This window comes from Pygocentrus nattereri, chromosome 16 (assembly GCF_015220715.1).
Source record: "Pygocentrus nattereri isolate fPygNat1 chromosome 16, fPygNat1.pri, whole genome shotgun sequence".
In the NCBI taxonomy this organism is placed as follows: Eukaryota; Metazoa; Chordata; class Actinopteri; order Characiformes; family Serrasalmidae; genus Pygocentrus; species Pygocentrus nattereri.
The window spans coordinates 28,864,002-28,976,769 of NC_051226.1; the positions used below are offsets into that span (position 1 = coordinate 28,864,002).

General features: G+C 39.3%; 5 protein-coding genes across 13 annotated transcripts; 4 read left to right on the top strand and 1 right to left on the bottom strand.

Moving 5' to 3' along the window:
* Nucleotides 1-451: 451 nt before the first annotated feature.
* On the bottom strand, nucleotides 452-26,809 carry rnf145b (ring finger protein 145b). 2 transcript variants are annotated; one of them, XM_017705347.2, is made up of 11 exons: nucleotides 26,621-26,809; nucleotides 24,193-24,399; nucleotides 15,472-15,580; nucleotides 14,887-14,978; nucleotides 11,949-12,184; nucleotides 11,458-11,633; nucleotides 7,720-7,860; nucleotides 7,313-7,495; nucleotides 5,739-5,886; nucleotides 5,135-5,491; nucleotides 452-3,321 (listed from the first exon to the last, which is right to left on the bottom strand). In XM_017705347.2, the coding sequence occupies exons 2-11, from the start codon at nucleotides 24,374-24,376 to the stop codon at nucleotides 2,878-2,880; spliced, it is 2,070 nt and encodes a 689-aa protein (XP_017560836.1). In that variant the 5' UTR covers nucleotides 24,377-24,399; nucleotides 26,621-26,809; the 3' UTR covers nucleotides 452-2,877. The 2 variants fall into 2 exon arrangements, with proteins under 2 accessions (XP_017560836.1, XP_037401891.1); XM_037545994.1 differs by having other exon boundaries at nucleotides 24,193-24,403.
* A 1,615-nt stretch (nucleotides 26,810-28,424) lies between these two features.
* Nucleotides 28,425-60,184, top strand: map4k6 (mitogen-activated protein kinase kinase kinase kinase 6). The gene is made up of 32 exons (XM_017705345.2): nucleotides 28,425-28,745; nucleotides 32,514-32,571; nucleotides 37,245-37,335; nucleotides 37,447-37,511; nucleotides 40,144-40,199; nucleotides 41,083-41,130; nucleotides 42,188-42,230; nucleotides 42,337-42,409; nucleotides 44,446-44,577; nucleotides 46,161-46,223; nucleotides 46,324-46,405; nucleotides 48,959-49,069; nucleotides 49,355-49,433; nucleotides 51,093-51,154; nucleotides 51,290-51,336; nucleotides 51,456-51,494; nucleotides 51,720-51,753; nucleotides 51,857-52,160; nucleotides 52,326-52,441; nucleotides 53,821-53,859; nucleotides 53,971-54,055; nucleotides 54,148-54,227; nucleotides 54,340-54,400; nucleotides 54,511-54,634; nucleotides 54,738-54,796; nucleotides 55,879-55,982; nucleotides 56,239-56,416; nucleotides 56,571-56,639; nucleotides 57,073-57,159; nucleotides 57,594-57,664; nucleotides 57,745-57,800; nucleotides 59,223-60,184. Exons 1-32 carry the CDS (start codon nucleotides 28,653-28,655, stop codon nucleotides 59,308-59,310), a joined length of 2,697 nt encoding a protein of 898 aa, XP_017560834.1. The 5' UTR covers nucleotides 28,425-28,652; the 3' UTR covers nucleotides 59,311-60,184.
* Nucleotides 60,185-60,319: 135 nt separating this feature from the next.
* zgc:110222 (uncharacterized protein LOC550336 homolog) lies at nucleotides 60,320-62,019 on the top strand. Its single transcript, XM_017705346.2, has 2 exons — nucleotides 60,320-60,824; nucleotides 61,601-62,019. Exons 1-2 carry the CDS (start codon nucleotides 60,572-60,574, stop codon nucleotides 61,822-61,824), a joined length of 477 nt encoding a protein of 158 aa, XP_017560835.1. The 5' UTR covers nucleotides 60,320-60,571; the 3' UTR covers nucleotides 61,825-62,019.
* Nucleotides 62,020-63,059: 1,040 nt separating this feature from the next.
* On the top strand, nucleotides 63,060-88,367 carry mtmr1b (myotubularin related protein 1b). 7 transcript variants are annotated; one of them, XM_037545824.1, is made up of 16 exons: nucleotides 63,060-63,078; nucleotides 69,652-69,757; nucleotides 72,082-72,144; nucleotides 75,917-75,992; nucleotides 77,239-77,333; nucleotides 78,810-78,917; nucleotides 79,026-79,127; nucleotides 79,462-79,545; nucleotides 82,291-82,440; nucleotides 83,362-83,550; nucleotides 84,302-84,487; nucleotides 84,698-84,904; nucleotides 85,385-85,477; nucleotides 85,678-85,791; nucleotides 86,336-86,512; nucleotides 87,201-88,367. In XM_037545824.1, exons 4-16 carry the CDS (start codon nucleotides 75,947-75,949, stop codon nucleotides 87,348-87,350), a joined length of 1,701 nt encoding a protein of 566 aa, XP_037401721.1. In that variant the 5' UTR covers nucleotides 63,060-63,078; nucleotides 69,652-69,757; nucleotides 72,082-72,144; nucleotides 75,917-75,946; the 3' UTR covers nucleotides 87,351-88,367. The 7 variants fall into 7 exon arrangements, with proteins under 7 accessions (XP_037401721.1, XP_017560829.1, XP_017560830.1 ...); XM_017705340.2 differs by lacking the exon at nucleotides 63,060-63,078 and adding an exon at nucleotides 67,609-67,974; XM_037545823.1 differs by lacking the exon at nucleotides 63,060-63,078 and adding an exon at nucleotides 67,938-67,974 and having other exon boundaries at nucleotides 72,082-72,148.
* A 1,201-nt stretch (nucleotides 88,368-89,568) lies between these two features.
* On the top strand, nucleotides 89,569-92,741 carry hmgb3b (high mobility group box 3b). Of its 2 annotated transcripts, none has more exons than XM_017705338.1 (5): nucleotides 89,569-89,654; nucleotides 90,848-91,045; nucleotides 91,160-91,299; nucleotides 91,428-91,602; nucleotides 91,804-92,741. In XM_017705338.1, the coding sequence occupies exons 2-5, from the start codon at nucleotides 90,896-90,898 to the stop codon at nucleotides 91,945-91,947; spliced, it is 609 nt and encodes a 202-aa protein (XP_017560827.1). In that variant the 5' UTR covers nucleotides 89,569-89,654; nucleotides 90,848-90,895; the 3' UTR covers nucleotides 91,948-92,741. The 2 variants fall into 2 exon arrangements, with proteins under 2 accessions (XP_017560827.1, XP_017560828.1); XM_017705339.2 differs by lacking the exon at nucleotides 89,569-89,654 and adding an exon at nucleotides 90,334-90,465.
* The last annotated feature ends 20,027 nt before the right edge of the window (nucleotides 92,742-112,768 follow it).

Sequence of the window (112,768 nt, forward strand, 5' to 3'; positions counted from 1 at the left end):
TTCCAGGCATCAGGCAGATTATTTGGAACATTTCATGTAACCACTTCCTGTGATGTAGCTTTTTAAAACTTCTGGTTCCCATCATCATTGCTCCAAGCAGTCTAGAACATCTTCGAATGACAATACATGTAAGCCATTTAATTGGGAACAAACTTTAAAAAGTCAGTAAATACCAATAGTTAAACATACTGCCAGTTACCATTATTTCAGTACTGTCAACTGCACAAAGGAGGAACACTTTTTGGATACCTTTTATATTCATTGATTTAATCCACCATTGATTCATTGATTTAATTTAACCCACCAGAATGGATGGAGATTCTCTGAAAATACAGATTGTGTGTGTTCCTTAAAAAAAGCAAAAGGAAATATGTAAATGAAGATTCACTGTTTAGATTTCATACCTCGTGGTGATCAAAGGTATAAACATACAAATGTCTCAGACTCGTCCCCTGATTAAGCAAAAAACAATTTATTTTTGACATTCAGCAGTGTAAAATGGATTACATGTCCCTTGGGGAAGAAAAAAAAATGCTCTGTAGTCCAAGTAGATTACTTCACACAGTCTTATTAAACAACATATGTAAACATGTAATTTAGTTTAGTAAAAAAAAAAAGGAAAAAAACCAAAACAAAATTTCCAATATGAGTTTGGCTGCTTTGGACTGCTGGAAGTATTCTACCTGAAAGCATTCTTTTAAAAAAAAAAAAAAAAAAAAAAAAAGGAACTCAAATGCTACCAAAACGTTTTCCTTCAAGAAATGTGCAAAACTAAGACATCACTAACAATTCAATGTAATTGGTGTTTATGTTTAGTCATACATTAGTATATGTATTCATCTACACAAACTTGCCAAAGTCAAAATACTTCACTTAATACTGTCATAGTGACAAGCCTCAAACAGTGCAGTTCAACTCAATTCAGTACATTTAGGCTCAATCCCACTTCTACCTATAGAGGGCACCAAAGTGTTCCTGCAAGCCCAGAGGTCACATCATTACGGTTGATACTGCTTAAACACTGTTCAGCGTATCGAAACTTGTGTTAAGGAATATAGATAGCTGTATCTATAGCAATGTATATATATATATATATACACACACACACACACACACACACACACACACACACACACGGTTGTACCTCATATGCACCAATAAGGATTTCGTGCTGGACAGGAAAAAATGACTTTGCAGCATAGCTTCAAATGACTGTGCAAAAGCAGAATGGCATGACATCAGGTGACAAGAAGTTCTTACAATGACAATCTACCTGGGATTCAAATGCCTACTTAAAACATCATCTCAGTCTAAGATAGTGAAATATTAACACAAAAAAAAAAAACAGCTTGAAGTACGGCTGAGATATCTAGGATGACTTGTCCTTTTTTTCTTACTTGAAATTGTGGAGCAGACAGAAATGATGTAACTGGTCTTTAGGACATCTTCAGGAGGAAAATGTGATTTTCCATCTGTTTTTATTTTAACTGATTGTCTACTATTAATGCATATTTACCCTTGGAAAGACAGCAGATTCTCTCTTCCAGCCTTTTCAATAATGAAATGAAATAATGGTGGGCATTGTTCAGTCTCTCCAGTTGACTCATCTTGATCATTCAAAAATATATGCTCCACTAAGCAAAATCTGAAAAAGTATTTCCCACCTCGTTGTAATAATAACTCTGGCATAGACGATAAAACAGCTGAAAATACCACACGTTCTCACTGTCAGAACAAAACCTTATATGTCTAATTATTTTCATGTTTTTGGCAGAATTCTGGACTTGAATGACAAATGGACTGACTGAAAATGACTTGAAAACCAATTTTATTCCATTGTCTTTAAGTTAAGAATGTTTTTACTTCTCCTGTAAAGTTAGTATTTATGGAGATATAAGGTTTTGTCACCAACAACACATCCCTTTACACAGGCAGATATGCCTAAACCTGGTCCTGGTGATCTACCACAAAGCAGTGTTTAGCTCCAAACCAAACCCAGCAGACCTGATCTAGGCAATCAAGGCCTTTAGGGGCATCTGAATATAAGAGCTAGTTATGTTGAATATGAACTGTATGGGGTGGCAGAGCTCCATGACCAGACACCCTTGACATAGATAAGAAACTCTTTGCAGTAAACATTAAATAAGCTAGGTAGGCTCAAAATCAGCTGAGGAGCACTAATGAAGATTTTTCCAAGATTCTGTAGTTCTCTCCAGTGTTACATCATGTGCATAACGCCTGCATCATCATTCCCAATTGTTTGGTGCAAATGTTGTTTCGAAGAATGGAGGGGGCACATTTGCCTTACTTTGGTGTGACAAAGTGTCAGGTTAGCTCAGAACTACTAAAAAGCCGCTGGAAACTATTACAACAAATCTTGAATACTGAGGGTTATGAAATGCTTGCACCAGGACGCGTTACATGAAAATGAAAATCACAAGAAAATCTTAATTAATTAACTGAATTAATTAACCTTGAAATGCAACAGATGTGAACTTCAATTTAGAGAGTTTAAGAAATGAATGTGGCTCATTTATAGTGCACTGGAAAATCATGGACTACTTGAACCATACAGAAATTATGGCAAACCCTCCAAAAAACCATACATAAGTCACCTCTAAGTGTATTAAAGCTCAGTTCAGGTAAAAAGAGATGGTTTAAAAAAGTCAAGATTTTTCAGTTATGATATAACCCCACTCCCTATATGAAAAACTAATTTTCCAGCACCCCAAGATAAATCTGTGGATGGCTCTACAACAGCTACAATGCGGGTATGTAATATAATCAGGATGAAAACAGTTCATGTTCAATTCAACCACTGACCTCCAATGAGGATTCCTTAACATTGGCAGCATTTCAGTGTTAGCACAGCTCTACCTAAGAGGAAGGAGAGACACTTGAACTGGAGTGTGGAGCTCGTTCACCATCCAGGTCTTCAGTCTGGCCTACACTGTGTTCTTTATCCACTAGTAAATCACATTCTTCTGAATCTTCTTGGAACTTCAACAACTGCCCTTCGAGCTCTGGCTCATCTGAACTCTGAAGAATTGAATGGGCTTCAAAATCCGAGGAATTCTTTTCGGCTTGAAAGCCCTCCTCTACTGCAGCTTCACCCAGCAATTCTTCCTGTTCTGTCTCCTGTGCATTCTGATCAGCTGGTGGGGCATCCGTGGCCAGAGGGGCAGAAGTGTTGGCAGACTGCGACTGGCTTTTTAACTGACCATGGCAGAGCGGGCAGGTCTCTTGTACATACAGCCACTTCTTCAGGCAGCCAGCGTGGAAGAAGTGACCACAGGGTGTAATGACGGCTGACTTCATGTCCTAGACACAGAAACAAGAGGAGCACAGAGAATAATGGAATTGCTGAAGACATGGAAGAAGATGCATGATGAACTAAATTTGTAGAAAAAAAACTGAGGTGAAAAATTTCTCCTAACTAAAGTTTGACCAAACTGAATTACATAGTCTTGACTTTTTGACAGTTAAGCATCATGTTCAGTCAAGGCTAAAAGAAAACCAGTCAACTAATGAGCACTGCAGGAAAAGCTGCTGTCAACTAGCGCTTAAACCAACAATTCTTTATATAATCTGTTAATTTATTGATTATTTTTTTCAATTAATTGATCAAACAATTATGTTACTATTTCAGTGAGAAATACATTAAATACTGGCACTTGAATTTGAAAATCCATACCAAAATATTAAATTGCTTTTGTCTACATTACTCTTACATTAATTTCTCAGATAAAAAGGTTGTGGAATTAAAAGTCGGCAGTTAAAGCTGGTAAAAAAATAAATGAAAAATAACTTCATATTACTTTTGTCATTTATCAGTTAGTGGCTATTTTTATTACTCTAATCAGAGGTGGAAAGAGTACTGAAAGTACCTACCTAGGTAAAAGTAGTGTAACTGCAGTGATAATTTACTTCAGTAGAAAGAAAGCACAAAGGAAATTACTCAGGTAAGAGTAAATAAGCAGTTTATTGGAAAACTACTTGAGTAATTGAGTTATATATTTGTAAGTATCCACAACCAGACTACAATACTGAGGTTAACTTTGCAATTATAGTATTAGAAATAATCTGTGGTAACAAAACTAAAGCAGAACATTAAATGAGAAAAATATTTGAGTGCCAAGACTGTTCTCTATATGCCCTGCTAATATACATTTACATATTTTCTGTGAAAAGTGTAAGGAAGGTTTGCTTCATTAGGTTTTTTTTTTTTTATATATTTACCACATGCATTTCACGACTATGATTATACTAGATATCCTAGTTTATCTGTTTAAAATGAGGTAGTTCATATTAATAAGCTTTCACTTGACAGTGTTGACAATAAACCAACACTTGAACAGTGTTAAAAAGTGAAAAACTAATCTATTTGCAATGGAACTGTCGTGCAGAGTTTATTTTAAGTGTAATACATAGCTGCCCATTCTATTTTACAAAAGCAACGCAAGAAGAAAATAGTAAAAATGGTACAATGGATTAGCTAGTCGGGCGGCTGCTCCATCAGGCTAAAACCAAGTTTAAAAAAAATCATCTCAGATCTCACAATTTGCTTCAGTTTAATTGAAAAGGAATGAAGATGACCATTTAGATAAAGTATGGTTCTGTGTGCTGGTAAAGCGGTCCTCTTCTTTTCCCCTGAGAACTAGTCTACACTGTTGCTGCAGCAAGGAAATGCCTCATTTATTTATTTATTTATTTATTTTTACCTCTAAAACATACTGTTACAGGGAAAAAGTTACTCAAGTACAGTAACAAGAGTAAATGTAATTCTTTACTTTCCACCTTTGTGTTTAACTTGGCACTATTTTTACACGCTCCAGGGCATCTAGGGAGTATTGGTCTGGAAACTTTCATTACTGAACGGATACCTCAATATGGCATTATGTTTACTACACTACACATTCTCTCTTCCATGAGACATTCTGCACAAAAATCCACTACCAGCAGTAGCAGAAAAAGAGTTTAAACTCAGGTGCTTTGATTTTGTTATATTTGCGCAATGTCGCTGTGCTGCCGTGACCCTGTCAACTAAACGTTGCAGCCCTACTGCTGACAAACCTGCAACAACTTCACACCCCTTCTTCCCGTCGCTTTCTTTCTCTCACACACACAAACACACCTGATAGCAAATGGAACAGATGTCATTGTGCTGCTGGAGCTGCAGGGCCGAGGCCGTGGGCATGCTCTGGATCTTGTGCACAGCGTCTCGACGAAGGAGAAAGCTCTGCCAGCCCAGCTGTGCTCGCAGCCACACATTATAGTAGGCATGCACCAGAATTATAGTGGAGCCCATCACAGTCCACTCGCCAAAGAGCGTCTCTGACACACCATAGGCCACCACACACAATGCCACCAGGAACTCCAGCAGTCGGTAGGTTCCATTGACGTAATATATGACTTCGTCCATATTCTCCACAGGAGCTTTGCGCAACTCCTCCACCATAAAAAGCACATAAATCAACAATGTGCCCAGGACCTGTGAGAGAGTGCAGGGGTTTAGAGAAGGGTGTGTGTACAGAGATTCATTCTGCAGTGTGTTTAACACATTCTGGCAATATACCTAAGAAGTGCCAAAACAATGTGTGTTAGTAACTAAATAACTGCAAATAGCTGAGAACAGTAGTAATGAAATAAAGAAATGTAACTAAAGAACTGTTTCTGTACTTTACCAGTAATGACTTTCTTTCCCAGTATTTCTGTAAGGAAGTAATATGCATGATTACCTGCAGTGAGGTTAGAATGCTGGATGAGATGATGATGAGCAGCCAGAAGTCCATATGGAAGAACTGGCAGATCATGTAGGACATGTAGGCAGGGAAAACCAGAAGGAAGAGGCACAGGCTGACTGCGCGGAAGTGCTTCCACAGGCTCCTAAAAACAGAGACAGACAGAAGACAGGGGGAGAGAGGGAGAGAGGGAGGGAGAGAGATGTAAGCAATGTTAAATGCTTGTGTCTGTCATTCTACACTTTTTTTTCTCTCATCTCATTTGAGAACTCTCTGATTGTTCCATCTGTAGAGGCAAGAAGTCTTGGTGTGATTCTGGATTGCCAGTCATCGTTCTCGACTCACATCGCGAACCTAACGGTCATGCAGATTTCTCACGTACAACATCTGGAGGATCCGACCCTTTCACTTGAGAGGCCGCCCAGGTGCTAGTGCAGTCTCTTGTCATCTCAAGACTTGACTACTGCAACTCGCTCTTGGCTGGTCTTCCTATGCAGGCAATCAAACCTCTGCAACTCATCCAGAATGCGGCAGCACGGCTCGTCTTTAATCTCCCCAAGTTCAGCCACGTCACCCCACTGCTGTGCTCCCTTCACTGGCTTCCTGTAGCTGCACTAATCAGATTTAAAACCCTAATGCTTGCCTACGAAGCAAAAATGGACCAGCCCGGACCTACCTGATCAATGGTGAGATCTCAAACTGTACCACAAGCCCTTCAAGCTTCGAGTACAGCTTGACTTGATCAGTCATCCTTCAAGGCGCATTGAAGACAAGCATTAATACTGTTCTCTGTACTGGCACCCAAGTGGTGGAATGAACTCCCACTGGCTGTCCGTACAGCAGAGTCTCTCGCTGTCTTCAAATGCAGACTGAAGACACATCGCTTTACACAGCACTTAAATGAGCACTGAGTATTGTAGTGTAGTGTATTGTACTGCGCTTATGTATTGTATTACATTGCACTGTTCTTTGTTCAACCCTATTCCTTTTTCTCTGGGTGCCAACTGCGACTTTGTTTCTAGCAGTATCTGAGCTCAGGACTAGCTCCCTCCCTAACCTATTGGTATCTAGCAGATATTTTCTCTAGATAGACAAAGCACTTCCTCTGGATAAAAGCATCTGCTAAATACTGTAAATGTAAATGTAATAGACAGCTGTCATTTTATTTACTTATCATATAAAATATCAAATCTTTATGCAAGTTGCATGTGACAACTAACTCCTGGTCTGGGAGTTAAATTAACATAATAGACATTTTCTACATTACAACATGGATTTACCTAAAATGTGTACTTATTTATTGAATTAAACTAAATTTCTAATTTTATTTTGATGGCCCTAATACCAGGTCTCTCGTCTGGACTAAATCAGTGGGGGACAAAATTACAGCAAAAATGCGACCTTAAGGATTATTGGAAAAGAGGTGGGATAAACATAAAATTATGAAAAACTATAAAGTATTATGGACAGTGGAATGATGGTCAGCAACATGCTGATTACTGGCAGCCTTTCTGAGGTGTTTTTGTACTTATATGTGAGATGAGTGGAGCAGTGTAGGACGAGATACACACTTGTCCCTGGAGGCCCCAAGTGCCAGCACTATGGGGTCAGCAATCTCCAGCATAGACTGCAGAATAGAAGCCACCACGATAAACAGGATGATGCTGAGAAGAAAGGCCCGGTGGATGACCTGGAGCTCAATCAGCCCAGTCTGAACTGACAGAATCAGCAGAGTAATGCCCTCTGTCATGCCCCTGAGAAAGTGACAGAGAGAGAGAAAGAAAGAAATAGAGAAAGAAATAGAGAAAAAGAGAGAAAGAAAGAAGATATTACATGATACCTAATTATTGTATTTAACACTTTACACATCAACTGCTTGCCTTCATACTTGTACACAGTCACACATCTGTATCACAGTCATACTGGTCTGATGGCACTAGATATTAAGGCTTCTTTTGCAGAGGGTGGGCAGGTTTACCTGTGCATGGCATTGTCATTCATGAAGGCTCGGTAGCCTTGCAGGTAAAATTTGCAGAGAGTGAGGACGCCCAGCGCCACAAAGGAAACGGTGAAGACCAGCCCCAACAGAGAGTACGGAGTACAACAGCACTCTGCAATGCTGCAAACACAAATATTTGTTAAAATGGATACCAATCCAACATCAGTGCTCTGTTAAAGCTTTTATGTTTCAAAATAGCAAAATACATTAACAAATGTATAGAAGAGGGAAAGATACTATAACAGAAGCTGCCATACACCAACATTCAGGAATTAGCAGATCTTTTAGGTTTACATAATAGTGCCATTTCAGTTTTGCAATGACCATAACTAAGAACCAATATTTAATGTAGATCAGTCTTGGCTACTCCCTGACGTCCTCAATAAGGCCACTGCATCATAATCTATGTGTATTAATGCCACACATGCTGTGGTTTTCCACATGTGCCTTCATAAACATCTATATCTGCAAACCTCGTTCTTCTGGAAGAGGAGATGGTCTAGCGGTGATTTTCAATACTGAAGTCAACATCACAGAAGTTTGCTTTACATCTCCCACTTCTTTTGAATATATTGCTCTTAAACTACCTGGCTCTGTTATTGCACTGTTACTTTACCGTCCCCCAAAACCTCATGTTTCATTCCTTTCTGAATGATCTGAGTCACTCACACTGGCCTGTTCAAATTCTCCCCGCCTGCTGCTAGTTGGTGATTTCAATATCCATGTAAACTCTCAGGACTGTAAATCTGCTAAGGAATTTACTGCAATTCCTGACTGCTTCCATGTTGCACAGCATGTAAATTTTCCCACCCATGATAAAGGTCACACCCTCGACTTAGTCTGTTCTTCCTCCTTGTCTGTTATTAATCCACATCCTCTGCTGTTCCCGCTCTCTGATCACAAGCTGATTCTGTTTACTGCTCCTCTGGCTGTGCCCAGTCACTCCACTCAAAAGAGTATTTCCTCCCGTAAAACTCAGTCTGTCGATCCTCTCTGTCTTATCAAGTCCATTTCTTCTGCCTTTCTTGTTGACTCTGCTCCTTCTTCTCCTGAAGCTCATGCTCTGTTGTTAAATGATGCTCTCTCTGAGTCTCTAAATGCACTAGCTCCTCTGAAGACCAAAACTGTGTCTTTTTCCACTCCTGCTCCTTGGTATACTGGTGAGCTATGAAGCAGGTTGGTCGCCGTCTGGAGCGACTTTATAAGAAGTCGAAGCTCACTGTTCACGGTGAGGCTTATAAACAACACATATCTACCTACAGAGATGCCTTACGTACTAATAAGTCAGCTCATCTTTCTAGCCTCATTAACAATCAACACAGCACAAACTCCGGTCATCTCTTCTCTACAGTCACCAAGCTTTTTAAACCCCCTGATGGCATTGTAGCTGCTTCTTCTGAACTTTGCAACACATTCTTACATTTCTTTGAATCTAAAATTGCAAACATTAATAGCTCCCTGGCAATCGCTACTGCTGATATCTTCTTCTCCTACTCTTCCTCCTGGCTATAAACCATTCTGTTCCTTTCTGCCTTTAACATTGTCAACTCTTCCTTCATTGCTAACATCATAACTACTTCCAAGAACAAAACCTGCTCTCTTGATCCACTTCCTACAACCTTAACTAAAGCCAGTCTACCTGTCCTGGTCCCTCACCTCACCATCCATCAATCACTGCTCCTAGGCCAGGTTCCTTCAATCTATAAGATTGCCACAGTAACACCCATCCTTAAAAAAACCAGGCCTTGACCCGTCTGACCTAAATAATTACCATCCTCTCTCTAACCTTCCCTTTCTGTCCAAAGTTCTTGAACGAACTGTTGCCAGTCAACTGCAAGAACACCTAATATCTAATAATCTCTTTGAACCTTTCCAGTCTGGTTTCCGTCCATTCCACAGTACTGAAACAGCTCTAAGGTCACTAATGATCTCCTTATGTCTGCAGATGCTGGTGCTTTAAACATCTTGTTACTGCTTGACCTAAGTGCAGCCTTTGACACAGTGAGTCATTCCATTCTCCTGTCACGGCTGCATGAACTGGGCATTGCTGGTACCGCCCTGGACTAGTTTACATCCTACCTGACCAACAGGCAGCAGTTTATCACCTCTCTCGTTATACTTCCTCTACTTCTGCAGTCCCACAAGGATCCGTCCTTGGACCTCTCCTTTTCATTGTATATATCCTTCCCCTTGGTCACATACTACGTCGATACAATCTTGATTTTCACTGTTATGCAGATGACACCCAGATTTACCTCAACACCAAATCATTTAAAAATCCACCCCTCTCTCACTTTGAAACCTGCTTATCTGAAATCAAGAGTTGGATGAAACATAACTTTATGTTAAATAGTAGCAAATCAGAACTCATTCTCATTGGATCCAAATCCTCAAAATTTCATTTTTCCATCTGCGCAATATTGCCAAAATCAGATCATCCCTCTCTGTCAGCTGCAGGAAACCTCATCCATGCTTTCATTTCCAGCCGTCTCGACTACTGTAACTCTCTTCTAGCGGGAATCAGCTCTTCCTCCATTCACAAACTTCAAATGGTTCAGAACTCTGCCGCCCGTCTCCTCACCCACACTCGCGCACATCATCACATTACCCCTGTTCTCCAACGTCTCCACTGGCTTCCTGTGAAATATCGCACACAGTTCAAAATTCTTCAGCTCACCTATAAAGCTCTTAACAATCTTACCCCTTCTTACTTGTCTGATCTTCTTCTTCCCTATAAACCCTCTCGCTCTCTCAGGTCATCTTCAGCTGGACTACTTACCGTCCCTCCATCTAACCTCCAAGGCTTTGGTGACCGAACCTTCTCCAGATCTACCCCTAGACTCTGGAACTCTCTTCCACTACTGGTCAGACAATCCAATTCACTCTCCATATTCAAGTCTAACCTGAAATCTTATCTTTTCGCACTTGCCTATAACCTCCCTCACGCCTTCAATGTCTGACCCTGCCATTATACAGCATTTCTTATGTAAACCGGTCTGCCTCACCACACTCATAACCTGCCCTCAGTCTGCTATGCTCCTTCATGTGACATCCCATATACTGCCTTGTCTTTTTGTTTGTATTATTGTGCTCTTGTTGTCTGTGTTAAGTGTGTTATCTATGTACTTTGAATTGTAAGTGTCTTTGGGTCCTTGATAAATTGCTATATAAAAATAAAGAATTATTATTACATGACTTTTAAGCATGCCACACGTGAAGAAATATTTCTAGAAATATTCCATGTGGTCTGTCAGTAATGACCAACGTGTAAGCCCATGTTCAGACAGCACAAACAGGGCTGTTCAGTATGACAGTTTTGCTCACATCTGTTATTTAAAAGTATTCAGCACAAGCATAATTATTAATTCACTATCACTGAAGTCTCATAAGACCTAAAGAAACAGACAAAAAGCATCCCTCACCACTGTTCAAGGCATTTGTATTGGTAATGTTCACATGGGCTGAGTAGCAAAATTAAACCTGATGGACTTTTTCTCTACGTCTTGCACAGTAGATGCTATTTATTAGAGTGGTGTGGCGTCAAACGTCCTGCAAATAAAGATCTGCTCCATACCATCTCTGCTTTGTAAAACCTGTCACAGGCAGTCACAGTTAAGACGCAATTTTTTGTCACACATGCACCACTGTCTGAACGCAGCCTAAATGCTCCCTCTGTGGGATTTGAAAAGTAAGCACAGGGTTGGTTTGGATTAAGACCTGGTGAGGAAAAGGAAAAGCAGTCTCTCGCGTGAAGGTGGCTGGTCTCGTGTGCTGAAGTAGGTGTAGATCTGCAGGGCGAACAGCACCAGCCAAAAACACATGAAGAGCACAGGCAAAACCAGCTGATTCCACAGAGACATCCCCAGAGCCAAAAGCCCATACACCTCTACAACCTAAATACAGGGTGGGAGAGAAAGGTGGAAGGGAGAGAATGTGAAGCAAACAAAACAAGAAAGTCATTGACTAGTACTGGCATTTGGCTTGCATCTCAGACTTTGACAGTTCCATAACTTCACACTGTGTTGTCTTATGAGTGACCAACAGACAATTCTCAACTACAGAAGTGCAGCAATGCATAATTGTTTTCATCTTATTTTAAAGACTGAAACATCTTGAAAAACAAGGGCCACTTTCAACAGAACCACAATATACTATATGATGTACAACATATTAGGAGTTTATATAATGTAGAATGCACTTATTTGTACCTGTGCTAGCTCTCTGTAGGCTGTCTTGGCCAGGTTGTATGGCACCAGCAAGTTAGAGGCCAGGAAGTAGAGCACTTCTAGACCAGTGAAGATCATGGCAAAGCGGTTGACAAAGACTATGGTCTCCAAGGGGACCAGGCACAGCCTGGCCACTAGGGGGAGGAGGTGAGCGGAGAACAGCCAAATCTGCTTGGTCTGCATCACACATGAGCACAGCGTACACACCACAAGCTGACCTGAAGAGAGGACATTAACAATGACCAAATAGTTCAGGTGGGGGGAAATAAAATAGGAAGTGTATATATATATATATATATATATATATATATATATATAAATAAATAAATAAATAAGTTATTTATATAGACTTGTCATGCCAGCGGCAGCTCGGTGCTTTCCAGACAGGTAATCAGACTTAACAATAGAGGAAATTATAATGACAGATCAAATTTAAACAATAAAAGATTGAAACACAAAAGATGTTGAATTTTAAATAAAACGCTAAATTAAAGGGTTTTTAACTATTTCTTAAAAGTGAGCACAGAGTTTGACTGTCTAAAGGAGCTCCACTGAGCATAATAAGGAGCATAACTGAAAGAAGCCTCTCCACGTTTCTGCTTTTTATGGAAAGTATCTGAAGGACAGTATCTGCAGATTTAAGATCATGTGCTGGAACAGACTGACATTCTGTGATGCGAGTGGGTGCTAGGCCATTTAGAGCCTAAAAGATTAGCAGAACTTTTTTGTAGAGGATGCATTGTTTTCTTAGGTGATTTTGTTGCATAAAATTTTGTGACATGTATGTATGTGTGTGTAAGGAGCATGATGCCCTTCTAAGCAAAAATAGTGAGTGAAGACACGCATGAACATATTTACGCTTATTACTATTCTCCATTGGCTTCGTCTAGAATGAGCTACAAAAAGTTGTTAGATGATGTTCCCAGATATTCTCATGCTTTTCGAAACTCTAAGGGGTGGGGATATCTGATTCTGGGGGGGTTAATAAAACCTGTGCTGACTCTGGCCCTCACTTACCCACCCCGGCTTTAATTAAAGGAGTAAACACTGCCTTAATCAACCACTCATAATATACAGTAGTGTGTACATGTCATACCATCCTGCATTTATTTAATTTCCAGTCAAAACAGCCATTAAATACAATGAATTAAATTAAATACATTAAATACTCATTTTTCAGCATCAGCAAAAAAGCAACAATTTAACAGTATTTAAACCCTTCCTGGATCGGGGCCTTGTCATGGCGGAAGGGGTTGTATGGTCTAGGGATCTTCACAGCTAAGTCGTCAGGAGCAATATGCTCCTGGGACGGTCTCCCAGGGTAAACAGGTCTGGAGTGAAGACCCAGACTAACGCGATCCAAAACCCCACCATGTACCACACACACAAAAAATCGTGTACCCTGCCTGGGACAGGCAGACAGGTGATCAAGCTGAAGAAAGAGGCCTTTAGGCACTGGTTGGCCCGAAGGACTTCCGATTCAGCAGATAGGTACCGACAGGCAAAAAAGGTGGCAGGAGCAAAATCCAGGGCATGGGAGGAGTTTGGCGAGGCCATGGAAAAAGACTTTTGTTTGGCCTCAAAGAGGTTCCGGACAACTGTCTGGCGACTCAGGAGCGGTCGGGGTGGCTTTTCTCCTCTCTCTGAAAAATTATGGTGACAGTTTTGGTGGGCTTTTTTCCCTACTTCATTATGGAAGTGGATTATCTTAAATCTTATCTCGGAAATACTGCCTCAAATTGAATGACTTGTACATAAAGGCTCATTTAACTGGTAATTAAATGAATTTAAGGTGTTCGCATATTTACATTTAACATGAATGACGTGTTACATTATTTCACAGGCAAGACAGACATACTCATACATAAACTGGCAGCTTGCATGCCATGTCAAGAAAAGTCAAAGTATTTTCCATTGATTGTTCTCATCAGAATAGCAAGCCTTTTTGAGAAAGACAAATAAAAAAAATAAAAAACAACTTGGTTGTCAACAGCCATTTACTTTACATGAAAGTGTGCAATATCACATGTTGCCATGAGCTAATGGTGCTTGGCAAAATATGTAAAATATGGTCAGTCTGTATCACTTCTGCTGAGACAGTGGATTTAAAGCTTTCCAGCTGATAAACAAAAACCACTAATTATTCTGATTTATATGTAACTTACTGGGATAACAGTTAACCCCAATAAATCTGGACAATTATTATTCTGCACACTGACAAAAGCTATACAATTTTGAAGATAAACTGATGTTTGGTGCTGGGAAAGTTGAGCTGCACACCTCAATCCTGTGACTAAAACACTACTGCAGTACTTCTCCTAATCCCACAACAAATAAGTTAAAAGCACAGCAGTAGCACATTCTTACACTTCTTAAATGCATTCATTTGCTTTTATAACCATGCACTTTCTGACCCCAACACACATCCTGCTGCTGAGATTACAACCAGAGCTTTGTTTCACTAACCTAATTACAAACAGCAAACATTACTCTACTCAGCCTACAGACCTAAACAACCATTTAGTTGACATTACCAGCATATTCTGACATACTTTCCCATGAAAGCTGATGGGAGAATTGCACCTTGCTCCCAGACAGCTCATTACACTCACAGGGCTTTGTTCACAGGACCTCTTTTCAGAGTGAATATAAGCCCAGTGATATCTAGTTCTTTTCCTTTCTGGTTTTTGGTGTCATTTTCACAGGTAACTCTCTTTTCAGCCAGGGGTGGGAACTAAACTTTAGTCATCTGAAACCCATCCCATGGAAAATGGTCACTACAAAATACCTGACGTGCACTGTGCACTGATCAAGAGCACAACAAAGTCATGTTTGACAAAAACAGATGAAATGTTTGAAAATAGAAAAGTGTTTTGTTTATTAGGAGCCTCTAAGAAAATACAAAGTAAGTTGTACTTACCAATGAGGGCTGTAGTGAAGCGATTCATGGAAAGCGGGTCCAGGTAAATAGGTCCTTCGTAGCCAGAGTCCAGCTCGCTACGAACATAGTCCCTGAAAAAGGAAACATTAAGCTCAATGCCCAGAACTAATTCTAGATGGACAAGTCCATTCCACCACTAGTAAAAGGGTATATGCAGGTGCTCTTTAAAAATCCAGATATATAAACCAACTTTTGTATTTGTTTGGTTACATGGGTACAAAATACTTTTTGCTTTTTCTACCCCTTACTGTTAGCGTTGCAACTATACCGAAGCCGTATCACTATCTGTGCCAATACCTACTTAACCATGGTATCAGTGATTGGGTACAGATACCTACAGCTGATACCAATCGTATAAATATCAGGACTTACACGTGTTCAAGAAAATAGCGTTTTGCATCCGTATCAGTACTCAGTATGGGCTGATACTAAAGGATTAGGTATCACTATCAACATCAGAAATGAAAAAGAGGTATCGTTGTATCTCTAATTACTGAACATGCACGACTACAGAAATTCATGCGAGTGAGGGTGTGTTTAAGGTGTATAAGTCCATGGACAGACCTGGAGAGCTGGTGTCCAGCGAAGAGCAGCAGAGCTGTAAGTACATATAGATAAAGGCGCACCAGGTGCTGGCGTGGCAACGTCAGCAGAACCAGACTGAGGATGTAGCCTAAGGAGAGAGGAAAGCAACAAAGAAATTCATGTAGGCTCTTCAACAGGGTCACAATAAAGGCAGTCCAACACTGAGTGAATCAAGTTTTACCAAAACAAAGGTAACCAAGTTATGATTAACTTCAAAAAGTTTTTTAGTACCAAACTAAATTTTATTTGAGACACTCAACTTTTAGCCTAAGCTTGTTCTTGAAATAAATTAATGAGGAGTTTGTCAACGAGGCTTTGAAAATCCCACCTTTAACTGTTTATCAGGTACAGAGGTTCCATAAAAGTTTTCAAAAGACCAACAGTATAGTTAATATGGGGCTGTGAACAAGTTTGAATGTTTCAGAGGAACAGTAACCATATGCTTGAAGTAATAAGGAAAGCTGACAGAGAAAAGAGTAGTGTCATGAGATGTTTACTCAAGTGAACCAGTTAACGCAATAATCCTGTTGGGTGAAATCCATCCTGGAGTAAACGCTCTGCAAATGACTACAGGTTTCACAGTGAAACCTGAGGCACAACAAAATGCTACTGTGGCTGTAAATTGGAGAACCACAGCAGCTTTAAGAGAGATAGCAGAAGGACTATGTTACAGCAGCAACAACGCACTGATTTTACTGATTTTACCAAGACAAAACTTCAAACATATGTCATATATGTCAGATATATAGTATATAGACTAAATTAATGTGAAACTGACACAGTCAACAACATTCTATTCAGCAAAAGTTTAACTAGACAAAACCTTCTTGGCAGCATCATCAGTAAAAGCTGGCCAAAAAAAAAAAAAAAAAAAAAAGACAGACAGGATGACCAATCAAGGATGACCACAGCAGGGACTAAGATGTCCACATTTGGCTTGCTTACAGCAACTTATGAAATACCAAACGCCACAAAGGCTGGGACTTGCAGGAGACACAAAGGAAGACAAACAGTAATAGTTGGATGTGTGAGTATAGAACAAAGCTATGATTTAAAAGAATTTGATTTGAGACAGGGGCATCTGCTTTTGGATGTCTTTGTATGCCGGTTTTAATGCTATTATGCTGTTATTTGTTTGAGAAAACAACCTTTTTTAAATCCCTGAGTTATATTAATTCATTAATTAGTCTAATGCACAATTTTGATGTAACTGTGGTCTCTGCATATGTGGTAAACAGTAGCTATTAACCAGTAGGCTGGAATTTAACTCATGATTGTAACCAGCAACAGGTCAAAAGAAAAGCCTCACGTGTAGTCATACGTGCAGTCATACGTGCAGACTAGCAAAAACAACTCAGCTTGTGTGTTAAACTATTTCGATAACATCCTGTGTGCATGGGGAAGTTCAAACAGTAGGACCAGGACAATTAAATGTGGAGTATCAATGTGGTGCACTGAGGTGTTTTATGATGTAGCTTCATGGAAGGAGAAGGGGAAAAAAAAAAAAGGTGTTGCAGGTGCATCTACGAGAAATCAAATATTTGGCTCTTCCAAACGTAGTATGCATCATGTACTGTAGCGAATTAGTTCATTTCTGCAAATTTAATGTGGGGATTTTGTAGCTCAAACCACCTCAGTTTCAGGATTCATTTGCCTATGGCTTATTAGTTTATACAAATGAGAACCTGAAGATTTCCACAATGAATGTGTTCAACACTGAACACGAGTAATTCTTGATAATTAAGCTAAGTCTATGATAAAAATGTCCCGCTGAAAAACTCAAGTCCGTCTTACAGAGGCCTCGGAGGTAGGCCTGGGTGACATCTAAAAATAGTGAGCACAATATTTTCTAGTTTTAAAAGTAAATACATTTTTAAAATGCACAAATCATCAATATCGACAACAGCTGGGTTTCTCGTTCCCAGACGCTGCTTCTGACAATCCTACACCTTCGAATTCCCTCTCAAGTTTCCACATCCATTCAAAAAGTAGCACACATTAGAACAGCAAAGCCAGGCCGGTTCCTGAATGACACTGACACTCACATATACTACACTACCAGCTATGCAAACAGCCAAAGCTGTGGTTAACTAGACACACAACAGTGACCAATATTTATCTACATAATTTAGAATCCATTGAATTGCCTTCTTTCAGTAATTGTTTAGTCTGTCCCTGTTAAGTCATCAGTGTCCCCTGTGACAGGCTGAACTCTTTCCACTGAGCTGGCCCTGCAACTCATGTTGGGTAGGGCTGCACAACACTAATGACATTGACATGTTCAAAATGGAGGTGTCTGGCTTTTTGGATCTCAATGTAAACAAAGTTGCAAAACTTAATTTAAAAGCATGAAATGATGAGTTGTTTCAGCCATACCCATTGTTAAAGGGTGAATGAAATCAAGCACATAGCCGTGCAATCTTCCACTGACAAAACACTAGAAGCAGAATGGGTCACACTGAAGTGTTCACTAACTTTAAACACAGCACGGTCATAGGATGTCACCTTTTCTACAAGTCAGTTTGTGCCCTGATTTGGTCAGTTGCAAGTGGCGTGGTTATGAAATAGGAGCATCTAGGAGCACCACCAGCTCAGCCATGAAGCAGCAGACTACACAAACTCAGTAGGGGGACATAGAGTGCTAAAGCGTGTTGAGAGCCATCCAAACTATCCCAATACAACAAAAATCAAACCACCTTGGATATCACAATATGTTCATTTTACTGGTGTAATTTAACATTTTGGTTATAAAGGTCTCAGTATGTGTTATTGCCCTAGTATAACGTAAAAAACTAATGAAAACGCAGACTCCTCTGCCTTAAGCTTTAAATCAGCCATAGCCACTTTTCTCACATCTATAATAATTCTTCACAAAAGTAGAATGGTTTCTTGTAAAATGTCTCTCAACATTAAACTTTTTGGTGGTTGACAGTTTGTTGCAGATTAAACACAACACGAAATCTGCTGGAGTGCATATAAAGGCAAAATGAGCCTGTCCATTTGTCTTTAAATTCTCAATGTTCACCGTGAATCTTTCTCCTCTTTGCCATTTCATTAGCTACTAGCTAGATGAGACTTGTTTGCATTACTATATGACCAGGAGTCTGCACACCAGTCTTCAGGGTTAAAGGTTGGTGGATTAGCAGACATACATTAATTCCTGTGTTTACAACTATTTATTGTTAAAACTTTAAAAAATAAGACATATTGTTAAAAAAAGTGCCACATGTTGCCGACCCCTGACCTATCCTCAGCCAGTGTTCAAGGTTTTATAATAGGTTGTCCAGCATGTTCAAACAAGTGTGCTGGTCAGGTGTCCCACATACTTTCGGCCATATTGTATAGGGGTGAACACTAGACAATATTTTATTGTCATCATGATAAATTAGGTCACAATTCACTTTTCTGAGCACATCATGGATATAATCAGTATTTGAACACTGACATGTTTCATTACAAAATGAGCAAAATAAGGCCTGTGTAATTGGATTTACAATGCATTTTGTAAAATGTTCAACAAAAATTCATGGTAGTTGCAGGCTTATTATTATTAATAGTATTTAAACAGCATCCATAGCACTACAGGTTCTAACTTGTCAAAAAAAAAAACCCTAAATATTATGATACTTGTTGTGTTATGTCTTGTAGTATTAGGATTTTTTGTCATATCCCCCACCCAAGTGTATGCTTTGTTTTGGAGCGGCTGATAAAGCTACAATAAATTAGCAATTTTGTTAAACTCGCACTTCATTAAGTCAGCTTTATTGTCAATACTACAATATGTACAGGACATACAGTGTACTGTAATTGCATTACTCTCAGACCCCATGGTGTAACAGTAACATTAAATAGATGGTAAACAGGAACAGTGTGAATTTAAATAGATGCAGAAAAAAACTAATCATAAAAATAAACACTGATTGTAGAAAAATAGAACAATAAAAAAAAAAGTAACAGAAATATAACAGGTCCTGAAATGAACACTAAAGTGACAAGGAATTCATACAGATTAAGCAATAAACAATAAATAATGGATAAAATATTTAGAAAATAAAGCACACAGAGTTCAGGTTTGCTGTGCATCTAGAAGTGGGATGAACCTACTATTTATCATTTTGCAAACAACATGTAAACAAAAGTCTGAATGATCCATGGTTCAGAAAAAAACTTCCCTGGTGAAAACAGACCTGTGATGAGCTCCTCCGCTGCACAAGCCCAGAATTTGTCTTATGTGCTGACATTTTCACATTTGTTTTTAATGCATTATATAAGCATTTATATAATCGTTTACATATATCAGTCTTAAAGGAACAGTAACAACAACAGCCTGCTTTACTCTAAAGGATAAACAGAGGTTGGAAAACAACCACGTAGCACTGAATTATAAGTGGGCTGGGAAAACAAAACAAAAACAAAGCACAAAACCTTTACTAAAGTGAGCAGCTTGTGTCTGAGCTGTTGCTGGCAACAGTCTCAAAAAACGGCATCTAGTGTAGTAGTCCCAGTGATATTGAACATGGTATGAAATATCAACATTTTCCAAAATATTATAACCGGAACGTCAAGTATCCTGCCAATAGAAGTTTATTGATCACAAATGTTTTGATTAGTCAAAACACCCACTCAAACTCATTTGGCAAAAGCGAAGTTCAGGATGCTCACAGCACACAAAAAATTGTGACCCGTTAGAAAGCTCATTTCAGTCTTCCGAGACGAGTACTGTGACAATTAACCAATCATGTATTGTGTAAAACTATGCTTACAATTCTTTCAAACTAGAGGAGCAGAAAGGAAAGCTCTGGTTCATGAGGTAGTTTTTGTGCTTGTTTAGGACCAGCAAGATATTCCTAAAGTTGAACTTTAATCATATCAAGACAAACAGGGGAACTGTAAAGGGGGGCATCCAAAGAAAGAAAGCAAAGGAAGAAGGATTGGAGGAAGACATGAGTGGACAGGAGCAGAATGCTGAGTTAGGCACCTTTTTATTTTTTTTTTTTAGTATAAACCTTGCATGCTTTGAATCTCAATAAGCAGCAGGGCTGTCCATTTTGGGCCGGCAAACATTTTGAACAGTGTCAAACAGGACAAGACACGTATGGCAGCAATAAACAAGATGTCAGTGCAAATGTCTTGCATACAGAGGGGTCTACACTCCCAGTTCAAAATCTAACACTGGAAATCTACACAAGGATGTATATAAACGCTTATGAAAAGCACATGAGAATTAGGGGTCAGAATAGTCTGACTTTCACTCCCAACACAACAGGCCGATAAATCGTAACTGGCTGATTTAGAGCGTTTCAGTTGAACTGTTGTGAATTCAAGACGTACGTAACGTGAGCCAGTACATGGAAACTGCACAGCATTTATTTATTTTTTTCTCTTTGATCCTTTTTTATCTTTTCTTCTTTTTTTTTTTAAAACCGAGCACTTTATTAGGGACACTACACGCGTACTGAGTAGAGTTTCCCTTTGCTCTCAAAACAGGTTCAGTCTCTGGGTCATGCATTCCACAAGACATTGGAAATACTCCTTCAAGATTCTGATCATCTTGATAAGACACCATCATGTAGGTCCTGAAGATGATGTGACTCTACTACGTCCCAAAGATGTTCTATTGGATTCAAATCCGGTGACTGGGCCACTGAAGAACATATTCATGGTCATGTTCATGAAACCAATTTGAAAGGTGTTCTGCTTTGTGACATGGTGCATTGTCTTGGTGGAAGCAGCTGTTAGTAAATAGATCAATTGTGGCTACAAAATTGGCAACAATAATCAAATATGCTGCAACATTCAAGTGAGGATTGACTGGTATTAACAGACCCAAAGTGTGCTATGGTCAGGTCCATGGATTCATCGTTGCTGGTGCCAAATTCTGACCCTACCATCTGTGTGCTTCAGTTGAAATCAAGGTTCATCAGAGCAGACTACATTTTTCTGGTCTTCAACTGTCCAGTGTTCATGAGCTTCTGCCCACTGCAGCCTTAACTTTTTGTTCTTGGCTAACAGAAGTGGAACCCAGTGTGATCTGCTGTTGTAGCCAATCCACATCAAAGTTTGACATGTTGAGATCCCGTTTTTCCACATTCTGAAGATTGATGTGAACGTTACATGAAGCTGCTGGCCCACAGCTGCATGATTTTATGCACTGCATTGCTGCCATGTGATTAGCTAATTAGATGACTGCATGAATGAGTAGGTTTGCTGGTGTTCTTAATAAAATGCTCAATAAGTGTAAATAGTATTCACATTTGAAGCTTGTAAGATGTGCTTGTAACATGCTCTGTACATATATTGCATTGAATCTTACAGTTATTATTTAATGCTGACACCTACATTTGAATAGTGGAGAAGCCTGTAAGCAATCCGTTAAGCTAGCTGTTAAAACAAAATGTTCTTTTAAAAAAGGGAATGTTTACAGTGGTTTCAGACTGCTTATGTCATATGTATGCAATTTACAAACATGTGTGCATTGTTTGTTGTGCGTAATGTTGTGCTGAAAAACTGAACAAAGGTGCTAGGACTGAATAGATCACTGATATGTTTGTAATGGCTATTCTTAGGGCACATTTTCTATGAAAACATGCTTTCTTAATGCTTTGTCTGAAGTGTATGCAAGCCATGTTTATCACAATAATGAAATTCATCAGAATAATGACAATACAATCATATTGCCCACCTCCATTGACAACTACAATATCTTTAGCCTCTGCATTGACCAACTTCTGAAAGTTTGATAGTTCTAAAACTCATTACTAGCTCAGATTTTTAACAAACAAAAATGCCATAGCTGGGCTAGCTTTGACACAATACCCCAGCATCTCCTCAAAGCACAATCACGTGTGATTTCCTCACATTACACTTTCTCTCAAAGAACACTCCTGAAATAGTCATCTGTATTTTCACTTCTAACAGATAAGTCTGGCAGCTTTGTCCTCTCGAAAAGTAGGCCCGAACCTTATTTTTGCTGCATTCTTCCTTTTTAGTAAGTCTGTTTAGAAAGACGAATTATCTGAAGTTCGCTCATGTGTACAATTTATAGATGCTCATCAGCTGAAATTGATAAGCAAACCTACTCAAAAAGGAGCTTCTGAAACTAAATTTAACCAACAGCCGTGGTCAAACAATTGTTTGTCAGTTAGATGTTAATAATTTCAGTAAAACAGTACAAAGACAGACACTATGATCTCCAACACATGGAGCATCAGAGCATGAACCCCCTCTCTGCCAAACCACAGAGCACACACCCCAATTATCCACTTAGCATGCACAAAGGGGAACATGCTTAACACACAGCATGGAGAATGAATCACTACATGCAAATACATGTTTAAAAAAATATATTTTTTCATTTCCTTGATAATGAAAACTGCCTGCTTAATTGGTCAAAATTTTGATACATTCAAACACAGCACACACAAATGAAGCATTGGTGGGTATAACAAATGCATACACTTGTCACTGCTTACTTTGTCTTGGCTCTTTCTCTCGTGCGACTGTACCAAGAACGATCAAGCCTGCCATGACAGAATTACACTTTTTGCTCTTTCCATAATAACATAGCAAGCAAGTACCTCTCCAGTGAGACAGCATTTAGAGAAGGCCTGGAAAGGAACTTGTAACAAGTATTTTAAATATACTCCCAAATTAGACAGTTTAATGCATTCAAGCCCTGAGGAGGCAAAAGAGAAACAGAAACTATGGCCTGCAACATCTGATCCAAGAAAAAAAAAAAAAAGGTGCTCATAAAAACATATTATGGACCTACAGGAAAACAGAAACCCAATTCCTTCCCACTTGAATACAGCAGCTGCCTTGGCTCGGGCTACAACTTAATTACAGTATGCAGTGTTAGTAGTCATTTTAATGACCAGCAGACCCATCAGTTTCCTTCGTTTGGACACTGTTTCCACTGGCCTGTAAAAGGAGTCCTCCAGCCAGGAAACTACCACGCATACACACATTCACTACAATCAGACACAGAGGAAGGCAGACATGCAGGTAAAACACACCAGTCAGTGGTTTAACCAATATTACCGCCTAACCACAGTTGTCACTGCCAACTTGACTTGGTGTATGAGGCCCAGTACTACTAATTCTATAAATACCTGAGAGGTGCTTACATGGATACAGCATTTTATACATACAGCCTATACATCTGATGGCCAAGTATACTTCGGCCCATTTGCAAAACATCAAATATCTCATCCAAACTCATTTGTTTTGTTGAACAAAACTATAAATATTTCACATTGTTATAAAGAAACATTCCACACAGTGCCATTAATGCAAAGCGTCACTTTTTTCCCTGTGGTCATCCTCCACAAATTAAACATTTAAGTTTAAAAGAAGTTACTTTATCCAATCTCATTCATCATGATAATGTTAATTTTGTTAGCTATCCACATATTTAAATAACCTCCTCAACCCACCATGGTGACCACCTCTCCAAAGATTGGAAAAACACAATGTCAGTGCTCAACAAATTTACCAGCAAACACTGGTAAGCATTTTCCGGTCTGTGTTTGAAAACACAGTTTCCAGTTAACCTTTAACCCCCAAGGTGCCTCATCTGCTGTTTAATGTGACCTACTAAATTTCAAATTTCATAACTAAGTCAGATCACGCTCATTTCAAAGCAAATTAAACCCTAAAGAACAAGCCACCTGTGAAACGCTGGGGATTCTCAGTACTTACCAACATAGTGCAGATAGAGGGCCAGGTACTTGTACTGGAAGAGTGGGTTGTTGTTGAGGCTGCTTCTCTGGATTTTCTGGAAGAAGGAGCTGACGTCCCAGCGGTACAGCACCTCCAGCAGCATAATGCTGGGTATGCGTAGACCCACATTCAGCACTGCCTCCAGACGTGTCCTCATGGTCATGGCCACCGGGGCTATCCTCAACACTAGCTTGCAGGGAACAGAAAAGAGAAAGATGTTAGAAATTAAGCAGAGAACTGCTGCAATAAACTGCCATTACTCCAGATGATTGCCTCGCACCAGTGTGTTGCAAAAATCAGGCAAGTATAGGCAGTCTTGATGCGATGTGGTTTTGAAGGAAATATACAGTTTGGAAAAAAGCTTACATTAGCGATAAGCAGCATAATGTTGTCTGAGGAGCAGCTGGTTCATCGTTGTTTTGAGTACTTTTTTTTTTAAAGAAAAGTAACCACACGCTTGCCCTTCTGTGTTCTATTGGCTCATGGTTCTGGAGTCTGAGTATTCACAGAGTTTACCTAGATCAACTTGGGACAGAGTTAAATTAACTGCTTTTTTGCGTTTTTACACCTTTTCGCATTCAAGTCAATTTTGCCAAGCAAATTGTAATTGCATTTGGTGTGACCGTGGCTTTTGTCAAGGCTTTAATCCCCAAAATTCAGGCTAATCTTAGTCTGTCAGTGCAAGAACAAGCCTAAAACTACAATACTAAGATTATATCTTCAATTATTGAGACACAGGTGATGAAAATCCAATCAAAGCAGCAGAGAACAGAAACCATGAGCAAAAAGGAACGAAGATCAAATATATGAAAAAGAGACTGCTGCATGTTAACCATAGGAGAGAGAACAAGAAGTAGCATACACAGGAGCCACTACAGAAAACAACAGTTTGCCTGGTCCCGAACTGTGCATGGCACTGGAATGTAACTTGATGGATCATACAGTGGAGACAAGTTTACGCAAGTACTTTACAGAGATAAGTAGGCAGGATGAAGACGTAGGCTGCTCTGATGGATTAACATGCAAAAAGCCAAAGAAAACTGACATTTAAAAACAACTACAGAAAAAAGGAAAATCAGAGGCATTTTAGGGCTAACAATTAAGTAAAACCCTCAGCATGGATCCCAAAATGCACTACTTTGCACTTAAAGAATAAATTACTTCACTACTTTGACAGACCCCATAGCGTGTGCATTATAGATGTAAAAATCATTACAATGTGCTAAGTGTGATAATAATCAACTACTAGTGTCATTTCTTTATTATTAATGCGACAATAACTACTCTTGTCCTCATACTCACCTCATTGTTTACTAGGGTTTCACAGCTTTACAAAAAAAGTCACAGCAGGACAATCAACCAAAAAGTCACAAGTACATAAAGTAGGGCAACAGTAACAGTGGCAAAAGGCGACATCATGATAGGATTCCACCAAAACAAATTCATAAGTTCATATTTTTAAAAAGTAAACTGCTCTACTGAGTATTAGTATTAGTTTGAAATCAAGATCTTACAAACCTGATCTTGCTTCTGACTGAACGGTTTTGTTCTGTTTCCCTTTCTTAAAATGACACAAAATGAAGCCTCCCACGGTTTTGAAAGTGTTAAAACAGAAAGTAATTCAAAAAGGAAAGGTTTATTTAAACCAGCACTTGCTGCAATGTTGGCAGCTTGACAAAAGGCACATAATGAAGTCAGGTCAGTAAAATATTCATCACGGAGCCTACCTCGTTTACCTGATGTACAGACGGTGACACCGAGCTTTTCTAACCGTTACATAACTCGCTACCTCTACGGCAAAAGCAGACCCACAAACTGATCGACAACGATTTGTACATTTCTGGCTTTCCACCGAGGATCGCCCCCCAACCAATGTGAGAAATGAATCCAACAAGTGTGCATCATAGAGCTTTTGGCTCGTTCACACTTCTCGGGATTCAAATTTCGAGATTATTTCCGCTGTTAAACCAGCTCAGCGATGATGGGACCGAAAATCGTGAACTACAGTAACCCCGTCGTCGAGTCAGCACTCCTCCATTTCCAAGCCTAGGCAGGCTGAATGGAAAAAGAAAACACTGTGGAAGCGAGTGCCCACCGTGGGCGAGCAACTGGCCACTTTCTCGCACGCAAAGCCTTTGTAACACACAGTAAAAGCAACTAGGTAAACACCTCAGCACGTATAACACACGTTAGGTATGTACCTCTCACTTCAGCCAGGACAACAGCATGTCAATAATTCTACAGTGCTTTTGGTCAGGCCCTCAGAGAAACCCGAATCGGTAGCGTTACTTGGCGCAGCGTAGTCGATATTTAGAGTCCAGCAATCGTTAGCACTTAGCTAGCGTTAGCGCTGGCGTTGTTAACACGAAGACGCCCCCTCTTAACGACAATCTAACGAAATACTCACATGACAACACTTCAGTCGACGGTGTTCAGTCCAGTCTCGTTAAACTTCTCTGCTCGAGTATCTATCATTTTAACTCAGCTGCGAGACGTAATCGGTCTATTGTGACCAAAGTTTCGGCAGAAGACGGGAAGACACCGCTTCTCGCTCGCACCATCTGGCAGCCATTACAAGAGTTTTTTCTGCGCCGAGCATGCGCAGATCTCGCGCTGAAGAAAGGGACGAAGCTGCTGCAGGAGAGGAAGAAGCAACACTAGAGGGCTCCACATCTCAAGATGTCCGGAGAACGGCAACTGCGCTGTCCTCAGCTTAACGGCGGTTTACAGTTCATCATGAGACGAAACCTGGATGAGTGACGTGGGTTCTTCAAGTTCTGTGTGCTCGCCAGGTTCTGTGTGTCGTTTAAAAACCCCTCTGTCACTTGTTGCTGTATATAGCTTTATATATATATATACAGGCTTTAACAGAGGCGTATCTTAAACCCGTTACACATGGTTTCAAAATTTAAGGCAACATTATTGCAAATAAAACAATCTTCAGCTTCAGACACTTTAGTGCTCCATCCTCATCATCATCATCATCATCGTTGACCGCTAGTCCAAACAGGGTCGCGCTAGTGCTCCATATATAACACTTAAATTAATTGCATTTAGTTTCACAAAGTTGCACAAATCTGTTGAGAATAGGGACAAAGGGGTGAGCTGTGAATTTTTTATAAAATAGAGATTTTTGGAGTGATCTCCATTAGACATGTCACGTGGCCACGTTACTTTTTGCTGTTGTCAAAATTTGAACTTTAATTAAAGCAATAAGCCACAAAACACCGTGATATCTGTGTCAAGATATAGACCCACATCGCATTGTTCCCAATACCCATTAACATAGAAAGATCACAGCCCGCTAGTGCATTATTACATTTATAAAACTGAAACAAAACATCCATCCATCCATCCATCCATCCATCTTCTAAGCCGCTTCTCCCTCAGGGTCGCGGGGGGGGTGATGGAGCCTATCCCAGCGGTCATCGGGCAGAAGGCAGGATACACCGTGGACAGGTCGCCAGTCCATCGCAGGGCAGACAGACACAGACAGTCACTCACACCCAGGGGCAATTCAGCATGTCCAATTGGCCTGACTGCATGTCGTTGCTTATGTCGTTATTGCGCAGCGTTTTATCTTCTACAGAACGGTCCATCATTAATGGCTGTTCGTGGTGCTTTGCGTCCTCTGTTGTACTTACATTAAAAGGCCAATGGGTGTCGCTGGTAAGCTGCACCTTCCACACACACAGCGTGACATCCAGGGGCCCTTGAGAGCTACAGGGAGAGTGTCATCAGGTAAATATAGATGCTTTCGTAACACAAAAATCAGTCTCTGGGATGTAAATACTGACACTTCAGATCACGGAGAAGCAAAGAAAAGTTCTTACTATAAGATTTAACCCCCCCCCATTATCAACAATAAAACTAAACAGCAACATTAGAGACAAAATCTAAAAACACGGTTTGGAGAGTAAAGAAAAATGGCTCTATTTATTTTGTAGCCATTGCAAAAAAAAAGGCCCCTATCACTTCCACTGAAAAGAAATCAGAGTTGGTTTCTTTTTATCGCAGCATTTCAAATCAACCCGTTCGGAATGACTGCTCTACATCTCAAACACTGAATTATGACTTTGTTTACATCTCAACTGTTGAATCAAGCAGGTCTTTTGAAACAGCCGAATAACCCTTGAGAGTTTAAACTTCTAGTATTGCTGAATAGCTCTACTCCCTATACTTCTCAGGTCGTGCAATACCCGTTTCTACCCCCAAACAGAGCACTCGGCGTCTAGAAAAGCCGCTCTGGTTTCTGCGTTGCTGGATGCTGGAGATATTAAGCTGCTCGAATATCAGCGCTGCCATTTTTTCCTCACCGCTGCACTTGTTACATCGATGCTAGTGAGGAAGTGGTGACGGCTAGCAGCCGCAAAAAACGACAACGGCTTCAGAGCCGAGAGGCTCTGCGTGTGAGGGAGAGACTGTGTGGAGTTGCTACTATGGATGCCATCGGGGTTTTACACACGAATCCGCTGGACGACTATGAGCTGCTCCACCGCATTGGGAGCGGCACCTACGGGGACGTGTTCAAGGTGGGCTACGGTATAGGTGTTGCTCCGATTGCCTGGCTGCAGCTGAGTATTCGAGGGGTTTTGTGGACCGAGTACTTTTGAGCTGCAGGCTGGATTTAGTTGACTTAGTTTGATGTAGCAAATTTCAAACACTTAGCGTTCAAAACGGGTGAACCGTGGGCAGTTGGCGACATCGTCTTCTCAAAGACATGGAAGAAGCAACAGACGTCCTTTGGGGTGGAGTGGGGCTTTGAATGCGATGGACTAGTTCAGTTTATAGATGTGTCGTGTATGCGAACGAGCTGTTAGACCACAGGAAGCCCTGATTTCACGGCGCGTCCGTGGGGTCGTTCACCTGGGTTCATGTTTGATGTTGTGGTCTGTAGAAGCGAAAGATGTGGACTTCACTGCGAATTCGTTTGTGTCTGAGGCGCATGAAACCTGGATGTGTGTATGTAATTAGGTCTGGTTCCTAGATGAGAAGAAAATGAAAGTTTTTGAAGTTGTGGGAGCATTTGGTTGATTCCCATATGAAAAATACTGTTACACAAAAATGCAGCTTTTAGTTAATGGTTAATGCTGTTACTAGAGGGATGCACCGATGTGGGAGTTATGGGCCACTGCTGATGCACAAAGTGTTTCATGGACAAATCTGCTGATGCTGTGACAAACTTTTTTTAAAAAAAGGTACAAATCTAAATATGGCATTTACATGGATAGAAAATGAATCAAATGCAGACCTAAGTGTTCTGAGCTTATGTAATCAAATATCTAATCTGAACATCTGCCTGATGGCAGTATTTTTTCAGGCCGTTAACTGCCAAAGCTGGTATTATTCTGAGATCATTCTGCAACCCTGTTGTGTTATCAATTTGGCTGTCAAGACACAGTAAAATCAACAATATAGAAGTCGACTGACATCCTCTAGAAAGGCAGTAATGCAGAGAGAGAAGCTGCCCGCTTCACAATGTGTCACAACGGGTGACATACTGTGTGCTTCAAGTCATGTGCAACAGGAAAACCAAACACACCACCAAATAGGGTATTATAGCAGCATGGGAAATATGAGACCCACAGTCATAAGAAATAAATAAATAAAATAGTTCTTGGGCAAAGACAAAATGCATGCCTTCCATTGCCTAAATTTTAGTGCCCTTTCATGTTTTTTTACAGCATTATTTTTAACATCTATGAAATTCCACGTAGGCTTACTGCTACTGCTTATTACTGCCTTAATATTGAAGGCATGTAGAAACATTTAGTTCTGTCCTCACTGGCCGACCAACAACTGGCCGCCGACTGGTCGCCGACTGGTCGCCATGCCTACGAAGACACTATCTCGCCATGTGTTTTGATTTCACACAGAGAAAGATGTCACAGGATGCGATTTGGTCGAACAGGAAAGAAAACAGGAAATGAGTAGGGCTGCTATATTTTTTCTCTCTCAATTTCACCTTTCCAGCGTCAACTGATCTGCTGTTGGCTGGTGCTGTCACTGTGGTTACAAGCAGGCAGCTTCCCACGACTTGGTGACCAGCGTATGAAGCAGGAGCCAAACATGTCCTTGAGCACACTCTGAGATCTATTAGTGCCAGACGCAATGCTACAAGAACTCATTATACTTCCAAGGCTTTAGAACCATCATCTGTTTGATTCATTTTTAGTGCAAAGATGTGAAAGGTTGACATGCGATATCTAAGTACTCACTGAATGGGTAATCTACTAGGTATACCTACCATATAAGTACAGCTGTACTGGCTGTTGCCCACCTGTTGTTGTGTAGTTTATCAGCCTCCATGCTTTGCCCTGTTCATCAGGACCACTGCTGATCAGGCACTATTTGGGTGGTGGACCATTCTCAGCGCAACAATTACCCTGACATGGTAGCAGCAAAAGTGAGGACATTTGATATGTCCCACGAGAAATTCACCTTAACTTGCCTTGCATTATATATTGCTTTTTAAATGAGTATTTTCTTTATAAATTGTATTTTGAAGTATTTTAGTAACACAGTATACTGTAATGTAAAAGACATTTGTACAAACTGGATTTGAAACCTACCTATGTTCTTTATTTGTATACTCTTTTGACATTTTGACCTTCGGCTGAGGGTCCCCCCAAGAAAAAAACATGTTTAAGATAAGATAAGATAATCCTTTATTAGTCCCACAGCGGGGAAATTCACAACACATTTGGAAATTCACAGCCATTTTGGCACCCTGAGGCTAAAGGATGAATTGTGTAAAAAGATAAGAGATAGGTAGATAGATCGATAGATACTTTATTGATCCCGAAGGAAATTTAGCAGTAGTTTCTAAACATACACTCACAGTTTGTGTCACCATAGTAGACATCTAATAAAGTGGACATAATGAATTCCAGCAACTCTGCTGTGCCTGATGCAGTTGTACCAGTGCAACACTCATTACTACGCCTCCACTATGTCAGTCTTACTGCTGTGCTCAGAATGATCCACTATAAAAATAATACCTGGTCTGTGGGCCTTTTTATTGATGGACATGGTAGGGGCTGCTGATAAACTGTGCAGCAATATATGTACACCTCCAAATCCCCCCCCATATGTTAGGTGTACCTGATAAATAGGACAATGAGTGCAGATAAGAGGTGCGTAATGTCTAATATGCCTCATGTACCTAACAAACTCACTGTAAGTTTTTGTGCTTGTTCCATGTAGTCTCTCTGATGATCTCTTATGAACACTAGCAACAGGTTAGAGTTACAAATTCATGTGTTTGAAGTGCTCAGTACTGGAAGATAAGTAATCTACCATGCATGTGGTATGTGTGGCGTGGTATACGAAGTGATGCAAATGTGCCTGCTCGATTTGTAATCAGCGAGGCCTTGGTTAGCCTCTTTTGACTAGTCGTTCTCTCCTGATTTACTATGTTACATGGTAATAATAATACAGTTCCTTAAATGTTCTGACTCTTTAACTACATTAAGGTGAAAGTGTGGTGGCAAACCTGAGCTTCCTCTTTATGTGGAGTTTCTGCTTCATTCCGCTTTCAATATTCACATCAGTGAACCTCTCGGTTCTGCTGGCACCAACTGTCTACATTGAGAAGGAAAAATGAATTGCTCTTCGCTAAACTCTTGATAGCGCTGGCTGAATTTAAGCTCTGGTTCAACCATTGGTCACATGACCTCTCAAGAGCCTATGCCACATACATATATATTGCACATTTGTTTACTTATATTGCACTGTATTTTATACATGAAGTGCACACTGTAAAGTGTGCAAAAGTCTTTGCTATTAAAATTAAATAGAAAAAGAATTTATGTCAGCAGTATGTTTTTGCCGGTCAAAATCATTATATTAGAAATTAGAAGTGACTGTAAATACAGTAACAAAAAAGTTCTAATATGTTTAGAAGAATACAGTTAAAGGAACACAGGTCTGCTTCTTGACTTCTCAATCCTCCAAGTTTTGGAACAAAACTACATATCTTCAAAGACAAAAATGGAGATACAAGCTTTTGGATCAGCCACAATGCATTTATGTTCATATTAGCTGCACTTAATATTTGACAACATCTGTTTTTGTGTGTGTGCGCCTCTCTGGGGATGCGAAAAAGACGGAAGGAATGTTGCAATGAAGCTGTAGTAGCAATACAATGTGAACAGTATAAGCAGCCAAAGACAGAGCACTCAATATTGGTATCTCTGAAAAAAATTTCAGAAGTTAACATGATTTTCCTGAATAGGCCACAGCTTTTTGTTTTAATATGATTCGCCTATATTAATGTCTACTTTTTGTTTTGTTTGTAGGCTCGTAATAACAAGACATCAGTCATCTCAGCCATCAAGGTAGTCAAACTGGACCCTGGTAAGTCAATATAGCATGAAATGTACATTGTCTGCCCTTTATAAAGAGCTGCATACTATCTTCATGTATTATGGGTGTAAACCTGGCTATGGTTCATTTTTAATTATGTTGATCTACTCATTGTGTGGTTTTAGTTTTATTTGATTATTTTGCTGTGAATTGTAAAAAACAGTACACCAAACCTTTGTGAGCATAGCTCAAGAATTTTGGCCAAAAAAAATACTCATAATATATTCTGATGTTCTAAAGCAGTTGAATTGTCACCTTCAGTTTAACCCTATTGTGTATGATGTCTGTCCATAATTACATTTACAGAATTTAGTAGACATATCCAGAGCAACTTACAAAAAGTGCATTGTCTATCTAGAGAAAGTATCTTTGCTAGTTACCAGTAGGTTAGAGAGAAAGCCAGTCCTGAGCTCAGATAATGACTGCTAAGAAACAAAAAGTCACTTGATACCCAGAGTAAAAGGAACAGTGTTGAACACAGAGCAGTGTTGCAATACATTACAATAGATATTTACAGTGAAGGGAAACAAGTATTCAGACACTTTTGTTTTTGTTATGTAATACAGTCCCACTACTTTATATCTGCACCCATGTTTGGACCTAAAAGTACCTATTCATATGCATAAATAAAGATATGTTTAAAAATTGAATTCTATTAGAAAACGTAGTCAGAAGCTATATTAAAATATACACATATGTAAAGGTCAAAAAATAAAAAAGGTTCATCATCGTCGTTAACTGATCAGTCCAGATATAGTCGCAGAAGCAGTTGAGAGAGCAGAGAATCCCAGATGACCCTGTCCCCCGAAACTTCCTCCAACTAATTCCCGGGGACCCCAGGCCGCTCCCATTCCAACTTGGAGATATAATCCCTCCAGCGGGTCCTAGGACGACCCCGGGGTCTTGTCCCGGTAGGCCGTGCCTGGTACACTCCCACCGGGAGGCATCCAGGGGGCATCTGGATCAGATGCCCGAACCACCTCAGCTGGCTCCTCTCAGTGTGGAGGAGTAGCGACTCTACTCTGAGGCCCTTGGATGACCCAGCTCCTCACTCTATCAAATAGAGTGTAGCCCACCACCCTACAAAGAAAGCTCATTTCCGCCGCTTGTATTCGCGATCTCGTTCTTTCGTTCATTACCCACAGCTCATGACCATAGGTGAGGGTCGGGATGTAGACCCACCGGTAAACAGAGAGCTTTGCCTTATGGCTCAGCTATCTCTTCACCACTACAGTTTGGTACGACTTAGCTCTGAAGATCCCTAGACCACACAAGCTCTTCCTGCATCGGGGCTGTGTGGTCGGAAGGGCTTGTGTGGTCTAGGGATCTTAAGAGCCAAGTTGTCGGGAGCAATATGCTCCTGGTAGGGTCTCCTGGAGAGATCTGGAGTGTAGACTTAGACTAATTCGATCCAAAAACTCCACGCACAAAGGACACAATCGTGTACTCTGCCTGGGAGAGGGTCACCGGGACTTACCACTGGAGCCAGGCCTGGGGGTAGCAATCCTCGGCGTGCACCTGGTGGCCTAGGCCCCTGAGGCAGAAACTGGCGCTATTGGATAGTGCGTCCAAAATATATATTTTTGGCCCTGCGAGTCATCCGTAGTTCATGTTGTGACTTGACCGCGCGCGGCGTCCTTCATTAAGAGTAGAGAAGTGAGTGTCCGTGTTTACGTGCAAAGATTTTTGCCAATCCGGCTGAATATAATCGGATTACAGATTCAGTTGAGGTGTTTATATTCTCACTCTATTCAACAATCTGACGAAAATCTTCATTTTCATGCTCGCTGCAACTAACCCGATGCAAAATGACGCGCATGCGTGGAGTAGCACTCAGCGTGAACGTTACCATGACAGCAAACATCACGTGATGTCCAGTCAGCGTGAGATGAGTTTCCAGTTGGCGCGATTTAAACTGATGTCAGACTCAGAAAAACGTCCTTCACGTGTACTTATAAAGGAAGCGGCGAGAGGAAGACGTCGCGTTCTGAGACACATAACCTGGACGTCCATCCCACCGCCGTCTTTTAAAGATCAGAGCAGAAACTTCGTCCCCTCTGCAGACCAGCTTCTGCTCCGTTGTGTTGAACGGTATAAACCTTTCGCTATGACGCGCCGCGCATGCGCAGAACGTATTTACACGTTCCAATCGGAGTGTAATCGGATTCGGGCGTTCACACAGATATTATTCTTCTGTTTAACTGATTATTTACAGGGTTACCCACCTCGTTCAATCGGATAGAAATTGTATTCCGAATGGCCTCAATCGGACTATACTGTTCCGATTGAGGTGTTTACATGTAAGTATTCTATTCACATTGAGCTATTAGTCGGATTATTAACGGATTATTAGGCCACATGTAAACGTGGCTAGTGAGTAGCCACGTTTACATGCTGTTTACAATGCTGTAGCACTGTGGTATGACGCTACATGTCTTTAATGAAGTCCAACTTTGAATAATTTATTTTTGTTTGCACAGTACTGTGAAGTCCTATAGGCTGTGACTGAATACAACTTCAGCACAATTGAAGTTTTATGTAGTTTTTATTTTCTTTTGTTACACATGTCTGAAGTGAGACACAGTAGTATGTGACTACATGTCTTATATTTGAGACTGCAGCTCCCTAATCTATTACAAATCCGGTTTTGTGATTTGTAGGTTCAGTATTACTGCCTAGTATGTGAATGAAAAGAACTCCCTTACAGTTTTCTCTTGTCCCAGCAGTTTTTCACATAAGTACATTTAGCATAAAATGTGTTCACCATTTTAATTGTCACATTTCACTTAAAAATTCTTATTTGCTATAACATTTACACAGATTAAAAATCGTGTTAATCCTTAATCGTGATATGAAATTCTGAGATTAATCGCAATAAAATTTTTAAATCGTTTGACAGCCCTGTAATATATATATTAAATATATATATATAATATTTTTTTCATGCGCATTGCACCTACTGTGAAAAAAGGAAGACTTTGCCATTGGTGTTATACATCCGACTGAAAAAAGCTGCAGAGCTCTATCCATGATCTTTAACACCTTTGTCAGTACAGTTGGATTGATAACATGCAATTGGAAAGTTCATGGAGCCACAACTGTTCGTCCCCAGATGGGTCTCACCCAAGATTTCTGTCAGACTAATGAGAAGGAAGTTAAGCCAGCAGTCACTTGAACTTTAGTTAAAGGATGACCTGAAAGTAGCAGGAACAACAGTTACACTGAGAACAATAAGCAGTTAACTGCACTGTAGTCATTTCTGGTCCTACAACCCACGCAAAACTCTTCTGCTAAAAAAGGAGCACAGAGATGTGCATCTAAAATTGCCCACAAGCATTTAGACAAATCAGTAGTCTGGTCAGATGAAACAAAAATATAAAAAGTCTTTGGCAGTAACTCTACTCACCATGTTTAGAGATGGAAGGGTTGCACATATGAAAACAAAACATAAACATTCAGAGGTGGGAGTAGCATGATTCTGGAGTCTTCTGGAAACAGTGCTGGGACATTACACATCATCAAAGGAAACATAAATGGATAATGGACAGCTGAACATTTCTAAAAAGATATTGACCCCAAACATACAGCCAAAATAATTCAAGACTGATCTCTAAGAAATGTGAAAGCGCTTGCATGGCCTAGCCAATCTCCTGACTTGAATCCCATAGAAAATTAATTTTGATATTGAATTGAATCAGAGGGATCCTTGTAACCTTGGGGAATTGAAGATGTTTTACCAGAAAGAAACATTGGGCCAAAATTGAGCCAAAAAAGCTAATTACTTCTTACCGTAGATGTCTCCTTTCCGTATTGTTTTATTTTTAAAAACTTTCTTTTGGTTGTGCATACATTATTGTTCATATTTCTAAGTACCAAATTTAAAGATAATATGTATGCAAATTTGAGGTGAATATATGCACTGGAAGTTTATTAAATAACAATTTTTATTAAATACCAAACACACAAGTGTCTGAATACTTTTTATCTCTCACTGAATATTTGTTTACTTATGTGATAAAAAAACGACACCAACATTAACGTTGACTGTGCTTAAGATATACCACCTAAAGTCACTGATGAGGAGAGGATCGATGTTTAGAAGGAAGTATGAGTCTCTCATTCTGCGGTCCTCTTCTCAGTTCATCATTCATCCCCACACCACCAAGTTATTACCAATTTTGATTTTACACAAACTGTGGAATCATTCCGATATTTAATATTGAGAATAAAACAGTCAGGCATAGTTACTTGGTACAAGCAAAACTTCACTGTTCTCCCGTGAGCACAATGCTGTGTTGCCAGCTGTTTGAAAGATGTGTTGGCAAGCTTTGTTTCTGATATGAGGGCAGGGATTCCTGGACTGATGGTGTATCCAATTAAATGAAAAATATCACCCAGCTCTATAAAATGGACAGTCTGAAAATGTATGCTTTGTTATTCATAAAGTACATGCTATTCCAATGCCAGTTTGTGTTTTGTTATGATAATGGAAGATATTTTATGATGCTGAATCATATATGGCAGCATCTGGTCCTCAGCTCAAGCTGATAATCCTAGTTGATCTAAATCAGTGTTTGCAGGCCTGTGCCTCAAAGAAAACATTACACATCCCTCCTGAGGTCAGCTTACAGACTAGACTGACTCTCCGCCTGTTTGCATTGCAGGGGATGACATTTCAAGCATTCAGCAGGAGATTACCATGATGAAGGACTGCACTCATAAAAACATTGTGGCCTATTTTGGCAGCTACCTCAGGTTTGTTCCTCAGCCATTTATAATCCATAACAAAACATGATTTTATCATCTGGTCATTGATCAAAACAAACCTTATGGTGCTATTGATGATCACAACTTCCATTTCAACAGAAACAACAAATTATGGATCTGCATGGAGTTCTGCGGAGGAGGGTCATTACAAGACATCTACCATGGTAATGCTTAGCAGAGTTCACTGTTCACCAATGTGAGGTGGGCGACATGGAAATACTGCAATACTTGAAAATGTATTCATAATATAGAATACATGTTACAGTATTTTGTGTTTATGAGATTTGGGAAAGTTTTGAGTGGACAAAAGTGCGCCATTGAAACAGCAGTGCTTCGCTCAAAAAGCATATGAATTAGGAACTTAATCCATTAAATATGAACTATGATCACAGTGTTTTTTATTCAACATTCACAAAAAGAAACTGTTTAAGTAGGAACAGGAGGAAAATCACTTGGTTTAAATTAGTTAATACAAGATGATGGCTTACTGGACTGGCCTCTTACCAAACACTGGTTAATGTGTACATATTCTCTATAATTGGTTTAAATCTGTAAATGATACATACAGCTGTGTAGTGTTCTAGAAGTACTAATGGAAATCAGCATGTTTTGATGTACTTTATCACACTATAGTGGCGTTCTGGCTTTAATTTAAAAAGAGTTGAATATGTCATTAGCTGTGTTATGCAGTATTCTGTAGCACAGCATTTTATTCTCAGCCTCATTGTTTTGACAGAATTCATTATATTATTTTTTCATGTTGTGTTAATTAGTGTTCTCGTACTAAGATACCCAGCATGCATTGCACAAAAACATTATATTGTACATCCCTCAGAAATCCCTGTGCTGCTTAGCCAGTCATGGCTGCTAGCCTAGCCGCTAGTATAATCAGTACGGCCAAGCTGGCATGAGTGTTACTCTTAATTTGGCTATCAAACAAGCTCGCCTTTTCTGTTTTCAATGTGCAGTTTTTTGCTAGGTGCAGTATACCTAAAGTGGAAAATACGAATAGGTAAAGGCTAAAGCAGTGTACTGCTAGTGTAACATTAACACCAGAGACTGGGGTTTGGTTCCAATGAGCAAGACGGCTGTCATTCTTACCTTTCTGTAAATATGCAAAACTCCAATAAAGCAGATCATTAAAAAGCAGCACAAATTGGATGCAAGAGACAAAGTTTTACCCATTCAGCCAGAGAAAAGAAGCCTAATTTAAGTAAGGTATCTAGATAAGCAGGTAGCTTTTAGTTTGACAAGTCACATATAGTTTGAGTAATCTGGGTGTAATAAGATATTATAAATCTTAAAAGTGTAACGGGGAGCGAGGAGGCGGACGCATATGCAGAGATAAGTGACGGTTATTATGGGCAAATCAAGGGTCATTGTCTAAACGGTTCAGGGTCATAGAGCCAACACGGATTGATTGGGGGGCAGACATGACAGACAAACCCGAATCAAACATACAAACAGTACAACCAGAACAAAGACCAGCGACAACTAGTGGCAAACACAGGGCTTAAATATTCACAGGGTAAATGAGGGATAGGCCGGAACACAGGTGGAAACAATCAGGGGCGAAGTCACTAAACAAGGGGGCCGGACTACAAAACCAAAACACATGCACATGGACTGGACTGGGAGGAGCCAATCGTGACAAAAAGTATCATTATTTGTCTGTTTTTTCTGCGTTTACTGGTAAAAACACATTTCAAACTGCATCCCCTAAAATCCACCCACAGCAGCTTCTTTCAAAAGTTAATCTCCCCTTCAAGACATGTCATCAGAAGTTTTTTTTTTTTTCTAGTCTTTCCTAGCCTTTCCTCGCCCCAGAGATTGAGTAGCCTCAATGTTCACTTTAGGCCAGAGTGTCCCTTTAATGATAACTTGTTGCCCAGTCCCACAACAAAGCATTTCTGTTATCATTTTCTATAACATTCAGTACTTTTTAGGGGTATAGCAGATCACTCAGGTGCCCATAAATATAGTAAGAGGCAACAGGATGGGAGGGTCTATCATACTGAATAACACCCATCCGGCTGTACTAACCTTTGCAGGGCTGTAGACATTTCTGTGTCTGGTACAGAGTAAAGGCTAGAGAACTTAGCTAGGGACTTGCAAACTATATTTTTTTCTGTAATTTACAGGAAAAAAGTGACTTGCAACCTGTATTCAAACCATTAACCATTAGTTTATAAGTGCTTGACTAGGAGCAAATTTACTGCTGTTCTTATTAAGCTATTCACTAAGAAATAATTCAAGTACAGTATTGCTGTGGGATGCTTGATGTTGAGAGGCTTTAAACCCTTTATGCAAAGGGAAAAAACCCTGTTGTTTTGTCCATTTTTAAATAGAAAAAGTAAAAAATTCATACATTTTGTCATAAACTACCATTTAAAGCAAGCAAAGAAACACATAGGAACATACTTCTATAAAAAGTTACCAGGGAATGTAGTACAAACTTGCTCAAAACCTACCAAATTACATCTAATAAGAGGCAGAGGCAGCATTGTGGATCTGCAACTGACAGTTTTATCACTGCTTTTTGATATTTGATGTTTTTCTTTGACTAATGTAAGGCTTCACAGGTGCAAAGGTATATGCTTTGAAAAGTTAAAGACTTATTGTTAATTGTCTTAAGAGTTAGAGGGTCTGCATAAAGTGGTTATGCCATTATGTGACCTCATGTAAAATACATTGGTTTCAGCACCGGCTGGACATTTGTTAATCTTGTCCCAAAGAGGATTAAAATTGTGTGCATGTATCTGTGGCTATAAATGAGGCCTTTATTGTTTTTCACAGTGACTGGCCCCCTGAAAGAGAGACAGATAGCATATGTATGCAGGGAAACACTTCAGGTAAGGACAGATTTTATGCAAGAACTAGAGCACATATAATGACTTTATAACATTTTAACAAGACACATGATATACAGATTAACAGGCCAAAGCAGAGGACAAATGTTGAGTGACTGTTGATTCTTTGAATCTGCTTTAAACAAAATCTGCTGAGAAAAAAAAAAACGGCTAAATCTGAATGTTAACAAAGCCACTGACATCTTTGGCACATATGGCAAAAATATTGCGATACTTTGAGAAGTTTTCATGATATACAACGTCATAGTTTTTATAAAGCCTGAGAAAATGGAACAGACAGAGGTGGCACAAATTTTTTTTATTCAGCATTTCAACTTCTGCACTGCACTAAATCCAAATGAGTACTTGTGCTCTCTATTTAATGAAACATGCATTTGTTCAGTGTTCTCAAAGTACTGATGATGTACACGATACACACAGAAAAGCGATAGTGATAAATATTGTAATATTGCCTGTGCCATGTTCAGCTATACCATGATGCTTGTGAACAGTTGTTAGACAAAATGTGGTGCCACTTCACTCATCTTAGAAGAAACACATGCTTACCTTCACTCTAGAGGAGATTCAGCCTAAGGATGTGAAGTGGTTAACATTAGAGCAAGCAATATTCATAATCCATTGTTAGGCTTAATTTCTATACCTACTATCATGGCCTGAAATTTATATTAAAAAGGAAATTCATTTATGCTGTTTAAATATTATTTAAGCATAACAATTAAAGCTAGGTTTAGGACTTAGATTGGAATTAGAGTCAGGAGTAATGTGTACTAGCTGTAAATATACACTTGGTTGGGATGTAGCCTTCTAACAATTTTACAGTGTTTTGTGGTTCACGTAGTAAGTGATGCAGTTTGTTCTTTTACAGGGACTACATCATCTACATGAGACTGGAAAAATGCACAGAGACATAAAAGTAAGCAGGGTGGAAAATATTTGAGTAATTTTACTTTGTTAGTAACATAAAGGATTTGTATTTGACTTGAGTATTGTTGAAATACTTCCAGATTTACACAATAACATTTGCAATAGAACAAAAAACATGCTTTTTAAACCTTACAATTTCATTCAGACCATGAAAATACTTCGCGCAAAGAAATAAAAAAAAAATCTCTAACGCTCTTATTAAAACATTCATCCAAATTTAGAATGGTGTAAAAAGAAACTGCCCGCAACTATGCTAATTTGTCTTTGTTCAAGAGCAGATCTGCCCTTAAGTCACTGCATCACACATCACCAAAGAAAGAAAAATTGTGATGAGTTGTCAGTTAGAACGGTTTAATTGACTTTATACTTGACATACTTGAGTATGTTTAAATGTTAAATGTAGTTACTTTTGCTCTTTTCACTGTAATTTTGGTTCCATAGTTGCACCTTCAGTTGAGTAAGATATTGACAGAGTATCCATACTTTGAAAAATCGACATAATTCTGCGTAAATCTGCATAATTCAGGCTTTACGGTGTAAATATAGGCATTCAGAGTGGTTTGATATGAACTGCACCATTTAGAGAAACTTACTGAATCAGAATTGTTCAGTGGCAATATTATTAAGAACCAGGCATCCACAGCATTTTATTTAACTCTAAGAGCTGCTTCACAGGAAGTTTTTTTTTATTACATAAAATGGTTATGAATATGCTAGGTAATGCCTGAGACATTTCTTTATAAGTACAATTTCACTTTTCTTTTTTCTTCTCTGAAACTAAGAGTAAAGACCAGTCTATTAATTCTACCCCCAACAATGTACTAGGTGCTGTTTAGTGCTGTCTGTGCTACAGCAGCAAAGTGCTCTATGTTAGTTTTTGTGGAGGGACATTGCAGGGGCAATTTCACAAGCGAGTGAACCATTTAGACAACAATAGTAAGTGTGTGTGTGTGTGTGTGTGTGTGTGTGTGTGTGTGTGTATGTGAATGAGTAAGGATCACTCTGATAGCGTGTCTGCACTCATTGTGTCACTTTGGTGTTCACAGGGAGCCAACATTCTTCTGACAGAACGGGGAGATGTCAAACTAGGTCAGTTGGGGCTTACCTCTGTCTCAGACAACTCCCCCCATTACAGACACCAACTCATACTCTACTTAAATCTTATTCCTCTTTTTCTCTGCCTTCTGTCCCTCAGCGGATTTTGGAGTGGCAGCGGAGATAAACGCGTCAGTTGCTAAGAGAAAGTCTTTTATTGGGACACCATATTGGTGAGTCAGGGAAAGGTATAGATGCAATTCAAAAGCAGAGGAACTTTGACACTGTTGGTCCTTAAATTTTGTAATTTAGAGAAAAGGTTTGCACACTTTTGTCATTACGCCCAAATGTTGATCAGCTTACACATGTTTGGTGTCTGAAGTTTTACACTGGAGCTATAAGGCTAATAACTAACAAGGAATTTGAAAAAAAGGTTCTGTATAGCAGCAAAAAGTGTTCTTTTACTGTTATAATTTAAAAAAAGTCTTAAATTGAACCATCTACATTACATTCTCTATCAATCCGAAGAACCGTTTGACATGCAAAGAACACTTTAATCATGTAAAAGATTCTTTGAGTTTTCATAAGAAATATATTAAAACATTTATTTTACTGACGAACACTTGAAGAACCACCTCTTCTATAAAGTCTGTATTTCATCCAAAGTCTTTCTAGGTGACACAGACTTCTGTTATACAAGACCAATAACAAAACCGTTGGGACTCTGTGAAATGCCAATAAAAACAGAAAGCAGTGAGTGGTAAATTCTGTTTGACCTGGAATAATTTGACAGTATGTTTTACCTTATGCACTTCATTGTTTTCATAAATATATTCACTCATTCTAAAATTGATGCTTGAAATACATTCCAAAAAAGTTGGGAGGATGTTTACCACTGTGTTACAACACCTTTCCTTTTAACATTTAATAATTGCTTGGGGATTGAAAACACAAACTATAAAAAACTAAAATATAGTTTTGAAAGTGAATTTTCTTTCTTTTGCTATACTCATTAGCTGTGCGTCCTTCAGTGTTGTGTTTTGGACACATTTTCAATAGAAGACAGGTCTGGACTGCTGGAAAGCCAGTCTAGCACCTGAACACTCTAATTATGCAGCATTTCTGTTGTAACTTATGCAGAATGTGGCTTTGCATCTTCCTGTTAAAATAATCATGGACCTGCCTTAAAGACATGGCATCTAGAAAGCAGAATATGTGTTCAAAATGTGTTCAATGATAATGGTGCCTTCACAGATGGGCAAGTTACCCACTAATACACCCCTACCATGACAGACCTTGGCTTTTGAACTTCACCTGTTTTATGATACTGTTTGCCACTGTATACACAAATTCAAGTTAAGATTGTACCATGGACGATGGCTTGTAAAAGAATTCCTGAGCCTGAATGCTGCGATATCCGTCACAGTTGTTTTCTGAGGAATGTAAAGTTTTTGAAACTGTTACATTTTTTTTTCTGATGCATTTTGGCAAAGTGGCAAGACTCCCATCCTTGCCTATAAAGAACTAGAACTGAATGCACCTTTTACACCCAGATATGATTGCATCACCTGTTTAGATGTTTTATGACCATTTCACAGTGTTCCCATCCCAACTTTTTTGGAATGTTTCTGAATGATATTTACAAAAAATACAATAGAGTTAATAAAACATTACATATTCTGTCGAGGTCAAAGCAGATTTATAAATCACTGTTTTTTTGTTTTCATGTGCATTTCACATACTGTCCTAAAATTTGGAAATGAGTCTGTATTTACCTCATAGCTCGACAATAAAACTAAGGATGCAAAGTTTAGACACTTGTCCTGGTTAATTGACTCTGTTTGGGATAAGGGTAGAGTTTTGAACCTTTTTTAAGGCTGTCCATTTCATAACATTTACATATAAATTCTTCACACTATTTTGCAAGACCAGAGTTTTAAAATCTTTACCTTCAAATTAATATACTTTAGAGATGAGATATAGGAAAAACATTATAAACCTCTGTAGAAAAGATGTTGTTCTCTTTTGAGAGTTTACCTTATTTCATTGTACTAGAAAACCAAAGCATACTGATACTTTTAAGGGGCTACATATAGAAGTTTAAAGCAATAACCAGCTCAAACATCCAATATCCAAAATATTTTACCTCATATACCATCATTATTACTATTCTGTGAGCTTAAAAAGTAATGCATTTTAATACATTGATTCACAGAAACTGTTATTTTGTGTTGTGTCTAGTTCTGTCCTGTTCTTTTCTTCACCTCAGGATGGCTCCAGAGGTGGCAGCTGTGGAGAGGAAAGGTGGCTATAACCAGCTGTGTGACATTTGGGCTGTGGGGATCACAGCCATAGAGCTAGCAGAACTGCAGCCACCGATGTTTGATCTGCACCCTATGAGGTAAGGATTACTTTGACGTCCCAAGTTTACATTGTGTTTATTGACCTAAAAACGCTTTATGGTGGTACATATAGAATAGCACAGCAAGATGTGCTGTGTATATAAGGACTGTCAAACAATTGGAATAACTTATTGTGATACATCACGTTGTTTTATTTGCTCAAATTTGACCCTAAGAAACATGTAAAAAGCATTAGCTTTTGTATTGTTTCTGAGTGAACAAAATAAGCTTCATCAGAATGTATTGATTAGGATTTTAATCCAATTATTTATTTGTATTTTAGTCTAATTTTACTGTGCAATTTTAGCTGGATAAATTGGCCTATAAATAATTTCAACTAACTATAAACTTGGCTGGTTTATTTACATTTACATTTACGGCATTTGGCTGACGCTCTTATCCAGAGCGACTTACAATTTGATCATTTTACACAGGTAGGCCAAGGCAGTGTTAGGAGTCTTGCCCAAGGACTCTTATTGGTATAGTGTAGGGTGTTTGCCCAGGTGGGGATTGAACCCCAGTCTACAGTGTAGAAGGCAGAGGTGTTAACCACTACACTATCCAACCATTTGTTGCATGCAACTATTAAACAGCAACCCTAAAGTCAAAATAAACAAATAAACAATCATTACTCACAGCTGCCCTCTAAACCTTTTATAGTACAGGTCAGAAACTACAACTGTTGTTGTTTCGTAAGGACCCATGATGCATCTCAATGAATGCCATTTATTACTTTTACATATTTACATGTTTTTGCATTAATTGTGAAAGATCACATACGAGGAAAATAATTGTTTTCAGTGTAAATATTAGCACAAAAAGTTGTGATCAGGTGATTATGTAAAAATTATGACAGGCCTATAGACAGTCAGTGATTCCAGCTCCTCTGCAAGTGTAGCGTTCTTGTGCTCGCTGTCATCTTGAGTCTCTTGAGGGAGAGTGTAGCTTCCCACTTTACTTTTGCTTGTCTCTCATAGTCTTTGGAAGGAGCTGAAGGTATTACTTCTAAAGCCATTTAAAAGCTGTATTTGAACAAGAGATTGTACAGTTGTGGATTCCATCATAGCAATTTACAGCATGCCAACAGCTGAGCCTGAGCCCAAGCTGCTACAGACAATTCGAGGAGTCAAAATGCATTGACAGTTGTAAAAAAATAGTAATATTAAACACAAACTTTGACAGCCCTAATATATATGCTATTCTTTTACTGTTAATGCTTGTAAGAAAGAGTGGAAATGTTTGCAGATGGTTATACAGATGTTCTTGGTTAACTAGGATGTAAGACTGTTCTTGGTTATCTAGGATTAGGAGTCTAGTAAGTTTCACAAAAAGTTCAAATTCCAGTTCAAATGAGTGGTGGGGATGATCTCTAGCATTTAACCTGCACTGGTTCACACCTATGAAATTATGCTATAAGAAAATTGTTATTATTGTTACAAATATGAGAACGGGCTGCAAAGGTCACACTGGACAAAAGAGGAAGAAGACAGCACCTACACGTCAAACATTAGAGAAAAAAAATGTGGCCAAAGCCGTGTTTGAGCTCCAGTAACCAGTTATGCTGTTGAATTCTCTGCTCCAGAGCTCTAATGCTGATGTCCAAAAGCAGTTTCCAGCCACCCAAACTGAAGGATAAGACGAAATGGTAAATAAACTTACATGGCTTAAATATTTTTGTACATGTTCTGTCCAAATAGATTGAGTGTGACCTCAGTATGAACAAGGATTTTGCTTGTATTGCTTAGGACCACAGAATTCCACAACTTTATCAAGATGGCACTCACCAAGAGTCCTCGGAAGAGGCCGACCGCTGAGAAACTGCTGCAGGTGTAGTATCGCTTTATAACACATGCAGTCCATGTCTTCCATATGCCTATATGCCCTAGAATAAAACAGACATTTGTAGTTACAGTGTTTTTAAAACTTATGTATGTAAATGAGCTTTGTTCTTATTGACCTCTATTGTATTGTGCCTAATCCAAAAAGTAGTCCTGGCTGAAATTCTTATTATAACTTCAACATGATTGACCGCAGCTGAATTGCTGTAGATTGGTTATGCAAATGGATCTAAATTGGTTTTAATCATTGTTTTTGAAGCTCAGTTTTCATATATGGACTATATAGACTGGAAAATTCATTTTGAACTTTAACTATGTTTACATAGTACATCAAATTCTTTTACTATATTACTATAACTTGAGGCAGTGGTCCCTCAGATGCAGATTAAGCCCAAGCTTTTTAAAGGATTTTCATTGGTGAACCACCATTTGTTTTGCAGTTAAGTTCACAAATAGTTAATTAATGTTCTGGAAGGTCAGTCTTGCAAAATATCCAAGGTGTTTTATTCTGAGCAACATGCATGCACCTTGCCATTCTTTTTTGTAACCTTTCATTTCTATGTTGTTCACCATCATCACCTGTTCTTTTTCAAGGGTTGCATGATTTAAGGGTAGAGAATGCAATGCCACTTGAGCAACATGGGATTAAGTTGCTCAATAGCACACCAGTTACAACAGTGATGTTCGAGGTTACAAGGCTCTAGTAGTTATTATGCAAGATCTTGTGCTGATCTTTTAGTGCCCAACTTCAAAACAAAGCAGCAATGCTTTGGTATGGAGTTTTTTTCTTCCAGAGGCAATGCATTTTTACCTCAGTACCAGAATATCTATTATTATAATGTTTTACTAGGATTATTATCAGTAGCAACCCTGTAACTAAAACAAGCAGTGAAATGCAGTCATTAAATGGAATAAAAATAAAAATGTCACTTTTCAAAAACATGGAAACTCCCCTGCAACAAGAACGAAAACTAAATAGTACTCATTTAGAACCTGATGACATTATTTTACAGTGCATCCCAACTATTTTGGAATTGGGGTTAAAACTAAACTAAAACTATTGAAGCTGTCTTAAGACCAACTTAAACTAAAACATCCATCCATCCATCCATCCATCCTCTAAGCCGCTTCTCCGTCAGGGTCGCGGGGGGATGCTGGAGCCTATCCCAGCAGTCTTCGGGCGAAAGGCAGGATACACCCTGGACAGGTCGCCAGTCCATCGCAGGGCAGACAGACAGACAGACACAGACAGTCACTCACACACTCACACCTAGGGGCAATTTAGCATGTCCAATTGGCCTGACTGCATGTCTTTGGACTGTGGGAGGAAACCGGAGAACCCGGAGGAAACCCACGCAGACACGGGGAGAACATGCAAACTCCACACAGAGAGGACACTGGCCGCCCGGCCGGGGAATCGAACCCAGGCCCTCCTCGCTGTGAGGCGACAGCGCTACCCACCACGCCACCGTGCCGCCCTTAAACTAAAACATGAAAAACCTAATTAAATTAATTAAATAGATGAACAAATAAAACTAATGAGTTTAAAAGTACCACAACCCTGGTCTTTGCGAAGCTCAGGTTGAATATGAATAAGGTGCACACCACCTGAACTGGGAAAACCACTTTGGATGAATTACAGAACTCTGACAAATATGCAAAAGCCTTCAACACCAAGTATAATATCAAATCATTAAGTATGTGAAGTATTTCATTTGTTTGTCTCTTTGGTAACTTTAACTCTTCCATCCTTCTGATCTTAAAACCAGTTCATTTTAGCTGTGTCCTCCAACAATAGCTGTTCCCAAAGCTCTCACTGATTATGTTCCCCTTCAAAGAGACACTCTGAAGATATTTCTGAGGAGACTATAAAATAATCTACCTGCATAAGGAAGGGAGAAGTTGGAGGAAATATCAGGAATTTCCAAAACTGGAGTTAAAAAATAACAACTACGCAATACCTGGTAGAGCATGAAAACTGGCATGATCAGACAAAAAGCTTTCACAGCTGACAGAAAGCTTTACTCTTGCCTGAAAAAATCTATAGGTGTTTCTGTCCATCCTTCCACTGTGTGAAGACAACTCAACGCTATTGGTCTGAAAGGATGTGTAGCTGTGAAGAAGCCCTTACTAAGAAAAGAATATAGACAAAAAAGAAGCCAGTTTGCACTAGAGCACCAAAACTGAACATGGAGATGTGGAATAACATTTGTAATTGAGCTCATTAGAAGCAGAAAACACAACCAACCTTTAAGACTGAACTTTGGAGGTGTGGAAAAATATCCCTGCAGACTTCTTTGAAAAACTGAAAGCCAGTCTCCCAAAAAGAATGCAACCCATAACAAAGGCAAAAGATGGACACCCTACATATGTCATTTCTGCATATGAACGATTATTATACTATAATGTTTTGTAGTTGAGGCTTCTGTGTAATATTTGTTAATGGCCATTTTGACATTATGTAAATGAAAGGGTGGTCTCTAACTTTTGCCCAGTACTGTAAATGATCTTTCTTTTTCTCTTTTCCTTTCTCTCTCTCTAGCATGCATTTGTTACCCAGCTGTTGACTCGTAACTTGGTCATAGAATTGCTGGACTCTGCCAACAACCCTGACTTACAGCACTCTCAGACTATGGATGACAGTGATCTTGAGGTGAATACATGTTGTACAACTTAATATACTTTGTGGTAATCCAGCCAAACCCATTTTTTTTCACTGTTCATTTTATAACAGAAGTATTTATTTTTCAGAACTCGAATTATCTCAAAAAGCATAGCTCAAATAAAACCCAAATGTTTAATAGCCAGAAGAACTCGAAATGACAAGTAGATTGGATTAGATTAGTCAAAGCAGAGTCTCTGTGCTGCATGTATGTTGTTTGGTCTTTGAGTGAATAAGTTGTGCTTTCTGTGTATGTGGTTTTGTTTGTGTCCATAGACATGCAGCGCTTTTCCTGATAAGATTACATCTTTGGGGAAACACTTGTCTGCTCAGAGAACCCATTCTGAAGAACAATGTAAGCAAATACTTTGCTTATGTATATGGGACTGAATTTAATTCATAATTGAAAAGGGGTATTTTCAGGCAGGCACCAATATGGGAACTGTGGGCCGATGCCAATATGTGAAACACAGGGGTGGACGTTGACCGGAACACACGACTATATGCAGTTTGTCTATAAAAGAGTCTGGTGAATGTGCTTCATATTTAGCCAGGAGCTTATTCAGCCAGTGGAAAGTTGCGTTTCACCATGGTCCATGGTAATTCATGATAATGCAACTGGTGTGTGTGGAATGTGAAAATAGCCAAGAAGCTCCACAATCAGTAATAACAGTAATTTTACATTCTATTTTTCAGAAATGTAGATGATATCTATTTGGATATCCCTAGTTTATATTAATTTAATGAATTAAAATGAATTCAGTTGTAAAATGACCATTTCAGAGATAAAAGATTTTGTTATGACAGCGACAGCATGTTCTTCAAAAAGACCAAAAGACATGTCCCCTGTTATCTGTGCCTCACAGCCACCAATCAATCATAATCAAGAAGGATTAAATGCTCTGAATGTCTATTTAAATTATATTTCATTTACATCTAAATCTCATGCCTCTTTGAACAAGCTTGGACCCATCTGTTTCAGTCAAGCTTTTCAAATTGCAATTAAAGCCAGTCAGATCTGATATTTCAGAGGTGGAGAGTAATGGGTTAGTCATGCTAGTGCGAGTGCACGTCTCTGTTTGGCAATTGAAAAGCAGGAATGCAGCATTAGCTTCTAAGAGGTGACTGTTGTGGTTGTGGAGGATTACAGCATGCCATGGCAGCCTGCCAAGGCTAGTGGGACACTGATCGCTATTGTATCTGAGTGCCCACTCAAGTGCCATGAAGGGAGGCATTGTTTTAGTTTGGGCTGTGCGTTAGTCAATGCGCATGAGAGAATCCAAACACGTCTGTGTAAAAGGGCCCATATTATAGAAGTTTATATACATTCATTTCAAAGTGTGCCATTCACTCCCCAGTCCACAAATAAAAATGAACCTGCAAAAACAACCAGTTTAGAATCCATTGTTTCTTGTGATGTCATGAACACCAGCACATATATCCATCAGCCTATTTGGTCCACAGCAGTTTGGCTCTGCTCATTTACACTGGACGTAAGGATTGTTTTAGGACTACATTTCCACAAAAAAAGCTGGGACTCAAAACAAAAGTCTTAAAGGCACAATAACAAATAAACCTGTTTAATTCTAAGGGATAAAGAGATTGTTAAAATGAATAGCAGTTGCTTTGGCTCATGAACACACAGTACCTCAAGGAAGAAAAATAAAATCCATTAAAAATATGTGGATTATTGCCCTTCTAGGCCATATGTGAACTCACAATGTAGTTTGTCAGTCTTGTAGCAACATATTTTACATGGCCTATAGTATTGTATAGTAGTTTCATAGTAGTTATTGAACAATGTATAGAAATCACTTTATAAAATGTTCTGTTATTTCTTTATTAGTTGTAAGCTATATTATCATATTCATCACTTAATGATGGTAATAAGCAGAGGGTTTGGTAAATAAAACTGAAATGTAGTTCTACTGTAATGTTTCTCTGAAGAATTAATAGAATGAATAGACTATACAATGGTTCATATGCTTGTGGTTCTGTTGGTGTCTGCCTCCAGTTGATCAAGTGAAGTTTGGACCACCTATGCGGAAAGAGACAGACCCTTGCCCTGATTCACCGGTCAGAATGATATCTCTCATGCAAGCAATCTTATTGATGATTCAGTTTATACCTTTTATGCCATTTTATTGCTAAGAGTCATGTCGAGTTGTCTATTAAGACTTATTGATGTATCATGTTTATGCTCCTTGCTAGGGATCATGTGATGACTGGAGCTCTATTAGCGATGAGAAGGAGTCTCCGTAAGTTAAGCTTCCTTCTTGTGTACTTCAGTTATGACTGATGATGACTAAAGCTTTAATCAGTGTATATATCCTAAATAATGTGTTTTGAGCTCTGTGGCATTTGTGGTATATTGCAGGAGTCTATTGGAATGTGTTGAGGAAGCATTGCTTGAGAGGTAAGAGAACAATGTCTTATGATGTGTTTACTGTGTTTTGCCAAACAGAAAGGACTGCAATTCTTTAGCCTTAGCCACTTTCCATTTACATCCATTGATTTGAAATTGTCTGCAATTCAAAACATATCAAACTTTCCTTCTGAAGGCATGTGAGGTTGTAGGTGTCTGGTATCAACTTCCAGCTCAAAAGCCAGTCTGTGTCTTATGTGTCCTCCTTTTTTCCAGGAGCTTAACTATAAAGAGAGTGCCCTCGGCGGAGGTAGGATACCCAGTGTTTGAGTCAATTATTTTCTTGTCATCACAGCCATTTATGTTTTAAATGGACGATTAGGTCTAGCTCACTTTTGTTCTTGCTGTGGCAGTCACCAACTGAAGACGACAAATATGGCACAGTGAAGAGAGTGGTGTCACCACCACAGCCAGCTATTCTTCAATGCCCCACTAATCAGGATAAAAAAAACTCCACCCCTTCTTCAGATTCCTCCCCTTGCACTGGCATTACACCCCACACTGACACTAACTCCAGCCTGCTTAATGAATCAGCTTTGCTGATTGGCTCAACACTCTCTGACCTTTCCCTGCTCACAAACTCCTCCTTCTTTGCCAACTCCTCTCTATTCACTGATTCCAGTAGCCTTGGCTCCCTCTGCACAACCCCAACTGATGGTAAGATGCAACACATAAAATGGTCATATAATGATTTATAGAATTCATACTGAACCCAAATCCTATGTGTGCATCCTCCAAACATGGTATATTTGACAAAGAATGTATAAGATGGTATAAATTCTACTGAAACGTAAACACTGATGCAGCTGATGTGGTGACTAGGTTTAATATCACGAGGCTCAGTTGCAGTTGAGCCAGGAGGAAACAGAAGTCACTCTCCACCCCGGCAGCCGCTCTCGCCTGAATGGAGCACACTCAGGAGGAAGACAGAAGATTCAGTGAGCAATGACCTTTTATTAGCACTTTGACTGAACTTCCTGTCGGTACTGCCTCACATATCTACCGATTAAGAATAGCATTCTCTGAGCTGAGCCCTGAGTAAAAGGAGAAAATGAGAATAAGTTTGTAATCTAAGCCTAAGAATTTCAGCCCAAAACCCCAAAGCAATAGCAAAGTAGTAACAAAAGACCCAGCCAAGAGCCCAGGGGAACACCTAAGCTAAGGTTTAGAAAGTCTAGAAAGAAAGCTTTTCCAAGTGGTTCTCCACAGGGTTTTGTGAAACTGTGGTGGATGGACCTCACTTGAACCCTCTAGGAGGGTCTAGAGGCATGCTAGTAAATTTTGTATATTTTAAAGTTCAATGAATCAATCTGATGCACTTTAAGAGAAAAAATAAGAGATTAGATCTTGGAAGAACTTTGTGCTCTAAACAGTTTTGTGCTTTAGCAATTTAATCATAAAGACACTGGTTGTATGGGTATGAATGTTGATGACACAGGAAAAAGGTCATACCCACAAAGCATGGTAAGGGAGTTTAACAGTTCACAAATGGTCAAAACAAAAAAATGACTAGAGCAAGTATTTGAGCCCTCAAAGAAATCAAGCAGAAGTGGTTACCCTGGTTTCAACGTTTATTTTTTTAGAAAGTATAAAATACTCAATACAAAATACACTGAATAATATACAGAATAATGTAATAATTCAATTTTAGGCAAAAAATAGACTTATTTTGACCGAGCCAGACTGTAGAATGTAGGGGTGGACATTGCAATGATCTTGGATTTCCACACTCGAAATAAGCTAAAATTCATCAGCGCAGTTTTAACGTGAGAAAAGAGTCAGACACACTGACAGTTGCTTTAACTAACACATTACAGATAGCTAAGCTAAAGTTAGATTAACATTAATTATCAATAATGACTTCTTCACTGACATTATCTGACTTCGACATTGACGACATCTTATATTGGTAATGATAAGACTGTGTTTAGACTGGATGACTGCAGTAAATACTGTAAAGTTAACGTTACTGACCTCAAATCAAATGGTGTTGTGTCCCCAAAATGCCTCAAGTCTCAGATGCAGAGAGACAGACAGTTCATGTGAGCATGTCAGCATCCCGTGGGGGAGGGTAGGGGGGCTAACTGGTATTGAGAGATTCCTTGTTTATGAGAAGTATAGAGATATTTTTGGTTCATTATGAAACTGAAGCAGGACAAATTACACTATGGCATGCTGCCACAGACTAGGTCATTTTTAGGAAACATTGCATTTCCAGAGGTACTCACAATCATTTCGACTGCAGCTATGATTTTAAACCTGATTTTTCTCTGCCATAAAATTTGACTTGGTTTTCTTCAACATATTTGTCATTTAGAGAGGTGTACATGGACTGCCACCTACCCCTCAAGTACATGTAAGCCCTATCTGCTAATATATCCATTTAATACTACTAATTTTGTGTGATTTTTGCCATCAGGTGGTCTTCCTTACATTATAACATATCAGAATGCATTTTGTATTTCAGATGGGAGCCTGTTTCTCCAAAGTATTTAATGGCTGTCCCTTGAAGATTCAGTGTGCTGTTACATGGGTTCTACCAAAGACCAGAGGTAGAGCTAATTTATACTATAATCACTGCTACTTGCACATGAATTTTACTTGGGTTGGCTATAACAAAAACTGTTGAATCTCTATACCACAGATCAGCACCTGATTCTGGGTTCAGAGGAAGGCATTTATACCCTTAATCTCAATGAGCTCCATGAGGACACTATAGAGAAGGTACCATCATGTATCTTTATTTTTCACATTCCTCCCAGTTTCATGGGACAAATCACGTTGATTCTACGTTATTTATGTAATTGTTATTTATTTATTTCTTTTTATTATTTAGTTGCTTCCACAGAGATGTAGCTGGTTGTATGTCATGAATAATGTCCTGATGTCTGTCTCAGGTATGTTCAGGCAACATTATCCTTGCAGTACTGCATCACATAAAAGAAGGTGAATCTAGAGTATTTATATATTTTATGTGTCCTCTGGCCCTGATTTTATTGGACCACAGGAAAGTCCTCCCAGCTGATCTCACACAGTCTGCCTGCATTGTTTGAGCACCGTAGAAACCTGCAGCGGCGCCAAGGTCACTTGTCAATCAATGCACATCGCCTAAGCACAAGAATCAACTCACGGTCTGTAGCATTATAGACAGACTTGTTTTAAATCAACATGGGTGTTGTTGGTACAATTAGACAGTATTATCCTAAGACGAATATGTTGACCTTCTGTTTGCAGGAAATATGCCATGTCTGTGAAGATCCCTGACACCAAGGGCTGTAGAAGATGTAGTGTAGGTGAGGTACACCACTGTACTGGTGAAAAAACCCATTAACCATTACAAGGACTTGTGCTGCCTTCAGGTCCTTCTTGGAAGTTCTCGCTTACAACTTTGGAGGTCATAAGTATGACTTGATTTGTGTTAAAGTGGTTTTGGTCGTAAACAAGATAGACACGGTGTAAATGTTTATGTTTGAGGATACTTCTGAGATGAGTAAGGTCTTTATGCTGTTAGAAGCATCACCTAACATGTTTTGTATTTATATTTTTGTGTGGACGATTGTAGCTTGCAGTGTTCACATATAATTGCTAAATAAATAAAATATAACCAGTTTACAATACATCTATCAGTGGCTGTCGTTGCTCTTTTGCTGACATGCCCTGGTCAACTGTGAGTGTTGTTTTTGTGAAATGGAAGTGTCTAGGAGCAACAACAGCTCAGCTGCGACGCAGTAGAATGGTGTCACTCCAAACTGCCCCTGGAAGCACATAAAATGTGTGTCTTCACACAGGATCTTCAGATAATTGTTTTTTCATGACCAAGCAGCTGTACACAAGCCTAAGATCAGTGTGTGCAGTGGCAAGCAATGGCTGGAGCAGTGTAAAACATGCTGCCACCGGACTCTGGAGCAGTAGAAACGTGTTCTCTGGCATGATGAGCCATGCTTCATTCTCATATTAACACCTATGGTTTTGGAATAGGATGTCCAACAGTCAAAGGAATTGCCTATTGTAATCTCCTGATAGTATGCAGGGCCAGAAATGTTGTTCTGTCCACTTTTTAACAGTGCGTACATTATAAAATGCAGCAAGAGAATTTGTAAGCTAATTTTCACTAATTACATCGCTCCATTTGGGAGTTTGTGTATTACATATAGATCATATATGCAGTTGATAATATTTGGAATTGACTCATCTGCATATCCATCTCGAACTACCTCCTGAAGCTGTGCAAGTGATCCAATAGCAGTCCACCTCCAATGCGCCTTGGTTGTGTGTACGCTGCTTATAGATAGCTGTGTGATTAAGACACAGCATGCAGGCAAGATTACATAAGCTGAAACTCAACAGAGCATTAATATCTTTGTCTCTATTTTAGTACGGAACCCATATACAGATAGCGTCTTCCTGTGTGCCGCAGTGCCAAGCGGCCTGGTTCTTCTCATGTGGTATGAGCCATTGCAGAAGTTCATGCAGCTCAAGGTAGGAATGAAATAGAAGATGGACAAAATGTGTACATGTTTAGCATGAGACAAGAGAGGCCTTAAAGGTACAAAGCATATTCAGATTTGTGCATTATTGCTTAACTGTGTCTAATTTCTGACAACTGTAGCTTAGCGACGTCTCATATCTTACATTTTCTACTTTCTCTTTTGGGCTTTTAATTTCTGTCTGTTCATTTTAACCCCCCCCCCCCTTCCTTCCTTAAATTCCTCTGTCTTGTCTCTCTCTCTCTCAGCACATAGCTTTAAGCCTTCCTGAGTCTCTGCCCATCTTTGAGCTGCTGGTGCAGGAGTCTGAGGAGCTTCCGCAAGTGTGTGTGGGGGTACACAGCAGCCATAAAAAATCAGTGGAGACTGTGGAACAGCTACACTTTGATATCATACATCTTGATGACACACCTCGAGAACAGCCAGGTACCCACACACATGCTAACAAACATAAACTTTCTCCTTAAGTGTAAAAAATAAGACAGTATATAATAATCGTTAGAATGTATTACTCAGTTTAATGGCTAAAATGTGGATGCAAGACTAAATGGGTTTATTCAGTTGTCATTTTGCTTCACAGCTGGTGAGTCTCTGGAAGTGAAACAAGTAACCCAGCTTGACAGAGATACAGTCCTCATAGCTCTGGAAAGTATGTTAAATTAGTCCTCTATTTGTATATATTTATCTTGTTTAAACCATGTGCTGTTACTGTGAAAACTGTGTATTAAGGTTGAACAATATGGTTGAAATTTCACATCATGTTGCCACGTTTACAAAATAATGCAGATATTAAAAACACATTATTGAATGATCAATGTCATGCACTGTTTTGGACCAAAAGTATGTATGTTTATTTAGTAACCTGTTGGTCTGGATGCGCAGAGCACACAATAAAACACTGAGTGACTGAGTAGGGGGGGCTCATTTGCATATTGATGAATTCTGGGCTATTAATATTGCAAAGGCTAGTATCACAATGAGGATTAAGAAATTGTGCACCCATGCTGTACATGTAAAGCCTATATATTTCTGATTTTACATGTGCAGACCATGGATATAAAACATTTGCCTGTTCTCTACAGACACTGTGAGAGCAGTAAATCTGCAGGGCTGTCCCAGCAAAGGCATGGCCTCTGAACTGACCTTCAGCTTCTCCATCGAGACTCTGGGTGAGTGCAGTAGGTTGCAGGGGCTTTCAGCCATTAAGAATCATGGAATGACTGAACAGACATGAAATGATTACAGACAATACAGACATGGAATGATTGTTAATGGCTATAAGATATCACCTGTATGATGCCACTAACTAAGGGATAGGCATTTTAACTATGTAAATAGCATTCTAATAGCAAAACAAGAGACATGATTATGCTGTTAAAAAAAGCAGTATTGGTTTATTGCATGTAGCTAGTATAAGAGTTATTTATCTTTGTGTTTTAGTGTGATTTAACACATTACCAGCTGACCTACAGAATGATAACTCAGTTTGCACATCCAGTGCTGTACAAATCTTCTGCCTTTATTTACAACTCTGTTACTGTGTTAGCTTGTGTGTTTACCATTAGCATGTCAGTACGATGAAAGTACTGCTGTTTGTCTCCAGTGTGTTTGCAGGATAGTGTTCTTGCCTTTTGGAAACACGGGCTCAAGGGGAGGAGCATACAAAGCCACGAGGTACATCAAAGGTCAATCAAAACAGTTACCTAGATGCAAGAATACAGACAAGACAATAAATTCTGTGTTACTTTCCACAGGTTACACAGGAGATAACTGACGAGAGTCGTGTCTTCCGGGTCCTGGGGACGAATAGGTACGTTTTGATTCAGTAACCAGGGGTTAAACACCTTTTTTACTGTTGTGTTTTTCCTACTAACCTTTGGTTTATTACAGTATTTACTGTTTTGTCAACTGGCTTACATCATTCTATCCTTTCTTTTCCTCAGCATAGGACCACTGTTAGGATATTTGTGCTTGATAAACTATTCATAACCCAGCAGTGACACTGAGGTGTTTAAAGGACTTTAAATGGAGGAACTTAAATGTACTGCAGTAGAAAATGAAAGCAGATCTTATGAATGTGTATTGAGTCTAGTGTTTAATAGCTTTCAACCTAAGGACTCATAGGGACAGGAATATTAGTATATTATCAGCTATTATATAGTGAAAAGAATTTGTAGCTAATACTAGTGTGATTGTGAAAACTTAATAGAAATATGGAAACAAATACTCTTTGAGGTTTTTTCTCTTTTTTTTTGGCTCTTCAGTTAGCTAATGTTTGTGCTTTATGGCTTTTTCTTTACCTCACGTGAACCTCAGGTTAGCTACCTACTAAAAACTTGATAGCCAGCTACACTGGCCATACTTTCATATTGTAAGTAGATATCTTTACTCTGTAACTATTTACTGATTCAGACTATATGATATATTCTGAAAAAAGGCTGAATCTTTATTGTTGTATGCTTTTAGCTAAAATCCTTTCACAACTTAAGCAGTTGCTGACTGACATTACTTCGCAGAGTGAGTAGAATCAGAACCCCTGCCCTGGTCTGATAGGACTGGCTTGCAACTTATGAGGTCTGATATGGTTGGTGTAGTCAGCGATACACTTTTCTTCAGTGCTAAACAGGAATACCATCTCCTGTTACATTAGAAAAACTCAGCAGTGCCTCCCCCAGTTCGAACCCTGCTATCACAGTTTATTGTGAATTTGGAGACACAACAGCACAGTTGAATAATAAAGAAGAACAAATGCAAAATACTGATAATAAACAAATAATGTTGATTTATTAACGAGGCTAGTGGCCTAGCAATACCCCTGCCTGATACACTTATACCAGCTCAACACACACCATAATGCCTCTATTAGTGCCGCTGTACTGCTAATGGGCCAACACCCTACTACTTTCTGCTCAGTGGTGGTCCCTTCCATTAAAAGATGAGGTAGGATTAATAACCTGCAGCAACAGATGAGCTACAGTAATTATGTACCTGCAAACTGTAGGTATAGGTGGGTGTTTCTCATTATGGCTAATGCCTGTTAAAAATGAACTTGTAATCTGCTTTAGATACAGACATATATCAAAACTATTTTAATCATGTTTCCTTGATATCAGTGCTGAGAACCCCATACAATAACATTACATTAAACAGTTAAATTAAACTAATTTAACTCATCAGTAACGATTGCTGATACACACATGAGTAAAGCTGTGTTAACCGCTCTGTCCTGTAGGGATATCATCTTGCAGAGCACTCCCACAGACGATCCCTCCGCCCTGAGCAACCTGTATATCCTTACAGGCCACGAGAGCAGCTACTGAAATGACCCTGGACCGAGGAAAATGTCCCACAGATGTGGAAGCACCTCTCTCTTATACAGTGGCTAAGGAAGAGTCCTCAGGCCCCACAGGTGGGAGAAGAATGAGAGTGGCCACCTTTCTGGCCTCTGAGCTGCCCAGCAGCACTGCAGAGGCAAGGGGCCGACAGAGGCCTGGAGCCAAGCTGCTAGAAACTCTGACCAAATGTAGCCTTTACAGCAAAGGCAGCGGGATGGGCAGAGGCAGACGAGCTACAGCTTAATACAGCAAACAGACTCATTTAACAGAGATAAATGGTTCATTGAAGTTGGACTGCAGGAGCGTTACCGAGTGGAGATGCTAAGTAGCCGAGAAGATTAAGGACCTCAACTTGAAGGATGAACTGTTCCGCGTGGCAAACAGCAGCGCCTGTCGTGTTCCCTGTTTAGCTAATAGCTTTACTACAGTGAATCTTGACATTGTTCTGCTGTATTTGGTGCTGTCATCAGTTTGTAGAATACGATGTGCGTTTTGTTAGCATCTGAGTTGGACTTTATTATGGTCAGGGAAGCAGTATCTCATAAGAATGTTGGCCATTATACTGTGAAACCTAAAAAATTTAAATGTTTAGAATCAGTGAAGATTAAGTCACATTTCTAACCCCATAGACTTGTTTTAACTGGGATCACCTTGGTTCCTTAATATTACTGTATAATGGTGGGGCTTTGGACTGTAGACTACTATATTCTACACCTGAACAGGAAAATAAGCAATAAGATCTAATCAATTATTACAATTATTACTGACCAGTTATCATAATATGGTATACAGGTGTTCAGAGTCTAATTTAAAGTCGATGTCTAGTGTGGGGGACGTAATAAAAAAGAACCAAACCTTTTGTCCATGCATCATTTCAACGATTCTTACACTGAAAGGGTTTTACTTCAGGTTGTCCGCCAGGAGGCAGCATTTTGTATTTACTGAACGGGAGACTTGGAAGAGGAAGTGCTCGAAGAAGGCAAGACAAAGAACCATCACAGCGTTTCCTAAAGCTCTTCGCATTTCATTTAAATCTACCGTTACTTGTTTTTTTTTTTTGTTTGTTTATTTTATTTTATTTTAAACGTGGCCAATAGCGCTACGTTGCACAAGCGATCCGTTAAACGTACTGACAAATACGAACAAACGTGGCTGGAGCCTTCCCGTCAAATATAGTTCATGGCATATTGTCTGTAGTCCAGTTTGACTGAATATTTTCGTCCGAGTCCTCAACCGTCTCATTAATATGCGCACCGCTTGCTTGTCGTTCAGGCAGCCATACGCTGGTCTCGTATTGAACGGAGTAAAGTCTGTAGAGACCCGGTGGCGCCCTCTGCTGGCGGACCTCAAGAGCTGCACTCTTGCTATACATGTCGCCCAGGCAGACTGGGAAGGCGATGAGTGGTCAAACATCCTTACGCAGATGTTTGGAATGAATCCTCGGCAAGTTGAAGAGCTTCTAGAGTCTGGGGAAAGATTCGGGAGGGGTGTTGTTGCAGGTGAGACTGATGAGTTGTATTTGTACTAGAAAAAGTGGACATGCTCGATAACGTATTAATATTGGTCAGAAAAATCAGAATGAGATATTTTGTCCAATTTGTTCAGGCTTAAGCTGCAAGAAAACTGCAGTCTTGGAATGATCTGTTCACAATAAATGACATTTTGATTCCCAACACAGTGAACATTTATTTCAAAGCATGGCACACATGTCAACGCACTTGTAGGGCCACTACACATATGTAGAATATGTGCATTAGAATAAACAGAAAAATATGTTAATACAGGCATTTAGATTGCATATATTTGTCCAATTCCAACAGCACACTTCTTTACTTAGTTAAGAACTGATCAGAATCATTTACGGCATTTGGCTGACGCTCTTATCCAGAGCGACTTACAATTTGATCTTTTTTTTTTTTTTTTTTTTTTTTTTTTTAACACAGGTAGGCCAAGGCGGTGTTAGGAGTCTTGCCCAAGGACTCTTATTGGTATAGCGTAGGGTGTTTACCCAGGTGGGGATTGAACCCCAGTCTACAGTGTAGAAGGCAGAGGTGTTAACCACTACACTATCCCAATCAGGTATTAAAACGTCAAATACTGGGCTGCCAAAAGAAGAGCTTTGGAAATTATTAACACGTTAATACGATACATGGTCACCATTTATTGAACGCTGTGTTCTTGTTTCACCTAATGTTATATGGCCTTATCTAATAGCCCTTCAGTTTATTGAGGACTTAAGTAACAACGCTTAATTGTGATTGCAACTGTTGTGCAGGTCTTGTAGATGTTGGGGAAACCTGGTACTGTGCGGAGGACTTACCCCCAGAGGAAATGAAAGAGCTGGAGAAAGCAGCTTGCCTGACAGGACTTCAACAGAAATACCTTACGACACTGTCAAACCCACGTTGGCTCACAGAGCCACTCTATGTGAGAGGGCATAAAAATGTGTGGACAGTTAACATCCCAGAACGTCTGCTGCCCTTTGATGAACAAGAGTAATGGAATCCAGTGGAGCTATAGCAGCGACTCATTGAGACATGCAGTGTTTTCAGTTTTTTTTGAATAACTAGTGAAGGATTGTATTAAAGATCTACGCTGCTATTTTGTCTGAACATTCGACTTGTGTAACAATTCATTTGATGAGACCTGAATCATTTCCACTGCCAAAAAACAAATATGCATTGAAAACCAACAGCCATGCAGTTTGCTTTTTATTGGTAATCTACTTTTAATATTTCACAGTAGTTTCAAAACTAGAGGGAAATGGAGCTTTCTAAGAGCTCTCATTGGACAGAGAGTTGTGGACAAATCTGGGCTAAGGCTGGGCCAGAGCTCTGGACACCATGCTCATGCTGGCCAGCACAGATTGTAACATCCAAACATTGTAGATTGACTCCCTGTCTCCTGAGAATTTCAGTCATGGCCAGCTCACTGACTGTGTAGACCCCTCACTGGTCCAGTCTGATGGACCTGTAGACCTCATTCTCCACAATGTACCACAATTTCTGCTGGAAGTTAAGCGCAGAGAAGAAGTGCATGAAAGGAGCTGTCGTTTAGCTATGCCATCTGCTTTCATTTACATTAGCTCTCTCAAATCATTAAAAAAAGCAACAGTGGCAAGAAAAAACTCCCTCAGGACTAAGGAAGAAACCTTGGGAGGAACCAGGCTCACCAGGAGGGACCCATCCTCCTCTGGTCAAACTACAAGTGATTATACTACTAGTATTAATAGCAGTATATTGGTAGTAGGAATAGCTAGGAGTCTATGAGAACATCAATGTAGGGGGGGCAGCTAGTCCAAGGCAGGTGGTGGTAGCTGGGGCGTGGGCAGCTGGTCTGAAGTGGGTAGCAGGAGGGCTCGACAGTCAGTCGTCCTTCAGTGTCCGGCCGGACATGTGGACGATTGTATACTCGGAAAAAATGGCAGGGAGAGGGAATTAGTTTTATTCTGTCTGTTTGTACGTAAAACAGAGGATGTAAACATTTACAGAGTGTGGTTAACGACTCCAGGAGATCTGACTATAACAGCTTAACTAAAAGGAGAGAACCAGAAGGAGACACAGACACGGCAGCACTCTGGAACAGTTTGGCATCCCTCCAATCCACCGTCCACAAACCTGAGTGACCGTGTGCGAGCAGCGGGACGACAGCACCAGCATCTCCGTTTACTACAATTCCCTGTGTCCATGGACCCCTGGATCTGCTGCCTTTATCTAAGGGGGAACATCACCTACCAAAAGCTAAACTGAACAAGTGAGTTTTCAGCCTAGTTTTAAAGACTGAGACTGTGTCTGAGTCCCGACCATTTTCTGGAAGACCATTCCAGAGTTTGGGGGCTTTATAAAAAAAAGCTCTTCCCCCAGCTGCAGCCTTATGAATTCTGGGAGCTATTAATAAGCAAGCACTCTGGGATCTGAGTAGTCGTGATGGCTCATAATGGGAAATAAGGTCTTGCAGGTACTCATGAGCGAGCCCATGTAGGGCTTTATATGTCAATAAAAGAATTTTATAAATGAAGTGATGACAGCACTGGACTAATATGATCAAATTTTCTAGTTTTTGTGAGGACCCTGTCTGCGGCGTTTTGGACTAGTTGAAGTTCGCTTAAATTCCTGACAGTAGTGCATTGCAGTAGTCTAGCTTGGAAGTAATAAAGGCGTGTACTAGTGTTTTTGCATCACGCAGGGATAGGGCATTTCTTATCTTGCCAATGTCGCAAAGATGTAAAAAAGCTGTTCTAGTGATGCTGCCTGTGTGTTGATTGAATGATAAATCTGAATCAATTATGACACCAAGATTTTTTGCTGCTGAGCCAGGTGTAGCTGGAAAGTTGTCGAGATTTAAAATTAAATCTGGTAGTTTATTTCTTGCTAATTTTGGACCCAGAAGGTGAACCTCTGTTTTGTTACTGTTTAGTAGGAGGAAGTTTTGTGACATCCAGCATTTCACGTCTTTTACACAGTCCTCCATTTTCTTTAATCTGTATTTGTCATCAGACTTGGCTGATATGTACAGTTGTGTCTGCGTAACAATGAAAGTTAATACCATGGTTACTTATAACTGTGCCTAACGGTAACATGTATAGAGTAAATAACAAAGGTCCTAAAATAGAGCCCTGCGGAACTCGAAATCTTACTTTTGAATAACTGGAAGATAAATTGTTTACACTAACGACATTCTGTTAGGTAAGATCTGAACCATGATGGGGCTGTCCCTGTGACTCCAACCATGTTTTCTAACCTTTCTAGGAGAATATTGTGGTCTATTGTATCAAAAGCTGCGCTGCGGTCAAGTAGCACTAACAGGGATATGTAGCCATGATCAGAGGCAAGAAGATCATTAGATATCTTAACTAGAGCTGTCTCAGTGCTGTGATGTGGCCTGAAACCAGATTGAAATTTTTCATATATATGGTTCTTATGTAGATATGAACTAAGTTGTTGGGCCACAGCTTTTTCTAAGATCTTTATATAAATGGTAAATTAAAACTAGGCCTGTAATTTGACAATACACTAACATCAAGGTTTGGTTTCTTGATCAGGGGTTTGATAACTGCTAGTATAAAAGCTTTGGGTACATGGCCCAGACTAAGGGACATGTTTACTATAATTAAAAGAGGGTTTATAATAACTGGCAGTACTTCTTTGAGTAATTTTGATGGAATTGCATCGAGTATGCTGATTGTGCAATTTGCAGAAGAGATAATCTTCTCTCGTTCTAGCCGTGGGAGTGGGTAAAAAGTTTCCAGGGTCTTTTCTACAACTGGGTTTTGTTTTATATCAGCCAAGTCACATGACAGCCACGTTGGGTTTAATACTGTGAGTTGAATTTGTTGTCTAATATTTTCAATTTTATTATTAAAGAAGTCCATAAAAACTTCACTGGTGAGAGTTGCTGGGATTTCTGGTTCAGTACCTGCCTGATTTTTTTGTGATTTGGGAAATCCCACTAAACAGAACTCTAGGATTATATTTATTATTCTCGATCAGCGAGGCCAGATATGCTGAGCGAGCTTCAGTGAGAGCATTTCTATAATCTATAAGGCTGTCCTTCCAGGCAGAGTGGAACACTTCCAGCTTGTTTTGTTGCCATTTCCGCTCTAATTTCCGAACTGTTTGTTTTAAGGTCCGGGTTTTATCGTTGTACCATGGGGCGAACTTTTTCTGCCTTATTCTTTTTATTTTAAGTGGCGCCACATGTTCTAAAGTGGATCGGAAGGTATTTTCTAAATAATCGGTTAGGAAATCTAGTTCTATTGGGTCTGATGGGGTGAAAACTGGCGTTGATAGCTCTGGCAGATTTTCTATAAATTGTAGGGAGGTAGAAGGTTTTATTGAGAGCTTTGTTGAATAACGAGGGGACGTATATATTATGGCTAAGACGTAGTTCATATGAAATTAAGTAATGGTCGGAGATTGCTGAGGTTTGCCGTAGGATATTAAGCTTGTCTATGTTAAGACCTAGTGTCAAAACTAAATCTAACGTGTGATTGCAGTAGTGTGTAGGCCCTGTTACATTTTGGGTAAAACCAACAGAGTCTAGAATTTAAGTAAATGCCTTTTTAGTGGGTCGTCTACCTTCTCAAAGTGAATATTAAAATCTCCTACAATTATTACTTTATCGTTGCACACAGCCAGGTTTGCAACGAAATCACTAAATTCTTTTAAAAATTCAGAGTAGGGCCCTGGTGGCCTGTAAATAATGAAAATGCCTTCTTTTTTGTGACCGGATTTGAAACGTGATTGGAAATTACTCAAAGGAAGTGAAAGTGTCACATTGTTTCTGACTAATATCGAGAGTATTTTGGTAGATTACACATACTCCACCTCCCTTGCCTGATAATCTTGGCCTATGTGCATAATTATAGCCTAATGGGGTGGCTTCATTTAAAGCTGAATATTCATCTGGTCTAACCCACGTTTCAGTAAGACAGAAAATGTTGAATTTATGATCGCTTATAGTTTCATTTACGATGACTGCTTTTGAGTTTAGTGATCTTATATTGAGCAGTCCAAATTTTAGATCCAAGTGCTATCATCAGAATACGGATATATGTTGATTAGGTTGTAGGGCTAATTGAGTTTTTCTATGATTAAATTTAGTTTTAATTCGGGGCAAAGACACCGTCTCAATAGAGTTGAACTTGGGTGACGCCTCAAGGCGGATCGCAGACGGTCGGTTTAGCCTGTCTGTCTGCAGCCTGGTCCCAGCTCTGGACTCTGTTTACACTACTCTGCCGACTAACTAAGAGACTATGAGCTATGCTGCACGAAAGTAAGGCAGCTCCCTCCTGCGTGGGGTGGACACCATCCCTACCTATATGACCAGGCTTGCTGTCAAAACGCAACCAATTGTCTATAAAGCCCACTTGATTTTTGGAACACCACTTGGACATCCAGCAGTTTAACGCCGAAAGCCTGCTGTAGGCTTCAGCGCCGCGCCGCATTGGGATGGGGCCAGAGCAGATTACGGCATCAGACATCGTCTGGGCCTGTTTAATCACCTCTCTAATATTAGCCTTAGTTATCTCAGACTGCCGCAGACGGATATCATTGGCCCCTACATGAATGACTATCCTCAAATATCTCTTATCAGCTAACAGTCTAAGGTTGCCACTAATGTCCGGCACTCTGGTTCCCGATAAACATCTAACTGTTACTGCTGGTGCCCCTAAAGGAGTAGCTAATTTCACGTGTTGGACAATCGAGTCTCCTGTAACCAGAGTATTTTTAACAGGCTTCACAGTGGGTGCTTCACTGAACGGGGCAGACCTGTTTGACACGCAAATCGGAGGAGCATGGTGTTCCGGTGGGCTAGTTTTGGCCTCAGCATTAGCCTTAGCTTTCCGGCTAGAACGCAGAGTCATCACCCATTCGTCCCGCTGTGAGGGCTCTAACGCCGGAGTCAAGGGGGTACCAACTCTCCCTAAGGCACCCAGAGCTGCTAACGCTGAGTCTTGCTGCCTGTCCTTTAATAACCCCTGGATGCACACCTCTAACTGGTCCACTTTCTCTGCCAGAAAGCTAACTAACTGGCACTTAGCACAAACACCACCGCTGTCATTATCGCTAGAGGCGGAAAAGGGGGTTAAACTAAACATGCCACACTCCGAGCAGACGAAACAACCAGCAGAAGCCATGATGTTTCAGCTACTTACCGCTTTTGGTCGATTTAGAAGCTAATAGCACAAAACGTTGCTGCAGTGACTGTCGCTCGCAGTGACGCCTACCTGACAATTTTAATGTCCAGTATAAAAGCATCTGGAGGCAAGCTTATGTCCCTGTTCACAGATTTATTTTTTTGTGTAGGCTAATGATGTTTATGTAGGCTGAATGTGCAGTTCGGATGGTTTTAGTACCACATATCTTCCATGCTTTGTACTTTTTCAGGTTTTGTAATCTGTGCCATTACATATGGGGACAAGTATAGGTAAATTGCATTTTTCAAACATATTTGAAAACATGTAAAACATTTTAATGCACTTTAGCATTGGGAATACATTTTGGAATTAAACAATGTATTTTTTAAAAATCTCAAATAAAAAGTATTTTTTTATGTGGGACGTGAGTTTATTATATTGTATGTCCTATATAATTATATTGTGTGTGCGTGTGCGTGTGTGTGTGTGTGTGTGTATCTTTATATATATAAATATATAAAGTTCAACAGTTTCTTTTTTCTAACATCAAAGACCCCCGTTCCTTTCCTAATTTTTTTTTTTAAATATTGGTATTGTTCGTTATGTGGATCAGAAACTCAGGGTGTCCTCGGCAGAAGAAGCTGTGGTTAGAGACCCTCTCAGAAAGTGACTGGGCCCAATGGTGCATTTGGGGAAATGTAGTCGTTGTTGATTTGAATCGATGACGTCGGCGAAAGGCTGTGTCATATTTGCAAACATTAGGAAACCCAGGCAAATGTGGAGCGGGGTAGAAGAGTGGTGTAGAGGTGTGAGACCCGGCAAGACCTGTTCTGGCACCGGGCTTGTCTCTCACATACATGCAGCCGCGCAAACTGGAGGGGCAAAATGGACAAACACTCGAGTTGCAGCAGCTCAGATGGCGCTGCGCCTCACACCAATTCAAACAGAAAACTCTCTCGGAGTCTAGCGAGCTCTGGGTCTCGTCCGTCGAGCATGGAGACCTTAGACAGGTAAGTGAACGGCAAGCCGTGGGAAGGAGTAACTTTTCGCGTGAAGCTTATGTAAACCGGATTTGCTTCGTGGCTGTTTACCTTGGAGCTAAGTAGTTAGACTGGAATGCGAGTAAACACAGGCTAGTAAAAACGAGCGAGGCTGTGAACGAGACCTTAAAGCCTGAGAGGAACCGTTTTCATGGGTGTATATCGTTTTATATCAAAACTGCCTCTGCTGTATTGCTGGTGAGACAAGTTCAACATTTTCTTGAAAGTGGAATTCCATCTGTTTATTTTCCACATTTTCTGCATTCCTAAATTGTTATAATGTTAACAAAGTCATTCCGAGTGGTTTCACGTGATGTAGTGGTGGTAACGTTAACAGGAGCCAGACGTGTAAAGCAGTTAATGCCTCTAAAAGGGACGTCGCAGAAAAGTAAGTCATGAAATGTTCCTGAATGTGTTGTTTGATGCCTAAAACATTGTTTCGGGATGGTTTTGGCATAAAATGCATTCTTTTTAAATCCTTTCATAGCAAATAGACAGATTATTTTGTTTTGAGGCCAAGTACCCAAAGGTTTACCATCATCAACATTACCTTACAATGCACGTGTAGATTTACTGATCATTTTGGACAGCAAATAACATCGCAAACCCCTGGTTCCCATCACCACCAATATAAAGAAATATAAAGTTCCTCTACAATTTCACATCAAACCTCTCTGAATGATTGTTGGCTGAATTTTTGAACTGCATTTTTCAGCAGTTTAGAAAAAGAGCTGCAGTGATTATAACCTCTTCTTCCAAAAAATGTGAATAAAAGAAATGCACTGAGATGTAAATCATTTAAGCTCTATATTCAATTGAAAATAGTGCAAAAACAACACATCAAATGTTGAATACATTTTATTGTTTTAATTGAAAAACACAAACCCATCTAGAAATTAATGGCAGCAACACTTTTCAAAAAAAGTCGGGACAAAGACAACAGAATTTGTGTTGTGTAAGTACAAAATAAATAAATAATTAAGGGGGGAAAAAACCCCAAAGTGGAACATTTTACAACTAATTAGGTTAATTGGTAACAGTCCAGTAACATTGGGTATAAGAAAAGCATCCTAGAGAGGCTGAGTCAAAAGTAAAGGTGCGGAGGGGCTCGACCCGTGTGGGCATTTCTCAGCACAAAACAGCAAAGCACTTATCATCTATGGTACGTAATATAATTAAATGAGGCAGAGGATCTGGAGAAATCTCTGTATGCGAGGAACTTGGATAAAACCAAATGCTAGCAGTGAACTTCAGGCCCTCAGAGGGCACTGCATTAGAAAACAGCCCGATGATTCTGTAGTGGAAATCACAGCATGGACTCGGGAACAGTTCTGAAAACCACTGCTTGCGAATGCAGGTCGTCGCTGCATCCACAAATGTTAAGTTAAAACTCTCCCATGTAAAACAGAAAGCCGCATATAAATAGGATTCAGAAATACAGCCACCTTGTCAACAATAGCATTTCTCGCTTTCAACATTTGATGTGATATCTTTACTATTTTTGATTAAATATAGGGTTAAAATGATGTGCACATCATAGCATTGTTGCTTCACATGCATTTTGCACTTTTTTTGCATTTTCCCAACTTTTGTTTTTGAAAAGAGGGTTGTATCATCAATTTAAGGCATGTAACAGCTTTCTTTTAGTCCCACAGGTGCCCATGTTGAATGGTGCAAACAGTTAATTGCAGCCACAATCTCAAGTCAAATCTCAGGGCCCATCGCATCAGAAACCATCTCTCGAGACTATAAGGTATTTGTGTGTGTGTGTGTGTGTGTGTGTGTGTGTGTGTGTGTGTGTGTGTGTGTGTGTGTGTGTGTGTGTGTGTGTAAGTGTGTAAGTGTGTAAAAGAGAGAGAGAGAGACACAGAAAGTCAGCCAGACAGACAAGCAGACTGACTGAAACATTCCTCACCTCAATGTGTCTGCTTAGGAAATTCATTACAGATGGATCAAGAGCATTAATAGTTATTTGACTGTCTGAATAATGATTACTATCTATTTTATGCACTAAGAAATAACTTTCTAACTTAATGTAAAGTGTGTAAAGTTTTTATATGTTCCAGTTAATATGCACTTGAAGTCTGCATCAATGAGTTGTGCTTTTGCAAAACACTGTTTTTGGCTTCTTGTACCCCACCCTACTTTGAATTGAATATCTATCCTCTTATGCAAGAGACAGCTTACTGCAGACAGAGTGAAAGCTGTTTTAGCTGTTAAGACCTGTGTAAACGAACGCCTCTTATGTGAAAAAAAAATGCTGATTTATGGCCAGCGCTTCTTCCTGAGGTCTCCCCTGCAGCTGACAGTGTACTCATCCAAAATGGTTCTGCAGACCGTGGTGCAACTTTACTTGTGAAATGAGCTCTTAAATGCTCTGAAAGCTACATGTAACCTTTGGTTACTGGTAGGGATAGGAATCATAGCTAAAACTGAATGTAATAAGCAGAATTCTTCTGCAGCTTTAGAGATTTTTTTTTTGTTGAGATTTTTACTTTGGAAAGCTAAATATATTTTATGTCCAAACCCTGCCCTAAAGGCCTTTCGTAGTAAAGGCTTTGCTGTGTAGTTAGAGCATGCATGTGGCAACTGTGCAGGGTGGTGGCTATAAAATATTAAGAGAAAGGATTGTCTACATTCACTTCCCCATTAAATGTATTTACTTTAACTGTGAAAGTGAAATACTGTTCCCAGGTCCACTTACATGTAATACAGAGTTACCAGTTTATTAGGTACCTGAATTTAGCAGCTATTTTGTTAGGTCCTGTATAGGTATAGGTTTACAGTTACTGGAGTCTGCCCTTTGTAGGACAATCTATCAGCCTCTGGAATGGAAATCAAATCATCAAAGAAAAGGGACCACCACCAACCTGATATAATTTGGGTGGTGGATCATTCACAGCACGGTAGTGGAACCATCGTGCTAGTGGTGTTGCACTGGTGTAACCGTATCAGGCACAGCAGTGTTGCTGGAGTTTTTAAACTCTGTAAACTTGCTGGCAACTTTATCAGGCACGTCTTGTAGCTCATTTTTTTCCATTCACAATTTGTCAGTCATCTTCTACCCCTTTCATTCAGCTTTAACCGGGCCTGAAATTAAACCTTAATGTAATCCAAGAATTTTCCATGTGAAACAGCATTGTGTTTTAAGTCCAAACATGACCAAAGCCGAGCAAAATTCTGTCTGAACCCGACTCAAACTACATCTTCATCAGTGCACTGTTTGCATGCTATGCAGAGCTGAAAAAGCAGGATATTGGCCTTGTTTCTTACTTCTATTTCTATTCATTTCTATGCATTCCATCTACTTTCTCACAAGCATGGGTTTTGTCAGTAATACGAATGGGTGACTCCTGCATACCAAATGAATGACTTTTTAAGGTAGAAAAAGTAATAAGTAAGAATAAATCAAGGAGAGAAACTAAAGCAGGCAAAATGCAGGTTTGAAAGTGGAAAGTGGCTGTGAGAACCTGAACATAAAATCTGCTTCAAACATAAAACCCTGCTTGAGCCTGATACACATGGAAAATGATTTCCGAGCTTGTCTTAACCCATCATGAGTAATCAGGTCCTGAATGGCTCAGACAAATATCATAAGCTGTCCCTCTTCAGTGGTCTGTGCCTGACCACAGGTCCGCTGTTAGATGAATGTTTTGGTTGGCAGGCAGTTGTCAACAGCATTGTGAACAGTGTCACAGCAGTTACATTGAAATATTTAAAAGAAACAGCAATGCTGCTGTTTATGACTTTGAATTCATAAACAAGCACCAAATATGAATTATTTGTCCCATTGTGACCGTTTGCTTTAAAAACTCTCTGCTTCCCAGTCTGCATACTCATTTGGAAACTCCAGTAACCTCTGACATTTCACGTCCTGTTCCTCTTTGTATATTTTCTCTGTAATATGGCAAGTCTTGCAAAATCGGCTGAATGGGCGTCACTGTTCTCAAACCTTTGTCTTTGTCACTGTATGGTACGGTCACTGGGGTGATTTCTATAACTGTCCCCTTTTTGTTCCCTCTCCTCTTCTTCTGTTCGTCTCTCTTTTTTCTTGTTGTTTGACATTTTTTGCTCTAGGACTATGATGGTGTTAAAGGATTTCTCTCGGACAGTGATCCTCAGCATACGCCCTCTTCCTTGGCAAGTCCGTGTGTGTTTATCAGTGTGTGTTCCCTAATGCCCAAAAGACATGACTAAACCTGAGTGTGATGTCCAAAAGCTTTACTGAACATTATATAGTAGTCTATCAAGATGTATTAAAAGTTCTGCTGCAGAGGTTTTGGCCACTGCTGGCCAGATGATTCATTGGAGACACAGATGTAAGACTGAAGAGATACACAGGCAAACAGAGAGCAACACAATGCAACAAGCAGAAAAACATGAGCAAGAGATGATAAATAATTAGTTGAGAAAACAGAACGAGACAGGAGAATTGAACATAGAAGGCTCTCTCTGCACAAGGGAGACAAATGCTTTATTATAGGAATAGGACTACTAATATGCCTAAATCCACAAATTCTACCGTATAACAATGAACAAAGGCTGGTGAGGACCTTGAGCCGATTAACTTCATTCCAGCTGACCTCTACTTAGCTTTTATTAAACTAGCAACTTTGTAGCATTTTGTGGTTCAGTATACTTTCAAGAAAACAAGGCTCATGTCCACAGTTTTATTAGAAATGCATGAAACTCTCGTCTAATATGTCATACCCTGCTATGCGCTGACACCGAGCCTCTCTGTTTCCATGACTATGATAATTGGAGCTGCAAGGAGCCATTGTGTGCCTGGTAGTGATGCTGTCCTGTGTGTCTTTCCCTCAGTCTGCCCCTTGGCTCACAGCTGGGCAGCCAACAGAAAGGCTGAATTCTCTGCAGCCTTCTACATTCTGTGAGGCTTGCCAGACAGCTTGGCCATTGTAGGTGGAGTGGTCCTCTGGGTCTCTTGCTCATCTGTTGAATGTCTACGGGGGTTCCACTGCGTGGTTGTATAAGCTGGACCCATACAAATCCAGTCTCTCACAACTAGAGTGCTGTTCTTGGAGCAAGTTCCACACTGGACACATTCAGACTAGAAAGGCAAAAGCCTTTTTGGAGAGGCGCTCTCATTTTGGGAAATTTAAATTTTTTTTTTTTTTTTTTTTTTTCTCTCCTGTCTTGGTTATTTTGTATTGACTGAGTTTAAAGTGGGTTTTGTTGATTGGTTTAGGGGACTTTGGATTTTTCCCTGGCAAGTTCTTTGTGTAGTACTGTAGTACACTATATGGCCAAAAGTATAAGGACACCTGATCAGTATGCCTATATGAGCTCATTGGACATCCTGATGCAAAACAATGGGCAAAGAAATTGAGCTCCTGATGTGCAGTTCTTTTTTGATGTTAATACCAGAGGCAGTTTGGAACGCTGTAGTGAGTAATGCAATAGTGGATAAGCACTGTGTGCTTCAACAGCCCTGATCTATGAGTACGCATGGTCTACCATTTAATGGCAGAGCTGTTGTTGCTCCTAGACACTTCCATTTTACACTTACAGTTTAACAAGGCAGATCTAGTTGAGTGGAAATTTCCTAGCCTGTTTTGTGGCAAAGGTGGTATCTTATGACTGCCTTATTTAAAGCTACTGAGTGTTCAAACTTTGTTCAAAGAGGGCCAGGTCATCCTATCTCAAAATACCTGAGGGCTGAAATATTGTTCATCAGTGATGTCAAAATATTTGGTTTTAAAATATCAGTGCATAGAATTGGAGCTCTCTGTGAACTATAGTGTTTCTTATCACTGTGAAAAAGATGCAAGAAACATCTTTTATTATTGGATTGCTCAGAGCAATTTGGATTGGTAACAAATATAATAAATCATTAAATTGCTTAAAACTAATAATAAAACATGTCTTAATCTTATTCCTATTCAAGTGTTTACTTGTTAAAAAACCTATAACTTTAGTTTTGTTAGTGTTCTTTACATGTCAAATAAATGCAGTGACAGCATTCAGAAATCACTTTACTAAACAAGAAGGTTAAACAGCAAAAATAGCCATGTTTCTCTTTGACCTTAAAGGGTTAATATTTAGTGAACTAAAAAATTTCCTCTGATGAGAAGTTGGTGCTGTGACTCGGTGGGTGCAGTTGCTTCAGTTTGTCTGCCCTCTCCTGAATATTTATTGTAATCTTCGTGCTGAGTTTCATGTCTGTTGCTATTAAATTGATTACAGTCTTTTGAAATATGAGGTGCATGCATTTGCTTTAGCTCTTGATGGAAAAATGATTCAGTAAATGAAGCTGCAGGTTTAGTCGGAGAAGAACTTTGTTAGTCAGAGGTAACTTTGTTACCACAGTGCAGTGCATTATACTGTAATTTTACAAAGCTGCTGCCACTATCAGGTGAAAGGAAATACTGCAGCATACTGGCTGGCGGGCCACTTTATTGAGCACACTCAATAAAAAGAATTCACGAGCCAATTAAAATCAGCCCGTGGGCTGCATTTGGCCCTGCCGCCAGACTTTGGACACCCCTGCCACAGAAGCACAACTTTCGGATCCCTAAAGAATGTTTATATGGATGGTTTATAGCTTTATATAACAATTTTTATAAGTGAAATGTGCAAATGTGAAGAACTATTTTAAAATTACCTCCACATATAAAGCTGTGTTTTTAAGATTTTTTTTTTCCCCCCTAAAACTTTACACTCAAGCCAAGAACCATTTTGGAACACTTATTTTTAAATTAATGGTTCACCAAAAATGTACACAATATACTCCTTGCCCCAAACAATGGAAAGACATGTTTTGGAGTTCAGAAGCTTCTGTCTTTAGTTTTGCAGTAGATCTACAAAACTTATTTACCTTTAAAAAAATATATTCATTCATTCATTCATTCATTCATTCATTCATTCATTCATTCATTCATTCATTCATTCATCCATCCGTTTGTTTGAGTGACAAGCTTGTATTACATTTGCCCCATACCTCCACTCAAAATCTAAAGACCTTAAACATGTCTTGCTTTTTTTATGAACCGTTTTGGGGTTTCCTGTGAAGAAGCATAATTTCCGAGCCATAGTCACCCAGAAAACTATTGCGTTGAAACTATCAGTAGAGTTGAATGCTCTTTCTTGCTTTCACAGTTGCTTTCTTGCTAAGTCTAAGGCTGTTTAGACCTGTGGGCACCAGTTTCTTGCAGACTTTGTAGCCACCAGCTTCTTGTCATTAAACTGCTGTGGCTTTGAGCAGACTGAAGCTCTGAAGACAAAAATACAGCCAGAGTTGATTCTTGTTTATTTTTAAGCCCTGGACATCGGACAGGATATTTTTCTTAAGGCCATAACCAAATGGAGTGGAGAATGGGAGTGGTTGCAAACACTAAACCTGGTCTTGGTTCCTTAAAGTCTTCATAGAACATTGTTATGTGGTAGAGTACAACTGTCCACCACATAATAATGAAAGTTGATATAAGCTGCTGCAAAGGTTTTGAAAACTCTTTGAGTAAAGAGACAGACAGAATAGACACCCATGCAGTAGCCAGACAGACAGCAGGCAGGGAGCGGCAATAAGGGCATGCAGCAGGGAATGTGAGTGGTTGCAAAGGGAAACCTCATGCAGTATATTCTTGCACGTAACCAGTAATTTTGAGAGCTGGTTGTATTTTTGCAAGCTTGAGACTTCACTACGAGCGGTTTCGAGTATTGTGTTGTTGCTGTAATTACATCAGGAAGAGTCCTCATTTCTCATAGTCACACCCATATTTCACTAATTGCTATCGTCCTTCTGCATGTACGGACTTACCTGATTGTCTTTTGTTTTTTAGTGTGTTATTGTAACTCGGTTCCATGGAAAAGATTAAATAAATTGACTTGATTGCTTTTAGATCTGTGTTTTGAAGTATGTGTGCCTTAAACCTAATGCTGTGTTTTTGTGCATCAGGCACTGAGGGAAGGTAATAAGCAAGCACAGATGGAGGAGGCTCCACGTGTACCAGGGGAGACCATCAAAGCCATAGGTAAGGTAAGGTTACATGGCTGTGTTAAACATCTGGCTAAGTAATTATCTCACCATTGACTGTGATTATACAAGTCTGTGAGTTCCTGTCACTTCATTTATTATTCTGTATAATTTTTAAAGTAAAATGTGAATGTAAATAAAGACATTTATAGTGGTCTCATGTGAAATGTTCTGCTTGAGAGCAACTTGTCTGCTCAGGATTGTTCACAGCCATGGCGAGGTGTCTGGAGCATTTTATGCCTCTAAAAGCTCCCTCACAGAAAGCTACAACATGAAATGTCACAGATGTGTTATCTGATGCTTGGGACTTCACTTTATGATAGATTGGAGATGCGATTTTAGCCTAAAGTAGTTTTTCCCCCATACATGGCAAATGTGCAGTGTGTTGTAAGGCACAATAGTCCACAAAGAAAATGTATGCCTTTGAATTTAGCATTATTTACCATTGTTAACATTATGTATGAAAAATATAAAGACATGTAGTTTCACTGGTCATTTTAGATTAGTGAATAAATTAACTGCATTTGTTATAGAAAGACCCATCATTCCTGTGTGTGCGACACGCACACTTTCCGCTGGAGCTCATCTCAGCGGCCATTGAGTGAAAGGCAGGACCCTGGGCAGGTCGCCAGCCCTCCTGAAACTAGTTCACCTGTGACTGCATTTGTTAGTTGAACTAGTTTCATGAGACAGGCCCCTGAGCTTGAAGGTAGGGGGTGGGGGGTGATGGTGGTGGTCACGAGTTTCTTATTATAAGCTAGTATCACATATTTATGACTTTGAAAGTTACTGACCCAAGTCATTTTTATGAGATACTAAGTCAAAACTTTTAATTTAATAAACTTTTTCCATATTCATCATTATAAGACAGCAAGTCAGACTTTTGTAAATATGAAACAGGGCCTCATTATTATGACATAAGTCATTAATTTTTATCGTGTCTCATTATGATGAGATAAGGAGTATAATGACACCCTATCTCTTCATTATACTAAGTCCAAATGATGTGAGATTACCTTTATGATTGTGAAATGCTGTGTCAAAGGTAGGAGATGCTATGTCATAGTTAGAACATGCTAATTTATAATCATGGGAAACTTTCACATTATTATTACGTACCAAATGTCTTTTTTTCAGTGGCAGAAACAGGCTTCCATACTGCACAGTTAAGAATTAAATGAATGTTATATTTCACATTGAAATATTATTATTCTCTGTAACACGGACATCCTCTCTCATTACAGCCAAAGACGTCATGTACATCTGCCCTTTCTCTGGAGCTGTGAGCGGCACCCTGACAATCACCGACTACAAGCTTTACTTCAAAAGTCTCGCTCGGGTAGGCAATGTTTTCTGCTTTCCTGTTCAAGAGATTTTAGTGGCCATTAAAATTGACCTTGTCCATGAATCAGCAATGAACAGTTGTCAGTTTGCATGATTTATATTTAAAATGTATATCACTTTCCAAAAAAGTGTGTTTTCTTCAGTTTTTTTTTTCCTGCATGATTTGAGCACAGCAACTGCACTGTGTGTGAAAATGTAATAATTAATAAACCAGTAAAATTCCTTGGAATAAGAATTCTCTTTACATTAACTTACATTAAAAGATAACAATTTATTTGCCTCTTGTTTGGGACAGTGAAGATATTCTCTTACTAGTCTCCCTCATTCATTAGAGCGCTTGAAAAAGCACTCTGTTGTTATCTTATCTACTTCTTCGTATTCTGCTTCCACACTTTTCTGCAATTAATACAGCCCGAACTGCTTAACGTACAGACTCCGTTCAAACAGCATTTCGAAGGTCTCGGCGCTGTGACTTGTGCTATGTATTTTTGGAGTCGATCGGATTGGTAGTTTTTATTAAAATTAAGTTTAAAAATTAAAATCCTCCCATAAGACTGAATGGCGGAATGTTCAGAACTTCAAATTCTAACTGACATCAATGAGGCCAGCAGGCCATTCAGTCTCACAGGCACAGCTGATCACGCAGGGAATCTGCTTTAAAATCCTTAAACTTTCACCTAGAAACTCCTTTTCAGTTTTAAATGGTAGAGAAACGTGTCCTTTCTGAAACCTCAAAATATCTCATCATTTTATCGGTTAGCTTTAGAGCTATGAGCATTTGTTTGGCACTAGGCACAGAAAACTGCCCCATTCACTCCCATGTAAATTTCTCAAAATCAGAATCTGCTTATTTCAAGATTTTCTCTGTGTTTAACTTGTCATAACTCAGACATTTTCTTCTCAATACACACAACATTACACCAAAATAATCCTCAAGGGGTCATATCTCACACCATCTATCCGGTTAAGCGATGGAGTAAACATTTCCCGAGTTATGACTGTTTGTTCAGAGGGTGCAAATCGGACTCAAACAAGGATTCTCCACTAAGAGCTGCATAATAACAGTGAGAATTAATGTGAATGACCCCCCCCCGACCCCCCCCACATACATCTCTCCCTCTCTCTCACTCACACACACACACACACACACACAGACACATACCTAAGAAGGTGTTGTTCATCTACACAGAAACACACACTTGCAGCTCTTTTCAAGCACTCTTGCAGTTCCTTCAGGAAATGCACATCTAGTTTTTATTACGGTTTTATTTTGAAATCTTTGAAAGTCTTTGCGTGTTTTGTTATTGGTTAAAGTCCAGGATTATAATTAAAGTCCAATATTATAATTTGTTTTGTAGAAAAATCCTGAAGTCAATTACTAATCCAAGTAATCAGTAGATTTTGTTACTGATCTAATCAATATTGACACTTAATCCCTTATATTTACATAGCATTGTATTGTTTCTATAAGGATCCTCCTTTTGTTTTGGATGTTAACCTGGGAGCTATAAGCAGGTTGGAGACAATTGGGGTGCAAAGTCATGGAGAGAACACGCGGGGCCTAGAAATAGTCTGCAAAGTAAGTTAGTCTGTCTTTACTCTCAACTTGTACTCACACTGTCTTATAAATTTTATTTACTTTAAGTGCTGTCAAACAAAACATCTATGTGTTCTCATCCACTTAAAGGACTTAAGAAACCCAAGGTTTGCCTATAAAAAGCAAGAACAAAGCAAGCTGGAGATCCTTGAGGTGCTGTCCAAGTATGCGTTCCCTCTCTCTCATGACTTGGTAAGGCCTAAAGCAAGCACCAGTGGTTAGTCTTCTTTAGCAAGGTCAGTTACAAAAGTGCAATATTATGTAATAAATTGCTTGAAGAAATACACACTTCACTCATTTATTACTCATTTTAATTAATTTGCTCACCAGAAGCATTTTCTTTTTGATTATTTAGCCGAGTTAAAATACAGCAATAAAGCTAATATTCACTTGGTAAATAACCTGTGATAAAAATCTGTTCTTCCAAAACATGTAGTATTTCATATTGTATTCGTTGCATTCTGTTACTTAATCATGGTGCAGTTTCATCGTTATGTAGTTTGACATATGCTGTCTTGGCCTGTAGCCTCTTTTTGCCTTCAGGTACCAGGAGAAGTTCCCAGAAGATGGCTGGAAGGTTTATGATCCTATAGCTGAATACAAGAGACAGGTAAAAGGCTTTTGCAACACTAGCTTATTTTACTAGCTTAGTTTACATAACATCATGAGATATTTGTTTGTGGTATTTCCTGTCAGGAAACAACTTGAAGCGCATGCAGCTGACCACAATACAACAAAGTAAATATAGATATATAGGTGTAAGAGACAAAAAAATGGCATGCATTACTAGGTCAAGATCAAGGTACCTTTTACATTTACCTCTTGGAACGGTGCATTAAAGTGTGTAAATGTGTTTAGGTTCATGCACAAATTGTTAAGTTTTTCATAACACTTGCATAATGTAAGGCCAAATAGAAATGTCAAACAGATTAGCTTTGTGCGTGGCAGATTATTTTAACTGGGCCTGTTATATTGGCACTTTTAATACAAACTATTATTCATTATTTATCTACAGTCCTGGGCAGTCAAGGTCAGGGACCACCCTTTCATTTCAAAAGCACAATTTGTTCACCTTTTCGTGTGTGTGTGTATATGTGTGTGTATACATACATTCAAATGACAATAGTACAAAGGCAAAATATCTAATGTTGAAACAGAGAAAAATGTATGTTTTTTGAAAAATAAATGGCCATTTGAATACCAGCAACACATTAAAAAAAAAAAAAGTTGGGACAGCGGAAACAAAAAAAAAACTAGAAAGTTGAGTAATGCATCCAGAACTGAAGATGAGGAGGGGTTTACCTCTCTGTGAAAGAATGCATGGGCAAATAGTGCAACAATTCAAGAATAACATTTTTCAGTGCAAAATAGCAAAAAACCTGGGATTTTATTATCTACAATACATAATATCATTAATATCATTAAGAAATTCAGAGAAATCTCTGTATCCATTTAGCAAGGCTGAAAGCCAGTATTTTCTGGCTGTGTCTTTGTGCCCTCAGACATGATGCTACAGTGGAAGTCACTGCGTCCACTCAGGAACACTTCCAAAAACCACTGATTCTGAGCACAGTTTGTCGATGCCACCACAAATGCAAGTTTAAACTCCACCATCCAATGATGAAACCACATATAAACAGAATCCAGAAACCCTGCCACCTTTACTGGGCCCAGGCTCATTTAAGATGGACTGAGGTGAAGTGGAAAAGTGTCAAATCAAAATTTTAAATTCTTTTTGGAAATTGTGAACACTGCGTCATCTAAGGACCACCCAGCTTGTTATCAGCTCACATTATAAAAATCAGCATCCATGATGGTATAGGGGAGCATTAGTGCACATGACATGAGTGACTTGCACACCTGTAAAGACACCATTAATGCTGAACGATATATACAGGTTTTGGCAACACATGCTTCTATCCAGATAACGTCTTTTTCCGGGAAGGCCTTGCTTATTTCAGGAAGATGTCAAACCGCATTCTGCATGCATTACAACAGCATTCCTCTATAGTGCGAGTCCAGGTGCTAAACTGGCATGTGTGAAGTTCAGACTTGTCACCTATTGAAAATGTTTGACATGCTACCAAATGAAAAATATGACAAAGTAACCCTGAACTTTTGAGCAGCTGAAATTATCAAACAAGAACGAAAAAACATTTTGCTTTCAAAACTACAGCAATTACAGCCTCCTCAGTTTCCAAAAGCTAACAGAGTGTTGTTAAAAGAAGAGATGATGCAGCACAGTGGTAAACATGTCCCTGTCCCAATTGTTTTGGAACATGTTGCTGGCATCACATTCAAATTTTGCATATATTTTTCAAAACGCACAAATTTCTCGGTTTCAACATTTTGTACTATTTCTAATTTAATCTACAATTTAAATGATTGGCATATCATTGAATTCTATTTTTATTTACATTTTGCACAGCGTTCCCACTTTTTGGGAAACAAGGTTATTTAATTACACAGAAGCTCTTTGGGCTTTTTCTACAATTTTACTTTTTAATATGAAAATTTTCTAAAGAATATATTTCTAAGACCTAGGGATATATTTTTGTTACTTTTTGTGTCTCTATGAGGTCTATGGTATGTTTGTGTGACATTTGTTCTCTTCGTGGACATCGTAGCACATGGAGAGTGATTATTCTTTGAGAAGTTATTGTGACATGAGATAAGGACGTGTTTATGCTCATTAACAAACTGTGACAGACATGGCAGTGGCCTATGGTTATGGAACTGTGTATTTCCTTGCATTACTGAGTCAAAGGTGAGTTTGTGGAGATTCTGGAGCTTTCAAGGTTGAGACCCAGCACCTGCTGCAGATGTCATTAGGATGCACATGAGGGGCACTATTTTTGTTGACTGAACTTAACCAAAGGCATTGTGTTTACTTATATTACTGAATCAATCAAATTCTCCATTATGATATGTAATGATGAAGTTCAGTCTTAGAAGTTGGTTGCATTTTTGACTGGAAATTAAATAACTGATGGATGGTTTGTCTCTTTTGCGCAGTTCTCTTCACTTTGAGGTAAAGTGTTACTTTTGGACTTCAGGGCATAGATGACTACTAATACAGACTTCAGCAGAGACTATGAACAGTTCATCTTTTTAAAATGTAGAGGGCCTCATTCTTCAATATCTTCCCAATTTTGTTCTTAAATGTGTTCTTGAGAAAGGTCCTTAGAAAAGATCTATGTTAGATTCATGACGTGTTCTTGAAGCACAGAATTGTTCACACCTTTTGTGCTCTTGAGTGTATGTAGATTGGGTTTTAATAAGAAATATTTTCTTAAGAATGGTTGGTGAATGAGGCCCAGAGTGGTAATTCAGGGCAGCTCTGTGTGTTACACAGGGTCTTCCTAATGAGAGCTGGCTCATCAGTAAGATTAACAGTAGTTATGAGGTGTGTGAGACATACCCAGCGCTGCTTGTCCTGCCTGCCAGCATCAGCGAAGATGAGCTGAGAAGAGTGGCCGCCTTCAGAGCAAAGCGCCGTTTTCCTGTAAGTATACAACACTTGTTTTTGTCATTAAATAAACTTACAGGGTATATATACTTTTCAGTTTATTAAGACTGAATGTCTTTTCACTTTGTCCTTTATAAGTCTGACCACAAAAGTATGTAATCATAAGATTTAACAAAGATGCGTTTAAAAACAAGTGAAAAGGAAAAAAGTATTCAAGCACCATAAATTATCATCATTAGTACTTACTGGCAGTTACAGCTTAGAGGCGTCTATGTGATGAGCTTTTTTTGCAGAATTGTGATTTCAATTTTGGCCTTTTCCTCTTTGCACTCCCTCTGTTGGATTTCCAAGTTCAAAGTCGTCCATAAATTTTTTTTTTTGTTTTTTTTTTGAGTGGGATTCTAGTCAGGAGATTGGTTAAGCAATGCAGGCACCTTCACCTTTTTTAGAAACCAGTCAAGTTGTTTTGGTTGTATGTTTGGGGTTGTTTTTGTGTCGAAAGGTCCATGTTCACCATTTATACTGATGAGATTAAATGTCCCTAAAATATGTCCACATCACTCCATTCAGGTTTCTTTTGATAAGGTGTACATAGATGTCAAACTGTAGTGAGTTACCCTTATATTCACAGCTCCCATGTTGTATAATTCATTGATACCCGTATAACACAATGTTAAAAACACCAACAGCAATTTATCCTGTTTTTACATAAAATTTTTATTAGCATTTAAGCTAAAAATTTTTATTTGTTTACATGTCTTTGCTTATGCTTAAGAAGACATGCTATTTTGTTCATGTTTCTAAAACTGTACATTTAAAATCAGTGTAGGCACAAAAAAAACCTCCCCCCTTGCTGTGTGTGTATGACACATGATTTTAATGAATTAATAATAGTAATGGCAACTGCAATACGTGTTTCCTTGCTGTTAGATAAATGTTACCTTTTTTTTTCCTCAGGTACTATCATGGATTCATCCTGAGAGTCAGGCGGCTATAGTTCGTTGCGGTCAGCCTCAGGTTGGCCCCTCGGACCGCCGCTGCAGAGAGGATGAGCGATACCTCCAGACCATCCTGGATGCCAACGCCCAGTCGCATAAACTCTGCATCTTTGATGCCCGGCAAAGCAGTGTGGCAGACACCAACAAAGTAAGAAAATGAATTGAGCATATCAGAACTGCAACTGATTCTATTGGTAAACACTAAAGAAGGTATCAGATATCAAAACATCTGTATAGATAAATGTGCAAAAAGAATGCAGAGGCCTAAACATGTATTCAGAGATGTGTTTTGAATGCATTACAGGGTCTGCTTCATCTTCAGGCTACAGTGATGATTTTTTTTTTTTTTTTTTTTTTTTTAGTTACTAAAACAGTTTCTAGTAATGCATTTTTAAGCCAGTTAGGCTTTCACTTACACAGGGTGGTTATTTTTATCAATTTACATGTTTAGCTTGTACCAGTTAGCAAGATAATCAGTGAATACACATAACAAAATCCCCAGAATCCCAGTGTTTGTGTCCAGCTGGATGTAACTGAACACTGCATGTATAAGATCAGTAGTGGGAAATTGGCTATGCATCTGCAAGCTTGATGTTATTTGTCAGGGTCTCGCATTTGAATTAAATCTGTGGCTGAGACACATGTGCAGCCTCTGACAGGACCATACTTGTGATGCTAATTCTAAACACCATTTCATGGACAAGATGGATGGACACATTTAGATGTGTCATTAGGAAGCTTAAAGACACAAGAAGAAGGCGGACATTCTGGTGAAACACTATCCATGTGGTTGCCAGGAGCTGGATCCAACTGGACAGCTTTAAATAAACAAGAAAAATGATTTTGGAATTTGTGGGGTTTTTATCCAGAAGCAAAATGGTGTTTTTCTCTTCTTACAGGCCAAAGATGGCGGCTATGAGAATGAGAGTTTCTATCCTAATGTGGAGCTGAACTTTCTGGAGATTCCCAACATTCATGTAATGAGGGAATCCTTGCGCAAGTTAAAGGAGGTGGTATATCCTGCTATTGATGAGCAGCGGTGGTTCTCCTCTATAGATGCCACACACTGGCTGGAGTACACCAGGGTGAGGAGTGGGCTCATTTGCTTTTTCGAAGTTTCTAAAAGTTATTTAAAGGGTAACTGTATTCCTGTATTTTGGCGTGTGTTGCATGCAAATAGCATTGCTGGCTCACACAGATGCTGTATACTGGATTAAAGCCTTATTCTGTTCTAGCTTCTTGGACTTCTCAAGGTCTGAGCAAAGTTTAAATGGTCAAATGCCCTCTGCCTGTAGCTGTTATTGGCTGGTGCTGTAAAGATTGCTGACAGAATTGAGTCTGGGAAGACCTCAGTAGTGGTACACTGCAGTGATGGATGGGACCGCACAGCACAGCTCACCTCTCTGGCCATGCTGATGCTAGACTCACATTACCGCTCGCTGAGGGGCTTCCAGGTGCTGCTGGAGAAAGAGTGGCTCAGCTTTGGACACCGCTTTGCCTCGGTAATGCTAATCTTGAAGTCTAAGATCAAGTCTGTCTTGGTTCACATTTGTGTTGGTAAATGACCCACATCTGTCATTAGTGAGAACACACCTTTGCCCTGAAAGGACCCACATGTGCATATTTTCCAAATCAATAAAGTCACGTGCTGCATGGGCACAGGCATTGTGAACAAAAGCAAAAAATGCCATATTTGCTAAATTTGTGCTACTTTAATCCTGTAATGTGACTGTAGCCTGATGTCATTAGTGGTGATTAATGAATGTCTGTCACTATTTGAAAGCAAGTGGTGAGCTGCTATATAAATACATCATGCTAAGTGATCCCTGCCTTGGTTTCTTGTTCTCTCAGAAGTTAGCAACACTTCCCATTCTCTCTTGGAGAAAATGGCTTGGAGCTCTTTTTGTTCTTTTACAGTGTGTGGCTGTTTATACACAGAACACTCCTAATTACTCTGACTATGTGCTGATTGTCTCTCTCAGCGCGTAGGACATGGGGATGAGAACCATGCTAACTCGGAGCGCTCTCCTCTGTTTGTGCAGTTCATAGACTGTGTTTGGCAAATGACCAGGCAGGTGAGTAATATTTTCTGCTAACAAAATAGCTGACTTTGCACTAACAGCAGATAAGAAAGTAAAAATTGTTACCTTTACCATTAAGGGTATATTTTCCCTCATTTTCAGTATACTGGAACCAATATACGTGAACCTTCACACATAAAGTCAACTCAAGGCTGATATAATATTGTTAGCCATTGTTTCATTTCCCTCCTCAGTTCCCCTCTGCGTTTGAGTTCAACGACCTGTTTCTTATTACCGTTATGGATCATCTCTACAGCTGCCTGTTCGGGACATTCCTCTACAACAGTGAGCAGGAACGTGTTTCAAAGGCAAGCGTACAGATAATTCAGGGCACCTGTTGTGTCAGATAGGCTGAATTACATATTTTGGTACACAGATTTAGCACAATCTTGTACCAAACCACACTGTCTCAAGTGATGCACTACTGAAAACAGACTAGATTTAGCTTTATTGTGTACATATTCTTTAAAGTGAAGTGAGTCTTGAAAGAAGGTCCTGGAAAAACTCCAAGAAACAGATGAATTAAATACACAAGTTCTCTCCGAGTTAACCTGAATTGGAAAGCATATACCTTCCGAACTGTAATGTATTTCCGAATGAAATGCTGTATCAGGGAGGTTCTCTGAGATACTAGTGTTATCTGTAGAAGGGGTTGTTGAAACATATTTTTTAAAATAATATTATTTTCCTCCACCCATTGGTGCATGTGATGTAATCAAAACTCAGATGTTTTTTTGTCTTTGAGAGATATGGCATGATTAAACATGTTTAATATAAACAGGAGCACAAATTAACAAGGAAAAAGTCAATTTTACTTACAGACTGATTTCTGTATTGTTTTCCTCTCTATAGGAAGTGTTTAATAAGACTGTGTCACTGTGGTCCTACATAAACACTCAGGCTGAGGACTTCACCAACCCACTTTATATGAACTATGAACATCATGTTCTGTACCCTGTAGCCAGCCTCCGGCACCTGGAGCTCTGGGTCAGCTACTATGTACGCTGGAACCCTCGCACAAGGCCACAGGTGAGTACTGTATGGCAGTGTTTTCAAATGAGTCTTCTAAGTAAGCTGTTTATATTTAGCCATAAAAATATCAGTGTTTGGTTACACAAAAACATTTTTGCCCTTACTGACTGAAATTCTGGGGTGTTTTTATACACATATTTTGTAAAATATTCAAAATAACAACCAAAACTACCAACTTAATGTCAAACAGTAGAAAATGTTATATATATATAAGACACACACACACACACACACACACACACACACACACACACACACACACACACACACACACACACACATATATACATACATACATACATACATACATATATATATATATATATATATATATATATATATATATATATATATATATATATATATATATATATATATATATATATATATAAATAAAATGGTAGATTCAGTCCGTTTTGTTTTGTTGGAGAAGAATACAGAATGGTTGATGGCAAATGCTCTTGGATTAAGATACATTTTGCAGCAGCTTCTCATATAAAATAGATTTTGTTCACAAATTATTTCAAATTATTATTTTAACCATGTACATTCTGTGAGGCAAAAGCCTCGTTTATAAGAATTTTTTTCTAACTATCTTAGGAAAGTGAACTAGTACTTTTAAGCACAAAGTAAATCTGGCCTATCTCTCTTTAAATTTCCTTCTCCCTTTCTATCTTTTTCTTAGGTGCCTGTTCACCAGCATGTGAAGGAACTGCTAGTGATGAGGGCGGAGTTGCAGAGGAGAGTGGAGGAGCTACAGAGAGAAGCCTCTTCATCTCGCTCCCTCTCCTCATCCTCAGACCTTGGGGGAACAGCTATGCACACCACCGTATGATAAATCTACAGGAACAGAGCGAATGAAACTAGCCACTAAAATATTTTCAGGCTTGCAATGCATTGTCCAAAACAATACTCTTCAGCCTTTAATGTCCATTTCCCTAATTCCTTCTTATTTATAAGAGGACCATGCCTGTGTAATGAATTTAATGTGTGAGATAAGCTCATATTTCATCTTAATCATGTGCACATAAGTTTGGATACACCTGGTCAAATTACATCTTGATTTTCTAAGTGAAAATAAGTGAACACATCCTGTACAGAGAACACACTTTTGCACATTATAACACAGAATTACTGTTTATTTGCTGAATTTAAAAGAAAAGAAACATAAAACTGGCCTGTGCAAAGGTTATGGCACGTTTTATATGGTATGTTACTTTCACAAAACATGAAATGTGACCAGGAAGGTTAAAACCTTTGCATATGACTGTATACTTTGGTGGATAGATGGCAGCTTTTTCAGTGCTGGTGGGCCCCTTTGCACCATGACAATGTGGTTGGGCTGCCACCTGGTGGACATACAGTAATGGATTGTGGGTGTTTCCGCATAAGTGCACAAAGTAATATTTTAGATTTTATCATTAAGAGTTTAAGGCTGCTTATTTACAAACCTGGAAAAAGCTATAGGAAGTAACTCCAGGGTTGCCTTCAGCCATGTTAACAATAAAACTGTTCTCAGCTAAAAGACTTCTGCCTTATGACCAAGACCATCTCATGTACTACTGTTTTAGTGACAAATTCCCCTCAGTGTATATTTACAATGGCAAACAGTGTGCTACTACATGCCCATATCAAATTACCTTGATCTTGCAAGCTTTTAAACAAGGGGGACATGTGTATTTATCATGTGTGTTATGACTACCTGTATTAACATGGCTAAAGTTTGACAGCAACAGTGTGAACTCCAGTAATGTGTCAGGTGCCATCAACTGCTTGTCAATACTAATATACTGTGTTTCAGAGTTTGGGATTTTTGTATTTTTTTGTATGTCCAATACACTAAATGCCCAAATGTTTGTGGACAGCCCTTCTTATTAGTGGATTCAGCTGCATTAAGGTGCACCCACTGCTAACACAGGAGTTCAAATGCACACACAGCTTGTATAGTCTCCATAGGAAAGCACTGACAATTGAACAGGATGCTCTGTAGCACCTCCAGGTGACATTGTCCAATGCCAAGTGTAGGTCAGTGGGGTATGAAGCCCCCCAGCAGTGAGCTTATGCAGCAGTGGAACTGCATTCTCTACAGTGAAGGAGCACCAACCAGTACCTTTGGGATGAGTTGGAGTGGAGTGTGATCCAGAACTAATCTTCCAACATCAGCATCTGGTCTCACTGGTGTCCTCCCTTCACCTTCTAAGGACAACTGTAAACATCTTAGTGTTTGTTGCACTGTTGGTCACCTTAAAAAGGAATTCCTCTGTATTTTCAAGATTTTAAATAGATTTCAAGCACTAAAATGTGAAATGGTTCATTGTAGAGAAACTTGGCGTGCGATGGTTATAGGGAGCAGACGTCCAAAGTAGACCAAAGACTAATAAAGTATGCAGGGAAACATGAACTGTACTCTAAGTGTAGAAACTGCACCTATATGGTGAGTGGAGCTGATAAAATGTAGAAACAAGGAAGAGCGCATGATGAAGTAGCCGGCTGGTGTATCTTAGCGACTGAATTGCGCAAAATTTCTGGAAAATGTATTGGATTTCAGCTTTATGTCTGCACTTCTATCTGTATATTCTATACATTAGAATATATGGTGTTTTATAATTAGTAACCTGGAAAAGACCCCGGTGGAATTTTGATGGGCTTTTCACAGCAAATTTAAAAAATCTGTATTTTCTAATAAATAACAGCGACGAGATTCACGTGCTGAGTGTCAAGAGATAATCTGTAGTCACCGCCCGCCGAGCTCCGCTTAAATAAGCATTCGGTCGCTCGACCTTTAAAAGTTCTCCTTACAGTGTTATTACGCGGGATCTGTTCGGTTTGGCGTGTTCATGGTGTGCGACGATCCCACCGCTCACTCGCGCCTTCGCCCAGTCCAGTGTTTTCACGGCCGTCCCGCGCGGTATTTAAACAGTGGGCGGCGACTTTGTGTTTTCTGTCCAATCACAGAAAGGAAGCGGTGACCGTGCGCGCCGCTGCAGCCAATCCGCGGTAGCGGAGGTTGTTTTGAACGCGCGGTGGCGCGAGCCAATCAGGAGGGTCTCGTGGTGAGATAGCGCGAGGCTGCGCAAGAAGGAAGCGTGAAGTCTCAGCGAGAGCACGGAGGAGATACGCGGTCGGCCGATCAGCGCTGGTGAGCAGAAACGCTGAATAACGGCTAAAATAACTCCTCGCAGTCTTCGTGCAGTCGTCTGCGCTTTATTCGGCGTCTGTTCCTTCGTTTTGTGTTTTGAGGCACATCGGTTCCCGCGCGCGTGTCTCTCTCTATTATTGGAGTTGAGATAAAATACATTAAAACGGATTATTGCGCTTCTGTTGTGCGCGCAGTCCTACACTGCGGGGTGTTTATGTCGAATGAAACTACTTAAACGACGTAGTGTGGCGAACGTTGTTTTTAAAATGGCTGGCAATGTAAAAAAAAAACAACAACAAAAAAAAACAGAAAGCCCCGCGTGACAGAAGGTTTAGGCCGTGACGTTTTACCTTAAATGGTCGATAAAGTTCTTCGTTTGACACCCAGCAAAATAGCGTTGTTTTACCGTTTTACTGGCTTTCGTTTTAAAAGGCCGTGAGGTGTTAAAGCGCGGTTGACGCGCGACGGCGGCGGTCATGGCTGGTTTACTCTGCCTTTTGTTGTCCGCGGGCTGGACCGGCCAAACTTTGGAGAAACTGTTTCTGCAGCTGCTTCTTATACGCGGTGGGTAGCGTATCGCGTCCTGGCGTCTGCGACGTGCTCATAAATTCTCGTAACGCGTGAAAAAGACTTTGGTCCACCGGGCCGGTGCGTGTGAAGGGGGTGTGTGAGAGGCTTTGTTAGCCATTCCCTAAGCCTTTCTCCCGAGCGCGCTGGAGAGGCCATTTTAATGAATGGAGTCCTGTCTATTCAGAGGAGGCGAGAAGCAGAGCTGCCTGTAAACCTTGTGTTGGTTAGCAGTCGACTGCAGGTGACTTGGGTTGCGATTAAAGTGTTCGAGCATTTTTAATTTAGGGAATAATTTATATGGGCGTTAATGGGCATTTAATGTAAATGTTTGCCATGACTTTGCATTTCACAAAATGGAAGATGAATAATTCCCATAGTCAACACCTCAGCTGCCTCGCCGTCTTCGTTTGAAAGTATTTAGCGTTTAGATTAAACGTTTAGTGCAGTAGTTTAGCTTTTCATAACGGCGTGGTGTACATCATTTTACTTTTTTATTTATTCGGGGGGGGGGGGGGGTCTGTGAAGGTGACTGATTTGATTTGTAATAATACAGTAAATTATTGCTGTAACGTGTTGTGGAACTGGACCTACTGAATTACTTGTAATTGACAACTCTTTTATAGGAGTAAAAATATTAAAGTGGTCCAAGTGGAAGTCAACCAGCCTCCAAGATGGCCAAAAGTGACCCAGGAAAGCCAAAGGGCAAGATGTCTGCTTATGCCTACTTTGTGAAGACCTGTCGTGAGGAGCACAACAAGAAAAACCCTGGTGTTTCTGTCAATTTTGCAGAATTCTCCAAGAAGTGTTCAGAGAGATGGAAGGTAGGTGCATTTACTCTGTAGCGAAATGTGTATCCAAAAACCCAGAGCTAAAGAAAGCTGTATTTAAAGCATGGAATTATTTGCATTAACTTGTGTGTCTGCCATATATTCCAGGTTATGTCCCCAAAAGAAAAGACAAAATTTGAAGACCTGGCAAAGCAAGATAAGGCTCGCTATGACCAAGAAATGATGAACTACAACCCAGGCAAGAGGGGCAGAAAGAAGAAGGACCCCAATGCACCTAGGAGGCCGCCGTATGTGTTCTGCTAGTAAATAGGATAAAGATGTGTACCAAAATAACACTTCAAATGAGCAGTCATTACATGCCTGTGGTTTTTAATATAATCACTGTACTTTTCGTTTATTTTCTTTTCTTTAAAAGGTCAGGATTTCTCTTGTTCTGTGCCGAGCGCAGGCCCAGTATCAAGGCTCAGCACCCCAGCATGGGTATTGGTGATGTAGCCAAGAAACTTGGTGAGATGTGGAACAATATGTCGGACTCTGAGAAACAACCCTTCCTTTCACAGGCCAACAAACTCAAGGACAAGTATCAGAAGGTGAGGTTTGAACCTAATTCTGTTGTGAAATGTAAATGGACGGATTAGCTTGAGGCAAGGCAATTAGCAAGGCAGTCCCCGTTGAGTCTCAGGGTTATGACCTGTTACTTACTACCAGTGACTTCCAGCTGCCAGTAGCTTGTGATGGTCCAAGCTGTTTCACTGTAGAGGTAGATGATCTAAGCTTTTCCTTTCTTTCAGGACATGAACAACTACAAGGCGAAGGGTAAAGCAGGCAGTGGGTCATCAGCAGGCAAATCAAAATCCAAAGATGATGACGATGACGATGAAGAGGATGAGGAGGAAGACGAAGAAGAGGAGGATGAGGATGATGATGATGACTAAAGGACTTTGCAACTATCCTGTTATCAGATTAGGTATACAATCACTGCCAGTTTGATTTCAGATAAGGTCTGCCAGGTGCTAGCTAAAAGGCCATACTCTTAGCACCCACAGAGATTCTCAATCTGTGCAAGCTAAGATTGATTATTTTCAAATACTGATTTTGCTTATGCGCCCCCCCCCCACCAACATCTTAAGTGTACTGCAAAAGAAGGGGTATATTGTCTTTGCTATTCAGCAATAAGTTGAGTAAGAATATACATGTTAAGCTGTTTAAGGTTGTGTTTCTGTGGTTCTTAACTTAGAAATTCCATTTTATTTTTCTATTCTCCCAGCTTCAAATTGCACAATTCAAGGTTGGTAGAAAGAAGTAGCAAAAGTCAGGGTTTTGAGTCTTGAAGATTTACGAGAGGCTGAATAGCAGTTGTTTTCTGGTCAGCACAGTTCCACTATGTAAAGCATTGAAAGCTGTTTGTCCAGGTTTCTTTTTGTATAATTTCGGATAGACCTATTGAGCCTTTTGTGTGGGCCTTGGCTTTGCCCAGAGGAGAATACGTATAGCACCTCTAGATGCATAAAGCCCTTGTTTGTGCTTTGATTTATTTGGGTTATTTTAAATGCCTAGATAACACTGTGATTTAAAATGACAGCATTTTTAGATGTAGTGTGTGATGTGACTTTTATGTAATAACGTCAAATGTGTGAGTGGTGTTTGGATTAAAATGGTGTTTGCTTATTGATTTGATGCTGTTGTATGGCTATTTATGGTAATAAAGTTATGTTAATGGTACTGGAAATTATGTGGGTAATTCATTTGGTATGATCCTTAAAGTGTGGCACTAGATAGTAGTTATTTTAATGGTAGTGTTTCATTGGATGTACTGGCAACTTTCAAAAACTCCTGCTTTGTAGGTCCACCTTGCCATAGTTGGAGCAGTTGTCACCAACCCTCTTCCTGGAGATCTTTCCTGCAGAGTTCCTTTTCAAGCTGCTGCTTATTTGCTTTATCTAACACTAATGCCTCTGATCCTGCCAGTCAAGAACTTCTGAAGATGATGATGATGATGATGATGATGATGATGATGATGATCTAGAGTAAGTATTGCAGATTGTGGTTGGAACTAGGCCAGGGGTGCACAACTCGGTGTCCAACAGAGTCTGGTGATTCACCTGTTCAAACTGACCTCATTACATTAACCTGTTAATTGCCAGGTTTTGTGGGTGTGTCTGAGTAGGGAAGTACCACTTCTAGTGTCTTCAAACTGCAGGAATGAGAATCCATAGCCACATTGGCCCTTTTGTGGATAAGAGTGGACACATCTGGTGTATCCTATTGGTCAGGCATATGTGCAGTTTTCCAACATTCAAATAATATCTAGTCAACAGGGGTCCTGTGGTCTGCTTACCGAGACCTGTGAATTGTGTAAATTCAAGAATCGCTGACCGTTTCATGCAACAGCAGCAATGAACCACAAGATGTCTCACGAGCTTTCAGCAAAGGAGCTTCATCAGATGTCTAATACTTGCAGGTATTATTGGTGCGTGTGTGACGGAGAACAGCAATGTTGATAGTGTATGTCTTTCTCATTCCTTTGTCCTACCACCCACCAACACCTGTTAAGGAAATAAGCATTTATTAGGCTAGGCAAAGTCATTCCCATTTGCCAGTGTCTTGCGTTCGTTGTTTAAGTGGCTGCAATGAACAGCTGTGGCTTTTTTTTTTTTTTTTTTTTTTTTTTTTTTTTTTTTTTTTAAATTTTGTTTCTTGAGCTCAGTCTGTTGGGTCCCATAACTAGTTATCTAGCTACAGCTTGACCTCTAACTTTTTGTTGTTTTTGTTGTAGACTTTTCCAATAGCTCCTGGGTGGATGGTTGTGGGTTTGTCAAGTCAAGAGGCTTTTATCGCCATTCTATCTATATGCAAGTACACAGTGGAGTGGAACTACGTTCCTCTAGGAACAACACTGTGCAACAAGGAACAAAAAGTACAGAGCGCGAATGTACGGACATGGTGTGCAAACAAAAAAAATTAAGCTAGAAACAATATATTAAATACAATAAGCAGACATTACACAGTAAACAGACAGGACAGTGCAGCATTGACACAACAGACTTTTCTGGACAAGGCATGCTGCAGAGCTTGTAACCCTGCAGCACTGGATTTCTTCACCCACCCACCAGCACATCTGACCCCTATTATATTCCTTTTAAAAGCTCTGAATTTAACACCTTGGACATTTGACATCAGACTGAAAACCAGAAATTGGGTCATTCATGTGGTCTGTGTATTTCAAGAATTACTTTTTATAATACTTATTTAAAAAAAAAAAATCAACAGTGAGAACATTGATTTAAGTTATGGCTGAGCCTGCTCACTGTGAGCTTAGAATCATAGCTCCTCCAAAAACGCATATCTTTATGGATTCAGACTCTGTTAAACTGCCAGGCCTTGCTCTAGTTCCATAGCTGTGGTGGTTAAGGAGGGCACAAGCTGCACCCTGTCATTCTCCCAGCCAGTTAGCTGTGTAGCACATTCCCCATAAACCCCTGCTCTCATCTCATTCACCTGGTGTCTGTCCATCACACCATGACATCTGTAAAGGTGCAGGCCTTATAGCCTCCTCTCATTCATCTCTCATTATATGTACAAGCTCAAAAGCTGCCTGCGGCCATAAAAATAAAGGTGCCAAAATAGCTTGTCATTTTTATGAATGATATGTTTTAAAGTTAACAGACCTGCCATATAATGTAAAGATTCTATACGGACTAAAAAACGTACCTAAATCCTTACATTCAAAGCAGAGGTGTGTTTGTTTTTAAAAATGTATTACGATACAAATTTAATACTAAACTAGATTTGCCTTTCCTGAAGGAAATGTAATATTTCTAAGACGTGACAGAATTCAAATGCAATTTTCTAACCTAGCAGTGTGCAGCAGGAGATGCTCAGCCAATCAGCCAAGGCCAATATGACAATCAGCTGTGGAAGTTACCCCAAAAGTCCCAATCAACAAAACGGGTAGTTCCGGACCTAAAATGTGATTCCGCTTTCAAAGCATTTGTAAAATCCACAATATATACACACCTATATCATATCTTTGATATTTAAAAAAAAAACTAATCTGTTCATTTTCCCATATACTGGTATAATGGAATATTGACTGTGTGAATTCTACAGTATTAAAATCACAGTAGCTACTCCTGTAAATTAAAGCAATAAGCCATGAGAGGCCATGCATTACTGTGATTTTATCACTGGGAGGTGGGAGGTGCTGAAATACACAATCTCATTTAAAAAAAGTCATAATTTGTTATAATAAACAATAATCGACATAACCAAGTATTCTGCAAAGAAACATGGTTCTTTTAGCATGTGGTATCGTTGCGATGTAACCATGGACTGCTGAAAGAGGAGATGAACGTTTGGTCGTCCATCTTTGTTTACTGCGGTCATTTCATGAACTTAACGTTTTGTCGTATGACAGTGAACATATGATAACAGCACTGTTTAATGCAAAAACTTTCGCTTTATATTTTTTGGTTACCAAATTAGGCAGGCTCTTATTTAGCACCAATCCAATGGCTATTTGAATCTCAAATGATTCCCTGCTCCAAACATAGTGCACTACATAGGAGTTTAAATACTGTATCCTGCACCCCAACAGTTCATTATATATCTAATAGTCCTTTGGGACTCCGCCACATCCATACTCAATAAATGATGCACAATTTGGCTGTAGAGGCTAGAATTCCTAAGCTTTCATAGCTAGCACACTATTTAGACAGGATGGAACCATTTGGGATTTAGCCTAGAAGCTACTTTTAACTGAAACACTGACATTAGAAGCATGTAAACCATGTGTAAGTGACATTCTTTAGATTTTAATACTGCTGTTCTACAGTGAATCATATCATAAGTACTTTATCACTAACCTATGATAGCAATGATAGAGTTGGTTAGGCTGTCAGCTATATTTTAGCCTGTTAGCTAGCTGACCAGCCTAGTTCTATTTGAGAAAATAAGCTGAATTTAATAATAAGCCCCTCAATTTAAACAGAACTGGGTTCTTACTTTATCAGTACATTCGGTGCATTATTCCATTAACAGCATTCTATCTATATGCACGTAAACAGTGGAGTGAAATTATCCACATCCACCAAAAACGAAGGTTGAGCAGAGTCTGTACATTAAGCGGTTTGGGCCGTATTGATTGCCTTTAAAAAGAAGAAGCACTGTAATGTCCTAAAACAGCTACTAATTAAATTCATTTTGTACACAGGAACAAACCAAGCAGAAATATCAGTTGTCTTGCTAGACCCTAGGCATGATTCTGACGGCCTATTCTAAAACCTACAGCTCCAGTAAATAACAGTCCCTGGGTCAAGAAGCATTCAGACAATAAACAATTCATAATGAGCCTCAACTGCAGCACTTGTGTGAGTCACCTGCCTTTAGGGGTCACACTCTGGAATTGATAGCCTGATGCTCGCATAATGTGAACCGCTCCCTGCATATTTTACACACTGCAAGCAGAAATTAATGCAGGGTGATGCCGTTTCAATTGTGTGCCAGTGGATTTGTTGCAGTGTCTCATGCCAATGCTATTAACAAAGTCCCAGTTGCAGAAATTACACCTCTCGTTTGTTGGCCGGCAGTAGCCTACTTCACGCTGCCTATTCAGCAGGTCGTTGTAAATTCTTAATGTGGCTTTATGAAAATTAATCACTTCACAGCTCCAATGTTCATATTCAGAAACATGAAGCTGGGAGTGTTTTTGTGTTAGTAACAATGGAAAGAGCCCTTCACGTGTCACTCAGTTCTGGAATGACAGTTTTCCGAGTTCTGTTGACAGAACTGGTGATGTTCGTCATGAAAACCCCGGCAAAGATCAAACCGATTTTTCTTACATCTGTTGTGTTCTGATACCGAACTTTACATGCCTTGGAACTGCATGTGTAATTCATAACTGGCTCAGCATAATCTCAGGCACGTTCCGTTTAAATAAACATGCTCCTGTGTCCTCCATCCACAGTGAGTGTTCAGAGCGCAGAGGCGCGAAGACTGTGCAAATTTAAATTAGCTTCACAGCGAGAGGAAACATATCCATCAAGGCCCGGCAGCAATTAGCCCCAATCCTATCTTATTCCTGCGCCATGCATTCAATGGAATTAACGCTTGTTAAGGCAAATGGGACTCGGACTGGAAAAGCAACTGAACGGTGACTAATTGAGACCATGCTATGGCTCTGCAGCGGTGCTGATGCAGAATTTTAAGTGCATGGGAAGGAATTCAAATGGAGAGTAAGAGCAAAAGCGGAATGGAATTTACAGTAGTAACACTGCGCATGGAAGGGCTGCAGGCATGTGGCGGGTGAGATGTATGTAGCTTAGGTAGCTTGAGCACGAGGTTCCAACTCAGTGGCTAAGAGTTTAATTTTAAAGGTGGCCTGACTACAAGCTTGGGGGTTATCTAGTATTATGCAAGCACTGCTAATGATTGATAGTATCAGACTTTGTATAGGGAGGCTGACAACTAACCACAACACAGGATTGCTTAAATTGCATTTAACTCTCTACACTGTACAAGTTGGTGTAATTTAACGGTGAACACTGGCACTTTGTGTGTTTTGTTTATTTGTTGCACTTCGACTTTGTGTACTTCAGCATTTTGGTTTTTTGTTTCCACTAATATTGTACATTGCACACAGCAGTCACATCCACCTAAAATTGGTGATTATCTAAAAGAAGAGCTTTTGGCGTAACAAACTCCATTGCTGCTTGTTATGATGTAAGTTCATGCTCTGTAGTGTCCTTCTGGTTTTACATTGAAATACATTTTGGGACACCGAGAGAAGAATGTAGTATGCAGTAACAGATGTTGACAGCATCACACTGGCCATATTCATATGCACTCTGCACCTCTGGGCCTGTCCCTTTGTCTGTTCCTGACACGGTGACACTCGGCCAAACACGCCAGTCCCCCCAGCGCACCCCACCGGCTCTTGCCAAAGGTCAAACAAACGTGCTCCAATGGGGCACCATGGAAAAGGCTGACTGTAAAGTCTCCCATCCCCCCAGAAAAACGTACGTAAATAATGGAGAAGGCTTATGTAACCAGGTTGTCAGCCAAGATTCTTGATGTTGGTCATGGAGGGTGGGAGGTAAGGGGAGGTGAGCTTACCTCATGACAAAGGAAGAGGTTGTCGAAAAGATGTTCTCTCTCCACATCAAACCAGATGCTTGACCTGTGTTAAGACGAACAGCTGGAGGGTGAAAGGAGAGGAGGATGAGTGAGAACAGGAGAGGTCAGGACAGCGACGAATCCGCAAGGCTGTAGCTCTTTACCTCACATATTAGCCCAATGTGTGCTTAAAATGAAAAAGTAAAGGTCTCATTCTGTAAAGCATTTAAATAATGTCTTGCTAGCTATACATTCAGAAAACTGGCAGAGTGTTCTTTAACACAAAGTCCCCACACCTTCCAAAACATGCCTTTCATATAGCTGCCTCCTCATGAGTGGATTATTACGGTAATATAGATGGGTATTTACTTCAAATGTAAGGACAGTACAGTTAACAGTGGCACAGGTAAGCATGGCACATTGTAAAGTGAAACAATCCCACTGGCCTTGCTTTTACCCAGATATCAAAATGGCACAGCTGTCAGTCCACTGGCTTTTTGGTCAGTGTTTTCTGGGCAGCCCATTCGTGGTTAAGCAGAGTATTAGGCAAAATGTTACTTTTAATCACTATTTTTCCATTCACAATCCAATTGACTTATTTTTCCTTCACTTCGTTCTTTTACTATTCTTTATAATTTAGTTTAGTAAAAATGTTAACAGCAATATTATAATAGCTGGTTTTACATTGGTAGCCAGTCTTGCACAGTGCCAGGAGCAACATTTTCAACAAAGACATTTTATATTAGGCCTAGTCATTATTTTTTCATTTAATTGTTTATTTGTCTTACTTTCTTTTTCAAAATAAAAGCATAAAAGCATGTGTGCATTTATCTACTGTCGTAATTAGCATTGCATGCTAGCATTAATTTGCTGAGTAGGCTAACTCCTTTACATGAGGCAAATTTAATTCTGGCTAATCAATGTTCCACAGACACATTTGGTTGAGAAAGACTCAAATCTGAGGGAGCAAAGTGAACAGAAAGATGAAGTGAAAGAATCTGACATGTTCTGTGGTGTGTTCAGCTAGCTAGTGCTTGCTAGCTATTCAGCACTGCTGGATTGATGATTCATGAAGTGATGAACTGAAAATATTGCTCGATTTTTGCTTAATAAAGCTTGTCACTATGGGAGCTAAGGTCTTTGATTAATTAGTCTTCTTAAGTTAAATCATGAGCACATTCAGAACAGAATTCACGTTGCATGCAGAAGGCTTATTACAGATGGCCTCCTTGGGGTAGTGATGAAAGGAAATGTAACTGAAATGTCAAAATTGCCTGTCTTTGTTTCCGTACTCAACACAGTAATTTCTAATGCTCAAAAATAAATCTATAGATTTTCAGCTTTGTTAAAATTATTTTTATTACACCAAAAAACAAACAAATCAGTGATATCAAAGTACAATTCAATTTAGAATTTAGTTTAAATCATGTCCATATGGCCTCGAAAGGGGATGCCAGCAAGGAAGCATTTCTCAAACAATAGAAAAGCATTATATATATATATATATATATATATATATGATATACAGGATAAACAAGATTCGAGTATCACAGCCAGCAGTATTAGTTTTCAGCATTCTCCCTTACATAATCTTTTATCCCCAAGAATTGTTGCATTATTTGCCCACACAGTCACAGATTGATGAAGCCCTCCCCACAAGTCTCATCCTCTCTGGGATGTTTTTTTTTTATATACCTTTTCATGTTACTGACCTGTTGTCAGTGACCCACCAGGTGTTTTTTTAGCATTACACAACTATACCAGTCTTTGGTTACCCTGTCCCAGCTTTTTTTAAACTTGTTGCTGGCATCAAATTTAAAAATGGGCATATACTTTAAAAAAAAAAAAAAAAACGGTAAAATGTCTTATGTTGTCTTTATACTATTTTCAATTAAAGATAGGGTTTAAATTATTTGTACATCATGGCATTCTGTTTACATTTTGCACAGTGTCCCAACTTCTTTGGGAATAGGGTTCTGTCTCATAAATTATGCTCGATACAGCTCTTTAGACCATCTATCAGACACTTAACAGTAGCACTCAAGGGCTGAATGTTTAGACGACGGATTTCAGCAAAGGCACAGAAGCTAGCTTTTGTATGAATGAAAAGGGACATAAATGACCCTGACCGTGTCTTTATAAAGGGACAGAAGGTTGGCTGTTGAATGGAGCAGGCTGTCCTTGGTCCTAGTGCCCACTTAAAGGGTCCCATTATGTCTCTGTAAAGGAATACTTCCTCAGAAAATGTTACCTACATTCAGCAGCCTAAGCTGTGCAGAATACTGCTAGTTTTAATTGGCAATGTTTTGCATTTTTGGAAGAAACCACCTTTCAATTATTTAAGCTCAAAATGCCCATTACCCATATGGAAAAGAAATACATGAATTTGTTTTTCATATGTGAGTCTATTTTTTTCATTCCAAAATGTATTGCACCAAAGTTCATAATAAAAAATCATTTTTTTTGGTAATTTCCATATATTTTCAAATGTATGAAGTTATTCAATTTAAGGAGATATTTCTGAGGATTAAATGTGAAATAATCACTTGCAAAATGAAGAGAAAAGTCAAAGAAAATAATTGAAAAAAAAAAAAACAGGTATTTCCAAAAGTGGAACTGTCACCGTCAGATAAACAGTACTTAAAGCTTTCATCTTCAAGAAGAGAGAATGAACTTCCAGTCTTGCTTCAAATCTGAAAAAATACACAGCTGTTTGTGTCCATTTCCGAGCAGACTCCGTCTCACTCTTGCTTTGGGACTAAAATGATGTGTAGATGTCATGAAGATGTCACTGATCAAAGGAAATAAACAAAGAACGACAATTTGCAAATCAAGCAAAGAAGCCGCTGGTGTTCTCAGAACAATGAACTGACCACCCCACAATCCAGTCCTCACTGAATGTGTTTGGGATTACTTGGACTGTGAAAAGGAGAAGATACAACTACATTCCATGAGTGAGCTAGAGATGTGGAAAAATACAGCTGGAGATTTTACTGAAAAACTAAAAAGCCGGTCCTCGGAAAGAGTTGTGTTAGTTATATGTTTTCTGCTTCTGCCGTAGGATCTCTGGCTTTTGCACAGAACCATATATCATATGAAATATGTCTTTTCATGTTAGGTGAGTAGACAGCAAAATAATCTTTTCTTGCACTGATATTCATGTACAGAATGAACAGTAATGTGATCCTGCTCCTGATGTTCCTGTCTTCTTTAAAAATTCACTAAAAAAGACATGCGGGACACAGTAATCTATAAACAATATGACTATGATGAAGGACTGAGTGTGCCACAAGCACACACTTGCACACGCACAGGGTGTCTATCACTATAGATTGCGCTCTGCCAAAACAGGATATGGAGATTTCATGGAAAAATAGAAACTGCAGATTCTCATCTTAATGCAGGAGTGCAAAATATCCACTGGATATGATAAATGACACAACCGGATATCAGTATCGGTACCACAGAATTTAATTCAATTTCATTCAAACCCATGCATCCAACTTATCATTCAAAGCTACTGACAGCACCACTATGTCACATTAAGTAACATCTTATCATTCCTCTGCCACCTTCCATAGTGAGGAACGGATTCAGATGTAGGCTAGAATAAAAAAGGACATGTCATCTTTTGAGATAGGGATCTGCAAATGAATATTGCATGCGACGGGAGGAGGACTACTTTGATAAGAACACAAGGTGTGATCCCATGGAAACATGGCAATTCCATGGTTAAAATGAGCTTTGCTGAGAGCTAGGAAGCTTACAGCACTGGTACTTTCAGCTAAGCCCTTCTTAACAATTTCAAACTGCTTTCACAGAAACTCTTAGCAGCGCCGCTTAGCCGTAATGCTGACAGACAAAGTTGTGCATATTTTCTCCAAATAGGCCTCATCCTGAGAATGACATGTTTTCCCTGTCAGAAAGCCTTGCGTCTTCTTTTGTGGCTGTTTCTGTTTATCATACAGTTGTCAGTAACAATTAATTTAATTAGTGATGTGTTCTTATTTAGGACGGGACACAAACTGCAGACGCGGCTGATTAACTGTTTGACAGCTTATCATTGTGCAAGGGTCCGCTAGCAATCTTTATCCACACTCGAGAACTTTACGCCTGTTCAGCTTGATTACTGATAGATCCTTGACTCAGATCTGACCCCTTGAGTTGTGGGGTGGGTAACAAGGATCAAGTTGTCCTACAGACCCCCTCAAGCACAATGAAGCATGTTAGAGCTTTGGAAGTTTTGCAGTAAATTTGCAAGGTCATGTTAGATTAGATAAAAGACAGATCTAACTCTAGAAAAGTTGGAAGTGAAGCATTATGTCCACATTTTTGCCTAAAAATGTGGACATAATGTGTTTTTTTTTTAAAACATATCTGTAATGGTATTTTTCCACACCTTTAAGGTTCAATCAGTTGGTTGCATTTTTATGCTTCTCATAAACCCAAACCCACATTCAGTGATGTTGAGGTCTGGACTCCAGCAGCTTCGTTTAAAAGACAAATGTTCCTTGTTCCATGTTTCCTTCTCTCAGTAACGGCTTCTTGACAGCTGCACATCGTTTCAGACTCGTCGTGTTGTCTTCTCACAGTGGAAGGATAAGTAGAAACATCTGTGGATTTTTTCCAATCTGAAGCAAGAGAAAAGTTTGATTTTTTCGCAAAGATGACGAAAAAAGTTTTGGTGGCCTACCAGGTCTTTCAGGGTTGTTAGGGTCACATTCTCTCTCTTTTATTCATTTTTTGAACTCTAGTTTTGGGAACTCCTATATTTTGACTTCTTTTCCCTCTGACTGTCCTATTACTTATGTAAGTGGATAATTCTTTAACGAATTTCCTCAAACATATCCTCTGAAAAATTGTATAAATTGTATTTATTGGCCTTTTGACTGGAAATGACATAAATGAAGGATGGTCTCTGATTTTTGCACATTATTGCAGTTGGACGAAATGGAAACCACAACTTAGACTGGATTCTAATATTCGCATTAAAGAAGTATTCCAGTGTAATCTCCAATTGCCACATCTGTATTCTACAGTCATTTAGATGTGTTTCCTAGTACTCAGTAAAAAAACAGAAACCCCATAAACTTGAAGCTCATTTACAATATACAATTACCAGCCAGTGGGCATGTGCTGATGTCTGTGGTACATGAGCACATGCGTTCCACAGATGCAGTAGACAGAGATTAGGTTGAAAAAAGCTGGAGTATTCCTTTGATGTGTAATACAAAATATAAGCACAGTGAGATGTCAGCCAACATTTTTTATTTCACAATCACAGCAATCCTATGATTCTTTACAACCCTTAAAAATACAAGAAGGTCAAAAACTGACATTCCATCCAAAAAGATGTGGCTGAGGCAGATTGACAAATGGTTACCTATGGAAAAACTAACTTACGAGTTGCACCAGAACTCAGAAAGATTTATCAGAATTTGGTCCACTTTACAACTGTATCTGGAAAAGGCCAGCTGAAGTTCTTTCTAGGCGCTCATCTGTACAATTGAACATCCTATTATGTTTGGTCCCTTCTCTGTTCAGACTCAGCACTGGAAGAAAAATTGTTTTTATACTTTCTATATTAAGAGACACAAATTTTATTTTAATTTTATTTTACTGTTTGTATTATAATGTTACCCCGGACTTTATATTATGGCAAATAATATAAAACCCAATAAACAGTTGATAAAAAAAATACAACCGCTATGGCCATGAAGGGCTAGTTTGCGTGTTGTTGTCATGGTATTGGGTTCTTTAAGCTTTTTCCCCCAAATCCTATACATCACTTCTGACTGCATTTCTGGCCTCCCACATCACCCCCATTGCTGTATGCTAATCACACACCTCTCAATTCAATATGCCGAGGCTGCTGCATGAGCTATCAGCCTCGCACTCCAATAGCCAAAGCACATGAGTGATCATCTGTCACTAGATTATTTTCAGTTGATTACAGGGTGTTAGTGTCTCACAGAGACTGGTTCAAATCCACTGACGACAATATATAAAGGTCCATAGGAGATAAATTGATTCATTTAAGGAGAATTGATTCATTTAAGGTAAGAGTTAAAAATATGAAAATGTATGAATGATTCTTTGTAATCATATACTTGGAGATGATACCACTAGATCAAGGCTACAATAGATTCCATTTCTATTTCCGAAAGACCCTTCCTATCTCTCACACATACACACAGATTGTGGCTGTGCTCATCTGCTTGCTGTGCTGAGGTGAATGTGTTTTTAGGGAGGATGTGTAGAATGTGGCATGGCAGTTCAGCCGGGTGTGTGTAATGGCTTTATCGATCACGAGACCCTGAGCACAACCAAGTCTCTGTCATCACCCTGTGTGATTGCTTTTGGACCCATCCACTGCTCCTGATTTGGCTTACACACACACAGACACACGTCAGGACAAGGAGTTTATAAGTCATATTAATGCATTATATATATATTATATTTTGCCATAATATAACATTGCTCATTCATGTATTTCTTCTGTTGTAAATGATGTTATCCATTGTATGTTTTTGTGAATGTTTTCATACAATTTCAGGGAAATAATAGCCTAACTTGTACATTTGTAAATTTGCTCACTGAGGTTAAGTTTAGTATTAGGTTTATTATGGGTTATAATAATAAATTCAAATGTAAAATTTAATGTCCAGTCAAAATAGCCATTAAGTACAAGTTATTTGTCTGTTTGCAAATAAACATAAATACAAACAAAAGTAACAAAAAATTCTTGTTCTCAAACAAGTAGTTGAATTTTTCAGGTTAGAAGAACAGAAGAATACAAGTTTGGTTCCAGACGTTTACTTGATGCCCCACACATCACACTGATTTGTTCATTTGCACCTCCAGCAAACCATTAGTTCAAACAGACCATGAAGTCAAGTTCAGGCCCCAGTCTCCCAATCAGCCTCCACCCCAACTCTTCTTTCATGCTATGTCTGACTTACTCACTGTCATGTTGTCGTTGATGCCTGCTCTGTTCTGGACCCTAGGGGGTCTTTCTGCTGCCATCTTAGGCTTTCCATGTATGCATAAGGAGAGGTATGGAAATGAAAAAATGAATACACTGAAATACATAAAATCACTACTTATTGTATGAATAATGCTCACTGACCAGATAAATCGTTTTTTACAGGTATGTTTTTATACCTGAGATATTTTTCCACACCATTCTATCTTAGATGTTCAGTCTTAGAAGTTGGTTGTAGTTTCTATGTTTCTCACAGTCCAAACACATTCAGTGTTCATGTCGCGATCTGGACTTCATGCATTTTCTCTATTAAATATTTGGGGTCACACTTGGAAAGCTTCCTTTATGACATATGGGGCATGAGGGTTTTTAGTTTCATGTGAATTGGTCAAAGCAATCCTGATCTGTACCCATTTTTGTGAATTAATCATAATAATTATAATAGCAATAATTTTATTTATATAGCACTTTTCGTGCCGGTGGCAGCTCAAAGTGCTTTACAGAGAGGTTATAAAACATAGTTAGAGAAGAGATCGTTAGTATTTAATTAGAATCAGAAGAAAACAAAGAAGATTAAATTATCTGTAGAAGGCCACTATCTGCAGATTTTAGATTACATGTGGGAACATAAAGAGACACTCTGTGATGTAAGCAGGTGATAGGTTGTTTTGAGCTGTACAGACTAGTAGCAGAACCTTCAAATCTATCCTGAATGATACAGGCAGCCAGAGCAGTTCCTTCAAAACTGGAGTGATGTCATCTTTTTTTTTGTTTTTGTTAGGATGCGTGCTGCTGCATTTTGTATGATTTTAAGGGATGTGTAGTTTTCTTAGGACGTCTTAGGAAGAATTAAGCTCCACCAAAAAGGGTTTAATTGGCATGTGGCCGCCATGCTGTGCATAAGTGTCAACATTCTTTAAACAAATATTTAGAATTGGGATCTTGCAGATAATTTGATATCAGTTTTATGAAGACACATAGGACAAGTTCACAAAAATAGGGTTTTTCAAAAAATGCAAAATATGTCTTTTTTTCCTTGGAGCTGTTTTTGTTTAGCATGAGTCAAGAAATCATCAGCACTAAGATTTATGTCTGTAATCCTCTTGGTTTAGGAGGTATGGACTGAAGACATGTAGTTGAAAATTGTCTGTTTCACTGTAAGCCATGACATATTTTTTATCTAAGATAAAATTTATATCTTTATCCTTGTTTTTGTTCAGTAGTACCACCTCATGGCCTATTGGCGTCAAACTTGATAGGCAATTAAAGATTGCCTATGTGGACAGGTCATTCAAATTTCATGATGATTGGCCAAAGCTAAGCCCTCCAAATGCCTGTTAAAAGTTCATTGGCCAATGGCGGCCATATTAGTACAGTTATTGAGTTGCCCTTAATATAATTTGCCCGATGATACAGTTTTTTGGATATTATAGCTCCCCCTTTTGAATCATTAGTGTCAACATCTGTATACTTCTTTAATTAGTATTAGACTCCCACATTTCTTGAGAATTGACCAGGACAATCCTAAACTGTAGCCTTTCTCCCCAGTCAGTTTTAGGGCATAAAAAGACGAAGAAAGGCATGAGTAAGAACAGTAAGGTTGCTTACAAGGTGCTTGGACCCCTAAAAAACCTAAACCAGGAAAAGATGAATTAGTCACTTGGAATGCCACTGAAAATGTTGTTGAATTTATGCACAAACAACAAAAGCAACTCATTAAATTGCCTATTTTCAGTGAATACAGATTATGTAAGAAAGCATGTGCAGACCACCAGAGGCTGATTTGCTTTAGCTAGCAGATTTTTGGATTTCAGGCTGGATCAGTTCCTGCAGTCCGGCTGATTCACTTCTAATCCAAAATCCAAATCCATTTTTTTAATGCAGGGTATTGTAATATTCTTCACAAGCACTGGACACCGTCATGTGCCATCACTCGATATAACATTTTAAACGATATTTTATTAAATGTTCACTTGAAAACACTGATATGCCACTACTTTCTACTTTGCCTCTTCAGTGTCTGTCTGCCCTCCCCCTTCTCTCTCTTTTTCTCTCCTTCCTCAGAAGATGCAGCATAGGTTTTATTCTCTCACATGCCAGAGTTCTGAGAAGCATGTGCTGCAGCAGAGCATCGCTATTTGTGCTCCTGCAGTGACGGCTAATGACTCTCTGTCAGTGCTGAAGATCAATTGAAGTTAATGAGGCAATGCATCCCTTCACCCACCCCAAAAGCAAGAATGGTTCTTATGCAAAACCAATTAATACCTTTTCTCTTTGTCCTGATGTGATATTCTTAATGCTAACTTAGGTTATCAAGTGAATGTTGCAGAGACCATGGGTGCAAAACGTGCTCATCCATGTCTTAATGGACCTTGCTTTGTGCACTGGTGTGAAGCTGTGTTGGAACAGGAATGGGCCATCCCCAAACTGTTCCTACAAAGTTGGGAGCATGAAATTGTCCAGAATCTTTTGGTCTGCTGAAGCAATAAGAGTTCCTTTCACTGGAACAAAGGGGGCCGAGCCCAACTCCTGAAAAACAACCCCACACCATAATCCCACTAGAGTCCAGTGGTGGCGCTTTACCCACCACTGCATTCAGCACTTTGCATTGTGCTTGGTGATGTAAGGCTTGGATGCAGCTGCTCAGCCATGGAAACCCATTCCATGATGCTCTCTAAGCTGTTCTTGAGCCAATCTGAAGGCCATATGAAATTTAGATGTCTGTAGTGACTGACTCTGCAGAAAGTTGGTGACCTCTATGATGTGCCTCAGTATCCACTTTTATGTGGCCTACCACTTTGTTTCTGAGTTGTTGTCACTCCCAATCGCTTCCACTTTGTTATAATACCATTGACAGTTAACTGTGGAATATTTCGTAGCAAGGAACTGGACTGCACAGGTGGCATCCTATCACGGTATCACGCTCGAATTCACTGAGCTCCTGAGAGTGACCCATTCTTACTTGACAGACTGATCCCAGGATCCCAAGACTGACCAACAGTTTCTATTGACTACAAGACTGACCAACAGTTTCTATTCACAGGCCATCAGACTGGTGAACACCTCACTTACTACCTCTTCCCCCCTCCCATTCTGAACTGGTTTAACCTTGCCCTCAATAACTGCACCTTACCTACACCATACTGCTGCTGTTAGAACAATACTGTTTACATCTATTACCTGCACAGAACAATATTGTTTACTGTTTACATCTATTACTTGCACAGAACAATATTGTTTACTGTTTACATCTATTACTTGATGCAAGCAACACTTTATGAACAGCTGCTCAACATATTTGCACATACGCATGTGGAACTTTATTTCAGATTTGCACATACTGTAAATTTTTACTTTTACTTTTTGCTACTGTTTTTAGAGTTATTCTTATGTTTTCTTTTTTTAGTCGCTTAAGATTATATTTGGTGAATGGAGGAACAGCGAAGTAAGAATTTCATTGTACCGTGTAACTGCCTGTTCTGCTGTGCATATGACAGTAAAACTCTTGAATCTTGAATCTTGTGTAAAAGAATACTTAGCGCAAGACGAAATGTCACTTAATGACCCCTTAAGACGTAAAGTCTTATTAATCAATTCATCTTAAAATGTGATATTCAGTAATTACTATGAATTATTTCACCACTACTTGCAAATTACATATTTTTCTGATTCAGGAACTTACATGTGGGCCCATGTTTGGGCCTTTAGGGTTTTTGGGTTTAAACAAAAATCTTTGGTATGCTTCTAGTACACGAGTGGATTGATTTGAAAAAACTGCAGAGTTGCATACTTCGTCTTGCGATTCAATCACTCATACTGATGAGTTTTTCTTCGCAATCAAATTAGGAACAGGGGGTTGTTTGGAAAATGAGGACCAGTGGCAACAAAGTATTCCCTGGTCTGTCAACTCTCGGCTGACGTGGAGCCATTTACGTTAATTTCTTCTCAAGCCCTTCCATCCTCACATTCCGATGGCCTGAGAGGATCAGAAAGCCACTGCCCTCTTTGAGTTTGCTTGCTCCATGTTCCATTTCACTCAGGGCATCAATATCTTTTTGCCCTCATGACATGTCTTTAAAATGACAGAACCCTCACAAGGCATGCCACAATTCATTTAGAAATAGCATCCAGCTATTGTGCTTCTGCTAGCTTTGTGTAAAGTCCATAAAATATATAGACAAGTATCAAAGCGCTTAAGAGGTTAACTTTATAAAGCACCACAGTGCACACATATCTTGACAACTTTTTTTTTTTTTTTTTAGGCCTACCAAGGTGATCAAGTGAGTGACCGCAAATTTTCTTGTGCTAATGCAAAAGTAAATATCATACAGATATTCAAATTAAGAATTGAAGACACAGCAACAAATCACTGATTACATTGAGATGATTATAACAACTGAATGAGGAGCTGAGAAAAGATGAGCAAAAGAAAAGAGGCTCCACTTGTTTTAGCGCTGCATAATATATAGTTTGGTAATTGCTTTATTAAAACAGACATCATGGACTCTGTAATACTGATATCACAGAAGAATTTTATGCCAATGTCAGATGTTCGCCACAACAGCTCTGTGGGTGTTATGACAAATCAAGGCATTCATGTGATATAATAAACAAAAGTAATTGCAGGCCTTTCTTTAACTGTGTCACTTTAAAGGTTCCAGTTTTCATTTTTTTTACATGTGAAAATGCCGACAGCCCTTTTTGTCGTGTAAGCATTTCATTATGAATGGACCAACACAAAAGGTCCAAAATTACTTGGGATGAAATCCTGCTACTTTAGTACATATTACAGTCCGAGGTAACATAATGTAACAGCGCAAACACTGCATTTGTTTACCTTGGTATTCCAATAAGCCACCAAAGTGAATGTTACACTTCATTTTTGACACCTAATGAACAAGGCTAAAGTGATGCTTTGCATTTTTCAGATCTGAAGCAAGAATGGAGCTTGATTTTCTTCTCTCTCTCTCTCAAAGATGAAAGCTTTAAGTGCTGCATAACTGATGATGCCAGTTTTTGTGGTCTTCCCAGTCTTGGAGGGTTGGTAGGACTCCCATTTTTCTCTATTTTTAACTCCAGTTTTTGAAAGTCCTGCTTTTTCACTTATTTTCCTTCAGCTTTTTCCACCCATATACAAGTGAAACATCATGTCTAATCTCCTCAGAAATATATCCTTTGTCTATTGTAGATGCACAAGAAAGAACTTTAAAGCTAAGGTGTGTTTGTGTGAATGTTAGTCTCTTTAAAGGGAGACATAATTTCAGTGATTCCTTTGGGAACAGTTTTTGTTGAAAGGGCACACATGAAACTCATTAGTTTTAATGTTGGAACGATGCAAGTTAAAGTGGCAGTAGAGCACACAAAAGTACATGGTTGACAAATTAAATACTAATAGATTTGATAGCACACTTTTGTGATAAGTAGGGCAAAAATGTAATATAATGATACTTAAAGTCATTTTCAGGATGTACAATATATCAAGATTTTTAATTTTTTTTGACACCAGTTGGGTCACAACAAAGTGCCACACTTACATAATACTATTAAAACTATTAAATCCATTGATTTGTATTCAACATTTCACATACTGTGCTGCACTAAATCCAATCAAGCAGGACTAATTCTGCTCTCTTTTTAAACATGCAATTGGTGTTTTTGAGTACTAATGACAGCCACAATGTGCTCTATAAATTGTGACATAATTTATCATAGTAATAATACATACTGTCATATTGCCCAGCTCTGTATTATACTGAGTGTTGGAGACTTTGGTGTATTTTTTTTCTAAATAAATATTTCTGCCACATTTCTGTTTGTAGCTATTTTGACTGGAATTTATATAAATTAAAGAACCATCTTTTACTGTTGCACAATATGTTGTAAATATATGTTTATATGTGAAGTGGCAAGAAGAAGTATGTGGACCTTTTGGAGTTGTATGGTTTTCTGCATTAATTTGTCATAAAATGTGACCTGATCCTCAACCAAGTCAAGCGTATTGACAAATATAAAGTGCCTAAAATAATAACACAAAAAAATTCTGATCAGGTCTTCATTGAGAACAACCATAAAAAAACCCATAGTGCTAGTGGATAAAACATGTGAACCCTTGATTTAATGAGCTCAAAAAAGCTAATTGGAGTCAGGTGTTAGCATACCTGGAGTCTTGTTAAGAAAATAAGCCTGGAGGTTTGGACTAGAGATACTTTGACTGATGAAGTTTTTGAGTTTGCTCTGCACAAGAAGGACATGTGTACGTGAGCCATGTCTCACCAAAAAGAGCTTTCAGAGGATCTACCATCAAAAATTGTTGATTTGCATAAAGCTGGAAAGGGTTACGAAGTGATTTCAAAGACTTTAGAAAAATTCACCAGTCTACAGTAAGTACATGGAGACAATTTGAGACTGTGGCTACTCTGCCAAGAAGTGGGCGCCCAGTCAAAATGACCCCAAGAGCACAACAGAGACCCATCAATGAGGTAAAGAAACAACCCCGAGTGATGCCCAAAGATTTGAAGGTGTCATTGGTACAGGCTAACATCTGTGTTCATGAGCCTACAGGCCGTAAAACCTTGAACAAGCAGGGTGTCTATGGCAGGACAGCATGAAGAAAGCTGCTGCTTACTAAAAAGAACATTGCTGCACGCCTGAAGTTTGCGAAAGAGCACACTGAAAATGGATGGACTCCACAATGGTACTGGCAAAATGTTTTATGGACAGATGAAACTAAGATTGAACTATTTGGAAAGAACACACAGCGCTACATCTGGCGTGATTAAAAGCAGCTATTAATTCCAAGGGTTCACTTACCCTACACTACCACTTTGAATGTTGAATGAGTGTGCAAGGCGTGCAAGATAATATTTGTTTTATTATTTTAGGCACATTATATTTGTCAATATGCTTAACTTGGATGAGGATCAGATCACATTTTATAACAAATTAATGTAGAAAACCATACAATTCCACAAGGTTTTTCTTGCCACTGTATATATTTCACAATTGGAATATGGAACAATACAATAACAAAATATTGTTTGTCCAAATCATGTTAATTTAATTTTGTATATGACTACCAACGAGACCACTGATACAACTGTACTATACAGCAAACCTTCAAGAGCTAATACGAAGTGTCATGACCTTGATGTATCAGTGTGAAAGTGAATAGCAGATAGCTCACCCCATGTAAATATAAACAAACTGGAATTGAATGTTTTCGATTAGTTGTTCAGGGACATCCCGAGCTTATATTTCAATGCACAGTTCATATAAACACGTGAATGCATCCTATACCTACTACGATCACATGCCTACAAACCCTTCTCAGACACAATTCTGGAGTCACTGCGACACACCGAGCTCAGCACTGAGATTTTATTTCTGCCCTTATTTTTTTCCCTCACACTCTTTTGACGGCGCTGCTCTGTCTGAGGTTTCTGTGCCAGAGGCTGCTTGATATTCCTTTGCTCGACGAGTCCTTGGAGCCTGTGCGACGAAAGCGGGAGATTTCCCGACGTGCCTGTGACAGTCTAAGCCGATTGTCGCAGTGTGCTGCCTGTGTCAAATCCTTTACAATTCCCACCCCGTCACTGCTGGGTGCAGCTTCTTATGTCTCTCTTTCTCCCTTTTCTCTCACCACTTAAACTCAGCACTGC

Excerpts from the sequence above, each read along its gene's own strand:
- zgc:110222 (XM_017705346.2), top strand. The coding sequence starts at position 60,572 with ATGCGCACCGCTTGCTTGTCGTTCAGGCAGCCATACGCTGGTCTCGTA. Across the intron at positions 60,825-61,600 it reads CGGGAGGGGTGTTGTTGCAG|GTCTTGTAGATGTTGGGGAA; the intron begins GTGAGACTGATG and ends ACTGTTGTGCAG.
- hmgb3b (XM_017705338.1), top strand. The coding sequence starts at position 90,896 with ATGGCCAAAAGTGACCCAGGAAAGCCAAAGGGCAAGATGTCTGCTTAT. Across the intron at positions 91,046-91,159 it reads AGTGTTCAGAGAGATGGAAG|GTTATGTCCCCAAAAGAAAA; the intron begins GTAGGTGCATTT and ends CATATATTCCAG. Across the intron at positions 91,603-91,803 it reads TCAAGGACAAGTATCAGAAG|GACATGAACAACTACAAGGC; the intron begins GTGAGGTTTGAA and ends CCTTTCTTTCAG.
- mtmr1b (XM_017705340.2), top strand. The coding sequence starts at position 67,850 with ATGGACAAACACTCGAGTTGCAGCAGCTCAGATGGCGCTGCGCCTCAC. Across the intron at positions 79,546-82,290 it reads TAGCTGAATACAAGAGACAG|GGTCTTCCTAATGAGAGCTG; the intron begins GTAAAAGGCTTT and ends TGTGTTACACAG. Across the intron at positions 85,792-86,335 it reads AGCAGGAACGTGTTTCAAAG|GAAGTGTTTAATAAGACTGT; the intron begins GCAAGCGTACAG and ends TCCTCTCTATAG.
- rnf145b (XM_017705347.2), bottom strand. The coding sequence starts at position 24,376 with ATGACCATGAGGACACGTCTGGAGGCAGTGCTGAATGTGGGTCTACGC. Across the intron at positions 7,861-11,457 it reads CTTTTCCTTTTCCTCACCAG|CATTGCAGAGTGCTGTTGTA; the intron begins GTCTTAATCCAA and ends TTGTGTTTGCAG. Across the intron at positions 7,496-7,719 it reads AATGACAATGCCATGCACAG|GGGCATGACAGAGGGCATTA; the intron begins GTAAACCTGCCC and ends TCACTTTCTCAG.
- map4k6 (XM_017705345.2), top strand. The coding sequence starts at position 28,653 with ATGGATGCCATCGGGGTTTTACACACGAATCCGCTGGACGACTATGAG. Across the intron at positions 41,131-42,187 it reads AAATGCACAGAGACATAAAA|GGAGCCAACATTCTTCTGAC; the intron begins GTAAGCAGGGTG and ends TGGTGTTCACAG. Across the intron at positions 52,161-52,325 it reads CTGCACAACCCCAACTGATG|GTTTAATATCACGAGGCTCA; the intron begins GTAAGATGCAAC and ends TGTGGTGACTAG.